Raw genomic sequence first — 144,179 nt, forward strand, 5'->3', positions numbered from 1 at the left:
AAGAGCAAAACTCCGTCTCAAAAAAAAAAAAAACAACAAAAAACATGAGAAACCGCCCCCATAATCCAATCACCTCCCATCAGGCACCACCTCCAACGTTGGGGATTACAGTTCAGCATTAGATTCAGGTGGGGACACAAATCCAAACCATATCAAGACTTACATGTAAAACCTAAGAAAAAAACAAAACAAATCAACAAAAAAAATCCCTAGAAAGACACCTAAGAAATACCATTCTGGATGTAGGCCCTGGCAAAGATTTCATGAGGAAGACACCAAAAGCAATTGCAACAAAAACAAAAATTGACAAATGGGACCGAATTAAACTAAAGAGCTTCTCTGCTCAGCAAAAGAAACTTATTAACAGAGTAACTAGACAACCTACAAAATGGAAGAAAGTATTTGCAAACTATGGATCTCACAAAGGTCTAATTTTCAGAATCTATAAGGAACTTAAGCAAAAAACAAAACAACACACACAAAAAAAACATTAAAGTGGCAGAGGAGGCTGGGGCATACTGGCTCACACCTGTAATCTCAGCACTTTGGGAGGCTGAGGGTGGAACACTTGAGGTCAGGAGTTCAGGACCAGCCTGGCTGACATGGTGAAATCCCATCTCTACTAAAAATATGAAAATTAGCCGGGCGTGGTGGTGCACACCTGTAGTCCCAGCTACTAGGGAGGCTAAGGCAGGATAATCGCTTGAACCTGGGAGGTGGAGGCCGCAGAGAGCCAAGACTGTGCCACTGCACTCAAGCCTAGGTGACAGAGAGAAAGACCATCTCAAAAAAAAAAAAAAAAAAAAAAAACCAACATTGGTAAAGGATACGAACAGACACTTCTCAAAAGACATACACAGAGTCAATAAGTAAATGAAAAAACGTTCAACATCACTAATCATTAGAGAAATGCTAATAAACAGAGAAATGCATCTCACCCCAGGCAGAATGGCTATGATTAAAAAGTAAAAAGAAACAGATGCTGGCAGGGTTGCAGAGAAAAGGGAACACTTATACACTGTTGGTGGGAATGTAAATTAGTTCCACCACTGTGTAAAGCAGCATAGGGATTTCTCAAACTTAAAACATTTTACCATTCAACCCAGCAATCCTATTACCAGTTATATACCTAAAGGAACATAAATCATTCTCCCATAAAGACACATGCATACATATGTTCATCACAGCACTATTCACAATAGCAAAGGCATGGAATCAACCTAAATACCCATCAACAGTGGACTGGATAATGAAAATCTGGTACATATATACTATGGAATACTACAGTCATAAAAAAGAACAAGATCATGTCCTTTGCAGGAGCATGGATGGAGCTGGAGACTATTATCCTAGGCAATATACAGGTACAGAAATCCAAATACTCTCACTTATAAGTGGGAGTTAAACATTAAGTACACCATGGACACAAAGGCAGCAGCAAAAGATACCAGGGCCTACCTAAGAGTAGAGGGTGAGGATCAAAAAACTAGCTATCAGGTACTGTGCTCACAACCTGGATGACAAAACATTGACAAAACCCCTGCAATACACAATTTACCCATGTTACAAACCTACACATGTACCCTCTGAACCTAGAAAGTTGGAAAGAAAAAAAAAGACATAAAAAAAAGATTGTTACAGCTATCATTTTTCAAACCACCCATATTAATTTCTGTCCTGTGATTCAAGAAATATCTTCACCACAAATAGTTTGAGTTAATGGATTAAGAAAATGATTTCTAATTAAATGTGTATCATTGTACAGTTGTCCCTTGGTATCTAAGGGGGATTGGTTCCAGGTTCTCCCCCCAGATAGCCAATTCCACAGTTGCTCAAGTCCCTTATAATAAAATGGTATAGTATTTGCATATGACTCATGCATATCCTCCCATATTTCTAAAATGATCTCTAAATTACTTATAATATTTAATACCATGTAATTAGAGAACAATGAAAAGAATAAAAAGTCTGTACAGGTTCAGTACAGACCCAACTATCCATTTTCCCCCCCAAATATTTTCAATCCAGTCAATTGACTTCATGGATACAGAACCCATGGATACAAAGGGCCAACTGTATTCTCAAAGTTAACAAAAAACCCTGGCACTCTGAATACACTGTAATGGAAAATGTCAAGGGTTTATCTAAAAAAAAGTTAACAGATTAAAAAAATGACAACCCCAAGTATTTAAAGAGATTTATTAAATCATCTTATCACAAAGATGGAAACATACAAATTAGAAACATGCAACCATCATCTTCCACAGTCAAGTCAAAATGTCAAATATTTTCTTGTTTCGGCAGATGAAAAATTCAGATCTTATACCCAACTACTTATTCACCCTGAATATTTAAGTCAGTCTTCCTGAAAATACCCAGGGTAGCAAATAACAAAATGCAAACTATTATATAAAGAAAGTGCAGTTAAAAAGGAAACTATGTGGCAAGTACCCCCTTTTCCCTTCCCACCCCCAATTAAAGGCAAACAATGGCACTTTGCTCTTGCTTAACCTAGATTGTCTTCAAAAACTATTAAAATGTAAAAGACTTAACAAAAAAACAAAAAGACGTTTAATACATGTCGAAAAAGCTCCTTAGTGTTTGAAAATAAATGCTTAAACAAAAGACAACATATTTTATATCAAACAAGTTTGAAGAGCCCTGAATTGCAGCATTCTGTAAAATAAACAAGACAAAAAGCTGGTATAGGATTTATTGTCAAAGGCAGAATTTCTTCAGGCAGGTAAGTAAGGAGGTGGTGGCTCTTTTTCAGGCATTTTCACGGCCATTTCATAGGTTGGCAAAACGTACTAAAGAGAGAAAAAAAAATGGTATCAGATTTAATTCTCCTTTAAAATCCTTTCTAAGATAATTCAGCTTGCAGACTTTATGCCCTAATTAGGGTTACACAAAACCATAAAGAGCTGAAAAAACTGTTAGCTAAAATGTTCCCGAGTAGATGCGTGAATAAGCTGGAATTTTACCAAGATTACGAGTGAAGAGGAGGTTGGGGAGAGGGAGGTGGGGAGCGGGAGGTGGGGAGAGAGAATTCTGCTTCTGGACAAGGATTCCTAGACAGGCAGGCAGTGGGTCTCACTGCTCTGCCTTCGTTCTAGTGTGACTGATAAAGTGCCAATGCCAATTACAGTTTAGGTGTTGAGGAGTTGGGTTAAACCATGCAATAGGAAACCTCCAATAAGATGCTAGCTCCTGGATCCTGACTTTCATCACAATCAGCTTGTAATCAGAAGATCATGAACTCATATCATGTCTTCGAGGGTAAGAGGCACACCTAGGCAGTGGAGAAGTGGCATTCCAATCTAAGTGACTCCAAGTGTGACAGCCTGGCCCTAGATGGGCCACATATATTTTATATGCTGAAAACCTGGGAAGGTAGTACAGCAGCAATTAGAGGGCTGTGAAAGGTAGGCTTCCCCAAAAGACCCATGAAACCACTGTATTCATCTCCCCAGATAGGTCAGCTCCCCCTTTGGATCATATGGATATTTTTTGAAAACAACACAAGTTTCAGTCAACGGGACTGCCCATCCTTAGAAGCCCCAGGCTACATGGGCCTAACACAGTTGTTTCCTGCCTTGTCTCCCCCACAAACACGACACTCATGAGGACCTCTAATGAATAAACCTAACAGCCAAACTGGATGAGACAAGCGACCCATGTACTCGGGATTCCAAGTGGAAAATGTTGAATCCTGTGGATTTTAAGCTGTTCATAAAAGTACCCAGAGTTCATGCTCAAACCACAGGTTACAGCATGAAAGAGAAAGTCAAGCTCCAGGTTCTTCTCTTGGAACAGTCAATAGTGACTGGCGACCTTTTACTCTATCCAACAGTAGCTAACCTGAGGAGGTGCTTCAAAGGCAGGATACACAGCAATCTCTGGCACGTTTCGGTTGTTGATGTATTTATAGCAGTTCCAAACACAGTTGATTAGATAAGCCTGGAAGAATAAAAACAAAGTTGACATCTGCTAGAAACTCAACAGACTACCTGCTCCAAAATGCCGGTGACTTAGAATGCTCTCCCCACACGTCCTCAGTGTATAAGGGAACTGACCTCTGTGTGGACCCAGCATAGGCCAGGCCCTTTCCCTACTTGCTCTCATTTAAATGTCACAAGTTTCATCGCCAACATTTCAGAGAGAAACCAGAGATGGAGTTTCAGTGCAGGTCAGCCAACCCACTGTGCTGCAGAAGAAATTCTGGGTTTCTGAATCTTGGGAATTTTAAAAGATTTTCAATACAAATCATGAACCCCTTTCAAAAACATAAAAAGTAGGTCCTTTCACTTAGAGAAGGATCCTGACAGTTACAACCACTCCTTGGAAACAAGACAGAAAACGTTCCCTAGAAGCTCTCTCTGCTAGTGTGCCAGAATAAACACTGTCCCCACAAATCCTCCATCTCCTGTGACTTGAAAGGTGATAGGTGGCAAAAAGGTTTAGATTCACGGTGTCAGTCTCAGTCACCCCTAAAGATTGAGTCAGCAACGTACCTTAAAAATGATGAATAAGGCAAAGAACACCAGAACAATGAACAGGAGGCAGCTGGAGTCCAAGGCCAAGAGGTCATCTTTGTAGGGAAAATCAGGCTATTAAAAAAACACACACACATTTACAAGTCAGCCATTGCATTAGCACTTGCTGATAACCTGAAGAGCATCTGAAGAATACAAAGGCACCAAAGTCAAAAGTGATATTTTAACAAAAATGTATAAGCAGAATTTAATCCAAAGTGCTCTTAAGCCTTATCACCATTAATGCATACTAACAATCACTTACAGTACATTTGTTTGATAACCCACAATACTCCGAAAAGTCTAAATTTAGATCATTTTCTGTTTACTTTTCACTATTTTCCATCTTTCTGCCCTTTGGAAAAACACTATCACCTATATGGCACTGGAGATCTGTCCCTGTGTCACTTGCATCATTAACTCAGGAGATGCTCAGGTCTACGTAAGTTCTACAGATAAACTGCGTCATTTTAATGCTATAAGGGGAAAATTATTTTTCTAAATGTCAATCATTTGTCTCAACTCTCATCAGACAGGGGCAAAAAATACATCCACTGGTTACAATGCCAGGCAAGACATAAGTTTTACTCTTCTTCTACTGAAAAGCACCAGCTATATTCACTTAAATACTTATTCAGCCCTGACTGTGTACAAGGCAATGAGCTAAGTTCAGGGAGAAAGGCATTATAAAAGAAAAATTTCAGATTTAAAAGCTAGCCAACAAGGAAATACCTTCCAGTCTGAGGCACTAAGTGAACAAAACAGAGGAGAGAAAACACCAGGGTCTGTAAAAGGAATAATAAATTTTTATGCTATTTTCTATAAAGCTAATTTAATTTTTTAAAGTTATGCTTGTTTTTAATGGAAATGTCAACACGAAGGCCTAAATAATCACATTTAAAAAGCAACATAAACAGAAATCCCAGAGGACTGAAAAAAATAGAAAAAAAATTAAAAAGAACCCACCACTCCCCAAACCATAGCCAGGTTGTCTCCTTGGGGAAAAAAAGCTGTTTTTTTGATCTTCATCTACAAACAAAAAGAAAAACACAGAAGGTGGCAGCTCATGAGACAATGCTATGCTAAGGGTTTTATTCAGAAGGCAGGGAAGCACCACTTGAAATTTCTCCACCAGAGATAACATGAGCAGAGAGCCACACAGAAGCCGCTGACTGTGGCTGACCAGGCCAACAGGCCCTGCCCCCAGCCACTCTCTCCAGCCTTCCCACCCTTCCTCTGTGTGCCAGCCACCTTGGCCAGCTTCTAGTGCCCTCACTATGTTGCTTCTTGCCTCAATGTCTCTTTTATCTGGAACATTGTCTTCTATACTTTCTCTATCTTAATTCCTATTCAAACTCCTGAGTACAATTCAAATCTCACTTCCCAGCCCAGGTTTAGTACCCATGTGATATCCACTCCCATAGTAACCTACAATGGTATATCAGTAACTGTCAGCTTCCTGATTCCTTTACCAGGAAATAAGCTCCACTGATGCATCACTATGACCTAGCAGAGCACCTTGCACGTAAGAGGAACCAGCTAATGTTTTCTGAATAAATGAATGATGAATTTGGTGTGTGGAAAATGGGCAAGGCAGGAAATCTGATAGTGGGAAGAAAAGTTCTGAAAGCACTTTGGAAATAAACTGAGGATGACCCTGCCAATTTTCATCTACCTGGATCCTGTATCTCCTTCTGACCACCTCCATGAAGCCCTCCTTGTCCACTCAGTCCAGAGTTTTCTCTGCCCCCTCCATGTGACATTAATCAAAGTTCCTTATTTGCTGCTGCTGTGACAGCTCCCGTTTGTTATCACAGGTAACATCTTCATGTATCTTGACTCCCCAGATATTACGGTTTGCTCACTAAAGATGAGGCAGTTATCTTTATATCCACACCATTCACCAGTAGTGCCTAGCAAAGGGCTAAAAACATAATAGGCACTGGAATACTTGCTACAGATGTCTGTAAAGACAAAAAGCTAGTCACTTCAAGAGTGCCATACACAGTCAAATTATTGTACCTTTGGACATTCAAAAACAAAAGCTGAACTACTAGTTCCACAATATCCATTTCTAGGAATTCTTAATACTGAATTATCCAAATGTATGGTAAGAAATTACTCCATTTTCATCTTGCTAGTTTTGTCACAGTAGCTAAGAGAGCAGAAATAACTATTTTAAGACACTTTTAAAAGCAAGTGGAGTAGTTAAAAGTAATATCAAAAGGCTGATTCAGAATTTAAATGTAAATATTTTACTCAAAATGAAAAAAATAAGTTTAATGAGCATACACACTTACTAATTGATCCAGATATTCTTTGATTCTTGGCAAATAGGTGAGAGAACTAATAGCAACCAGGCAACTGAGGACAAAGTCAAAAAGCCGGTAACAGAAGAATGGAATCAGCCAACCCACTTGATACTGGAGAAAAAAATAACAACCACAACATTGTATCACATATAGGAAATTACTAAGCTCCCCTAAGGTCAAACTCTAAAAGCTGAAAATACAGTATACTTACAGAAATTGCTCCATAAACCAGCATTGAACTGATTATAAACATAAGAACAGAGACGGCAAAAAGAACACAGGCATTATCTAAGAAAACAAAAACAAAAATCTAATTAAGCTACTTACACAACAAAAAGAACAAAACTTCACTGAAAGCTAGCTTTAAAATATTAAATTTAAATATTTTCAAAACTGGCTATAAAAAGATCTAAGGCCAAGAGGGTAAAAGAAAAAAAATCAAAGACTCAGCATGAAGTAATGAACCCTGAGACACTCAAACAAAGCACTTATTTGTTAAATCGCTACAACTACTCACTGACATGGGTTTAGGATGGCACATGAACCACATTCTCTGCTAAAGAAACAAGTCCCTGTGCCCTCATGAGCCCAGGAGTCTGAAGATGTGCAAACAGATCATTATAATCCAATGTGTCAAGTGCTACAACAGAGGCAGAAACAATTTGCTTCGCCTGAAGCATCAGGAAAAAATACGAAGAAATTACACAAGATGGGTCTTATGAGATGAGTAGGGTTTAGCTGGAAGGAATGGCTGGCAATTGCTTAAAAGACAGATGTATTAAACTCAGAATGCTACCTACATTACCTCTTGCCCTAGATAAATATTACCTGAAATTCAAAGTTCTCCATTAATCTCGCTTCCCCACCCAACCTCCCAAACACTAAAATTCATTGCTTCCTGCACCCTGGTAACTATGTTACACACACTACTTTCTTCTTTGTTCCAACTCTCCATTAATCCATGCTCACTAATTTTTTCACAAAACAGCTAAGTAATCTCAAGCAATTCTAAACTGTGCCTGACTGACCGACTGAGTTTCTCAGCACAAATCTGTAGTTCATTCTGTGACTCTGGACAGTTTTTTTTTTTTTGAGACAGTCTCGCTCTGTCATCCAGGCTGGAGTGCAGTGGTGCGATCTCAGCTCACTGCAACCTCTGCCTCTCAGGTTCACGCAATTCTCTTGCCTCAGCCTCCCAAGTGGCTGGAGTTACAGGCAAGCACCACCACATTCAGCTAACTTTTGTATTTCTAGTAGAGACGAGGTTTCACCATGTTGGCCAGGCTGGTATAAACTCCCGACTTCAGGTGATCCGTCTGGGCAGAGATTAAGAAACTGGGGGGGATGGGCATGGCAACCCACACCTGTAATCTCAGTACTCTGGAAGGCTAAAGTGGGAAAATCACTTGAGGCCAGGAATTCAAGACCAGCCTGGGCAATATAATATAGCAAGACCCTTTATGTACAAAAGATGTTTAAAAAAAAAAAAAAAAAATACTGAGGGCACTAATAATGATGAATGACTAGAACAACTGTTGAATATTCCCTATTGGGTAAATGTATATATAACCTTTTTTTTTTTTCCTTTGAGACAGTCTCACTCTGTCACCCAGACTGGAGTGCAGTGGCACAATCTCGGCTCACTGCAACCCCTACCCCTGGGGTTCAAGCTATTCTCCTGCCTCAGCCTCCAGAGTAGCTGGGATTGCAGGCCTGCACCACACACCCAGCTAATTTTTGTATTTTTAATAGAGATGGGGTTTCACCATGTTAGCCAGGCTGGTCTCAAACTCCTGACCTCAAGTGATTCACCTGCCTCGGCCTCCCAAAGTGATGGGATTACAGGCGTGAGCCACATGCCCAGCATTTATATATAACCTTATCACTGGGCAATCATCAGTATTTGGCAATAAACTAGGAATAGTCCTCTTTACTTTTTTCTTAGAAGATACAGGGTAAATGTTAAGAATTTAAAGGACTTCCCTGCTACAACATGCAAACTTTCACTCAGAAGAATTCAGGTAAAAACAAAATATGAAATTAAACAGGTCTTATCAAATTTGAAAGCAAAATTTGTAATCCAAATAATCGGCTTTCAAGAGTCTGCTATGGGCTGGGCACAGTGGCTCATGCCTATAATCTCAGCACTTTGGGAGGCTGAGGTGGGAGGGTCACTTGAAGCCGGGAGTTCAACACCAGCCGGCTAAAAGACAGGGAGAACCCATCTCCACAAAAATTTAGCTACTCAGGCAGTGAGGTGGTAGGATCACTTGAGCTCAGGAATTCTGGGTTACAGTGAGCTATTACTGCATCACTGCACTCCCGTTGGGGCAACAAAGTAAGAACTTTTCTCTAAAAAATTGTTTTAAACAAATAAGTAATATGTGATTTTTAAAATGAAGGGCACTGGCCAGGCACAGTGGCTTACGCCTGTAATCCCAGCACTCTGGGAGGCTGAGGCGGGTGGATCACCTGAGGTTGGGAGTTCTAGACCAACCTGACCAACATGGAGAAACTACTAAAAATACAAAAAATTAGCTGGGTGTGGTGACACGTGCCTGTAATCCCAGCTACTCGGGAAGCTGAGGCAGGAGAATCGCTTGAACCTGGGAGGCAGACGTTGCAGTGAGCCAAGATCGCACCACTGCACTCCAGCCTGGGCAACAAGAGCAAACTCTGTCTCAAAAAAAAGAAGGGCATTTATCCCATTCATGAGGGTAGAGCCCTCATGGCCTAATCACCACCCAAGGGTCCTACCTTTTAGTATCATCACCTTGGAAGTTAAGCTCCAACATATGAATTTTGGAGGGACACATATATTCTAACCATAGAGCTTTCTTCTCCTTTCTATTAGTAGCTACATTTAAAAAAAGTCTTATGAAGCCTGCATGCTTATTTTGATTTCAAGGTACATTTTACACATTTCTCAAAAACTTAATAGTCCATTACAGCTTCTGGCTAGAAATGCTCTATTGTAATCCTCACTGAGTATCCCTGAAAAACCCATCAAAATACTTTCTTGCCTCAGCAAGAATGACTTAAATATAATTTAACTTGTTACCCTTATTATATAACCATTTTAACTTTCTGAAATGTAACTTAAGCATAATCTCATCAATCTTCTAAATAACTAGTGTGTGTGTGGAGAGAGAGACATGTGCCAAATAACATTTTGGTCCACAATGGACTGTATGATGATGGTTCCATAACACTGTAATAGTGTATTTACAGTATTACTATGTTTTTCTATCTTTAGATACACACTTATTTGCCACTGTATGACAACTGCCTACAGTATTCAGTACAGTAACCTGCTGCACAGGTTTTAGCCTAGGAGCTTCTACCACATAGCCTAGGTGTACAGTAGGCTATGCTATCTAGGCTTGTGTAAGTACACCCTATGACGTTCACACAACAATATCACCCAGTGACATTTCTCAGAATGTGTCCCCATCATTAAACAACACATGACTGTATATAAAAATTAGCAGGGGAGATTTTTTTTTTTTTCAATTAAACACATACCAGCCATTCTCTCAGATGAATAGTAATTACCGATGACTTCATACTGAATGTTGACAGCTGGCATGGAGTTTGGATGAGTCACTTCCACAGTCAGCAAAATTGCCATCAATAGGTTTACTACCTGGAAAAGGTAACATTCTATCAGTTACATTAATTAGCATTATGACACAAACTTAGCACAATCTCAGCACAATCTCTCATATTTAAGATTGTCTTACTTGAAGTAACACAGATATGAAACAGTGGGAGACTAGCTGTGAGATAAAACAATATACAATTACCACTATGAGACTAACTTAAAAATAAGTATTTTATAAAGTATAAATAATATTAACCATTTCAGAGATAAGATGTATAACCAATACACTAGAATAAAATTACACAAAAATTAAAACTAAAGAATCATTACAAACGGTTCATGTTCAAAGCTACCTATTTATTCATATACCAATCTCAGAATTTCTGGGTTTGAAGAAGTTACTGTTCATCTGTTATATTTATTCATCAGATGCCCAAAACTCCTACACAGCATCTCTCATCTGGTGACAGACAACTCACTATTTCCTCTTGAGCTAGACTCAAATGCTTAAGAGACTTACCAACATTCTGAAAGTCACTTAACTCATCTACTGGTCTTAATTCTTTTTTTTTTTTTTTTTTTGGTGATATGGAGTCTCACTCTGTTGTCCAGGCTGGAGTGCAGTGGTACAATCTCAGCTCACTGAAGCCTTCCCTTCCTAGGCTCATGTGATCCTCCCACCTCAGCCACCCAGTAGCTGGGATTACAGGTGCCCACCACCATACCCAGGTGATTTTTGTATTTTTAGTAGAGACAGGGTTTCACTACGTTGGCCAGGCTGGTCTCTAATTCCTGACTTTAAGTGATACGCCCAGCCCCAGCCTCCCAAAGTGCTGGTATTACAGGCATGAGCCACCACACCCAGCCTTAAATCTACTTTTTGAGATAACGTGCTCTCCCTTCTAAATAAGTGCTCCAATACCTGAAAACAGCCTCCAAAGACTGTTTTCTAGAAACAGATCTTTAAGCCATTCCTCTGACTAGCATGTTTCCTAGCTACCTATTTCCCTTTTGTCTTCCTCTTTACATATGCTCCAGTTTGATGGACATATATTAAAATGAGGTAAGGTCAGCCTGGTCAGAACACAATGAGATCTCAGTTCTCATACGCTGGCTAACAAATTTCAATTAATGCAACCTGAAGTTGTACTGAGGTTTTTTGTTTTTGCTAGAAACAAGGTCTCACCATATTGCCTAGGCTAGTCTTGAACTCTTGGCCTCAAGTGATCCTCCTGCTTTAGCCTCCCAACATGCTAGGATTACAGGCATGAGCCACCACACCCAGCCTGCACTGGCTTTATAAATTTTCTGAGTATCACATGAATATCACTCCCTAAAACGCCAAGTTCTTTTTCACACGATTGTGCTAAGCTACCACCTGTACCTGTACAGTTGGATTCAGAGGCTCAAGCACAGGCCTTAATATACCTGTAATTGAGTTTCATCTTATTACATTCTTGCCTATGAAGATTTTCTGGATGTAGATTCTGACACACTAGATTTACTGCCTGTCTCAACTTCCTGAATTTAGGATCAGCATGTAATCAGTATCTCTAAGTCACTAACAAAAGAGAACAGAGCTGAGGACTAAGCTGCTAGAGGCTGTCCCTTCCCATTAACCAGCAACTTCTGAATAAAATTGTTTAGCTATTCAGAGGAACATCCTGCTGAAATTCCATCATATCTGATGAATCTTCCTAGTCTCCCAGGGCTGTAAATCCATTTTAAAAGGAAATGAGTTATGCCTATAGTTGTTGGCCAATCCCTGCAGTATCCCAGGAGGCTTCACTGCATTTAAGTACTCAGAAAGAGTACTGTTAATGACTGAAGATAGAAATCTCATGTGGGATTGGAGTTAGGTTCCTTACCTAACATAGTGAAGTTCATAGAATTTGCCCTCCTTCCCTTTGTGAAAATGAGAACATCTGGAATTTTCAAGGGCTATTAAGTTCCTATCAGTAGTATTTTATTTTTATTTAGTTCGTTTTTGAGATGGAGTCGCTGTCACTAGGCTGGGAGGCGCCCAGTGGGCGTGATCCTCCCGGTTCACTGCAGCCTCCTACCTCCCACACCAGGTTCAAGTGGTCTCCTACCTCAGCCTCCCAAGTAGCTGGGACTTTTTTTTTTTTTTTTTTTTTTTTTTTGAGACTGAGCCTCACTCTGTTGCCCAGGCTGGAATGCAGTGGTGCAATCTCAGCTCACTGCAGCTTCCATCTCTTGGGTTCATGCGATTCTCACACCTCAGCCTCCCGAGTAGCTGGGACTACAGGCACGCAGCCATCAAGCCTGGCTAATTTTTGTATTTTTAGTAGAGGTGGGTTTCGCCATGTTGGCCAGGCTAGTCTCAAACTCCTGACCTTAAGTGATCCACCAGCCTCGGCCTCCCAAAGTGCTGGGATTACAGTGTGAGCCACTGTGTCCGCCAGCTATCAATAGTATTTTAAACAAACTATTATATACTTCTCTCCTGTTTCACCTTGAATAATAAATACACAGGAAATGCATTTTCCTTTTATCAGCTGAAGTCATTTCACTAACATCCGCTAGATAAGCAGATCAAGTTTTATCTTTAGGGTAGGTGATCTAAACAATGCCACAATATCAAATTTGGAATCAACCAATATTTATTGAGGATATACTCTATGACATGTGTATTTACGTATATTACTTCACTTATTCCTCACAACAACCCATGAAGTAAGTATTACTAAAATCCATGTGTAGATGGGGAAACTAAGATTCAGTAAAGCTATATAACTTGTGTTAAGCTTGCTGAGCTGACAGATGGGAGAATCAGGATACAAGTCTGTTTTTTAAGACATCTCCTTCTCAGCACTACATGATTATTAATAACCATTCCCCAGTAACTCCTGTTTTAAGGTGTTTCCCTAAGAAACCATTATCTAAAGCTATACAATGTTTAGACTTTACTCTCTCTGTTCAACAGCATGCCTCTTTCCTTGCATTGTTCAGAGGCAAGGCAGGTTATCTTTCAATTCCTGAGAGGACTTACCAGGAACAATCACTTTTGCAAGCTGGCTCTCCCCAATTGAAGGCTGATTTTTTTTGTTGCCCACATTTGCTGCAATGGGTTTTGGCCAGTGTGTGTGGTATATGAGTATGAGCTAATACAACTAGGTGATTTAATTACTGAACAATCGGATATATCTACTAAAACGCTGTACGTTCTGTGTACGGAAATCAGTTTGAAATAAATTAGGCAAACTCTTCTTTGCTAAACACAGTATAGTCACAGTGAAAAAGCTCTCTGCAGTACAGAAATTCCTTTGTCAAGAAAAGCATGCAAACTCAATTACTAAATGAAGGGAATGACATGTCAAAAAATATTTAGGAGTTCTATTTTCCCTTCTTAAATATTTTTATCACATGAAGGATTTCTAAAAATCTCACACCTATAGTCCCAGCTACTTGGGAGGCTGAGGTGGGAAGGATCGCCTGAGCTCTGGAAACCAGCCTGGGCAACAATAGCAAGACTGTCTCTTAAAAAACACAAAAAACTCTTCTCTTTTCTTCTCTTCCATGGATAAGTCACACACTCATCCACTATTATCTTCTTTTAGTACTAGAGACACTTCAAGTTTCATTTCACTGTGGGTCATACAACTGAATATTAAAAAAAAAAATCACAGGGTTAATCAAAAGGACCAAGAAATGGTGAAATAAATTTCAGAGCTACTTCAAAAAGCTTTTTTCAAACTTCTTTGAGTTAGTTACATTCCATTAGATCACGTCATTTCATTAGAACCCCAACTTAAATCTTAAAGTATTACACTGGAAAACCCATCCTTGTGACTTTAAAAAAAATTTTTTTGTAGAGACGGAGTCTCACTATGTTGTCCAGTCTGGTCTCGAACTCCTGGCCCCAAGTGATCCCATTGCACTGGCCTCCCAAAGTGCTAGGATGACAGGCATGAGCCACTGCTCCTGGCATCCTTTGATCTTAAAGATATTCACCAATGAACCTTGTGCTCATATATAAGCCCTGGTAACTTACCTCTGATTAAAGTTGATATTTCTAAATTACATGTTTAGCTTTTTAAAAAATACATAAAATTAACTGTAGTCTTACAATATAAAATTTCTCTGAAAATATCCAACTGTGTACTATTACAAAAATTTATTCCTGATTCATTTCTTTTCACTGTATTCAGGAAAGAAAGTTAATAAAAATGTAATTTAAAAAGAATGATTAAGCTGGGGACAGTGGTGTGTGCCTGCAGTCCCAGCTGGTCAGGTGCCTGAGGTGGGAGGATCGCTTGAGCCCAGTTCAAGATTGCAGTGTGCTATAACCGCGCCACTGCACACCAGCACAGGCAACATAGCAAAACCCCATTAAAAAATAAAAAATAAAAAAAAGAGAGATTAAATTATTAACTTCTAAACCTGGCAATACGGAGAGGTATAGAATACAGCAATATTTTAGCAGCATGGGCTGTGGATTCACCACTTAATGTGTTAACAGTACTGTAAATTTAATCAGTCAAACCAGGTGGTATGCATTTTTTGAAAGCTTCCTGTACATCTTACATAAGTGTGTAAAACAAAAAATCTGTTAGATTTGACTTGTTAACAAAATAACTGTATCAGATCCATGGAAGCACAGGGTCTAGAGACAGGAATTCTTTGTTTTCTTCTTTCACTGCCACACCTATTCCAGAAGATTCTTTGGAGACTTTAAAAAAAAATCATTTTTCAGTTTTCCCACAGTAATTTGCCCAGAGCCAGTATCTACTGAGATAATAATTAAAACAGTGCGTCTGGTTTAAGGAGGCATCCAGATAAGGGCTTCCCATGCAGAGAAAGCACCCACAGGAGGGTCAATCTACAGAACTAAGCAAAGTCTGTTATCTGATAAAGATCAAAAGTGACTATCTTTAAAACCTTTTTTAGCCATAAAAAAGGATGAGTTCATGTCCTTCGCAGGGACATGGATGAAGCTGGAAACCATCATTCTCAGCAAACTATCACAAGGACAGAAAACCAAACACCGCATGTTCTCACTCATAGGTGGGAACTGAAAAATGAGAACACTTGGATACAGGGTGGGGAACATCACACACCCACACGGGTGCCTGTACAGGGTGGGAGGGAGGGGGAGGGATGGCATTAGCAGAAATAACGAATGTAAATGACGAGTTGATGGGTGCAGCAAACCAACATGGTACATGTATACCTATGTAACAAACCTGCACGTTGTGCACATGTACCCTAGAACTTAAAAGTATAATTTAAAAAAAAAAATTTTGCTGTTTACTGTTACATGCAGATACAACTCAGTATTCATAATATTTTTTGGAGGAGACAGTTCATTCAACAAATGTGTAATGAACACCTCAAATGTTTTAATTAATAAGTTAGCCACCACACACATTTTATTTTGAGACAGGGTCTCATTCTGTCACCCAGGATGGAGAGCAGTTAGTTCGATCTAGGCTCACTGCAAACTCTGCCTCTCCGGCTCAAGTGATCCTCCCACTTCAGCCTCCCCAGTAGCTGGGACTACTATGTGTGTATCTATACATACACATACACACATACATATACACACACAGACACACACATATATTTTGTATTATATATAATATATATATATTTTTGTTTTGTTTTGTTTGGTAGAGAGGGGGTTTCGTCATGTTGCTCACGCTGGTCTCGAACTCCTGGGCAATTCACCTGCCTCGGCCTCCCAAAATGCTGGCATTACAAGCGTGAGCCACTGCCCTTATAAAGTAAGACATCACCCTATTCCCTCCAGGAGAACATCTTGCTGTAGAGAGAAAAATAAGAGAAAAGGACAATCCTACCAATGTGTACTGAGCACTATTTAATAAGTACATACAAGAAGTATCTAGAAACTTTTGCAGGTGCACCGTGGGAAAAACAGATCCCTCTGGCTAGGAAGTAAAGAAAGGTTGGCTGGGCATGGTAGCTCACGCCTGTAATCCCAGCACTTTGGGAGGCCGAAGCAGGTGGATCACGAGGTCAGGAGATCGAGGCCATCCTGGACAACATGGCGAAACTCTGTCTATACTAAAATACTAAAAATTAGCCAGGCATGGTGGTGGGTGCCTGTAGACCCAGCTATTTGGGAGGCTGGGGCAGGGGAATCGCTTGAACCCGGGAGGCGGAGGTTGCAGTGAGCCGAGATTGCATCACTGCACTCCAGCTTGGCAACAGAGCAAGACTCCATCTCAAAAAAAAAAAAAAAAAAAAGCTTTACCATGAAAACATGTGAGCTAACCATTAAATTATCTGGACTTGGCAAAACGTTGTTAATGGTTGAAGTTAGGTGATGAATAAATGGGAGGTTTTCGTACTATTTCACTACTTTTGCATGTATGAAAATTTCCTTAACAAAATTTTTAGAAAGTGACTTGGGAGGACAGCAACATTTCAGGGAGAAGGAATAGCATATGCAAAGGTGGAGGCACAAAACTTCCTTTTTTTAAAGAAGGAAACTAACTGAAATATAAACAAGCTATGCTTACTTGAGGTCAGAGGTGAGGGCTGGAAAAGAACAGAACTTAAGGAAATCTGTTTTTACTTCTCTCCCAGATACAGAACTTCAAACTGCTTATGGTTGAGACAGTCATGAAAAATTAGCCATATATTAAGTCTAAGAGATAAAATTATTACAAATGCTCAAAATGTAGTCTTGTAGTACACACCATTAACCACAAAGTGTATCTACTACAGCACACTTTCAAGTCCATTTTCAATTATTCAATAAACATTTGAGCTTATACCTCATAAGAAACTTGTTTAAAATCAACTGGCTTCAAATTCTTCAATAAATGATAGAGAAAACAATTTCAAGAATGCCAGAATTTAAACATGAGCTTATTCTGAAATTTCCTGTTACTTCACCAGGTACACTTCTTTTCTATCTAAAATGCCAAAGGCTAACACTTCAGGGCTAGTACCTCCCTCGTTCTGGCTTTCTCTGTGTCCCACAGCCCTATTTTCCATACAATGAATATTTTAGTATATAGTGTTACAATACTTAAACACTAGACCAGTAGAAGCCGTGGCTAGAAAGCAATGAGACTGTTATCAGATACAGTCACTCAGAGCGAGGGAGAGGGGCACCCCCAAGTTCCAAATGACACAGGGGGAATCAGCATCTCAGAAGTCCAGCCCAGGTAATGTAAAAAGAAACATGAATATTCTCCCATGCAGACTGCGAATTATTGCCTTACCAGGAATCAAGGAAGAGAGTACCTCGACAAGGTAGGTAGGGAGGGAAGTGACATACTCAGTCATCCCCATATTGTTTCTCTTAGTAAAGTAGCTTCTGAGAACAAAATGCACTACTTGGACAGGCCCTCTTTGCTTCGAAGTATTATACTACATTTTGGCCTAAGTGGTCTTGTATCATAAGTGTTACATGTCTCCCCAAGTTGGCAGAGACTCTACATTGCTATGGTATTGAAGCTACACTTTTGAAAGTCATCAACAAAACTATAATAAACAAAACTAATGGCCTTTGTCCAGTACTTATTCTGATTAGAATCTGATATTACTGATCATGTTGCCCTTTTCCTCATCACTGTACCATACGTTTTTCATATCTGTGCTTCAAGTTTTTTGTGATACCATAAACATCTTAAGGGCAGATGCTGTGTTAGACAAGAAACATTTAAGAGTCTAGCGCTTGGCAGGTAATAGGAAAACAAAAGGCAAATGACACTGGCCCCTGTCATTTATTCCTTTTATATGTCCACCAAAGCCTTTTACACTGCAGGTGTCAGTAAATCTCTTAACCAATTTAAGACAGGTTAAATGATTTAAGTAGTTTACAATAAAACGTTTTACACTAATCTGAGAAGTCTGTGCAAAGAACAGCTATGGCATCTTTTTAAAATTGTGAAACTAAAGCATGGTCTTCAGAGATATGTGAACCCTTCTCATAACAAGGGCTTACAGTAGAGAACAGATGTAAACTCCTCACTCCCTACTTTGAAAGAATAAACGCCCCTACTGAAGTTTTTCTCTCTGCATTTTGAGTTTCCTGTTTGTAGTTCCCACTTTATCCTGCTATTCTATTCATTTTCCAGCTGAACCCACAGCATCAAAACATCTGCCTGAGAAAAAACTGAAAAGAAATACAGCCAATTACATTCGGATGGTTGAAATAGAAATGGTGGTATTCTCTTCTTGAGGAGTTAGGAATCCTTTGTTCTGTGAGTGGAGGGAAGGATCTGACAAGAAACAGGAAGACTAAGACTGCAGGCGAGAGAGCCAGGCCGATGGATTCTCTTAGTTAAATAGGAAAGAAAGTCATCTTCTGGGGGCGAGGAAGACGGAATTGAGTAAGAGGCTTGAGGATCCTCAAGGTATGAATTATTCATTTAGGGAAATAGAAGGCAGAGCTAAGGACAAACAAAAGAAATTAGACCCAGCCCCTCAGCAAAATGGAGAAGATATAAAAGGAAGTTGGAAACATAATGCAGCTGATGGTCATTAACTATATTCAGTTAAAGTTGTTTGGTATCGTTTAGTATTCCAAATCAGTTAAAATACAGAACGAAAGAGTCTCTGAGAGAAAATGTGATATAGTTCTATCAATAAAGCGGTATTTCTGAATATAAAAGTATAGGAAACATGAACATAAACTCAGCACAAGCAAACCTACACATTCGTGTTGTTTTTTTAAACGTACATCAAAAACAAGACGGTAAAAAACAACAGGACAGGTAGGAGTCAAGTGGAGTCAGGTGGTCCTCCGGAGGTGGGCCATGAAACAGTATCTGCCTCATTTAAGATGATTCTCATCTGGCGTTTTTCCAAATGCTTACTAATGATTTCAAGACAATGAGTGGGGAGAAGCAGCAAGTACAGAGAGAACAGATTGTGTCTGGGATAACTCTTCTCCCTCTTTTACAGTTAAGTATCAAAACCTGCACAGTATCACCAACGTCACCTACACAACCACATTCACAAAGTCATTAAAGAAAGTGGCCAAGTCGACCATGTAGGAAGTTTGTCACAGCCTCGGAAAAGTCATAATAACCTAAAACTACCTAAACTGAATCCCATATTTGGAAGTCACGGAGAGATTAGGTTTAACGTGCATGGATACTATAAACGGTGAATTAAAAAAGAAAAATCACAAACGTATTACTAGTGAATCACCAGGCATCAACAGTGTCAACTTGGTTAGGGCAAAATCACACGTATCTTGGAACCCAGGAAATAATCAGCGTAGGTGGCCAAGATGGAGAGGGCTCTCAATAAAGGTCTGTAAAAACAGCGGATCGGCTACGAAAAGCATCTACTGCGCAGGGAGGAGGCTGCACCAGGACAAAAGCTGGTCAGGCGTCAACTCAGGCATAAGCTATCGCCCCCTAAGCGATTCTGGAGACGCGAGAGAGGCGCTGAAACAAAACAAAGTCCAAAAAACACGGACAACGGGGTTACCGCTGGATCTTTCGCTTTCCCAACGGGAAGACCAATGTCGAAACTAGGCTGCATTTATCAAGGTCCGCTCCTAATTATTTCATTAGGGGAAAAAATTCCAGGGAGCACTGGATAAGAGCAAAGGAGGGGCTGCCTTTCAGATCGCAGAAATACAACAAGAGCCAAAACAGAGGAATTCCCACCAAATCCTAGCACCCTCGTCCCTTCGCCTGCAACGCCTCTGCTCTCTCAAGCCCGCTTTTCTCCTCAGATTCTTGCCAAAGAACAATCTCCCCATGCTTACCACCGCCCCCCGCCCCCACTCCGATTCCTGCACAAGGTTAATTTCCCAAAGTCCCTGGATTTCATGCTGAGTTGGCGCGCCCTAAAAAGCTGCGTCCCTCCAAGTCCCCACCCACCCAACACCCCGTTTCCAGTCCCACCCCCTCCGCACCAGGCCCCGCTCCCCAGGCCCCCCAGACATGCGCGCCACGCCCGCCCGCCTGCCTTACCATGTACCAGGTCCCCAGGATGATTGTCCCAGTGCGGACATGGCAACAGCCGCAGCACCGGGTGCTGTAGAACCGGTCACTGCGGTTCCGTTTAAAAGTCATGGACACCATCGTAACAGGCGGGCCTCTTTCTTGGCCGGCCCCTGACAAACGTTCTCCACCCGCAGGCAAACTCAAACGGCTCTTTCACGGCCTCCAAAACCCAACGACGCGTCTTCAAGCCAGCCCCCGGCTCAGGCCCCTGCCAGTTTTTTCGCGCCTGCGCACTGAGCGCAGCGACTTCGGCTTACCCACCCCTCTTCCTCCACACAGGCCAATGGGGAGCGAAAGGCTGGATGGGCCGGACTTCTGATTGGAAAAACTTAGAGATTGACAAGACCTCACGCCCAATTAGAAGTGCAACTCGCCTCAGCGAGTCTCCGCCTGTTACGTGAGGGCAAGGGCTGGCTCTTGGGCCTAGGATAGATGCGGATAGGTATAGCCTCGTAGTTCACTATCCCCGAGATGAGACTCGCAAGAAAAGAGGCATTTAATGGGAAAAGGGAGACACGAGACAGCGCGGATGGCAAAAAGCGGGCACAAGGGGCTTTTCTGAGCAATGTGTGCCACGTACTGCTTGGGAAGCGTCACAGGCTGATAACGTGACCTTTGCGCGCAGCTCGATTATTGCGCGTGCTGGGGGCGGGGCCTGCGAAGAAGGGACGGGGCCAAGCCCAGCCCGGAGAGGTCCTCGGTCCTGTGGCGGAAATGGGAGGCTGCTTGGAGGAGTGGAGGGACTGGATTAACACCCTCCCTTCCCTCCGAAGCCTCCTTGGTGGGGGCGAAGAAAGACCATCCAACCCTGCCAAAGGCAAAAAGATTAAGGATACATGAAAACAAAATAATGTGGAAGAACTGCTTAGCTGCCGGATTTTTAGAGTTGAGTGATTTTTTTGTAGGGAAAAATTATGAAACACGTTGAAATGGACAAAAAATTACTGAATGTCTTCAATGAAAAAACAGCCATAGTTTGGCGCACCGAACCGAGCATTCTGTTACTAGGGGGGCTGTCCGCCTTTCTTTGAGGTGCTTTGCAGAACTCTGTAAGACCCCCTCCACTGGACTTGATATTGTATCTTACCCCTCCTTGGGAAAAGCCATTTTGCATCGATTTGTAAATTCATTCCAGTCCTGATGCAACAATATAGTTGGGTGCTTCGAAGTCTGCTTAGAGCTGGTTCTAACGGCTTACTGGTCCCCTGGTTAATGAGTAAATAAATTTTTTACACGTGTTCGTTTTGCATTTGTTTAAGACCTGTGACTTTACCTTTAAAAAATGTATTTATCATTTAATGCTTTGGTAAACACACTTCTTTTCAGAGAATAGAAAGGGCTTCCCTTCTGCCAGGGCATATTCTTAGCCAGAGACCACAGTGAATTCAGAGTAAAGGTTATTTCTTTGGCATGACTTCTTTGAACACTGCCTGAAATTATGTATGTATTTGTTGATTATCTCCCCAATAAAATACAAATTTTAGGAGAGCAGAGACTATTTGTTCACCACGGAAGGAGTTGTCCATGGAGCTTACTGTCAAACCATCTGGGAAGCAGTAGTTAATCCAGCCCACGCTAAAGGATGGGGTGTGGCTGGCTATTTAACTCAATGAATTATGACATTTCTCTACTTACATAGGGAGTAGATTATCTTAACCCCGCCTCACAATTACATATCCCTTATTTTGTTCTAGGCACAGATCCAGTCACTTTATTTTGAATCATTTCATCCCTACAACTCACTCAGATAGGTACTTTTATGTTATTTAATTCTACAGAGAAGTTAAATTACATATCCGAGATTGCAAGGCCAGTGTCAGAACTGAGATTAAAACCTGTTGTGCCAATAGTTTCCAAACTTTGCTGCACATTGGCATCACTTGAGAATCTTTACCAACCACTGATGCCTGCTTACTATTCCAGACCTTCTGATTTAACTGGTATGGGTGAGGCCTGGGCATTGAAAATTTTGAAAGCTCTCCAGGTGATCCTAATGTGCAGCACTGTTATTCTGTCTTAATATGAAATGTGGCAGACAAAAATAAATACAATACAATAAAAAAGAATACAAAGATAAGATCGGGGAGCCGGGCACGGTGGCTCATGCCTGTAATCCCAGCACTTTGGGAGGCTGACGCAGGCAGATCACTTGAGGTCAGGAGTTCGAGACCAGACTGACCAACATGGAGAAACTCCGTCTCTACTAAAAATACAAAAAATTAGCTGGGCGTGGTGGCACATGCCTATAATCCCAGCTACTTGGGAGGCTGAGGAAAGAGAATCGCTGGAACCTGGGAGGTGGAGGTTGCGGTGAGCCGAGATCTCACCATTTCACTCCAGCCTGGGCAACAAGAGCAAAACTGCATCTCAAAAAAAAAAAAAAAAGATCAGGGGAAATTATCTGATTTCTCTAAAAGCTGAAATCAATTCAAAATCAGGCCTACCTAACATGGCATCAGATCAGCTCGTAAGGACTTCTCTCCCTGTACTGGGACTACCCCAGGCAAGGAACCAGGGAGGTGTAAATCATTAGAGACCTGCAACATAAACGCATCTGATAGCAATAATGTAAGTATACCCTGAGAATGACCCTGTATGGTAGATGCACCTGAATGTGTGCTCTGAGCTAGGGAATCTGGGAGTGGCCAACCCAGAGATTTGTTCTGTTTCTATGATAAACATCTTAAACCCCCACCCCCACCCACTGGCCCATCCCTATGGAACATGGCCCATACAGGGTATTAGGGTCCTGAGTTTTGGGTTAAGTGCAGGTTTCCAGGTAGAGGTCACTAGTGGGAGGCTGTTCAGTGAAAATGCTGTATACATTGCATGATGTTTACAGGCAGTTGCGGTTTTCCTGCCCTTGGACCATGCAGTTGTGTTGTCCAGCCCGCTGCCAGGGGACAGTAGAAAGGGAGATGTGTTGTTCACTCCACTGCCACTGGACCACTTCTATACATAGCTGGTTCTTCTGTCCAACCCGCTGCCATGGACTCTTCCCCCTCTGTCACTACTGGACTGTAAGCTCCTAATACAAACCCATGTCTCATTTACTGGCTCTCCAGTCTCTTCTTGGCCTCTTGATCCTGGTACCTTCTCTACTGAGGTTAGCAGGAGTTTGGCACAACAATAGCATACATAACTGGATTAGAGGAGTGAAATACGGTTATGGAGTTTTGTCTAGATAATTTTTATCTAATATATATAGACCAACTTCTCTGAGAAAATCTTAAGGTACTATTGGCAAAACAACCCATCTTTTGGAGATGGGGAAAGGAAAGTTAACATTTTTAGGAGAAAATAGCTTAGGAAAACTCACAATGAAAGAAATTAGAGTGAGGTTGAAGCTCTTTAGCTAACATAGTGTAACCTATTTTTCTCTTTTATATGTGTTAGTCTATTCACATTACTTTAGTTTATTTTTATTGAGGATCTGTTATATTCCATGTGATGAGGATACGAGACTGAACAAGACAATATATACCTACTGTGTAGCCACAAAAATCTAAAGTAAAAAAGGTATTTAAAAAAAAAAAAGGCCGGGCGCGGTGGTTCAAACCTGTAATCCCAGCACTTTGGGAGGCCGAGATGGGCGGATCATGAGGTCAGGAGATCGAGACCATCCTGGCTAACACGGTGAAACCCCGTCTCTACTAAAAAATACAAAAAAACTAGCCAGGCGAGGTGGCGGGCACCTGTAGTCCCACCTACTCGGGAGGCTGAGGCAGGAGAATGGCGTAAACACGGGAGGTGGAGCTTGCAGTGAGCCAAGATCCAGCCACTGCACTCCAGCCTGGGTGACAGAGCGAGACTCTGTCTCAAAAAAAAAAAAAAAAACCAACACAGCAGATATCGCGCCTTTCCACGGAGTGTTTGTAGTCTACAGGGGAAAAACTCAATGAGCATTTTCAGTCTGCATCCCATCTCTTAAAGCATTTTTATGTTGACTCTTCCTTAGAGCTAGAAGTTATTTCTTGGCTTCTGATTAACCACCCACTATTTTTTCCTGTGTACTTCTCAGGCAGCTCCTTCTTATTCTTCTTTGTAGTTCCCCCTTCTACTGTCCTTCCCCCTAAATATTGGTGTTCTTGAGGGCTGTGTGTCAGTCTCCTTTCTTTTCTCATTTTAACTTTTCCCAGTTGTCACTTATTTACAAGATGATTCCCCGTGTATTCGTCCATTTTCACACTGCTATAAAGAACTACCTGTGACTGGGTAATTTATAAAGAAAAGAGCTTTAATTGATTCACAGTCCATCTTTCTAGAAATAGTTTAGCTTCCTGGCCAGGTACAGTGGCTCACACCTGTAATCCCAGCATTTTGGGAGGCCAAGGCAGGCAGATCACTTGAGCTCAGGAGTTCGAGACCAGCCTAGGCAACATGGCAAAACCCCATCTATACAAAAAATACAAAAGTTAGCTGGGCAAGGTGACGCGTGTCTTTGGTCCCAGCTGCTCGGGAGGCTTGAGGCACAAGAATTGCTTGAACCCAGGAGGCAGAGGTGAGCCAACATCGCACCACTACACTCTAGTCTAGGCAACAGAGTGAGACTCTGTCTCAAAAACAAAAACAAAACAAAAAAAAGGTCCCTAATTGTGTAAGTTTCTAGCCCCACAAGAGCCGATTCACTCCATGACCCATCTAAGAGGAAAGACGTAAAGATAACGGCATTGGTAGTTTGCCAACCATTCAAATGAATTAAAGTGAAGCTCAGAGTTTACAAATCTCACCAATGTGGTCAGAGTTTACAACCAATCTTTCAATTCCCCACTCCTAATGGAGAACAGATAATGTAGGGATACCAGACTCTAAGTAAATCCCCCAGCATGGAAGACAGAGGCCAGACAATTAGAAAATAGGGTCTAGGAGAAAATGTCAAGAGAACTTAGAAAAGAAAAAAAAAGACATTCTGAGCATACATCAAGGATAAGGTGCCATAACAATTACACAGGACAAAAAAAAAAAATCTTAGAAATTAACAGCATGGGAGCAGAAATGAAAAACTCAAGATTGGAAAATAAAGTTGAGAAAATTTCCCAGAAGCAAATAAAAAGACAAAGACATGTAAAATAAGAAAGAAAAAAATTAAAATTAGAGGATTAGTCCAAGATATCCAATATCTGAATAATAGGAATTTCTGAAAAAGAGGAAGTCATCATCATAGTAATATTTCCTAGATCTGAAAGAACGAATTTCCAAGACTGAAAATATCTGCTGAGTGACCATATTATTGGAATAAAATAGATCCATGTGAAGGCACATCGGAGTGAAATTTCAAGACAGTGGGGACAAAGAGAAGATTCTCTGAGCTTCCAGGAAGAGGGAAGGAAAAACAAGCCATATAGAAAAATTCATAGTCAAATAGCCTTAGGCTTCTCAACAACTCTGGACTCTAGAACACAATAGAGATTTTCTTTCAAAATTATGGGTAGAAAATGTTTACAATTTGTAATTCTACACACAACCAAACTGTTAAGTATAAGGATATAATAAACACAGTTTCAGATAAGTCTCAAAAAATTTACCTCCTACATATCTTTTTCTCAGCCACCAGATGTTATGCTCCATCAAAATGAAATGAGATGAATACATTAAAGAGGAAATGTGGGATGCAGAAAAAAGGAGATTCAACATAAGTGAGATGTGGATGAAGACTCCAGAGAATAATAGAGATTTCAGTATGAAGACTGTACATTAAGTGTAGAGGTCAACCATTTCAGATTGGAGCACAATCATCATTTTTGCCTTCTGTAATTCTACTGGGTTTTCATCTTAACAAAGCTACTTGAGGATGTACTCCACCAAAAAAAGGAGAAAACCAAGAGGAAGAGATGAGAACCAAAAAACCAGAGATCAAACTAAGGATAAAAGTCGAGGAAATTTCATAAGATGAAAGCAAAAGGAAGTCTCAGGATGACAGCTGTGCAGGAGGCCTAGAAAGCCACCAGTACTAATAGAAGAGAATGAAGGTATCAGGGAGCAAGAAAGAAATTAGAACTGATAGGCTACCTAAATGGGTAGATCTGGCAGGAAAACTTCAATGAAAGGCATTGGGAAAGTGTGGCAAAACTGAGCAAATGACAAGCACAAAGAAAATTAAGCAATTTAGTAAACAAGGCAATTATTATAAGTTCAAGAAAAACAAAAATTTAGAAAAGCAATGTAATTAGAGTGTACCACAGTATGTAGCTGTGAATAGTAATTACATGAGCATAATCAAATAAACATTGAATATTGGGTATTTTATAAAACATTGAGATATGTTTATTTTGGGAGGGTTGGGAGGAAGGAGAACAGATGACACTCCAAGAGTGATCGGTCTTCATCTACCACAATGCAAGCCAATAGTTAATGTCAAAAGTTGATTTATAATCATTATGGAAAAACAGTATGGCAGTTTCTCAAAAAACTAAAAATAGAACTACCATATGACCCAGAAACCCCACTACTGGGTATTTATCCAAAGGGAAGGAAATTAGTATATTGAAGAGATACCTGCACCCTCATGTTCATTCCAACTTAAGTGTACATCAACAGATGAATGGATAAGGAAAATGTGGTATATATACACAATCAAATACTGTTCAGCCATAACAAAGAATGAAATCCTGTCAACTGAAGCAACATACCTGAACCTGAAGGACATTATGTTACGTGAAATAAATCAGGTACATAAAGATAAACACCACATGCTGTCACTCATATGTGGGAACTAAAAATGGAGCTCATAGAGGTAGAGAGTAGAATAAAGATTATTAGAGACTGAGAAGAGAAGGAGGGAGAGGAGGAGGGGGAGAGGCTGGTTAACAGATACAAAAGTACGATACAGCTAGATAGGAGGAATAAATTCTAGTGTTCTGCAGCACTGTGAGGTGAATATGGTTACCAAAAATGTAGTGCATATTTTCAATAATCTAGAAGAGAGGATTTTGAATGTGCACAACACAAAGAAATGATAAATGTTCAAGGTGATAGATATGCTAATTTTCCTGATCTGATCATTGCTCATTACACACGTTAGGCTCATGGCTAACACCTGTAATCCTAGCACTTTGGGAGGCCAAGGCAGGGGAACTGAACTAGTCGCCTTTTCATGGAGCACCATTCTGTTTCAAAGAACGACTGACAGGCAAATATTAATATTCAGGCATGAATATTTGGCAGTCATTTTCTTGAAAATGAATGAAGTGAGCCTGTCTGTTCCTTCAAGGAAGGCAACTAGAGTATTTGTGGGCAATGATTAAATTAGAGCTTTCAAGAGGAAAATTAGAGATTTGGAAGAAATAGTGTCCACCCCCATGAGCTTGACAGTGATAATTCAAGACTTTTGTGATGAGATTAGAGGTGAAATAAACTAATGTGATTTTTGTTGTTGTCTAATGTTGTCAAAATTTGACTATCTGCATAATTAAATGAACCATTTGCCAAAGAACCAAGGCATAATGTTATAAAATCATGCATAAATAAAAGAGCCAGTCAAATGCAAGATAGACCAATGATTTCTAATGTAACAGTTTGAAAAGTTTGCTGATACGGTATCAGATTCCACGCTGCAACTGACGTTTTAAGGAATTTCCATTGACTATGTTTTGGTATAGAATCAAAAAAGAATAGCCATAATTATCTAAAAAGGCTCATAAAATACTCCTCACTTTTCCAACTACGTATCTATAAGAATAGCTTTTCTTCTTATATTTCAATGAAAAGAACATACCGCAACAGATTGAATTCAGAAGCAGATATGATAATCCATATCTATCTATTCTATCTATTCTGTTTTATCCACATCTATTCTATCTATTCTATCAAGCCAAACATTAAGCAGATTTGCAAACTATTAAACAATGCCACTCTTCTTGCAACTTTTTTTACATTTTGAAAAATGTAGTTATTTTTTATAAAAATATGTTGTCTATATTAACCTATAATGGACTTATTGTTGTCATTTAAAAATCAATTTAGAAATATTTTAAAATTTTCTCTATTTTCCTTTCTAGTAAAGGATATATCAATAGTTACCTTAGATAAGCAAAAGCTCTTCAGTGTCCTCTATAATTTTTAAGAGTATGAAGACACTTTACACCAAAAAGTAAGTTTGGAAACCACTAACTTGAGCCTTCTGACTGCCCTTGTGGACAATGGTTACAAATATTCAGAATGTGACTCTAGGATACTAAGAGCTGCCACCTGAAGATTTTTTAATAGAGGCGAAAAGCAGATTTAGGATTTTCAAAATATTTTTTCTTTTCATTAAAAAAAATCAAAATAGAGACAATGTCTCACTATGTTGCCCAGCCTGATCTCAAATTCCTGATCTTAGTTGGTTCACCCAACTCAGCCTCCCAAGATAATGGGATTACAGGCATGAGCCACCATGCCCGGCCTCAAAATTCTTAATACCTTAGGTGTTTTAGTCCATTCAGGCTGCTATAACAAATTACCATAAACTGAGCAGCTTATAGACAGCATTTATTTCTCATGGTTCTGGAGACTGGGAAGTCCAAGATCAAGGTGTCGGTAGATTTGGAGTCTGATGAGGGCCTGCTTTCCAGTTCACAGACGGCATCTTCTTGCTGTATCCTCACATAGTTGAAGGGGTGAGGGAGTTTTTACATAAAGGCACTAATCCCATTCATGAGGATTCCACCCTCATGATATAATCACCTCCCAAAGGCTCCACCTCCTAATACCATCACCTTGTGGTTAGAATTTTAATTTGAATTTGGGAGGGACACAAACATTCAGACCATAGCACTGAGTTCAAACCATTCTCCATTAACTTCCATTTAGATTATTAGCTAATTAGTATTTGCTTAACAAAAAGCTCCTTGTCTGAACCTCAGTTTCTTAACCTGTAAAAGGGAAATAAGATTTCTTTCTTAATCAAGCTTTAATGTTCCTACTGTAATGAAAGCAGAAGGCAATCATGCCTTGAAATATTTCTACCACAATTTAATTATTCATCTCTAGTCCCTTGTGGGATTTCTTGTCTGCTGATATTGGTAATTATCTCCTCTAGTCAAATTAAATGTGTGGTTTTTATTTTTAATTGCTCCAGGGTATTAGAAGAATTAATTAGTAAGTGTTGGCCAACTACCTTGAAGATGAAAAGTACCATGTAATTATCACCATGGGAAAAGTGCTTTCCATGCACTTGGCTGAATTCACTACTTAGGATTATGGGATTAAATGTTAACCTTAAGGACTTCTGGTGTGAATGCGGTAACATAGATTCAGCATCTTTCTTCTTTTTTTCTTTTTTAAATACTACAAAAACAACAAAATATGTAAGCTTATCTTCAGCAAATTTGGGAGCAGATATAATCCATAGCCTTCAAAATATGTATCAGGTCTGCTAAGAGCAGCTAAGATTAGACAGAAGCCATATAGGAGAAGCTGGCAAAGAGCTATGAGGTTCAGACGGCACCAGAATCCAGAAAGCATCAGTAAACATGATTCCTAAAGTGAGGGACTCACCATGTAGTGCAAACGTGTGGCATCTTGTCAATGGATTTGGGTGAGCAGACCTGGTGGCACCCAAGTCCTCTTGGAACCTGGTTTATTTCAGAGGAGGAGCAAAAAGATATTGGCTACACAATTTAAAAAGAGAACCCATGTGTGTTGTTTTGCTAGGGCTACCAAGCAAAAGACCACAAACTGGGTGACTTAAATAAGAAATGGATTGTCCCATAGTTCTGGCAACCAGAAATTCCTGATCAAGGTGTCTGCCGGGTTCATTTCTTTTGAGGGGTGCGAGGAAGATCTGTTCCTTTCCTTTTGTGTAGCTTAAAAAGACTATACGGTTTTTTTCCTTCAACTTTTATTTTAAGTTCCAGGTTATATATGCAGGATGTGCAGGTTTGTTACATAGGTCAATGCGTGCCATGGTGGTTTGCTGCACAGATCAACCGATCACCTAGGTATTAAGCCCATCATCCGTTAGCTATTCTTCCTGATTCTCTCCCTCCCCACAATGCCCCCTGCCGCCAACAGGCCTCAGTGTGTGTTGTTTCCTCCCTGTGTCCATGTGTTCTCATTGCTTAGCTCCTACTTTAAGTGAGAACATGCTGTGTTTGGTTTTCTGTTCTTGTGTTAGTTTCCTAGGATAACAGCCTTCTAGTTCCATCCCTGTCCCTGTAAAGGACTTGATCTCATTAAAAGGAGTATATTTTAATCAAAGTGTTTATTAGCATTGGATTCTAGACTTTCCTTTAACAGAAGGGCAAACTAAAAGCTATAGACTCCAAGAAATGGGTGTAATTTGGCTGTTTCTAAGCTAATCCGAGAAGTAAATGTAACTTCATAAAAGCTTAACATGACAAAACTTTTATAGTGAAAGTGGAGTCAGATTCTCTGAGCTGTGATAACCAGCGCCAGCTCATGAAATCAGAGATGGATTCCGGGAAACCATCCAGGGAAGCTGGACTGATGTTTTAGTCCATGTGTGTTTCTGTAGCGGAATACAATAGACCCGGTGACTAATAAACAGCAGACATTTATTTCTCACAGTTCCCTCTGGAAAGACACCAGGGGAGGCACTTGGGAAGGCTGGCACTTTCCTTTTGCCCTTCACATTACATGATTGATTGGAAAAATGGGAAATTACAAGTGGCATTAACAAGCAGGGCAAAGAGCTAGCCCAGTCAACCTGCAGTGGGCCCCATCCAATGGGCACAGAGGGATAGAGGGCCAGAAGGCTGAAGACTGGCTGGCTGGGGTGCAGCAATGCTACAGAACACCCCATGGGACTTGGCATGAACAGGAAGCATGGCCAGGTCAGTGGGCCTCCCCTGTGATGCTCCTTTATCCAGCCTTTCACCAGGCCTGTCCCTGGGTCTCATGTCCTCTGCCATTGGCTAGAAAACTCAGCCAGTGACTGCCACCTGAGAAAGGAAGAAGAGGGATATGGGCATAGAGCAGCCACCTTCTTTGCCCTGCCCTGCCCAGCCCACTGGGATCTGCTCTTCCTCTGAGCTCCCCAGCCTGGGCCATGGTGATGCACAACTCCAGAGGGCACCAGTCACATTCCCTGTGCGGGCACAGTCCATGCCTGCTGCTGGGCAAGAGCATACCCGGCTGGTTTTGTTCAGTATCTGGGTGTGAGTTTGTCTTACTACCTTGGCTGGACCGAACTCCTGGAGGGATGGGACATGTTTCTAAATCTTTTTATGTACCAAACCACCTAACACTAGCCCAGCTTGATAAATATTTGCTGATGGATGGGCAATCCAGACATGCAGTCATCAGCTGTGAATTGTGGAAAACTGGACCACTGAAGCTCACAAGAACATGTATTCTAGAGAGCTATGCAAACCTGCTTCTGCCCAGCTTTGGCATCTGGGGTTAGCATTATCGTTTAGAAATGTGCCCTTTTATGACACAGGGCGTCTCCCAACAGTGGCATGATGTGACCAGGGCAGCTTTCTGCCTCTGCTACTTGTGTCAGTTTCTTCCTCCCTAAAAGCGTTCAGTAATGAGTGGCGATTTCACGAGCCACAGGCAGAACTGACTCTGCAGAGCCCAGAGTGGGGTTTGGATTAACCACGGTCATCACCACTGTTTATGCAGCTTCGCAGCCGGGCCAACGCTCAAATTTCTCCCAGAGGCCGACAATATTTCTCCGTGTGATTTTTTTTGAAGCATGAGTCCTCAAACCCATACGTAAACACTTCTCCTCTAACGTAAGCTTTGGCATAGCTAGATGATACTTCACTGAGCCTCCCAAGCCTGCCTACCTTCCTCTGGCCACTAACACTCAGTAAGAATCTTTGAACACTTTCAGACACTTTCAGGGCAGCCTTATCTAAGTGCTGGGCTGCCCTGCTGGAATCAACTGGAAATGAATATTTAAAAAAAAAAAAAAAAAAGAAGAAAAACATTGAAATGAGAAATAGACAATGATATGGTTTGGCTGCGTCCCCACCCAAAACTCATCTTGAATTCCCACATGCTGTGGGAAGGATCCGGTGGGAGGTAATTGAATCATGGGGGTGGGGCTTTCCTATGCTATTCTAATCATAGTGAGTATGTCTCATGAGATCTGATAGTTTTATAAAGGGGAGTTTTCCTGCACAAGCTCTCTTCTCTTGTCTGCTGCCATGTGAGTCTGCCTTTTACCTTATGCCATGATTGTGAGGCCTCCCCAGCCAGGTAGAACTGAAAGTCGATTAAACCTCTTTCTTTTGCAAATTGCCCAGTCTTGGGTATGTCTTTATTAGCAGCGTGAAAACGAACTAATACAGAGGACTAGAATTTTTAGTCATTAGCTTGTGGGATGGCCGTGAACAGATGATTTCTCTGTGCTCCATGTTGCCATTTGTAAAATACAGGAGAGGAACAAGAGGAGGGTGTCCCTGCCCCACTGCCCACAGGACACCCATCCTGAGCCATATGTCCCTCTAGGGGTAAGAACTGGGGAGGGTGGGATGGAGGAGGCCCATGCAGAGCCTCCAGCTTTTTCCTGGCTGAGGCTGAGGTGTCACCTGTGGACACAGGTCAGATGTAGTTAGGTTTTTCAGTGTAGAGACTGAGCTTGGAGTTGTTCTCACAGCACGGTCTCCAAGCCCTCTGGTTCCTAAACTAATTATGCAGATTAATGAATTGGTTCTTTGATTCCAAGAACACTTTGTGGCAAAGACATGAACTCAAAATGCCTAGGGGTGAGAGAGGCAACTTTTGTATGTATGTATGTATGTATGCATGCACGTATTTATTTATTTAGAGAGGGAGCCTCGCTCTGTCTCCAGGCTGGAGTGCAGTGGCACAATCTGGGCTCCTGGGTTCAAGCGATTCTCCTGGAGAGGCAACTTTTAGTGTCTCTAGCTCATTAGGAGGGCAGGAGGGCTGGGCGGGCAGAGGGCACTGAGCACTTTCCCAGGAGGTATGGGCCTGAGTTCAGTTCCAGTTCCACCCTCAACTCACAGAGTGAGTTTGAGTCAGTCCTTCCGCCTCCTAGGGCCTCAGTCTCCCCATCTGTGCAATGCAGGGGTAGGCTAGGGAAGCCCCAGGCTCACTTCCAGGTCTGAGGTTTGAGGCTGTTCTCCATTAGTCTGTTTTCTTTCCTTCCTCGTACCCTCAGTCTTTTCACTTTTTTCCCCAGTCTTGCAGATGGGAGACCAAGACTCTTCTGGTTTGTCTTGGCTATTTCATTGATCCAGGCCATAGGTTTCCCAATGGACAATGCAAGAGTTTGACTAGGAGTGCCTACAGGTTCATCCAGCTCTGGGGCTCTGGGCATCCTGAAATTCCATGGTGTAAAGGTGCACAGCCAGGTGGTGCTTGATGATCCGGGCTGGGGGCCCTCCCTTCACCCCTTCATTGTAGGGGACTTACCTTCACCCCTTCATCATAGGGGACTTACCGCTCAGGTACCCCAGGTGCTGCCTCACCTTCTGATCCACCAGATTTCTCAAGACGACCCTTGGAAATGGCTTAGGCAGAAGCCCACAGGCAGACTCTGTTGTGATGGCTTTTTAAAGTATCATCCTGATTGAGTAGCAGTCTACATCTATTCATTTAAATACTAATCTAAGTGTTGCTGTGAAGGTATTTTGTAGACATGATTAAAGTCCATAATCAGTTGATTTAAGTAAAATGGTTTATTCTAGATCATCTGGGGCATAGAATTTTCTTCTTCCCTGCAGAAGAAGAAGCTCTACCTGTAACAGCAGCTTCAGCCACACTCCAAAGTTCCAGCCTGCCCTGTGGATTTCAGACTTGCCCAGCCAGCCCCCACGGCTGTGGAAGCCCATTCTTTGCAAGAATCTCTCAGTGCATGCCGCCTGCTGGTTCTGTCTCTCTGGTTGAACCCTGACCAACATACTGTTGCATCAGACATGATGGGTAAGGCACACCTGTGGTCTGATCCCTAGGCTCCATATTATTTCTGAAAAGTATGAAACACATCCCCTAGTTCTCTGTCCAGGCCATCATGATCTTGACCATATGTGTCAAACATGTCCTAACCGGGCAGAATACATTTGCCCCTACTATCCCTGCCACATTCAGGACAAGGTCAAACCAGGCTTCTGAGCGATTTTGCCTCTGGTGGGTTTTTAATACCTCACAAGTACTTGATCTTGGGATTCTTTGTACACTGAGTTTACCCCACATTGTTTTTGATGGTAGGATCTTCTAAATACATATTACTGAGAGTGAAATATCCCACCACCCTCACCATTTAATTTAATAGCTACTGCTGAACATCTAAAATCCAGACAAATAGCCACACATAACCAAGTGTGTGAGTCTCCAAGGAACTCAAAGATCCTGTGTGTGTGAGCAATAGCAACCCTGCAAAATAGGAGAGTGGGTAGAGTCATGGGCTGAAAAGGGGATCTCAGCAAGTGAAATCAAAGGAACCAGAATTCTTGGCGTTTTTGCTTTCATGATCTCAGCTTTCAAGCATCTCTCTCTTCATCCTAAAAATACAGATTGGCCAAACACCTGGACTACAATTTTTAAAAATAATAAATAATGCAGTTTCCATTGACATTTGTCCCTATTGGGTGCGCAGGTGATGGGCAGGATATGTTAACCTCTGGTGTTTAGCTCATAAAATGGAGAATATTGTCCTCTGAAGAGAAGTATAACAAGCCCAGCAGACCCTTCTGCCAGGGGTTGAGGAACTAGGTGTGGGCTGGTTGGGGAAGGAGGGAGTTCCAGACACCAAGAACAATGGATGTCAGTGAAAACTACATAGAAGGTGTCAAAGTTTGGCGGTGGCTCACACCTGTAATCACAGCACTTTGGGAGGCCAAGGCGGGCAGATCACAAAGTCAGGAGATCGAGACTATCCTGGCTAACACAGTGAAACCCTGTCTCCACTAAAAATACAAAAAATTATCCTGGCGTGGTGGTGGGCGCCTGTAGTCCCAGCCTCGAGGCTGAGGCAGGAGAATGGCATGAGTCCGGGAGGCGGAGCTTGCAGTGAGCCGAGATTGTGCCACTGCACTCCAGCCTGGGTGACAGAGCGAGACTCTGTCTTAAAAAAAAAAAAAAAAAGAAGAAGAAGATGTCAAAGTTTGCCCAGTCTTCTGCTTCCGGACAATCCCAGGCCACCGAGTTTGGGGCTTGCTGAATTACAGAGAGCATGAGAATCTGGAAGAGGCCCTGGCCTCTCTGGCATGCAGCCATGAAAGAGGGCTGGGCCAGCATGTTGGGGAACTGACTCAGCCCTTGCCTGCAGGGTGTAGCTTTCCTCTCTTCCCTCAGAGCGTCCATTTTCTTCTAGCCTCTGACCTGTGCTGACAGCAAGAGAGCTTCATAAAGCAGCTTTCTGTTGCTCATCCCAGCACCCAACCCTGGACCTGGGCAGCTGCCAAAGGCCTGTATGGGCCTGGCAGGTGGGCATTTGCTTAGGCTGCCAAGTGGTGAGGAGTGCCCAGCCTCTTTGCTGGCATCTTGCCAAGCACTGTGGTAGTGACTCATTGCTCTCTTTCACAGCTTAGGGCCAGGCAAGAAGCACTCAGTTTAGAGCAGGGAAGAGCATGGGGCCCTTGGACATCCTCAGGCATCTTGCAGAGTGAGCCTCTTCTCTGGAGACTTTGCAGCAGGTCCTACGTTTGCCTGTTCTACCCATCATAGTAACCACAGCCTGGTGTATCTGGGAAACTGCTAGTTCAGCATGGTGCAGCTCAGATGGCCTTGGGGAGTGGTGGGCCATGAAACTGAAGGGCAGTGTGGGAGTCGGGGGCATACTCACTGTATAAATTTGCAACTGGGGTGGTATTTTGGAAAAATATTAATGTGCTTTTCTTTTTCACTTTTCTGAATATCTGACATTCTCTCTAGTCTGCCTAAGGCATTCATTTACATGGAGAGATTAAGATTGTTCTAAAATACCTACCAAAACAACAAAAACATTATTATTCACATTTTGGCATTCAAAATAAGAGTTTTGTAGTTTTTTGATATATAATTGAAGTACAATAAACTGCATATATTGAAAGTGTACAATCTGATGAGTTTCAACATACGTGAAATGGTCATCACAATCAAAATAATGAACATATCTTCACCTCCAAAAGTTTCCTGGCTCCCCAGCTCGGTTCTCAGACAAGCACTGATTTGCTCTCTGTTACTACAGATTAATTTGCATTTTCTAGAATTTTATGTAAGTGGAATCACACAGTATTTACACATTTTGTCTGGTTTCTTTCACTCTGCATAATTATTTTGAGACTCATTTTTGTTGCCGCAGGAATTGATAGCTCCCTCCTTTTTATTGCTGTGTAAAATTCCATTGTATGATACAGTGCAATTTGTTTATTTACCAGTTAAATGGGCCTCTGGTTTGTTTCCAGTTTTTGGCTGCTACAAACAAAGCTGCTATGAACGTTTGTGTGCATGTCTTTGTGTGGACATATGCTTTCATTTCTCTTGAGAAAATACCTAGGAGTATAATGTCAGAGTCATCTCATACATGTATTTTTACTGTTTTAAGAAATTGGCTGTTTCAAAAGTAGTTGCACCATTTTATACTCCCACCAACAGCATGAGTTCCAGTTGCTCCAAATCTTCACCAACACTTAATATGGCCAGTCTATAATTTTAACCATTCTAGTAGGTGCATATAAGGTGATATAGTTTGGATCTGTGTCCCTGCCCAAATCTCATGTTGAATTGTAGTGTTGGAAGTGGGGCCTAGTGGGAAATGATTGGATCATGGGGCTGCTTTCCAATGGTTTAGCACCATCTCCTTGGTGCTGTCTTGTGATAGAGTTCTCGTGAGGTCTGGTTGTTTAAAAGTGTGTAGCACCTCCCCTGCTTCCTCCTGCTCCAGCCATGTAAGATATGCCTGCTTCCCCTTCGCCTTCCGCCATGATTATAAGTTTCCTGAGGCCTCCCCAGAAGCAGATGCTGTCATGCTTCCTGTACAGCCTGCAGAATTGTCAGTCAATTAAACATAGTTTCTTTATAAATTACTCAATCTCAGGCATTTCTTTATAGCAATGCGAGAATGGACTAATACATGAGAATAGTTTATTTTTATTGCAATTTGCACTTTTCCTAATGACTAATGACACTAAGATTTGTAGCAAGACATATCCAAGCTAGTCTGTCTATTGCTTGGGGAGAAGATTTTCTAAATTCCTTTGTACTGAAGCAAAATAGCACAGTGGTTAAAATATGGGCTTGGTGTGTGCATGATGACATATTTATTCATTGCAGCATTGTTTGTAATAGCAGAAAAATGAAAAAACCTGTGTCCATTAATGGACTATGTCAGATAGACTATGGTTTTATATTAGTCAGAATTTTCCAGAGAAATAGACCCATAGAAAGCGTGTGTGTGTGTGTTGTATATTTTTGAATAAATTTATTTTAAGAGATTGGCTCACATGATTGTGGAATTTTGCCAAGCCAAAAATCTAATGGGGGAGGCCAGTGGGCTGGAAACTCAGGAAAGAGTTGCAGTTTGACTTTAAAGGCACTGAGCCTGGAGATACATGAAAGAAATGATATTGCCGTTCAGGTCTGAAAGTAGTCTGTGGCAGAATTCCCTCTTGTTTGGGGAAGGTCAACTTTTTGTTCTACTGAGACCTTCAAGTAATTGGATGAGGCCCATTTATGTTGTGAAAGGCAGTCTACTCACTCAAAGTTCACTGATTTAAATGTAAGTCTCATCGAAAAGCATCTTCACAGAAACATCCAAAATAATGTCTGACCAAGTAGCTGGGCATCCTGTGGCCCAGCCAAGTTGACATAAAAATAACCGGGGCAGGCCAGGCACGGTGGCTCACGCCTGTAATCCCAGCACTTTGGGAGGCCGAGGCAGGTGGATCACAAGGTCAAGAGATGGAGACCATCCTAGCCAACATGGTGAAATCCCGTCTCTAATAAAAATATACAAAAATTAGCCAGGCATGGTAGCACATGCCTGTAATCTCAGCTACTCCAGAGGCTGAGGCAGGAGAATCGCTTGAACCTGAGAGGCAGAGGTTGCAGTGAGCCAGGATTGCGCCACTGCACTCCAGCCTGGCGACAGAACAAGAGTCTGTCTCAAATAAATAAAATGAAATAAAATAAAATAAAATTAAATTAAATTAAAAATAACCGGGGCTGGGCGTGGTGGCTCACGCCTGTAATCCCAGAACTTTGAGAGGCCAAGGGGGGAGATCACAAGGTAAGGAGATCAAGACCAGCCTGACCAACATGGTGACACCCCGTCTCTACTAAAAATACAAAAATTAGCCAGGCAAAGTGGTGTGCACCCGTAACCCCAGCTACTCAGGAGGCTGAGGCAGGAGAATCACTTGAACCCGGGAGGCAAAGGTTGCAGTGAGCCATGATCCTGCTACTGCACTCCAGCCTGGGCAAAAGAGAGAAACTCCATCTCAAAATAAATAAATAAATAAACAAATAACCATCATGGGTATGAGTGGAATACTATGCAGCCATTAAAAAGAAAGGTAGCTCTGCCAGGTGTGGTGGCTCATGCCTGTAATCTCAGCACTTTGGGAGGCCGACATGGGTGGATCACCTGAGGTGAGGAGTTCAAGACTAGCCTGGCCAACATGCTAAAACTCCATCTCTACTAAAAACACAAAAATTAGCTGGATGTGGTGGCGGGTGCCCATAATTCCAGCTACTCTGGAGGCTGAGGCAGGAGATTCACTTGAACCTGGGAGGCAGAGGTTGCAGTGAGCTGAGATTGTGCCACTGCACTCCAGCCTGGGAGACAGAGCAAGACTTTGTCTCAAAAAAAAAAAAAAAAGAAAGGTAGCTCTAAATGTACTAAGAAGCATAATATATATCTCCAAGATAAATTTTTAAATTTAAAAAGCCAGATATAGAACAGTATATAAAATATGCTACCATTAAAAAAATTTTTTTTAAATAGTAAAGTCATGCATTGCTTAATGATGGGCACACATCTGAGAAATGCGTCATTGGACAATTTCATTGTTGCGTGAACATCACAGGATATACTTACACAAACCTAGATGGTATAACCTACTACACACCTGGCTGTATAGTATAGACTATGCTCCTAAGCTATAAACCCATACAGCATGTTACTGTACTGAATACTGCAGGCAACTGTAATATAGTAGCATTTGTGTATCTAAACATAGCTAAACACAGAAAAGGTACAGTAAAAACATGGTATAAAAGATAAAAGATGCTACATCTGCATAGGACACTTAACATGGATGGAGGTTATAAGATGAAAGTTGCTCTGGGTGTCAGTGAGTGAGTGCTGAGTGAATGGGAAGACCTAGGACGTTACACTACTGTAGACTTTATAAAAACTATAGGCCAGCCGACCCCAACCTTTCTGGCACCAGGGACTAGTTTCGTGGAAGACAATCTTTCCATGGACGGGGGTAGGGTGATGATTTGGGGATGACACTATTCTACCTCAGATCATCAGGCATTAGTTAGATTCTCATAAGGGGTTAACAACAAAAAAAAAGAAACAAACGAACAAACAAATATTCTCATAAGGAGCGCACAACCTAGATCTCTCGCATGCACAATTCACAATAGGGTTTGTGCTCCTATGAGAACCTAATGCTGCTGCTGGTATGACAGGAGGCAGAGCTCAGACGGTCATGCTTGCTCGCCTGCCACTCACCTTCTGCTGTGTGGCCCAGTTCCTAACAGGCTGTGGACCAGTAACTGGTCTGAGATCCAGGGGTTGGGGACCCCTGCTGTACACTATACTAAATTTGTTTTTTTTTAAAAAAAATTACGTTACAATGTTATGACAGCTACGATGTCAGGAGGATAGGAATTTTTCAGCTCCATTATAATCTCATGGGATCACTGGTGTATATGTGGTATATCATTGAGTAAAACATCACTATGCATTTGTATATATAAACGACTATATATGGAATTATCGTGGTTGTAAGAAAATGGTATGGGAGCTGGGAGTGGTGGCTCACGCCTATAACACCAGCACTTTGGGAGGCCGAGGCGGGCAGATCATGAGGTCAGGAGCTTGAGACCAGCTTGGCCAACATGGTGAAACCCCATCTCTACTAAAAAACAAAACGAAATAACAAACAAAAATCAAAAATTAGCCAGGTGTGGTGGTGGGTGCCTGTAACCCCAGCTACTTGGGAGGCTGGGGCAGGAGAATCGCTTGAAACTGGAAGGCGAAGGTTGCAGTGAGCTGAGATAACAGCACTGCACTTCAGCCTGGACGAAAGAGCGAAACTCTGTCTCACAAAAAAAAAAAAAAAAAAGAAAGAAAGAAAGAAAGAAAGAAAGAAAGAAAGAAAGAAAGAAAGAAAGAAAGAAAGGAAAGAAAGAAAGGAAGAAAGAAAATGGCACTGGCCAGGCGCGGTGGCTCACGCCTGTAATCCCAGCACTTTGGGAGGCCGAGGCGGGTGGATCACGAGGTCAGGAGATCGAGACCATCCTGGCTATCACGGTGAAACCCCATCTCTACTAAAAATACAAAAATTAGCCGGGTGTGGTGGCGGGCGCCTGTAGTCCCAGCTACTTGGGAGGCTGAGGCAGGAGAACGGCGTGAACCCGGGAGGCGGAGCAGTGAGCCAAGATTGCACCACTGCTCACCAGCCTGGGTGACAGAGCGAGACTCCATCTCAAAAAAAAAAAAAAAGAAAAGAAAATGGTATGGGAAATAAAGAGGTTGTCTGGAAGAGGGAAACTGAGAGGCTAGGGAATAGGGAAGAATGGCAGCTTATTTTTTCTTTCACTCTCTACTTTTTGTGTTTTTAAAATTTTACGGCATATGCAGAAGAAATCTTGGCTTTACATCCCGGTTCCCTCGGCTAGAGATGTATCCCAGCCTTCCCACTTCAGGGCTGCAGGCACAGGAGTGGCCGTTTTAGAGCAAAAGCCATAGCAAGTAGGGGTGGACAGGGATGGAGGCCAGAGATGTGCTCCTGAGGGGCCTGGACAGGATCCAGGAGTATGGTTCACTTGTTTGTAGTGGTGTGGACAGCCTGTGCCAGGGACCAGGAAAGATCGGGCTGGAGCTCCAAGGGGCACGGAGGGGCTGTGAGAGCCAGAAGGCGGCTGAGTCAGCCAAGCAGCACCACCGGCTCCACCACGCAGAGCTTTTTGCTTTGCGGTGAAATCTGGGCCACTCACTTCTTAGCCCCAGGCTGGGGAAGATGACATAGGTTCCCAGACCGTGAGCCTCACCCAGTGAAATGTCTTTCTGGCTGCAGGGAATATGCAGACCTGACCTTTTGGGTTTGCAGATCTGTGTAGAAAGATATCCTTCTCACAGGAGGCTTGCAAAGGAAATCCCTGCAAATGAGGACAGGTAAATAATACCTTTGCTTTCCCAGTTCTTTAAGATTCTGACTCCACAATAACAGGGCTTTGCTTCCAAAAAAAAAAGGCCAACGTGTGTTGCAATTTCAGCCAACATATGTTGCAAACTCAGGCTCAGCATCTGGTAGTAGTTAAGGGCAGGCTGACATTCACTGTGTAATTCAAATTCCTCCAGCCCTCTGTCCTCTTTCCCAGACTCCTAGCAGCCTCCTCCCCTTCTCCCACTTCCCCTGACTTTCCCCCAAACTCTAGACGGACTTGTTCCTCTGCTTCCCAGTCTCACCAGGATCACCCCATGCACTCCTTTGGAGGTTGTTTTCAAAGCAGTGAGCAGAAAGAATCCAAGGCCACATGCCACTCACTCACTCAACCCAGGGCATTTGTAAGGGATTGGGTTTCTATTTGTTTTGTTGGGTTTCTTGTTTTGGGAGTTGGAGGGAGTAGAAAGGGAAGGGAAATTCTTTAGTGGATTTTTTTTTCCTTCTTTTCCTTTTCTTTCTTTCCAGAAAACTAGCATTTCATGGTTCAGGACCCAGTGAACAATCAACTGCTGACTCTCACCAATGTCAAAGGGAAAAAGTTAGTAAAGCAGTTTGTCCCACTGCTCTAGTTGTCTAGAAATGTAACAGGCTTCCCCTCCCCGAACATAACCTGTAACTAAAATCTGTTTATTTTCTGAACTTTTTAAAGAGGTTTAAGTACATTTTTGTGTATTTTTGAAGTACAGCTTGTCTTGCATCATATTTTTAAGCACCACATTACAAAAGACAAATATCACCAAGGCCCTTTAGAGCATCCAAGATATAAAACTGCCGATGCGCTGGCCACAGTGCCTCATCCCTGTAATCCCAACGCTTTGGGAGGCCAAAGTGAAAGGATTGCTTGAGGCCAGGAGTTTGAGACCAGCCTGGGCAACATAGCGAGACCCTGTGTCTACAAAAAATATATATATTTTTAATTGGCTAGGTGTGGTGGCTCACACCTGTAGTCTCAGCTACTTGGGAGGCTGAGGCAGGAGGATTGCTTGAGCCCAAGGGTTTGAGGCTGCAGTGAACTATGATCATGCCACTGCACTCCAGCCTGGGAAACAAAGTGAGACCTTGTTTCTAAAAACAAATAAACTGCCAGTGGTGGCTTGTATGCTTGTATACCTGCTACCCTCATGTAACAGAGCAGACCCCCAGATGGACACCCCCAACGCCATGACCCCTTCCAGAGCTTTCTTGCTTAAGGCAGAAATGGTGTCTGCTGTGCATTCTGGTCTGGTATGTGGGCATATACCCTTAGTTTCCAGTTCAGACTGAAATTATTTACACCACATGCTCAAGCTGAAAGGATTACCCAAGGTGTGATCCTTGAGTGCCTCTGTCCCCACATCTCCCACCTCCCTCAGCATGCACTACTACCAAAATATGCTTTACAACTGTCCCCTCTCTCCATCTCCACTGCCACCTCTCTAATCCTAGCTACCATCCTCTGTCACTTGGAATATGCAGTACCTCCCTACCTTATCCCTCTGCTTTTCCTTGTGTAGAAAAAGCCATTGAAAAGCTCTCTCTATACATTTTTCTTCTTTGATTCACTTTCCCATCCCTCCCATCATTTTTCAAGCAGGTAGACAGACTTGATAATCCCATGTTTCTAGAATTCTAGAAAGGCTATAAAGCAGCCTAACAATGTCTCAGCTTTTGCAGAAGCCTAAATCAGCGATGACTTTTGGTGAGGTGCCCTGGGGGGTGTGGGGAGAGAGGGTGTGTGTCTGGATACAGCAGCAGGGACAGAGATGAGATTTTTTCTGGATTGAGAAGAGAGGGAGCTCCTTAATCCCCGAGAGCAGGGAGGAGCCCAGTCAAGGTTCCAAGGAAGAGGCCTTAGGAGGTGCCCAGATCAGAAAGCTTGGCAGGCTGAAGTGCCAAGGTGAGGCAGGAAATTAAAGAAAAATAAAAATAAGAAGAAAGAGAAATACGTTTTCCTGCATTAGGCTGACTTGTCCCAGAGGCAACAGGCACAGCCCGGACCCATGAAAATCTTGATAATATGATCTTATGTGCTCTGGAGACTCTCTCAGCACTCCCTCAACACAGGGAAAAGAAAAACAAATTTTCCTTTGTTTTATGGAATGAGTTTACAGATTCCTGTTCTTGTAACTAGTGACTTCAAGTATTCTGTTTTATCTAAGAAGTACTAAGAAGGTCATGAAAAGCCTGAGTAGGCCTGAGCTACAGCTGTCTGGGCACCACAGTGAAGGTTATAAGATAAGCCTGTGCCCGGGCAAACCTAGATAATGGACATCTGGGTTGCTTGGCAATGGTCATATGCAATCCTGTCTCTGCCCTGCTTCTGTATCCCTGCTTTCACACCACTGTAAGCTTGCTTCAAGCTAGGACACCTCCTTTTGTGAAGCATGTATAAAAGTCAGGTGCTGTCTTTGTTCTGGGCCCAGTCTTTTGTACGTGAGTCAGCTGGGCCTGAGTGCACTCAATAAAGATTCTCCTGTTTCAACACAAGATCTCTCTCATCCTCCTGAATCCCACAACAAAGGAAACCGACTTTACCTACAGAGAGTCACTAAAGGGGCATGTTAGTCTTGAACAGTCAAAGCACCTGTTGTAATCATGCCAACTAGAGGCCCTTCCTTCGGCCAGGCATGGTGGCTCAGGCCTGTAATCCCAGCACTTTGGGAGGCTGAGGCGGGTGGATCACGAGGTCAGGAGTTCGAGACCAGCCTGACCAACATGGTGAAACCCCGTCTCTACTAAAAATACAAAAATTAACTGGGCGTGGTGGTGCACACCTGTAATCCCAGCTACTCAGGAGGCTGAGGCAGGAGAACTGCTTGAATCCGGGAGGTGGAGGTTGTGGTGAGCCGAAATTACGCCACTGCACTCCAGCCGGCGATAAAGCGAGACTCCATCTCAAAAAAAAACCATAAATACATAAAAAATAAAAAAGTTCCTTCTACAACATGATAAACTTAAAAATAAAATCAGGCCATGACTGTCTCTTACCATGGCCTTGGGGCTCTGTGGTGATCCGGATCCTGCCTCGCACCTCATCTAGCTCTGCCTGGCTCCTTCCTATCCAGTCACCCTGCCTCCATCCTGCCCTCAACAGTCCTAGTTTATTCCTGTCTCTCAATCCATCACCTGTGATTCCTTCTGCCTGCACCACCTTCACCCTTCTCTCCTGCTCTTTCCCAAGGTCACCTCCCTTCTCTCCTGCAGATGTCAGCTCAGAGAAACCATCCCTCACCTTCCTCTCTGAAATTGCTTCCTCCACCTCGGCCCCAGTCTCTCTCTGGCTGCCATCACCCTCTGTAATTTACTCACAGTGCTGATCTCATGTGTGAATTAGCTTGATTGGGCACTTGTCTCTTTTCCCCTTAGCATGGAAGCCCCAGGAGGGAACCCCATCCTAGACTCTGGCTCAGAGGTTTACACAAAGTCGGTGTTCAACAGTTGTTGCCTGGCTGATTGCAAAAAAGGCTTTACTTTTTTCTCTTTATTTCTTATTTCACAAAAAAAAAAAAAAGCAGTAAATAAGCAGGTTAAATTTTTTCAAGATCAACCCTTATTTTGGTGGAGCAAAAAAACAAAAAACAATCATTTGGCCTGGTTAGCGCTGGGGTTTATTAGAGTAACCTTTGTTGTCTTCTTCTTGATGAACATTGTGGAACATTTCCCTTTCAGAATTTCCTTTCTAGTCTCTATAACAAAGAACAGGTAAGACAGGAGAGAAAAAAAGGAAAGAAAAACCAAGCAGTGGGGCAGACAGCACAAAGTAAGATGGCTAAAAACAAGTCCAAATATATAAAAAAGCAATATAAATTTAATTTTTCCTAATTTTCCCATTCAAGATCAAGAGTATCAGTTTGGTTAAAAAATTTAGCCATGTGCTGTTTCCACAGGACACACCGAGAACATAATAGCGTGGAAAATGTGAAAATCAAAAAATGGGAAAATAGATCATGCAAATGGCAACCACAAGAAAGTTGACATCCGACAAAATATACTTTTAATTTATTATTTAAAAAAAATTTTTTTGAGACAGGGTCTCACTTTGTCACCCATGCTGAAATGCAGTGGTGTGATCTCTGCTCTCCCCAACCTCCACCACCTGGGCTCAAGCAATCCTCCTGCTTCAACCCCCCGAGTAGCTGGGACTACAGGCACACGCCATCACGCCTGGCTAATTTTTATATTTTTTGTAGAGACAGGGTCTCCCCATGTTGCCCAGGCTGGTCTCGCACTCCTGAGCTCAAGCAGTCCTCCTCCCTTGGTCTCCCAAAGTGCTAAGATTACCAGCATGAGCCTCCGCACCCAGCCTAAAATAGATTTTTAAGACAAAAACATTACCAGGGATAAAGAGGATAACATAATGGCAAAAGGTTCAATTCATTGGGAAGATGTAACAATTGCAAAGCCGTATAGCATCTGTTTAAATAGCCTCAAAATGAGAGACCTCCAGAGGCTGAGAGGAGCAAGCATATTTCCACAAGTGCACCTCCCTACACTCCCGGGTTCTGTTAGCACAGAATGAGTGCTAGTTCTTTGCCAACCCAGGATTAGGCCCTGTGGCCGCAGTGTAAAGAATCCCAGAAGAAAACTCAGAATTAAAATGGAAGAAGTAGGACTTCAGCTTGAAATCACTAGAAACCCGCAGGAAGTAAAGGAGGAAAATGAAACTGAGGAACCAGAAAAACCATCTGACTAGTTCATTAATACTTGGAGTGACCAGCAGATCCAGTTTCCTAAAAGAATCTCTTAAATTTGAAGAAATCTCTTGAATTTAAAGAGTCGAGGAAGAATCATAAACAGTTGAAAGTGATTGTCCAGCATCTCAAGCAGACGGCTACACAGTGGAGCTGGCACATGACAAGTTTGCAGAACTTTTACTGGACTACTCATGAAGCCAACCTGAGGCCAAGGAGCCAGCGCCGGCCCTGTCCTGATGGAGTGGCTGTACACGGGATTCTGGGATACAGATGGAAGGATGTCTTTTCAGTTCCTCCCTCTGCAGATGCAATTGTTCTTCCAACTGCCTAGTTCCAGCCCAGGGCCTATGCCATCCCTGTTCGCTCTGAGGGGCTGCTGTGGGCTCCCTCACCCATGAGCTGCGTGTGGGATTGTTGGGTGCCCAGATGAGAACCCTGAAACATGAACCCCCACAGTCAGCTCCATGCTTTTTCCCAACTTCTTCCCTGCAGCCTGTAGCCTCCAGCAGCATTGGCCACCCTCTTCTGATTCTGATCCAGATTCTGAACTTAAAGACAATTAGAATTTGGACCCCAATTCCCTCTGAAAGCAACAGAATAACAGGATCTATACACGATGCATGACACTTTGCCAAGCCCAATGTAATGAGAATAAAGTGTGAATAAAATAAATAGCTTCAGCCGGGCACGGTGTCTCATGCCTGTAATCCCAACACTTTGGGAGGCCAAGGCGGGCGGATCACAAGGTCAGGAGATTGAGACCATCCTGGCTAACATGGTGAAACTCCATCTCTACTAAAAATACAAAAAATTAGCTGGGTGTGGTGGCGGGCGCCTGTAGTCACAGCTACCCGGAAGGCTGAGGTAGGAGAATGGTGTGAAGCTGGGAGGTAGAGTTCACAGTGAGCCAAGATCGCACCACTGCACTCCAGCCTGGGTGACAGAGCAAGGCTCTGTCTCAAAAAAAAAAAAAAAAAAAGCTTCAAAATATAAAAAGCAAAGATGAAAAAATTACAGGGAGAAACCAATAAATTCCCCATAATGGTGAGAGATTTGGCATGCCTCCATCATATATTAGTATGTCAAGCACAAAAAAAATAGATTTGAGAAAAGTAATTAATGGCTGTGATTTAACATACATACATAGTATTGGGAGATCATTCTTCACTGGTCTTTCATACTTCTGCACATCTTGTGAGTGCAGCTTTTGTTCTGGATTATCTGTTCAAGTATGTACAACGAATAGCCTTGGACTATAGAGACAGTGCCTCCCTCTGGAGTGAACAGCAGGTTTGTTCACTGCCCAGTCTAATAAAGACAATGCCTCCCTCTAGGTCAAAGTTTGAGCAGGTTTGTTTGCAGCTCATTATAAAAAACTGGAACTTCCTAGTCTTGAGTTTCATCAGCTGTGAAACAAACACACTGCATCTACCAGGGCCTCTTCGTATTGGCCTCGTGGGACTTACAGGGCAAAGAGAATCCACACAAGCATGAAGCTCAGGCTGCTTGCTGTGCTAGGGGTGAGTAATAATAAATCCTTTGTCTCTGATCCAGGAGTCTCATGTCAGTATCTATGAAACTGTGGCAAGCTAAGTTATTAGACTGCAAGTAGGATAAAATATCAGACCCTTCACAGTTCTTGACACATTGAATGTTGCACCCAGCAGTAGACAATATACCATCTTATGCACTGCATGGAGCAGATACTAATTACCCAGCACAATGCCTGCCCCATGAGAGACACCGAGTAAATGTCAGTTCTCATTTCTCTCCAGCACTCCTGCTCCTCTTATTTCCTTGAGCAGTCAGCAGCCTCAGGGAAGGAATGAAGCAGATAAGCAGAAATCCGAGGCTAGTGTTAAAACAGTTTGGGCAATGGTTCTGTCCATCCTAGCATAAAATAGGAGCACAGGGAGCTAGAGTGATGTAGAACAACTTCCCCCACCCATGCTGTGTTGGCCCTATGCTGTGTGACTTTGTTATTTGATTTGGAGCAAAACCATTCCCAGGAAAGCAAATTCTGTATGTTTATATTCAAACGTCAAGACACTTTCCGAAGGTCCTATAAAAATTAAATATAGATAATTAACCATCTTCTCATAGCTCAGAGGAGTGAGTGAGACATGTCTCTGTCCTTGAAGAGCACCCTGTCTTGTCAAGACTTGGCAGTAAGGTGAGGAGATTGGGTTTGGTAGGTAAAACACTAACACAATGTACCATGCCTCCAAACGCCAAGGGAACATGATTCATGATTCATTCTACTGAGGGAAGAAGGTGGCACAGAGGAGGTGATGTGTGAGGCCTGACCTGGTCTAGAATAATTTTGTCCGGAGGAATGTGAGCTAACTCGGCTTCCAGGTTGCAGTGGCCCAAGGTGTGAAGTTCCCATGACTGTTCAGCATCTCAGGGCAGAGAGGGCCAAAGAAGGGGTGGCAGATGGAATAGAACCAGTGCCCTCAATTTGAGAGAGCAGGGAGGGTTGGGAGGAGAAGCTGCTGGTGAGTGAGAGAACTCAGAAATCACTGGGGGGTAGCCAGGTGCGGTGGCCCACACCTGTTAATCCCAGCACTTTGGGAGGCCGAGGCAGGCGGATCACGAGGTCAGGAGATCGAGACCATCCTGGCTAACACGGTGAAACGCCGTCTCTACTAAAAATACAAAAAATTAGCCGGGTGTGGTGGCGGGCGCCTGTAGTCCCAGCTCGGGAGGCTGAGGCAGGAGAATGGCATGAACCCGGGAGGCGGAGCTTGCAGTGAGCCAAGATCGTGCCACTGCACTCCAGCCTGGGTGACAGAGTGAGACGCGTCTCAAAAAAAAAAAAAAAAAAAAAGTTCTCTCACTCACCGGTAGCTTCTCCAGGGTCTTTCCTCGAGCCCAGAAGGCTGAGAGGGGTCCTTGCCACCCTTTGAAAAAGGATGAGACCTGCTCATCAAGGAACCCTACAGACACTTAAATGGGTCCAAGCAATACTTCTGATGCATTTCAGGGAGAAGGTTGGGCATGGGGGTGGCTGCTTCGATCATGGTCAGTGGGGTCCTTCCAGCTCTCCACAAGGTCTGTAGCCACACACAGCTGCCCTCGTCCTCAGAGCTGTGGTCCAACTGAAATCATGCCCTGTGCCAGGTCCTATGTCCCCTGACATATGGCCATAGAGAGACAGCTTACTGCTAAAAAAAACTACCCAGCAGGGAGAACTCTAAAGATCCCAACGACATGGTTTCTGGACACTTTAAGACAGATATTAAAGTATATTGCCCTAAATGTCAGCCTCAAAAGCATTCTTAAAGCATCCCAGTTCCCTCAAAGTCCTCTATGGTCCTATAATTCTTGACTTTCTTCAAATACTTGCTCAGTTTGCCACAGAGTCCCTCGTTGATCTACACCACGCCTCAGACTTGCAGAAAAAAACAGCTCTTAAAATCTAGTGTAGGGTGGATCTGATCTTCCTAACAAGCTGCTATCCATTGAGCAGAGAGAAGCAAAATACTTTTAGTCCATGGAAGAGACTCCATTTGCTGCGTTAGGTTAAATGATTCCTCTACATGATGTTCTGGCTCCTAGGTGCTCAGCCTCTGATGGGGTTCCTCTATCAGCTCAGGCTCAGCTTTCCTTCCTTTCCTCCTGCCTCTGCAGAATGGCATCTGGGATGGGGTGTGGAGGTGCAGCTTCTGTCCTCATGATTGAGGAATAGGCACTTGGATCTGCAAGGTGGTTCTGATCTTCCCCAGTCTCCACTAGGTTACCTCTGGCCAGCCCTGACCTGACTCCAAGACTCTGACTTCATGGGGACATGGGGAGCCTTGAAGGTCTGAGGCCAGCAGGGGCTCTGGCCTTTATGTGGCCAGGTGTTTATTTTGCAAAGCCCAGATGAGGCCTGTGCTGGATGCCAAACCAGGAGTCGGCTGGCCCCAGTGACAGGCCTGGGGTCTTCAGAGGTCCTTGTCACCTGGAGGTAGGGGTGTCTGGGGTACACTTCTAGGCTTCCTAAGTGGGCCCCATCATCCCCCTCCACCTTCCACAGTCCTCCCAAAAACCCCTGGGTTTCTGGCGAGGGCATCCTTGAGCTGGTGAGTGGGTGATGGTCCAGGAAAAACCAGCCAAGATCTGCCAGATTGTGGCCCTGGAGGAGAAATCTTGGCACTCCTAAGAAGTAGAAGGCTCCAGAGAGCTGTGGGCAGGTCTGAATGTTGTCTGGAGGAAGAGGTTCCCCGCCCCAGAAACACCCTGTCCCAGCCTCGCCTCCCAGTGCAGGGTCGCATGACAAACAGATCAAGTTTGTACTTAATGCATCAGCAAAGCTGCATCACATGCGCAAAACAAGGAGGAGAGCGGGCTTGCTTGAAAGCTGAAACAAAATCATCAAAACGGTCACTCCAGTAAGGGCAGGGCCTGCTGCCGCTGCAGCACTCAGAACCACAGTGGACACGGGAGGGCTTGTTGCGTGCAGATCAGAAAGAGGTCGCTGACTCTGCTTGCTTCACAATTGGCCTTAGGGTCCTGCTCAGGGCCTTTGAAGGTTCAAATAACTCTTCCTTCTTGGAACTCACTCAGTGACAGCACCGGTTCTCTCCATCCTGCGACCTTTGTCAGATGGTTAACCCCATTTAGCTCCTACTCCATGGACTGTTCTGAGAACTGCCATTGGCTAGCCCGCGGGGGTTGTGGGAGGGAGACAGACATGTACAACTCACTGTAATTACAATGCTTATGAGTTTTGGAATACCTCTTACATGTCAAAATGTTTACATAGATTATCTCCATTCCTCTTAACAGTCCTGGGGTGGGGGGAGGGGGGAAGTATATTTCCTCCAAGTTATCGATGGGAAACTGAAGCTCAGAGCCGTCAAGGCCACCCAAGCAGGAAGTGGCTGTGAGGCTGCCTTCTTGCAGAGCCTGGGCGGTTCCACTGCCCTGCACCACCTCCAGCTCTAATGCTGTGGGCAGTGTGAGGCTCTCTTCAAAGGCACTGAAGCCTGTGGGGGAGGTTCAGTTGGGTGCAGCTGTTGTTCACAGGCACTGTCTGACCTGAGCTCTGCTCCATGCAGAGAGCCAATGCCTCTTGATTCCCACGAGGGGCTTCCCTCAGGGCCTCCGGATATTATGCATTGAAGGAGGAGGGTGCATGACAGCAGATGTGGGCACCTGGGGCTAGGGGCCCTGGCAAGGCTCATCCCCAGTGAGGGCAAGGCCTGCAGCTGCTGCAACACCAAGAAACTCTGTGGAAATAGGAGGGCTTGTTGGTGGGTCAGAAGCAGCAGGAAACCTGCCAGAGGTTCTGCTGAAAAGCTTTAATGAAGGGACCCTTACAAAATGTGGGCGGGCTTAGAGGGATTAAACCTGCATTGCCAGATTCAGCAAATAAAAATATGATGTCCAGTTAAATTTGCATTTCAAATAAGCAATGAATAATTTTTTCAGGATAAATACTTATAAGTATACCTAAAGCAATAATATTTGAGACATACTTATACTAAAAAAGTATAAGTATTTGGCTGGGTGTGGTGGCTCATGCCTATAATCCCAGCACTTTGGGAGGCTGAGGCAGGTGGATCACCTGAGGTCAGGAGTTCGAGACCAGCCTGACCAAAATGGAGAAACCCCATCTCTACCAAAAATACAAAAAGTTAGCTGGGCATGGTGGCACATGTCTGTAATCCCAGCTACTAGGGAGGCTGAGGCAGGAGAATCGCTTGAACCTGGGAGGCAGAGGTTGCGGTGAGCTGAGATTGCACCATTGCATGCTAGCCTGGACAACAAGAGCAAAACTCCATCTCAAAAAAAAAAAAAAAGTATTCATTATTTATCACAGAAAGTAAACCCGGGGCATTCAATTTTTTTTTTTTTTTTCTGGCAACACAAGATTAAGGACATCCAAGAACCCTAGCTGCAGCAGGAAACTAGGCCGGGAGAGGCAATGGGAAGGAACTGCCTGGCAGGAACCTGGCAGAGCTGAAGCTCCCCATAGATTGAGGAATGCAGCCGGCACCTGAGCTCAGCAAGGTTGGTGGCAGGGCGGGGGTCAGTGGGGGGAGTAAATAGTCCTACTTCATTCTCTCCCCACCCTCTGATTGCCTGCTGTACTTCTCCTTAGCAAGAGAATCTGCTATGGTTTGAATGTGTCTCCCAAAAGATCATGCATTGGAAATGTAACCCTCTGCCCTCAAGGATGGATTAATGCCATCATGGGAGTGGCTCTGCTATAAAAAGCAAGCTGTCTTTGGCTCTCTTGCTCTTGCCCTTTTGCCATGTGATGCCTTCTACCATGTTGTGATGTACCAAGAAGACCCTCACAGATGCTGGTGCCATGCTCTTGGACTTCCTGGCCTCTAGAACCATGAGCTGAATACACTTCTTTTCTGTCTTTTTTCTTTTCTTTTTTTGAGATGGAGTCTCACTCTGTCACTCAGAATGGAGTAAAATGGCGTGATCTCCACTCACTGAAACCTCTGCCTCCTGGGTGTCAGGCCTCTGATCCCAAACTAAGCCATCACATCCCCTGTGACCTGCACGTATATGTCCAGATGGCCCGAAGCAAGTGAAGAATCACAAAAGAAGTGAAAATGGCCAGTTCCTGCCTTAACTGATGACATTCCACCATTGTGATTTGTTCTGCCCCACCTTAACTGAAGGATTAACCTTGTGAAATTCCTTCTCCTGGCTCAGAAGCTCCCCCACTGAGCACCCTGTGACCCCCACCCTTGCTCGTAAGAGAAAAATCCCCTTTGACTGTAATTTTCCACGACCCACCCAAATCCTATAAAACGGCCCCACCCCATCTCCCTTCGCTGACTCTCTTTTCGAACTCAGCCCACCTGCACCCAGGTGACAAAAAAGCTTTATTGCTCACACAAAGCCTGCGTGGTGGTCTCTTCACACAGACACACATGAAACCGGTTCAAGCAATTATCCTGCCTCAGCCTCCTGAGTAGCTGGGATTACAGGCACCCGCCATCATGCCCAGTTAATTTTTGTATTTTTGTAGAGACAAAGTTTCACCATGTTGGCCGAGCTGGTCTTGAACTACTGACCTCAGGTGATCCTCCCGCCTTGGCCTCACAAAGTGCTGGGATTACAGGCATGAACCACTGAGCCTGGCCTGACTTCTTTTCTTTATAAATTACCCAGTCTGTGGTATTCTGTCACAGCAAAAGAACACAGACTAAGACAGAGTCCCTTGATGTAATCATCAGGGTTTCCTTGGTACAGAGCAGTGCACAGAATAGATCTGGGCAGAGAGGCAAATAGAAAATATTGAACGCAGTGCACACACAGATTTCCATTCCCTCCTCACTCCATCCTTCGCTGTTTGGATGAATCATGTTCCTACCTCTTTCCTCTAGGACCTATAATGGCTCCCACTGTCTTCAGCACCAAGGTTAATCATTTTCACATCTGAGGAGTCTTAGCCTTTCCCCTGTAATCTCCTGGAATGCATCCACTTTTCTAAGTAGACAGGACTCCTAGACAAACAACTAATTCATTGTGGTTCAATCAAGCCTCACAGCTTTTGCCTATGCTATTCCCTTGGACCGTCATGGAACATAGAGTTGGGAAGGCTTTTAGGAAGATCTGTTCTTACCCCTTTACGGCCCAGACAGGAAACCTCAGACTTGGTAGGAAGAAGTGACACGCTTAAAGTGACACGCTTCTCCCACTTACCAACCTTCCCTAGCCTCCCTTCTCCAGCCATGGTGTCTGCTAGAAAGCCATGCAGGCTGCCTGGCCTGTCCTTGGACGGCATTTACGGTTCTCTCCTTTGATCACTGACTGCCTTGTTTCTAGTTGCTGCCTGTCTCCAACTCCCTCTTCCCTGACCAGAATACAAAGTTCTTTTGCTTAACTTTCCCTTCAGCATAGTGTTGGGAATTTGAATGCAACAATTTTCTTTTCAAATTACATCCTTTGATTATAGTTCAACAATTTAATCATAGTTATTAAATAACTTAAACATCTGTCTAGTTTGGTACTTGTGGTATAATGGGGGGATAAAAACCCACAGGCTTTAGAATCAAATAATCTGGGTTTGTTTGTATTTTTTAAAAAATAAACCTTTGTTGAATTTACTCTAGTGAAAGAAGTTCTTATTGCAGCTGAAAGTGTCACACACAGATTGGGGAGTAAATGTCCTATCCTGGTAGAGTGAGGACCCTTCTGATGAATGTTTAAACTACTTCTGCATTTTGCACTACTTCCCCTAAGATACGATAACTTTGAACAAGATTAACTTCAATATAAAGTTTGGTTTTTTCATTAGAATTAAGATTACCAAACACCCTTTTCTCTAGCTTTGCTGTTCTTCACCTGGAGTCCCTGGATGAATTTCAAGGATCTGGTGAATTCTTTTAAAGAGTATGTGGAATTAAAACCACCTTTGAAAAAATGATAACAGTGAGAACATTATGACAATGGGCAAATGGTAGATCTGATCTACCAACCCCACTCTTGCCTTCAAGCTGACTTCATTATTCATAGGCAGAGGGCTAGCTTTGGAAGACAATAATTTATAGTTTAAATGATAATAGCCCTTCCCCCAGAACTCAACCACCTTTGTAAAGCTAATGAGAGACCACCAGGTTAGGGGGAGGAGAGGAGCCTAGATTCTGCTAAGGTGTAGACAGAAATTATTGCCAGCCATTATTCCAGAGGTCACAAGATACCCAACTTTTCCAATTACTCCTGCAGATGACATCATTATTGTAGAAGCTGAGGTTGACCTTTTGAGATAGCTGCTGGTGCCATGCTCTTGGACTTCCTGGCCTCTAGAACCATAAGCTGAATACACTTCTTTTCTGTCTTTTTTCTTTTCTTTTTTTGAGATGGAGTCTCACTCTGTCACTCAGAATGGAGTAAAATGTTCTGTTTTTGTCAGAACAGAGTAGAAAAGATTCCTTTGAACAGATACCCCAAATATCAGTGACTCTGAGCTCCTATTAGTGGGAGGCAGACCCTCAGTACCTCTGCAGCCTGTGTTTGACCTCTTGGTTATTTTCTGGGCATCTTCAAAAGGGGACCTCAAGAGTTCCTGAGCCCATTGGTCCACCACAGATGTCCTTGCACTCCTGGTATCCTCTCTTGGCCTGTCCTCCCCCGTCAGTGCCCATTGCTCTTCAAGTTTCCTGAAGGACTCTCGGTGATGTGACCACCTGAAAGCTACGAAGCTCCACTCTCCATGGCCAGAGCAGTGATGGTGCTCTGCCTCCATGTAAATGAGGAAGAAAAGTGCTATTCCTGATCCTGCCTCCCACCAAGTGTCTCATGAAAGCAGCCTCTCGGCTTCCTCCCTCTGTTCAGCCTGCACCCCCTCAAAGAAGCCCTCTCTGCCTGGGATGGCCTCCCCAAACACACTGGAGCACCAGCTCATGGAGGGCAACATGTCCATAGCATGCTGATGAAAGGAATGAGGCACATCCTCCATATATCTCCCAACTTCCTGAGTCCAGCACAAACACATTCCTCCATATTTCTTTCAAACTTCAGAAAAACATCACCTGGGAAATCGCCAATAAGGAATGCTAAATGTATAATGTTAACCAATTGTAATGCTGTAACCGAGAGAATTACCTTGTTCCCTGTAACTTTACATATCCTGTTTACATCAGGCTATAAAAAGCAAACACTCGCATTGTTCGAGGCCCTCCTGTATGCTGTGGAATGGAGGGACGAAGTTCGAACTTGTAGTAAAGATCCTTGCCGCTTGGCTTTGACTCTGGACTCTGGTGGTCTTCTTTGGGGAACAAACGGTCTGGGCATAACACTGACAGTATGCACTCACACAGTTCAGCCATTAATTTCAACGTGTTGATTATGTGGTGCTTATAATATTTTTACTTTTTTTTTTAGAAACAGTTCTTTTACTTCCAAACAATGTAATACAATTATCTGTGAGCATATCTTTGGTTTATGTATTTTCATTTTCCTGAAGAAAAAACTTTCGAGAAGCCCACAGAATGAACGGCCAGTGTGAAACGCCTGGGCAGTGACCACCTCACCCCAGGAACAAGCCACATGAAGGCCCAGGGTTGTCCCTCCTCCTCCTCCTCCACACTTCCGGAAGCTCTTTTCTTCCCTTCTTTCCACACTGTCCCTGCACATACACCCCTCACCACCTCCCACTCCACACAAATTCCCAGCAGCTTTGGTGACAATTCAGACATTCCTCGTTACACGCGTCTATACACAATCTTTTATGAGTTAATAACTACAGTTTCCCCCAAGGACAATGGTCACACTACATTTGTGGGACTCAAGGGCCCTTTTTGCTGAGGAAGGAAAGAAGCCAGGAAAAAAAGGAAGGAAGGAAAGAAGAAGAAAGGAAGGAAGGGAGAGAAACACAGAGGAAAGAAAAACGGAAAGAAGGATCTTCCTTAAAAGACAACTGAAGCCTCCACCTCTGGTGTCGGAAGTTGTCTGCAACCCCTTTCCCACTCAGGGAAGTGTTCAAGTTCTTAGGAGTGAGCTTGAGGTGGAGCCCGTTACACAGTGTGAGCACTCAGGTGTGAGCACGCAAGCATGTTGTGTCAGTGTGCGTGTGAGGGTGATGTGTGTTCACACTGTGCAGGTAAAGGTGCTCAAGATACCCTTCTTATTCCATTTCTACCTCTTATGACCTTCAGAGCCTTGAAGCTTTATCAGAGGAGGGCAAAGGAAGCAGTTCCTCTTTCCATTGCAATCACCTTCTCTCATCTGTTAGGACCTTTAAGAAAAGGGTGGAGACTAGTCCTGAGCCAATAGAAAGGGACATTGCGGAAGGTGGAATGAAGCTGGGGAAGTACAACGAGACCTCCTGGGAATGACTGCTGCGAGGAAGCAGCCTGAGCCAGATCTCTGGCAGGCGGTGTGAGGGCCTCGTGATGGGGGCCTCACGATGGCCCTGACACAGCGGGGCCAGGCTTTGAGTAGAAGGGACAGCTGCAGGGAGTTAGAGGTGCTGGCCCACGCAAGCAGAGGGGAGGAGTGTCAGCTATTGTGCTGGCCTTTTTACACACTGATTTTTTTTTTTTTCCTGAGGGTAAGGATGGGGCAGAGAAGGTTCTCAAGCAATATTCTGAAATGAGCATGAATCGATGAATCATTTTCCAGAGCTTGGGGGCTTTCCAGGGACGGTGAGCCCCAGGAATCTGACACATGGACTCTTATGAAGAGAAATGGAATTCCTGAATGGGGACTGCACAGGAAGCAGTAACGTTTTTCAGCATAAACTGTAGTCATCCTGGCCAGGGCTGCAGGCAAGTGAGGGAGCAGCTGCGCCTGGGGTCTAGCAAAGCCCTTTTTCTGCCAGTGAGACCCAAAGCATCTCCTGAAGGAAGGTCTTTTAAACGACCCTCAGAATCAGATTTCGCTCTGCATCGAGTTTTCTGAAACGAAGATCAAATGCTGAGGTTACAGAAGGTTTCCATTATTTTCTTCATGGCTTTCTAGATTTTAAAACATTGCTCTAGCCAGGGTGTTTACCCAGCCCCCACTTCCACAGCACCCCCAGTCTCTTCTCTGCACATCTGGATTTCCTACGGGATTTCACTGGTGTCCAGGGCTGTCATCCAAAGGTGCCTGGCCTGGAGGCAGAGGTTGGAACACAGCCTGAGCCCTGCTTCCCAAGCTCTGTCTCTGACCAGAGGAGAGGGGCCCAGACTGGGTGCCTATTTCTAATTCCTGGGTTATGTGCCTGCTGAGGCCCAACTGGTGTCCCCCTGTAGATGAAGTCACCTGCCAGGGCCACAATGACCCACCTGGGGTCTGCCGCCAGATCCCACCAGGCTCTGCCATCTTTGCCCGGTGCCACTGCCACTGCCCCAGGTCACCACTATGATGATGAACCGGGCTCCCCACGGGGTGCCATAGCGGCACTATGTTCTCTGGGCTCTTCCAAGCCACATTGTTCCATGAAAATGCTGCACTTCCCAGGTGGCTTCAAAGTGCAAGCTGCAGTAACTCACAGAGCTTTGGTGAAGTCACTCATTCTATTTTAACTTGACTATGGAACTAACACAACTGTTGAAGGCATGAGGGCGCCGGGTGGGGGAATGAATTGGAGTGGCAACCATTCCGTGGGCCTTCCGTCATTCCTCGTCTCCGGGATTCGTCAATAAGGGGTTCTTACTGATTCAGACTTGGGTCTGGGTCCTCTTTGTGAGGAGACACTTTGTGTCCTCAAATTTGAATGTTTTCCCAGAAAGCTCCTGTGTCCGCAAGACAGATTTCTGGTGGCCTCCCCACCACTGAGCCAGGCAGGCCCACACACGCCTGCCCCAGGCTTAGGGTGGGGCGTGCTCCATCAGAAAGAACAGGTCGGTCTTCTTTCCTTCTTCCCTTCCTTCCAGGTTACACAGTGGCATGCAAAGTCCTCCCCAATAGGGCCCACATTGAAGCAGGTGTGAGGCAGACACTGGGGCTTCTTTCTGGCCACCTTTTGGTCTTGTCCTGGTAGAAGGTGGCCATGAATCCAAGCACCCCTTCCAGCCTCATGAGATGAATTAATTAGCCTAAACTGTTCGTGGTAATTCCTTTCCCCTTGTGAGAAATTTGGCACTTTTTGGCACCCAGTCTCTGGTCTGACCTCGCCATCCTCGTTGGCACAGCCACCCTGGGAACAAAAGTCATCCTCACATGTCACTGAGATCCCAGCCATGTGCACACTCAGCCCAGGTAGGCTGCAAGGGCAGAATCTCTGAGACCCACTGACTCTTAACCTTAATTCTTCTAAATCAACTTCAATTTGCACCCAATCCCCTCACACCAGGACTGTGCCAAGGCTGTGGACAGCATGGAAACTTCAGAAGCTTCCTCCTGTCATAAGTTATTGTACTTCCTGTTTACCATTTGGACAACAACCGACTGAAGGAATCTGACATGGACCCGTCGGGTCAGTGGCTCTTAGCCTTCAGAGTGACATTCCCAGTGCAGGAATGTCTGGCAAGGCTGGAAGCCCTGGGGTCTAAGGTTCAGGAGGCCCAGGTGCACCTGGGCTTCCCTGTGATCTCCCTCCAGCCTGGGAGGAAAAAAAAATCTCTCTTCCATGCTCCTCTCAAAGGTACCCCCTGCAGGACATCAACAAGGTCTCTCTGGGAGCTTGGGCTTTTATGAAAGACACAGCAACCTTGCCTTGCAAAAATCCCTCAGGCAAGGCCATGCTGAGGGCTGGTGACCTCATGTGAGAAGACACCAGGAGAACATGTACTGCTTTCTCAATTAACTATCCCTCCATCTTTCCGAGGAAATCTGACTCCTGTACCAAGCTTGCTTTCTAAACAGGGTGAGAGCCTAGAGGCCGAGGGACAGGGCTGCGAGGGGAAAGACTGGACCCAGCCAGTGAGTGGGGGGCAGCCTGGGAGGAGCATGTTGGCAACATGAACCCAGCAGGGAAAGAAGACCTCTGGTCCTGAAGGGCAGGAGGAAGTCACTGTCGGTCACCCTCACAGCCCAGGGTTGGGGCTTCTGGAGTGACTGATATCACCCCACGTACGAGTCTGGCCCTGATGCCAAGGACTGTGATTCAACAAGGCAACGGGGCCAGACACAGGGGTGCTGGGCCCTGTAGGAGACAGTGGCCAGGCCCTGCTCTCAGGCTCCTGGGGCCCAGTGGGGAGGCAGCCTCATGCGTGGATCCCTAGCCTGTGAGGAGCAGGATGGCTGCAGTATGGAGGAGGAAGCCTGAACAGCTGATTCCTGCTTGGGCGGTGGGTGGGATCTGAGAAGGCTTCTTGGGAGAGGTTGGGTTTAAGTTAGGACCTTGAGACAGGCAGGAGGAAGCCATTCTAGAGAAAGGTGGCAGTTTCTGGGAGGGGTTTCTCCTCGAAGCTGGGGCATCAGGGGTATGTCAGAAGAAGGTGGGGCAGTGGAAAATAAGCTTGTAAAAACAGCTTGAGGCCAAACCACAAAGAACACTGAATGCCTGGGGAGGGGGGTGTTTTGTTTGAATTTTTATTGCTTATGCATGGTCATAGTTTAAGGATCCCTGCCCCCAGTCTCAGATTTTGCCTTTTCCTGCTTCCCAAGCTTTGACCTGGTTCTTTTAGTATTTAACTTCATAGCTCTAAATATTATGCTTATATTACTATTTGATTTCTTTACTTTTAATGTCATTCGTTGAGTTTCTGCTACAGAAGATGAGATATTTATGTGAGAGCACTATACATAAACCATACTTCCTATCCCTTCGGATAGAGTTACATTATAATTTTAGTTCATTAATAGTTTGCATTTACATTATTATTACTACATCAATAATACTCACAGCTGAATCACATCGTAGACCTTGGTAACTTTTTGCTTGCTTATTTTTGTACTTTTCCTGAAATTAATCATTACCTTGTTGTTTGCTTCTTTGTTTTAGTTTGTTTAAGTTTCTAAGTACTTATTACTAATGAAACCCCAAATTTTTTGTCAAGTATAGAAATCTCCTTTCAGACTGTTCAGAAAGACTGTGGTGTCCTACCAACTTCAACTTCCTGGGAAGCTCTTCTCAACCCTAGAGGCCTGCGCATAACCATTTGGGAAAATCCCTTCATCCCTCTCCTGGGTTAAGGTTCCCTTGCCTTCTTCCTCATTTCACCCCCATGTTTTGATAGAGCACATCCCCCGGTAGCTTTCTGAGAAAAGGTGCATTTGGGGCCAATTTTTTGATACTTGAATATCTGGAAAAGTCTTTTCTACCCTTGCAGTTGATTGACAGGTTGGCTGGGTATAGGTTTTAGGTTAGAAATCATGTTCCTTTAGAATTTTGAAAACACTGCTCCATTGCTTTAAAAAATGTTGCAACTGAGAAACATGAAGCCAGCTTGATTTCTGTCTCCTTTGTATGTGAGGGGATTTTTTTTTTTCTCTTCTTCTGGGAACCTTTAAATCTTCTCTTTGTCCCCAGTGTTGTGAAATTTCACAATAACCGACCTTGCTGTAGGTCTCTTTTCATCCATTGTGCTGGAATGGGCCCTTTTAACGTGGAAACTTGTCCCTCTGGTCTGGGACATTTTCTTGAAATATTTCCTTGACAATTTCTCTGACAGTAGGTATTTTTTTCCACCCTTTGAATATAGATGGAAATACCATTGTCCCCAAAATGTAACCAGATCTTGTGGTCCTAGGATGTAGCCAGGGAAGCAAAGGCATCCAGCTAAGTCTGCCTATGATAGGAGTCAGAGCATAAACTTACTATGGAAAGGAAGTTCTGTGGTCCACTTTCTGCCTCCGCTGAGGGCTTTCATGTCAATGAGGTGCCTGGGAGGTCCTAAGTCTCATCTTATCAGAGAAACTGTCCCTGAGTAGCCTAAGATGTCACCCCATGCATCAGTTCATAGTCTCTTACTCTGCTTGATTGTACTTGCCACATGATAGGTGCTCAATGCTCATTGCCTGTCAAATTGAATTATTTGGGATACAGTTTTCCCATCTGTAAAATGAAGGTGTTGGACTAGAATTCTAAAAGTCCTAGTAGCTCCAATGTCCAACAACTCTGCTATGTCACTGTGTTGGAAAACGACTTATAAAAGGGAATGAAATAATCTCTGTAAATATGTTTGCCCACATTTAATGAACTGTCTACCACAATGAGGGGGAGTCCTATTTGTGGGAGCCTGTGTCCATCCTACTGAGTCAGTGGTTGAGGGGGGCAGGGTCCTGGCTGCTGAAGAGCCAACTGGGACCACAGAGGCCCCTCTGAGAGCCCTCGGGCTGCCAGACACAAAGCCTGTACCACCTTCAGGATCTGAGCAAACTCAGTGAGGCTGGACCAGTGAGGAAAATGCCCTCTGTCTAGGAGAACAAGTTACTCCTTCCCCATCTAGAGGCCCTGGGAGTTGTCCTAGGCTATTCTTACCCTGGCCCCTTCCCACTTTAATCTAACCAATTACCAGGCCTCCTCCATCTGCTCCCAGGGTTTCTCACCCACCAACCCTCTGTCCTCCATTCTCATAGCCTGCCTCGAATGGCTTTCATCATCTTTTATCTGGACCCTGTCAACTGTCTCCTAACTCCCATCCCTCCACTTAGTTTGTGCTCTAGAACATTCTCCTTGCAAGGCCTGATGGCTGACACCTGTAATCCTAGCACTTTGGGAGGTCAAGCGGGGAGGATCACTTGAGTCCAAGAGTTTGAGACCAACCTGGGCAATGTAGTAAGACCCCATCTCTATGAAACATTAAAAAAAAAAAAGCCAGGCATGGTGGCACATGCCTACAGTTCCAGTTACTCAGGAGGCTGAGGTGGGAGGATGGCTTGAGCCCAGGGAGTTGAGGCTGCAGTGAGCCATGATTATGCCACTGCACTCCAGCCTGGGCAAGAGAGAGAGACTTTGTCTCAGTTGATCAATCAATCAAATATTCTCCTCACCAGTCACCAGATAAACCCCTCCAAAGCACAAAACAGACTGCGCTCTTTCCCTGTTAAAAACCTCCTACTACCAGCCGGGTGCAGTGGCTCACACCTGTAATCCCAGCACTTTGGGAGCCCAAGGCGGGTGGATCACGAGGTCAGGATATCGAGACCATCCTGGCTAACACGGTGAAACTCTGTCTCTACTAAAAATACAAAAAAATTAGCTGGGTGTGGTGGCAGGCGCCTGTAGTCCCAGCTACTTGGGAGGCTGAGGCAGGAGAATGACGTGAACTCAGGAGGCGGAGCTTGCAGTGAGCCAAGATTGAGCCACTGCACTCCAGCCTGGGCGACAGAGCGAGACTCTGTCTCAAAACAAACAAACAAACAAACAAAAAACACCTTCCACTGCCCCCGCCAATAGGAGAGAGAAGAGAATTCCGTAAACACCCACACTTCACACTTCAGTATCATGGCAGAGAGTGCTCACTGCACAGCTGTGCCACCTGAGTCTCACAACAGCTCTCTGACCCAGGCAGAAGTCCCCTTTGAAAGATGAGAAGCTGTGGCTCCAGGGAACACATGACTGGCCTAAGGGCACTCAAGAGGTCTTGTGGAAACTGGGTCCCTTACCCTCCCAGTGCCCATCCCCTCCTCTAATCCTACCTCTGAAGACCCGGTCTGGTTACTTGCTATGAACCAGTCTCAGTCATTGGGAACCACAGGGATGGGCCAGAGACACACACGAACCAAGAAAACATCTTTGTGGTATCACAAAGCAAGGTGTGAGATGTCAGTCGGAACCGGGAGTAGCTGGCCTGGATGGTGGCCACTATGGAGGTCCCTGGAGTAAATGTCCACCCACCCTCACCAGGACCCGTGGGAGGCCAGTGTTCCAGCGGCCACTTCAGGAGACACAGGGTCAGGGGGCTGATGTGTCTTTCTGTGATTCTGTCCTGAGGGGCCAGAGGAGTGTGACCAGGGAGTGCCTGCCCCAGCACATAGGATGACCCAGTGTGGAGTCCTTAAATGAGCAGGCAGCACGTGTTTATTGGAACCTATGTTGAGCCAGAGAAACACAAGCGAGGTAAAAATTATATCATTGTAAACAAGAAACCAAAATTGCTTTTTGTTAATGAGGTGAATAAAACTGACGTTTGCATCAGTCATCTTGTAGCCATCACTACAAGAAACCTGCCCGTGGGTAAGGCCGCCCTCTGGCGTCGCTGCCTTGTAATGTCAACTAGTTTTAGCCGCATCTGCCCGACCCACCAGGCTTCGGTTGGCTTCTTGGGGCAGGGGCAGCAGCCGCCCAAGCCGGGCTACAACTACTCTACACGAACCAGTTTGTCCCTTGACACTTTTTACGCGTTTATGCTCTCAAAAATTATTGAGGATCCCAATATGTTTATGTGGCTAATATCTATTGAGTTATACTATACTGGCAACTAACACTGAGAATTTTAATAGTTATTTTAAAATTTCATTTTATAATAAGATAATTTTTTTTCCTTTTCTTTTCTTTTTATTATTTTTTTCTTTTTTTGAGACGGAGTCTCACTCACAATCACTCGGGCTGGAGTGCAGTGGGGCGCCAATCTCATTTCACTACAGCCCTGCCTCGGGTTCAAACAATTCTTGTGCCTCAGCCTCCCTCTCATGCCTCCTCAGCTGGCACTACAGGCGCCACCACACCTGGCTAATTTGGTTTTTGTTTTGTTTTTGTGTTTTTGGTCTGATCTCGCTTTAGCCAGCCCAGAGCTGGGATGCAGTGGCAGCGATCTCTGCTCACTGCAAGCTCCGCCTCAGGTTCACACCACTACTCTGCCTCAGCCTCCCGAGTAGCTGGGACACAGTAGCCCGCGCCACCAGCCCAGCTAATTGTTTTGTGTATTTTTGAGGCTGAGTCTGGCTCTGTGCCCAGGCTGGAGTGCAGTGGCGGATCTCAGCTCGCTGCAAGCCCGCCTCCCGGGTTCGCCATTCTCCTGCCTCAGCCTCCCGAGTAGCTGGGAGTACAGGCGCCCCCACCCGTCGCCCGGCTAATTTTTGTATTTTAGTAGAGAGGCAGGGTTTCACCCGTGTTAGCCAGGATGGTCTCACGATCTCTGACCTCGTGATCCGCCCGATCTCGGCCTCCCAAGATGCTGGGATTACGGGCTTGAATGCCGGCCTGTTTTGTATTTTTAGTAGAGAGGGGGTTTCACCCGTGTTAGCCGGGATGGTCTCGATATCCTGACCTGGAATCACCGCCTCCAGGCTCCCAAAGTGCTGGGATTACAGGAGAGGCCACCAGCCAGGCCGTTTGTATTTTTAGTCGAGGGGGTTTCATCATGTTGGCCAGACTGGTCTTGAACTCCTGACCTCAGGTGATCCACTTGCCTCAGCTTCCCAAAGTGCTGGGATTACAGATGTGAGCCACTGCGCCCAGCCAGTATAACATTTTAATAAAAATAACTAGTTTTTTTTTAGTGTAAAGAAAGTGGCATTATTTTATACTTTTGCAACCCTCCCTTTAAGACCTGAATTGGTAGAAGTCAACTGATTTTCACATTTGCTTCTAAATCCAGTCTTTCGCCATACCACATCATGTAGCCTCTGGAAAACTCTGCCGTACACCTGAGACAGAATGAAAGTGGAAAGGGCAAATAACGTGTTTGTATGGTTACACATTTTTATTTTTTCTAATTTGAATAGCAATCAGTTTATATTGTTATGAAAACAATTTTGATCTTGGGATGCTCTGTCTTGAAAGTCTCGGGAATGCCCAAGCATCCCTGGACCACTTTGAGCACTGCTGAATTAGGAATATGGACATGTGACACCGGGCACGGTGGCTCACTCCTGTCATCCCAGCACTTTGGGAGGCCAAGGTGGGTGGATCACCTGAGGTCAGGAGTTCAAGACCAGCCTGGCCAACATGATGAAACTCCGTCTCTACTAAAAATACAAAAAACAAAACAAAACAAAAACAAAGCTGGGCATGGTGGTGGACGCCTGTAATCCCAGCTACTCAGCTACTCTGGAGGCTGAGGAAGGAGAATTGCTTGAACCAGGGAGGCGGAGGTTGCAGTGAGCTGAGATTGTGTCACTGCACTCCAGCCTGGGCAACAAGAGCGAAACTCCATCTCAAAAAAACAAAAACAAAAAACAACACCAAAATCAGGATATGATCATGTAAGCCTCAAGTCTGGGTGTAAATCTAGAACCAAAAAACAAAAAAAGAGAGAGAAAGTTTCGATGTCTATCTTCAGCATCCAAGTTCCCCCCGCCCTTTTTTTTTTTTTTTTTTTGCCTATCCAAAGAACCTAAATTGCCTGAGACAGGTAATGTTCATGCTTCTGCAATGCTCTGTGTGCAGAAGGGAGGAAATCCCCCGTCCTCACTCTGTTAGGTGAGATCCTGACCTGCAGGCCTATCACAGGCAGGAGGGTGAGCTGTTCCAGGCAGGCATTCCAGCCACCTCTTGCTGGCCTAGCACGTTTCAGAGGAGTGCTCACCCATCTTCCTGCTCAGTCACTGCCTAGAGACTGCTCTCAGCAGCTCTAACATTGTCATTTCAGGTTACTCTCGACCTCCTGAGCAAACTGGGGACAGCCACTCTTTCCTCTAAAATAAGAAAGCTAAGAAAAATGTCTTCATTGTCCCAAGAAACAAATCTGTCCCTGATCCAACTCTTGCCATCCAAAACCCACTGTTGTGAGGGCTTGGCCCGGACCCCCTGCTCTTTACCCTCCTGGGCTCCCTGGCACTCGTGTGGCTCATTGGGATTTGAGGAATCACTCATTTTGTGTAGTCGACGGTCGTCTTCAGTGCCTCACTCCACAGATAAATCTCTAGTGATGGAGATCACAGACCAGTGGAAGGGCCACCAATGGGTATATTTAAGGCAGGAGACTTTGGGGCGTGTTCACAGCCATCCTCATCCTGTGATAGTGTTGGCTGAGGTGTATGGGAAGGAGGTGGTCGGTAGTGATACCCTGGCAAATAGGGTTTTGGGGTCTGACTGGTGTGGTCCTGAGATAGCCACTTACCAGCTGCAGGACCTGGGGAAGGTCTCTTTATTCTTTCTCAGCTTCAGTTTCTTCATCAGTAAAACTATACTAATAGAACCTACCTTCCCAGTTGTGGTGACATTTAGAGATGTGTAAGGCACTGAGGCACTGGCCAGGGACTCAGGAGACCTGAGGCCTTAACCCCAGCTATTTCACGTCCTGATTATGTGTGACTAGGACAAGTCCCTTTCATTAAGACACTGCCTTCAGTGTGTATCCGTACTCTGTCTAGTTATATATCATCTCTGTTCTCCTATCGCCCTTGCCCCAGCCATCGTCATCTGTTGTCTTAATTACTACAGGAACCTTGTAACTCATCTCCTGGCTTCTGCCCTAGCCCTCTAGCCCTGACTACTCTCCATGTAGTGACCAAAATTAATTCTAAGTCATATCATAGGATGTCTCTGCTTAAAACCCTCTAATGTATCTCAGCTCACTCAGAACAAAATTCAAGTCCTTATAGTGAGTGGCCTTATAGGCCCTGCAAAATCTGTACTGACCCCTCTCTGACTTAACTTTCTGCTCCCAGCCCTGCCCTGCATGCCCCATATCCCAGCCACACTGTTTCCCTTCTGTTTCTTCAATATGCCAGGCATCCTCTGACCTCATGACCTTTGCACTTATTGTTCTTCTGCCTGGAACCTCTCCCTGAAATGTTACATGACTTGCTTCCTCATTTCCTTCAGACCTTTGCTCAAAAGTCACCTTTCAGAGAGACTTTCCCTGGACACCTTATCTAAAACAACATCTCATCCATCAGTTACTGGCATCTTACTTTGCTTGATTTTACTTGCCACATCATAGATGCTCAAGGCTTATTAATTTGGGTTGCATTGGGCTACCTGCGCTATAACTTCTCCATCTTTAAAACAAGAGAGTTGGACTGAAATTCGTAGAGCCCTGCTAGCTCTAAAGTTCCATAATGCTGCTTATGTCTCTGTGCTGGAAAGTGACTTATAAATGAAAACAAAATAGTGTCTGTAATTGTGTTTGTCTGCCTACATTTAATGAATGACTTAACACAATTAGTATGGTTCCCGTTACTGTCTCCTGATTCAGCTGAATATCACAGGAGCCTGAAACCTCAATGTAGATTCTTTGAATGAACAAATAAACAGAACCCGAATGCCAAAGATAGCTTTTGTTTTAAAAAAATTTAGATTCTAGTATCTGTACCCGGACCTGTGGCTCATACGACCATATTCCAAATTCAACAGTTCTCAAAGTGGTCTGGTGCCCCTTAGGGTACCAAGGACTCTTTCAGGAGGTCCTAAAGTCAAAACAGAAGCCACACATTGGTTCACCTCTTCCTGGACTCTGACAGCAGCCCCCAACACCTTTCCCTGATTCCTGTCCCTTTGCCTCCATTGGGACGGCCAGAAGGATCTTTATAAAATGCTGCTTGACCTCCCTGTCCTCCGCCTTAAAGCATGCCAAGTACTTCCCAAGGCTTTCTTGGCATTTCCATGGACACACACTCAGGGTATGGCAGACAGAAAGGTGTTCCTTGTCTAACTAAATAACAGAGAGGAAAATTCTAAAAGAAAATGATGTTTATTTGGGAATAGACATTGCCATGGGCATATGAACATAGTTTACTGTAATACTCATATTCCCATTGCAATGCCCATTCCTCAATAAACATTAGTTTCTTTTATGGATTCTTCCTATTTGTTATTCAGCTTGACATAATGGTGTCAGAAGTGGGATTACATAATTGTTTTGAGACAACTGTCCTTAGCTACAAGGATTGGTAACAAGGATGGTGAGCTGAGTGTGGTGGCTCACACCAATAATCCCAGGACTTTGGGAGGCCAAGGTGGGAGGATTGCTTGAGCCTAGGAGTTCAAGACCAGCCTGGGCAACATAATGAGACCTCATCTCTACAAACAAATTTTTAAACATTAGTCTGGTATGATGGTCCCAGCCACTCAAGAGGCTAAGACAGGAGGACTGCTTGAGCCCAGGAGTTCAAGGCTGCAGTGAGCTATGATTGCACCACTACATTCCACCTGGGCAATAGTGCAAGACCTTGTCTCAAAAAAAAAAAAAAAAAAAAAGAAGAAGAAGAAGAAGAAAGTGAGGGGGGTGGTACCAGTCTGAGGCAGGACAGGCAATTGCTGGGTAGATTTTCATACAAAAGTATTTTTTTTGTAAGGTTGCTTTGGCCTTTATGCAAGATTGTGAAGTTGGTGAATCTTTTGTGATAGTTCTTGTTATAAGATATTTGTACATGACAACTCTTCCTTCATGGGCTTCCCTAACTCTATTTGTCTGAGTTTTTAACACAAGTAACTTCATCTTGATTCTAACAACTTCCACATTTCCCCCTTTTGATCAAGATCTTTCTCCAAAAGCACTGCTGATCAATATTCCTGTAGTTAGATTTTTATTGTCCCTTAATGCTGGGACCTGTCCCAGTTTGGCTTGGTCTGGTCCCACATTAAAGGGATGTGATTAGCAACTAGGAGTCAGTGTCAAAACCCTTTTAGCCGCACTGGAGCAATTGAGGTCTGGAGGGAGTGACTCTCAGGCTAAGTCTACCTAGAATCTATTGTTAATTTCAGTTTGTTCTGTAGGCATTTGTTATCATCTCAAAGTATAGGCCAGCATTATTTGTTAGGAGTTGTACTTCTGCAAAAATTTAACAAGTAACAAATAAAAATTTAAAAGGAAAATATCAAGTAAAATAATAGTCTCAGTTTGTGTAGTAGTTTTGAGTCATGAACTAGACTCAAAGGCAACCAATAAATAAATGAAATGATCATGGGGAATTAGGTGAGACTTGTAACCATGTGGCTGGCCTGTTTTGCTTTTAAATTTTGTGTATGAGAGTCTCAACTTTCCCAGAGGAATTTATCCAAGTACGGCATGTAGTAGTAGCAATAGTATAGACATTTATTTAATCAATAAAGAATATAGAGCAATTTTATCACCTAGTATCCCATGACTGGGTTGAATTAAAGCAGAGTGAGCAACAGTTGTATTAGGGATGTTGCCAAGGTCACCCACTAGGTGGACTAAAGGATCTCTTAGGTCAGATTCTGTCAAGTTACAAGCAGAAGCTACGGATTATGAAATTTCAATTACAGCATGATCCTGCCAAGTGAAAAATAGAGGTATTCAAGGGGTAAGCATCTCATTACGATGTGGAGCCTGGTTCCAACATCTTGGGAAAAGCTGTCTACAGCTGAATGCTGGGCCACCCACCTCTCAGTGCAATTGAGCCTTGGGGGCACTGAGCGCCTCTCTCTGGGAAGACACAGAACCGTTGGGATGAGAGTGTTCCCTAGGACCCAGCTGGGGAAGTGCGGTCTGCAGAACCAAGGACATTCAGGATGGCCAGAGGCCCTCACATCTTGTTGATAGTTTCTGAAACACAGGGATCTCTGTATTTATTTTATTTTATTTATTTATTTATTTAGAGATGGAGTCTCCATCTCCCAGGCTGGGGTGCAGTGGCGCAATCTCGGCTCACTGCAACCTCTGCCTCCCGGGTTCAAGTGATTCTCTTACCCTCCCGAGTAGCTGGGATTACGGGGGTGCCACCACACCCAGCTAATTTTTGTATTTTTAGTAGAGATGGGAGTTTTACCATGTTGGCCCGGCTAGTCTTGAACTCCTGACCTCAGGTGATCTGCCCACCTCAGCCTTCCAAAGTGCTGGGATTACAGGCGTGAGCCACCGCACCTGGCCATATTTTGACGGAATGAGAATTGCCATTGACATCTCCACACCTCCACCCTAGTGGCCCCTCTGTGTCATGTTGGGCCCTAAAAGCTGTAAGGAGTCTGTTCTGCCCACCTAGCAACTGTGTAACTGGTGGCTGCACCCTTCTGGGCCCTGCTTGCTTCATGTGAGCAAAGTGGAGATGCCAGGTGTCTACTGAGAGGATGGAATGGAAGGTGAAGGGTGTGTGCAAAGCAATGTTGACACACAGTTGTCCTGCTCCACTCCTGGGGCCTCTGGGCCAAGAGCCAGTAATCCAGTGACCCTGCCCTTGCCAGAATTCTTATTAGGACCCTAAGCTTGCAAGTGCAATGTGTTGCCCCTCTGCTGAGTCCTCAGAGCACTGGGAGCCAGGCATATCGGGGCAGGATGGGTATGGATGATGTGCTGATTCTCTGAGCTCTAACAAAGTTGGGGGATGCACAAAGAACCTCCTGAAGCTCTTCCAGGGCCCTATTTCCTGGAACATCTATCTCTATGTTCAAAGCAGCTTACTTTGTTGGGGGAGTGGGGCAAGGAATGGATGCTCAGCCATTCCCTGAGCATGCATGCTCCCTGCCACTTGCAAATTTGCAAGGATAAGAACCTCCTTTTGTTGTGATGTGTGTGCATGAGGTGTAACAGGAAGGGAGTGTGTGTGTTCTCAGTTAACATGGCTTGAAACCAATTTCAAGGTAATTGAATGAGAGGCTTCCTGTTTTCTGTTTACATTTCACTTTGCTAATTGCCCATTACAATTTCACTTTGTTAATTGCCAGAGTAAGGGGTCACTTGGAGCCAGAGCCTTGGAGAACCTGAGTGTCTGCAGCTTGGCCAGAGTAGCTACGGCTGAGCTCAGCCTGGGCAGACTCCAGGGATGCTGGGGGAGCTTGGACACCCCCTCCATGACTTGCCTCAGCCCCCACCCTCACCCTCTGCAGCTGGGACTCGTACTGCCCAAGCCTCCTGCCCTCCTCCACTCAGATGCCTCCTGCTCACTGTTTGTTTCCTGGTGTTCTTCTCCCCACCCATCCCCAAGCCCAAGCCCCTTGGAGGGCGGCCCACAGGCTCTCCATCAGCCAGTCCCAAGGGGATCCAGCCATGCTTCGTAACCTGCCCACTCCTCATTGCTCTCAGGGGATGCAGGGCTGGCTTTGCCCACATCTCATACCCGACAGCATTTTTTGGAGCTGGAGCATTGCTAAGTATTAGCTGTTCCTCCAGCTTGTGTCACTGCAAGTGTTCTCCTTAACTCCCTTCCTGATATGCCTGTAGCTGTTGCTCCTGACCATCCATTGCTCTCACATATCACACTGGGATAGATTTGGCCAGCCTCAACTTCTCACCATCCTATTTGTAGCCTAACTGTTCTTAGGTATTGCCTGAGCCTCCTCAACCAGACTCTGAGCTCCTGGAAGGCAGGGCTATGGCTGAGCCCGCTCTAGCTGCCCCCACTGAGTGCATGGCCTCACACTGAGCATGTAGAGGCACTGAGAAAATGCTTGCCAGGGGTAATCTAAGGAGGCTGTGTCAGAAGTTGGGGCAAGGGCATGGATGGAGGCTGTGGGACTGAAGAGACAGAGGTGGTGGTGTCCTGGGAAGGACGCTGAGTTTGCCCTGAAGTTACTGTGACAATAAACATCAGAAAGGAAAAGAAACAGATCAATGTAAAAACAATGAACTATAGGCCAGGCGCGGTGGCTCACGCCTATAAGCCCAGCACTTTGGGAGGTCAAAGCAGGCGGATCATGAGGTCAGGAGATGGAGACCATCCTGGATAACACAGTGAAACCCCGTCTCTACTAAAAATACAACAAATTAGCCGGGATTGGTGGTACATGCCTGTAGTCCCAGCTACGCGGAAGGCTGAGGCAAGAGAATCGCTTGAACGCAGGAAGCGGAAGTTGCAGTGAGCTGAGATTGTGCCACTGCACTCTGGCCTGGGCGACAGTGCAAGACTCCATCTCAGAAAGAAAGAGAGAGGGAGGGAGGGAGAGAGAGAGAGAGAAAGAAAGAAAGAAAAGAAGAAAGAAAGAAAGAACGAACGAAGGAACTAGGCCGGGTACAGTGGCTCTCGTCTGTAATCCTAGCACTTTGGGAGGCCAAGGCGGGAGTTGAGGTCGGGAGTTCAAGACCAGCCTGGCCAACATGGCGAAACCCAATCGCTACTAAAAATACAAAAATTAACTGGGTGTGATGGTTCATGCCTGTAATCCCAGCTACCCGGGAGGCTGAGGCAGCGGAATCGCTTGAACCAGGGAGGTGAATGTTGCGGTTAGCCAAGGTCATGACACTGCACTCCAGTCTGGGCGACAAAGCGAGAGTGTCTCAAAACAAACAAACAAACAAGAACTAAATAGAGACCCTGACAGGTCAGCATCACCAGTTACAGTGACACGTTCCCCGTCTGGAGTGGTTGAAACCCATGAAGGGAGCAAACAGGGTCCTGAGCAGCCAAGACGGATGTCACAAGCTCTATGCATGAAAGCTTATGCGCTTTACCCTGAACTCAACCCCTCTGTTCTCTGTGCTCAGGATCCCTGCTTTTATAGCCATTTCTAACAAATGGAGGCATCTGGTTTATAAATACACAAAAGAGTAGAAGCCACAAATCAGTCTCATTAAACTGCTTTGGGCCAACATTCTGACAGTGCTGAGAGGTGACAGGTGATAGTCTCCGTGAGGGATGAAACTGTTCATCTTTCGAGGGGTAGCCTGAGGCCTCCAGAAGCCCAGCAGCCTGGGGCTATCCAGTGCAGGGCAGAGTCACACCCAACAAGGCAGTGTCCTCTAAGCCCCTCCTCATTCTGTAGCTCAGTATGGGAATGGGTGTTCATAGTGATTAACACTGCACGGTGATTAACACTGAATCGTGAAGAAAAGCTAAGTGATGTTCAAGACTCTCTGTTTAAGAAGATAAGGGCCAGATGCAGTGCCTCATGCTTAAAATCCCAGCATTTTGGGAGGCTGAGGCAGGAGGATTGCTTGAACCCAGGAGTTTGAGACCAGCCTGGGCAACACAGCAAGCTCCCATCTCTCAAAAAAATTAGCCGGGTGTAGTGGCACGTGCCTGTAGTCCCAGCTACTTGGGAGGCTGAGGCAGGAGGATCTCTTGAGCCTGGGAGGTCAAGGCTGCAGTGACCGGTGATTGTGCCACTGCACTCCAGCTCGGGTGACAGAGCAAAACCTCATCAAAATAAAAATAAATAAAGAAGATAAGGAAGTGTCTTATGCATTTTAAGTAAATTTTCCTCCAAAACTTAGTGGTAGCTTCCATTTCTGGCTTTCTGGGCACTTTGTTTACATGCTGTCATCTGGGAGGTTGCACAAGTTATTGTCATTTCAGAGATGAGGGCAGGTGACTCAGCAAGGGTCCCATGGCTAGTGAGTCAAAGGGCAAGTCTCAATATCAAGGGTTCTGCAACCAGCTCCACTTCCCCACGCTGCCTCTCTCCAATAACTCAGGCCCCTGAATGCTCCAGATGCGTGCCACTGTCCTGATGTTACAAAATATCCCTTTCTCAGATGTCTCCTTTTCTCTGGTCTGTCACTACCCCCATAGCAGCCTGGGGCTGCTGGGTGTGACTTTCATCCTTACCATATCTCTCCCATTAGCACACATCAGTGGTAGGGATCATTGATAGCACTTTGGTTCAAGCACCAGATTCCTCCAGATCAGTTCTTCAGGAAGAGATGGCCGAGCATTACTCCATCACACCCATAACCCAGAGTTAAACATTTACCAAGACGCAGTATGTCACAGCCAACTCTAGGACCAAACTTCCTGGGTTCAAATTCCAGCTCTGCTACATACTGTATAGCCTTGGGAAGGTCACTTAACCTGTCTGTGCCTTGATTTCCCCATCTATAAAATGCAGATAGTAGTAATATCTAATTCACAAGGTTGTCGTAACCATCCAAAAAAGTTAATATGTGAAAAGTACTTAAAACAGTGCCTGGCACTTAGTAGACATTTGACAAATATAAGTTATCATTGCTAATACAAAGCAGTTTTGTATTAGTGCCAGGAACTGGTAGAATCGGGAATCTTACCTGGGTCTACCTGGTATTTGAGTTATAAGCTTTCCATTACATCATAACTGCCTTTCTTAGTAAAAATGCTAAAGAGATTAACTTCCTTAAGAAAGTGAGTAGAAGAGTGTTCTGACAGCTTCTGACAACTGGAAGTCCCACTTTTTTTTTTTTTTTTGAGACGGAGTCTCACTCTGTTACCCAGGCTGGAGTGCAGTGGCACAATCTCGACTCACTGCAAGCTCCGTCTCCCGGGTTCAAGTGATTCTCCTGCCTCAGCCTCCGGAGTAGCTGGGCCTACAGGTGTAAGCCACCATGCTCAGCTAATTTTTGTATTTTTAGTAGAGACAGGTTTTCACCATATTGGTCACTCGTGACCTCATCATCTGCCCACTTTGGCCTCCCAAAGTGCTAGGATTACAGGCGTGAGCCACTGTGCCCAGCCTGGAAGTCCCACTTTCAAATCTCGCTTTGAGAGATTGAATCATCTGATAGTAGGAAGTTTCAGAACCTGAGAAGGCAAATTCAGAAGGAAGGATTGGACTTCCATTTTTCAATAAGAGATGCCTGAGAGGCAAGCGTTGTCCATTGTCACTGTTCATGGGTATTCTGATGATCTATTGCTACGTAACCAATCATCCCGAATCTCAGTGGCTGAAAATAACTATAATCATTTTATTACCTCTCACAGCTCTGGGGGCTGGCCTCAGCCGGGTGCTTCTCATGCAGGGTCTTTCATGCAGTTGCAGTCTGGGGTTGGAAGCATATGGACAGTCTCCTCATTCACATGTCTGTTGGCTGGTGCTGATTCTCCTAACGGGGAATCACCAGCCAGAACAGCTGCCCGTGGCCTCTCCGTGTGGCTTGGGCTTCCTCACAGTATGGTGGCTGGATTCCAAGAGCAAGGGTTACAAGATCATAGGTTAGAAGTGCATGGCATTTTTCTGACCTAGCTGTGGAAGTCACATAGTGTCTCTTTTGCAATGACTTCCACTCATCAAAGTAGTCATAAAGTTTCTTCCACTAAGGTACAAGGAGAGGTGACATAGACCTCTCCTGGACTCAGTGGGAGGAGTGTCAGGGAGAGCATGTGAGATGAGATATACTTTGAAAGTACAATCTGCCTCATGGGCAGGCTCTCCTGGGAGAACTTGCCACTTGGAGGAGAAAGGTGACGAATAGCAAATTTAGGCTCTAACAAGGACCCCTCCCTGTAGTCACGTCTGATGGTAGTTCCTTCAGGGAACTGGCCATAAGAGACACGGTTGGCAGTAAGATTTACTGCTCTGCCAAAGCTGTCATTGAAATAAATAGGATTAGGTCTGCAATGACTTCATCATCCGGACTGTTCTAATAACAGGTAATTTGCCGCCGTGCTGTGACCAGCAAAGCCGCCGGGGCATGTAGTGGGAATGCCTGGTCACCTGAGAAGTGTTTCCATCCCCTGGAAATCTTACAGGTCTTTGACCTTGTCCACAAGCAGACATATCTTACTTCCTCTTCTCACCAGCTTCTTTTATGCAAACAAAAACTGGAAGCAATTTTGCTTTTGAAGCTCCTGAGTCAGCCGAAGCCCCAGGAAAAGTCCTGGTTCTTCCCCCAGCCTCTCTCCGTGAGGTCCCCGTCCCAAGCCTGAGAGCTCTGGAAATCCAGTTAAAACAGTTGAGAGTTTTCCTGCCAGACAGCACAAGTGTGCTGGGGCCTGGCTCCCAGGGGCCCTAGGCCCAGCCTTGAGGCAGGCTGTTGCTCTGTGCTAGACTCAATACAGTGCTGGCCCAGCCTAGCAGGCCCTGCTAAAGGGTGACTCTGAAGATGTGGAGCACGGGCCCTGGGATGGTGGGAAGTCCTCCTGTGCAGCTGGTCCTGTCCATCACTCCCTGGCTCCCCAAACAAGCCAGCTGCTAGCTTCTTCTGCTTCTGTCACCTCCAGCTCCTGTCCTACTATGGAAAGCACAGCCTCATCAGCCTGGTATCCAAGACCCTCCCATGCAGGCCAAACTGATGCCATTCTAGGCCCGCCTTGCCTGTGCAGTCAGGGGCAGGGCTGGCCTTCCACAATAGCCACAGAGCAGAACCCCGCTTCACCACGTCCGTGACGCTCACACTCCCAGGTGTGCTTTCTGCTCACTGGGGCTGTGGGGTGAGGCTACAAGTGAGCAGAGGGCTTAAGGAGGGGGCAGGGCTTAGGCCCTTGAGTCGGGGACTGCTGTGGCTGCCCTCGGATGTGAGCTCACTTCCTCTGGGCTGCCTCTCCTGACCCTGTGGAAGCTCATCCCACTGTGGGCCTTCCTGATCCACAGAGCATTCCTCTACATAGTGAATCATCCCTGTGAATTCTCAGTATAGAGCAGTAATGAAATCCAGACATTTCCCCAACTCCTGGGCAGGTGACTCTACCCGGAATATCCAGAACTACAGAAATGCTAACAACTGCCACCATTTATGGAGGATTTACTATATGGCACTTACAATACCAAAAGCTTTATTCTCAGTTTTTTGGGTTTTTTTTTTTTTTTTTTTTGAGATGGAGTTTCGCTCTTGTTCCCCAGGCTGGAGTGCAATGGTGCAATCTCGGCTCACTGCAACCTCTGCCTCCTGGGTTCAAGCAATTCTCCTGTCTCAGCCTCCCAATTAGCTGGGATTACAGGTACGTACCACCATGCCTGGCTAATTGTATTTTTAGTAGAGATGGGGTTTCACCATGTTGGCCAGGCTGGTCTCGAACTCCTGACCTCAAGTGATCCACCCGCCTCAGCCTTCCAAAGTGCTAGTATTACCGGCATGAGCCACCACACCCGGCTGGTATTCTCAGTTTTTAATCCTTACAAGAACCTGTTCTACAGATGAGAAAACTGAGGCTCAGAGAAGTTAAATAAATGTTCTATTGTGTCACAACAGTACATTTTGCAGCCACCACATGAATTCAAATCTGTCTCTTTGCAAACTATAGACTAGAAGCTATGAAGTGTTTCTGATGTATTCTGGGCACGGCAGACAGCCCCTGAGTCCATGAAGTCAACTAACCTGGGAGACTCCCATTTCATCCTCGATCCCCTTTATGGGGCAGAACCAGAACCATGGAGCTAGGTCGAGGGAGGGGACAGGGAAAGCAGCGGGCAGACAGGCTTTGGCTGGCTAGGAAGAGGATCTCCCCACCATGGAGGCCCAGCTGAAGCTGAGTATTTCCCTGATGGCCATCTAGAGTGGACAGGAGTCAGGCCTCAAACATTAAAGGGTCAAAGATGAAATGGGATTTCCAAAGATGACTCCACCAGGCTAGGGGTGCACCAAATGGGGGGTGCTGCTGCCCTCTACCGCCCAAGAGATCTGAGATATCTCTTCACCTCCAGCCCCCACCAGAAGTACCTTTCTTTATACAGCAAAAAGTGCATAGACTTTAGGGTCAAGTCCCTGATCTATGACTTACTAGCTGTGTGACCTCAGGAAAGTCACTTAACTTCTCTGAGTCTCCGTTTCCTCCCCTGTGAGTGGGGATAATACCCATCTGTCAAGGTGGTATATTGTCACCCTGCTGTGGTTGTTGTGAGGATTGGGGATCTTGGGTATGAAGCACTAAGTGCCCAGAAGGCACAATGACGCTGGCGCCACCGTCCTGACTCCCTCGAAGGGCAGGACCCCATAATTGTGTCAAACAGACCCAGGTCAGAGTGTACAGAAGCTGCTCTGTGAGGACCCTGCACGGTCAGCTGGATTTCCCAGTGAGGCATGTATGGGGCTTGCTAATAGGGCCCCAGGTGGCTGGCAGACACTGCCAGTGGGCGATGGCCACCATGGGGCTAGGGGTGCTTCGATGAGTTCAACGAGGAAGAGACCTTTATCTGCCTGGAAGAGGGGCCTCGAAGGAGCAGGAAACATGGGTCCAGGGGAAGGGAGGGAGGTAGGGCAGTCCCATTCCAGCAGCACGTAGCTCGGAGGTGGGACTTAGCCTAGCAGGCTCCAAGGAGAGCACCAGAGCAGCTGGCTGTGGGCAAAGGGAGACAAGAGCAAGAGCTGGGAAGCCCAGGCTCAACCTTGGGCATGACCAGTGTCTGGCAGGGTTGGGCCAGGGGCACAGACAGCCCCAGGGCTCAGGACTCTGGGAACCAGAGTGGGGACGAGAACTACCAATCAGGGAATGCCCGCAAGATTCAGAGGGTTGTGGCCTACATCTCCTCAGGTAACTCTCACAACAACTCCACTAAAGCAGGTGCTGCGATCCTGTTTTACAGTGTTCCAGAGCAGGAAATCAGGCTGGAGAGAATACCTGGCTTGGCCCCAGGCCTCACTGAACCCAGGACTGTCTACCACTTTCCATTGCACCAAGCAGAGAAGAAGAGTGAGTGGGCTGGCTGGAGCAAGGTCTTGTTTTTCTGGAACCCAACCCAAGAGACCTTTGTGTGAGAACTGGTGAGAGCGCCCTGCCCTCTCCCAGGGCCCTAATGGGGCGGGAGTGCCGGGCAGGAAAGGCAGGTTTCCTGCAGCCTCAGGCTCCGGATCAGCCAGGCCAGACTGAGTCTTTCTGGCACAGCAGGCTTGTTCTCAGAGCAGCAGCTTCACTGCCCCTAGGCAGGAGTGCCCACCCCCGTGACCCTTGGTTTCCCACACTCAGAGTCACTGATGGGTCAACACATAGAAGCCACCTTCTCCCAAAGATGTGGTGGAAAGAATGATGGGATTGTCAGATGCAGGTTCTGACCCCCTCCTCCAAGCGGCTTCCTCCACTCACCATCATCCTTCTCCAGACGGGGGAAGGTTGTTCTGAGGAGGGGAGGCAGCAGCACAGGTCGGGAGCCCTGCATGTCTGCTTATGGGAAAAAGGGGTTCCCGAGAGCCCCCTCAACGATCAAAAGACAGAAGTCTGGAAACCCATGGAGTGAGGGAGAACACAGGAGAAGTGGCCACTGTGGGATCGCTGAGGTTCTTCCAGAAGTGTCTGTCAGAGGCTGCCCTGGTGTCTGGTCCTCAGTAGCCCCCTCCGCCCCAGCTCCCCAGTGCGGACTGGCAGGGCTAAAGGCCATGTTCCCACGCTGCTCCGGGAGGCTGGCCAGGCCCCGCCAGCGCCTTTCACAGCCCAGCCCAGAGCACCTCAGGGTTTGAACTGAGGGGAATCAGTCAGGTTCAGTTACCTGCTGGGAAGGCTCATGCAAATCAATGGAAGCCTCATGCTTACGGCAATGGCCGGGGACAGACGTGCAGTCCCTTTCCAACCAGGCAACCTCCTGTGGGCTCCTGGTGAAAATAGAGAGGTGTCCCCACCACCCGCACCGAAGAGCTTGCTCTCAAGACCTTCAGGCCATAGCCCCAACTGGGAGTGGGGAGGGAGTGGGGATGGGCCAAAGATATATGACCTAACCAGGGACTGGACCTGGCTATTCATTCACAAATACAAGCATGTCTGAGTGTCTACCACCTTCTGGGTGCGTGGTTGGCCCAGGGTATGGTAGCTATTGAACACGGCCTAGAACCGACGGGAGCAAGAGAGCTGTGGGCCCCACAGTCTGCACAGTAAGGGAGAGGGCTAGACGGAGGGGCCTTGACAGCTCTGGCAGTATGTGGTTTTTGGCTATCATTTTCTGGCCTCTGCTGAAGCCTTGACTAGGGTAGGCCTGAATGTTGGGTCTACCTAGGAAAAGAGACCCCAGATAGCCCAAGCCACCTGGCTGTCATGGGGTCAGTGACAATATAGCTGTCAATCCGTTCACAGGCCACTGTGGTCAGGGAGGAGAGGTCACAGTGTCTAGATTAAACTCACATTTGCAGATGGTGACACTCTAGGGCCCCTGCGTTATGACACTTAAGCAATTGCTTGGCCGGAAGAACCCAACAGCCTAAGATGAAACCTCCAGACCACAGCCCTGCCCCAGGGATCCCTCGCTTGGTGTAGCCAGAATAAGGAAGGACTTGCCTTCAGGCCTCCCATCCTGCCATTGCCATGGAGCCAGGGACTTGAGAGTTTCAGCACTTTAGAAGGATCTGGATGAAGCCTTCCAACCGGAAATCCAGGCAAGGCCTCAATCAGGGGGGCAAGGGCCGCTGGTCAAGGCCATCCTGCTAGATGGGACCAGGCAGGGCCAATGCACAGCACAGCTTCTGTGGCCTCCATGAGAATCTCGGGTGTCCTGGAGACTGGGCTTCTGGCCTCCTGGCTGCCCTCTGCACCCACCCTGCCTGCCACCATTTTCATCCCTCCACAGGAGGCTTCTGGGAACCTCCACTCCTCTGCACACAAGCAGAGGGACGAGAGTGGGGAACAGGAAGGGCCACAGGTTTCTCAGGCATGGGAGAGGCAAAGGCCCCCAAAAGGAGGGCTGAGGCTGTCAGGGTGGGGCCAAGGCTGGGTGTGCCCTGCCTGAGGGATCTGCTCTGAGCCAGCACAGAACCTGATCATCAAAAACCTGAGAGATAAGCCACAGGCAGATAAGAAGCTGCATTAAGCTGCAAACCTAACAGCCTCAAGACTCAGTTTCCTCCTGCACCACATAGACAGAGAAGCCCGGGTGACTGCTGGGGGTTCTTCAGCTGGGGGTGAGAGGTCCTCGCAGAGTGACCTTGTTAGAAAGCATATGGAGTGGGCGGGGAGTGTCCAGGACACTGAGGCAGCTGGGTAGCAGTGCCAGGGCTGACCCTTGCCTGCGGTGTGACCTGGGCAAGCTCATCCATAAAATGGGCCCATGATGCCCATCCTCCTCCCAGGCTCGGGGGAAAATCAGGTAGGCCAAAAGAAGTAGACCTAGGGGGTGAACAGCAGGCTGCTGTGTACATGTGTGTGTGCATGCACATACACACACGCACACACAATACATACGCATACCCATGCATGCACACATACACAAACATACATCCATGCACACGTACATACACACAGACACACATGCATACACATACATGCATGCACATACATACACACATATACATACACACATGCATGCACACACATACATATATGCATAGACACACGTGCATGCACATACATATATGTAAACACACACACATACACATGCATGCACACACAAATATACACACACGTACACATACATACACATATGCACAGATAAACATATGCATGCGCATACATATGCAAGCACACACATATGCATGCATACACACATGCATACACACATACATATACACATGTGCAAGCATGCACATATACATACACACATAGACATGCATGCATGCACACACATATACATGCATACACATACATACTTATACACACGTGCATGCACACACATATACATGCATACATAGACACACATGCATGCACACACAGACACAGACACAGGCACAGGCACACACCGGAGGAATTCTCACCCTATTGTTAGTATATTATTTGGGCCCAGCAGTCCATTGTTCTATAACATCCACAGTCAGTATCAAGATAATGTTTCCATAGCCACTGTTATTTACTGAATTGTGTCCCCCCAAAATTGTATGTTGTAGCCCTAACCTCCTCGTACCTCAGAATGTGACTGTATTTGGAGATGGGGTCTTTAGAGAGGTGGTGAAGTTCAAATGAGCCTGTTAGGGTGAGGCCCTAATCCAATGGGACTGGTGGTCTTATACGAAAGGGAAAGGCCACAGGAGGGCACAGCGAGGAGGCAGCTGTGGCCGTCTGGAAGCCACGGAGGGAGGCCTCAGAAGGGACCAAACCGAAAACACCTTGATCTTGGACTTCTAGCCTTCAAGCTGTGAGAAAATAAACTCCTTTGTTCAAGCTGCCCAGCCTGTGGTACTTCATTATGGTGAGGGCTGACACAGTCACTCAGGGGCGTCCGGCTCAGCCCCTGGGTCTCCCCTCTTGTCTTGGCTTCTCCTCACGGCATCCCCACAGGCAAGCCTTCCTTGGACCCTTGCTCTGCTGGGCAGGGTCATGCTCCTCTCCCAGCCCTGACTTTTGGGGTGGGGTCACCCTCATCGTCTCCAGCCCCCCCATTTCCCTGGCACCGCAGCCTCACTCTGCTCTGCAGCCCGCAGCAGCTGCTTTCTCCTGCCCAGCAGGGCTGAGGCCAGCAGGGGCTCTCCTCATTGGCGTCGTCGCTTCTGGGCCCTCTGTCACTTGATCTCAGTCTTCCTCCCGGCTCACAACCAGGTGGAGGACAACTTCAGGAGGGCTCGGCAAGTGCTCCCGAGGCTGGCTTCTCAGATTTCTTCTAGAAATCTGACTGGGGTTTCCATTCTTCGTCCAGCTGACCAGGCACTGAGAAGGAGCCTGGAGGTGGAGGTCAGGAGCAGCTCGAGGAGCAGGAGGAGCCCAGAGGTGGAGGTCAGGGGCAGCTGGAGGAGCAGGAGGAGCCCAGAAGTAGATAGAGGTCAGAGGCAGCTGGAGGAGCAGAAGGAGCCCAGAAGTAGATAGAGGTCAGAGGCAGCTGGAGGAGCAGAAGGAGCCTGGAGGTGGAGGTCAGGGGCAGCTGGAGGAGCAGGAGGAGCCTGGAGGTGGAGGTCAGGGGCAGCTGGAGGAGCAGGAGGAACCCGGAGGTGGAGGTCAGGGGCAGCCGGAGGAGCAGGAGGAGCCCGGAGGTGGAGGTTAGGAGCTCAGCTGGAGGAGCAGGAGGAGCCGCAGAGTGTGAGCTGCTCAGGGGCTGAGCTGGAGGAGCAGGAGTGAGTCCCCAGAGGTGAGGTCAGGGGCAGCTTGGAGGAGCAGAGAGCTGAGCCCAGAGGTCCAGAGCCTCATCACTGTGGTGGGAACGAGCACTGGGCCACAGCGCTGCTCCTGCCTCTGCGGGGTCCCTGCCGGGCTGGAGAGGAAGTGGGTGTTTTCGCCTGTGGGTGGGTGCTTGTTCAAGGTGCACATTCATCTGTTTATTCGATAGGAAAGTATGAAGCAGCTTTCTGTGCCAGGCACCGTGCTAGCTTTGCCCCGGGATGGGTGAGGAAGCTGTGGAAAGAGCCAGTTGTTCGTGCAGGCACGGATGACTAACGTGAGAGATGAAGAAGCCTTTTCTCTGGAGGCAGGTGGGTGCCAGATGATGTGGGAGAGAGACACACATACACCCCAATAAAACTCCATCTGAGCAGCTCTTTGTGCCTGTGCTGGGTCTCAGGACAGCCTGTTTGTCTTCCAAGTACATTTGGGGCCAGGCCCAGCCCCACACTGTGTTATTTTGTGTTCCCGGGTCCACGGTGTGGTTCCTCTACCTCATGCTGGGGTGGGAGGGATGTGAAGAGAGCTGAGCAAGCAAGGACTGAGAATCCCATGCAATTATCCCACACGCAGGTATCCCACCCCAGGTAGCTCCTCTGCCACTGAAAGGGTTTCTTGAGCGCTGAACACACCAGGAGCCAGCAGGGGTGGCACAGACGTCTCTGTGGGTGAGTCCAAGATCAGCAGAGACCGGCAGATGTGTTGATGCTCCCAGCCCAGAAACAGGGACACCCTGGCCCAAGGCCTGAGTCCCATATTTCCACAGGACAGACTCATCCTCTCGATCAGGCCCAAGCTCTGGGTTACCTAGGAACTACTTGTCTTAACTGTCCGCCTCCTCTGTGCCCACACCCGTGTGTGGACAGAAACACACGTGCCAGCTGTCTCACTTCATGGCACCCTCCCCAATATCCCTGGGATTTTCGCTCTGCCTTCTTCTCTCTCCTTTAATGTCTTTGTGCTCTGGAACCCATCCCTTTGCCTTGGAAAGGTCATGCCCTTGAAATTACCTCATTATCTTCCTGTATTATTTCCCTGTCTCTATAGGGCCTTTCCCATCAGCATAAACCCATGCTCTAGGAGCGCCCATCTCCTGAAAACAAAAATCAAAACAAAAACACAACGGAGGCTTGGTGCAGTGGCTCACACCTGTAATTCCAACACTTTGGGAGGCCAAAGTGGGTGCATCACTTGAGGTCAGGAGTTCAAGACCAGCCGGGCTGACGTGGCGAAACCCCATCTCTACTAAAAATACAAAATTAGCCGAGCATGGTGGCACATGCTTGTAATCCCAGCTACTCGGGAGGCTGAGACAGGAGAATCGCTTGACACCGGGAGGCAGAGGTTGCAATGAGCCAAGATCGTGCCATTGCACTCCAGCCTGGGTGACAAGAGCGAAACTCCGTCTCAAAACACACACACACACACACACACACACACACACACACACACAGAGGAAATCTTCCCTCTGAGGCCCCTTTCCTCAGCAGCTGCTGTTTCATTCTCTGCTCTCCTCCACAGTGTGATGGCTTCCCACACACTCCACACTTGCCACGCTCACAAACTCACTCCCCCTCTCCATGCTTACCCCATTGGGCTCCCCTTGCCTCCAATCCACTAAAACTGCCCAAGTCCCAGTGCTTTGAAAGGTTGAGGCAGGAGGATCGCTCGAGCCCAGGAGTTCAAGACCAGCCTGGGCAACATAGCAAGACCTATCTCTAAAAAAAATTTTAAGAAAATTAGCCAGGCATGGTGGCGCACACCTGCAGTCCCAGCTACTTGGGAGGCTGAGGTGGGAGGAGCACTGAAGCCCAGGAGTTTGAGGCTGCAGTGAGCTATGGTTACTCCAGCCTGGGTGACAGCACAAGATCCTGTCAGAGAAGGAAGGAAGGAAGGAAGAAAGGAAGGAAGGAAGCGGGGGGGAGGGAGGGAGGGAAAAGAGGGAGAAAGAAAGAAGAGAAAGAGAGGGAGGGAGAGAGGGAGGGAGGGAAGGAGGGATAGAGGGAGAGAGAGAGAAAGAAAGACAGAGAGAAAAAGAAAGAAAGAAGGAAGGAAGGAAGGTAGGAAGGAAGGAAGGAAAAAAGGAAAGAAAAGAAAAAGAAAGAAGGCCGGCCAGGCATGGTGGCTCATGCCTGTAATCCCAGCACTTTGGGAGGCCAAGGAGGGCAGATCACAAGGTCAGGAGTTCGAGACCAGCCTGGCCAATATGGTGAAACCCCGTCTCTACTAAAAATACAAAAATTAGCTGGTCGTGGTGGCTAAAAATACAAAAATTAGCTGGTCATGGTGGCAGGCACCTGTAATCCCAGCTACTTGGGAGGCTGAGGCAGAAGAATCGCTTGAACCCTGGCGGTGGAGGTTACAGTGAGCCAAGATTGCGCCACTCTACTCCAGCCTGGGCGACAGAGCGAGACTCCATCTCAACAAACAAAAAAAAGAAAAGAAAAGAAAGAAAAAGAAAAAAAGAAAAAGAAAAGGAAGGGAAGGGAAAGGAAAGGGATGGGGAAGGAAAAGGGAAAGGGGAAGAGGAAGAGGAAGGGGAAAGAAAGGGAAACTCTGCTCTGGTCAAGGTCTCCAATAATGTGGTTGTTGTTGAAGCCTGTGGTCACTTCTCTGTCAATGCACCGGATCCATCAGCAGCATTTGAATAGTTGGCAGTGTCTCACCATTGAAATGATCTCTTGGTTTCAGAGAAAACAACCTCCTTATTTTTCTTCTCTCTCTTTGCCCATCTCAGGCTCTTCTGTTGGTTTCCATCAACCTCTGTATGTCCTCCTGTGTGTCCGGCTTGGTCACAGGCCTTCTATTATTTTCTAGACACTCTTGAACTAGATGAGCTCTTGGAGGCTTTGAAAACCATCCACCTGCTCAGGCCTCCCACACTTGCGTCTTTAGCTCTGACCTTTCCACTGAGCTACAGGCTCACACCTATTTGTCATCTCTATTTGGATATCTACCAGGTATTTCAAAATTAACACAGATAAGATAGAACTTTCGATTTCTGTCCCCACCTCAACCTTTCCCATCTTGCTAACTGGCACCAGCACACACTCCATTTCTCAAGACTAGAAGGCCTCCTGGAGCTCCTCCTCTTCCTAGCCACCTGAGATTCATCGCCAAGTCCCACAGACTCAACTCAGTATGTCCCAAGCCCCTTCTTTCTTCTCTATCTCTGTCACTGCCACGTTAGTCTGAGCCATTACCTGTCATATCCACATGGCTGTTGGAGCCTCCCAATTGTCCCGTGCTTGTTCCCCAAAGTCCATTCCACCTGTAACAGCCGGGATGATCTTTTAAAAAAACTTTTTTTTTTTTTTTGAGACAGAGTCTTGCCGTGTTGCCTAGGCTGGAGTGCAGTGGCATGATCTCGGCTCACTGCAACCTCTGACTACTGGGTTCAAGGGATTCTCCTGCCTCAGCCTCCTGAGTAGCTGGGATTACAGGCACCCACCACCATGCCTGGCTAATTTTTGTATTTTTAGTAGAAATGGGGTTTTGCCATGTTGGCCCGGCTGGTCTTGAACTCCTGGCCTCAGGTGATCCACCCACCTTAGCCTCCCAAAGAGCTGGGATTACAGGCGTGAGCCACTATGCCCGGCTGATCTTTTAAAATTTTAAATAAGATGGATCACTTCCCTACTGTTACTTGAGTAAAGCCTAAAGTCCTTGCCACGGCCTGCAATTCAGTGCAAGGCACCTGCCTCTCTGACTTCAACTTCTCCAACTCCTCCCCTTCATCGACCTTCATCCTCTTGCTCAAACTTGGGAAGTAGGAGATAGTTCCACTTTAGGAAGAGCTCTCCAGCTTGTCCTTCTGCCTAGAATATTCTTGCCCGGATTTGTGCACATCTCAGCTCAAACACCAGCTCTTAAAGAAGAGGCTCTCTCTCACCCTCCAGGCTCTCCTGGCTGCATCACCCTGATTTGTTTGATTATCAGTGAAATGTGTGTTCTGAGCATTTGTTTACTTGCTTGTTGTTTCTCCCCCTACTAAGCTGGAAGCTCCGTGAGAGCAGAGGCCTCCTCTGTCATGTTCCCTGCAGTGTTTCCTGCATTGAGAGCAGTGCCTGGTACATTAGCTGGGGCTGTTGAAGAAATGAGCAAACCAAGACCAGGTAGTGAGGACAGCCCCAGGGGCTCCCAATCTGAAGAAGCGATGGAGACAAACTGATATCTGTAACATGCAGCTCCATGGATACTTTGCTCCATGGCAGACGGGGACTGCAGGAGCCTTGACCATGTGACTCTACCCCGCATGCAAGGGAGGCGGTGCAGGGGAAAGTTCCTGGAGAAGTTGTGTCCAAGTTGAGACCTAAAGGATAAGGAGGTAGGTGCAGGGCAGGGAGAGGGTCATGTCCCAGGCAGAGACACTTGAATGTACAAAGAGCCAGAGGAAGTGACAGCACAGTGAGGATTCAGAAAACAGCACTTACAAATCATCTAGCCTGCCCAACAGAGAAGGGCTGTCCCTCTTCCTCCTGGAGACACTTGGAAGAGTGGAGGGGACTCTGCCCAGGCCATCCCACCTGGGCGGGGGAGGCAGAAATAAAAAGACCCAGATTTCTGTTGAAGAGACAAAGCTGAACCATGGAAGTAAAGGAAGTCCCAGCCCAAGACCACACTGCAAGACCATGGCACCCAGTGCAGAGGGCACGGCTGGGTCCCTCCGCCACATACAAGCCTGGGCTCTGGGGCTCCTGCCAGCCCTGCAGAGACTTGTCCCTGAACTGGTCCTGACTCCTGAAGAGCCTGTCTTTCTGCTCACTCATCCCTCATTCACTCACCACACACGCAGCCATGCACATCACCTCTGCTCTGGTCACATGCACACGCCCACACCTACCCTCAGGATCTCAGGTGGGCGCCTGTATCGTCACACACACACTCCACCCCACGTAATGAGCCCAGTGTGCACATCCTCACAGCTAGCCTGATGCACTTCTGCTCCTAGAAGCTCCTGAGCTACTTGGGAGGGGATCACATAGTTTCCAAAAACCATCCCCCACCTCCAATTTATAATAGTACACACAAACCTGTATAAGGCAACGTAATCTGAACTATATATACTACATGATGGGGTGATTTGAGTAGACTTCTTGGAAAACGAGAATTTGAGCTGGGTATTTTTTTTTTCTTGCTCTGTCACCCAGGCTGGAGGACAGTGGTGCAATCATAGTTCACTGCAGCCTCTATCTTCTGGGCTCAAGCAATCCTCCCACCTCAGCCGCCAAGTACCTGGGACTACAGGCACACGCCACTATGTACAGCCAATTGTTTTTAATTTTAGTACAGAAAATGTCTTGCTATGTTGCCCAGGCTGGTCTTGAACTCCTGAGCTCCAGTGATCCTCCCACCTCAATCTCCCAAAGTGCTGAGGTTATAGGCATGAACCATCGCTGCACCCAGCCTAAGCTGAGTCTTGAAGAGAGTCGTAGAATAGTGAAAATGAAGAGAAAAGATTTTTTACTACTCTTATTTTATTTTTTTTTAGAGATAGTGTCTCACTTTGTTATTCAGGCTGGAGTGCAGTGGCACAATCATGGCTCACTGCAACCTCAAACTCCTGGCTCGAGGCTCAAGCAATTCTCTACCTCAGCCTCCCGAGTAGCTGGGACTGAAGACATGCACCACAACACCTGGCTAACTTTTTAAGTTTTTGTAGATATAGGGTCTCACTATGCTGTTCTTGAACTTCTGGGTTCAAGCAATCCTCCTGCCTGGGCCTTCCAAAGGGCCAGGATTACAGGCATGAGCCACCATGCCTAGCCCAGATTTCTTAAGACAATTAGTTAGGCTCCTCAGGCTACAAAAAAGATAACATGTTGGTTCGTGGAACTGAAACGTCAGGGTTGGTCTGACTTCAGGCAATGCTGGATCCAGAGGCTAGAATAATGTCAACATTCTGCCTCATATATATATATATGCTCAAATCACCCCATCATGTAGTATATATAGTTCAGACACACACACACACACATATTTCCCAAGTGGGCTCTTATTAGATGGGAGGCCAGACTGACCTTAGCAATTCAACTGACAGAAGGTGTCTTTCCTGAGAGCTCCAGCAGAAAAGTCTTGGAGGACTCTGAGTAGCCTAGTCTGAGGTCGCATGCCCACTTCTGAACCAGTCTATATAGTCGGGGATGGGGAGTCTTTGACTGGCTAGGCCTAAGGCAGTGTACCGACTTCTCAACAGGCTATCCCTATCCAAATCACATGGCATGGGTTTCCTAAGGGAAAGGGCTCTGTTGTCAGAAGTGGGTAATGAGTACTAATCAACAGAGGTCAAATGTCTCTGCTTTAAATAGTCCTTCTGCTGGTTATAGCACTCCACACTTTTTCATGCTTCCACATAATTTATCCAGTTTAATTATCAAGAACTAATCTTGAGTCAGGCATGGTTACTGCCTGTATTTCACTATAGGGAAAGGGCACTTCCAGATATTAAACTTGATTTTTCTGCTCTACTATAATAGGGGCTGTCTTTGAGCCATCTATTCGGGAAGGACACATGGCCTTGGAGCTCCTGGGTAAAGTCTCCTCTGGAGAGTGTCGAGGCAGGAGGTGGGGGATTAGCTCTGGATGTGCTGATGTTGAGGTGCTTTTGGGAGGAGCAAGTGGAACAGCCCAGAAGGCAGTTCTGTATAGTAGACTGGAGTTTCCCTTGCAACAGCCAGACCACCACTGCTGTGCTGAGAGCTTCTTTAACTCTGTGCGTTAAAGTGACCAGTCAAGGGGCATCCATTCAGAGAACAGTGGGGCCAAAACCCTGAGCGCAGGCACAGTGTGCAGAGAAGTGGGGGTGAAAAAGTGTGATATATAAGCAGATCTGCCTGGGCTTGGCTCCTGCTGTGCTAGGAACACCGAGCCAAGATCAGCCCCAGGACCTACTTATCCCAGTGGAAAGGACCATGAGACGTGGATCTATCACTGACCAATCACTTCTCTCCTTGGTGCCTCAGCTGTGCCTTTAACACTCTGCCATGCTTGACAGCTGGCCTCCAGCGATGAGCCCCAGTGAAGCACACTCATGGCATTCATACGCTGATGTAGTCCCCTCCCACAATGAACCTAGGCTGGCCTCTGACACACACTATGCAACAGAATGTGGTGGAAGTGATACCATGCCAGCTTCAGGTTTAGCCTTTAAGAGAAATGCTAGGCTAGGTGTGGTGGCTCATGGCTGTAATCCCAGCACTTTGGGAGGCTGCGATAGAAGGATTGCTTGAAGCCAGGAATTTGAGGTCAGCCTGGGCAACATAGTAAGACCTCCATCTCCACAAAAAATTTAAAACTCAGCCAGGTGTAGTGGTGCATACCTGTGGTCCCAGCTACTCTGGAGGCTGAGGTGGGAGGATCACTTGAGCCCAGGAGTTCAAGGTGGCAACGAGCCATAATCATGCCACTATACTCCAGCCTGGATGACAGAGTGAGACGCTGTCTCTAAAAACTAAAGACAAACAAAAAGGTGAAATGGAAGCTTCTATTAATACTTCTTTCTTTCACTTGGAGAGCCCTGAGTCACCATGAAAGATTTCTGGCCACCCTACTGAAGAGACCACATGGAGAGGCCACATGGAGAGGAGGAGAGGTTCACTGATCCGGCATTTTAGTTGAACTTCCAGCTGACTGCAGCCTCAGGCTTTATCTGAATGCACCTGCATGAGAGACTCCTAAGCAAGACCGGCAAAAGAACCACTCGGCAGATCCCAGACAATCCATAGAACCATGAGACAGATAATAAAATGGTGGTGGTTTTAAAGCCACTGAACTTTGGAGTGGTTTGTAATACAATGATAGATAACAAAAGCAATCTCCCTGATGGTGAGGCTGGCTGGCATTCCTGAGCCTTGTGCCACCTTCCTCCCAGCTCCCAAGAATTGACACTGTTAAGTCAGGTCAGGTCTTGGTTAATGACCAAGTTAATAATCAAGTTAATAACCATTCCAAGCAGGCAGGCCAGTTTTTAGGACAAATACAGGAAGAGTATATACTTCCTGTCTGATCCTAGTCCTGAGATTCCAGAAGACACAAAAACCCAGTTCCCGCAGGGCTGGAGAGAAAGGCAGAGGGGCTGACTGGGTACCCAGCTCCATTCTCTGGGTGCTGACCCCAAGCAGCAGCTCGTTAGGCTCAGATGTCTTTCAGGTGTCCTTGCATGGCCCTGAGATTGAAGCCTGTGTTATAACAGAATAGTTAATCCATCTCCCAGCATGGATCATGGGAGAAGCGGGTCAACTGAGCATAGCTTTGCCATTGCGGCCAAGTCCAGGTTCCCCTGTGATTCCCACCACACCAGGTGTGGTCCTGCTACTGCTCTGACTCCCATCTGCTGGCAGGTCTGAACCCACCCCTCCAATTGTAATCACTTCTCTGCTCTAGGGAACCCTCCCTTCTCTTTCTCCCAGATCCCCAGGGTCACAGGGCCATTGTCATATGCAGCCTGTAGTCACTGAAATGTGTCCTGTCTGACTCTTGTCCCACTACTGGGCCATGAGCTTCTAGAGAGCAGAGACTAAAGCCTCATTTTTCCCTCTAATACACTCATTAGTAAATGTATTCAGTCCTTCATTCACTCAACAACCTACTCCATGCCAGGCTCTATGTTAGGGGCAGAGGACATAAAGCTAAAAAATAATGCCCCTGCAGTGCAGTCATATTTGGTCCAGTTGGACAGGCGTGGAACTTGGCAGTGATGACACAGTCATGTAATTGCTAGGATGGAGGTGTGTATGTAATGTGGTGAGGGCACAGAGAGTGCCAAGGCAGCCCTGGGACGGGGCGACAGGCAAAATTCCTTAGTGATCATTCTAGGCCAGACTCTGGTCTAAGCACTTCATTTATTCATTATTCATTTATTCATGTTTTCATTATTTTGAGGTGCTTTTAAAAAATAAATTATTATTTTCGAATAGGTAAATGTAGACAAATTATACAACATTCAGATGGTGCTAATGAGCATCCTATGAGCATTCCCAGAGGAGCACGCCCTTTTCCAGAATTTCTGCCTTCCTGACATACGATATTTTACGCATAATACAAGTTTGTCTTATGCACACACACATACATGCACACACATTTTACATAAATGGTTATATAATATTCTGTATTTTTTCATTTATTTATTTATTTAATTTTTTATTTAATTTTATTTTTTTGAGACGGAGTCTCGCTCTGTCACCCAGACTGGAGTGCAGTGGCACGATCTCGGCTCACTGCAAGCTCTGCCTCCTGGGTTCACACCATTCTCCTGCCTCAGCCTCCCAAGTAGCTGGACCTACAGGCACCCGCCCCCACGCCCGGCTAATTTTTCATATTTTTAGTAGGCACGGGTTTCACCGTGTTAGCCAGGATGGTGTCGATCTCCTGACCTCATGATCCAGCCACCTTGGCCTCCCAAAGTGCTGGGATTACAGGCGTGAGCCACCGTGCCCGGCCTATTTTTTTCATTTAATATATCATGGAGCTCATTCCACGTCTCTATAGACATATTTCATTCTTAGGCCGGGCATGATGGCTCATGCCTGCAATCCTAGCACTTTGGGAGGCCAAAGCGGGTGAGTTGTCTGAGATTAGGAGTTTGAGGCCAGCCTGGGTAACACCGTGAAACCCTGTCTCTATTAAAATACAAAAAAAAAAAAAAAAAAAAAATTAGCCCAGTGTGGTGGTGTGTGCCTATAGTCTCAGCTACTCGGGAGGCTGAGGCACGAGAATTGCTTGAACCTGAGAGGCAGAGGTTGCAATGAGCTAAGTTTATGCCACTGCACTGCAGCCTGTGTTACAGAGCGAGACTCTGTTTCCAAAAAAAAAAAAAGACAGAGATTTCATTCTTGGTTAATGATATTATGACTTTATAGTATCACAGTGTTCTATTATAGGAATGTCCTGTAATTTGTTTAACCAATTGCCTATTAATGAATATTTATGCTTTTACTAACTGTCCACTACTGATACAAATAATGCTACAATAAATAATCCTGTGCATAAATTATTTTGAACAAGTGACATCTATTTATAAGATAAATGCATAGAAGCAGAATTATTAGAATAGAAGTGGGTCAAGAAAAGGTGCATTTAATTTTTTTAAATTTTTAAACATTTTAAATTTTTTTTATCTTTGAAGAGATGGGGTTTCACTATGTTGCCCATGCTGGTTTCAAACTCCTGGCCTCAAATGATCCACCCCCCTCAGCCTCCCAAAGTGCTGTGATTATGTGCATGAGTTACTGCGCCTGGCCAAAGGTATATTTTAATTTTTAACTGCCCTCCATCTAACATTTAGTTCTCAAAAACACGTCTCAGCTTTAGAAAGCTTTCTCTCATCTACTAGCAGAGACCTCTGCCATAGTGTAAAGACCCAGGCCAGCAGAAAAGGCGGAAGACAACACTTCATTTTAAAATGCTTTTATTTTCCGCCTTTATCTTTTAAATATACATATACATTTAATAAATTAAAATATTTACTATTTATATAAATTTAAATTTATTTAATATAACATGTGTGTCATATTGTATATAACATATACTTATATATTACAGATTTACATAGTTTATTTATATTTAAGTTTTAGATAAATTTAAATTTGAATATAAAATTGGGCAGGGGACCATGTGGCCTGGGGCTTTGGACAGAGTGTATCTGAGAACGGAGGTCACACCAGGGAAATGGGGCTGAAAAATGGAGGGTAGGAAACTCAGCCCAGGTTTCATTGTTTGAGTCCTGGATAAACCCTTGCCTGAAGTCCATCCTGGGGTTGTTCAAGTTCATAAGCCAATACATACTGTTTTTGCTTAAGTCAGTGTTTTTTGTCCCTTGCCCAGGGAGGAGCCCTGACTGCCCCACACAGCTGGTGGGCAGCAGGGTTGCACTCACTGCAGAGCTGACAAGCTCCAGGGTCTGTGCACTGAACCTCAGCCAGTCCCAGCCAGTCTCAGTGGAAAAGGAATTTATTGATGTGAGACCTGAAGAATCAGGAGACAATCAGGCAGACCAGAAGGCAGAGAAGATGCCCAGAAAGAAAAAGAGACAGGTGAAACAGGTGGCATTCAGAGAGCTGCAGGTGGTTCAAAGTGGCTGGAGATTGAGTGAAGGGTGCAGGGTGTGCACACGCCAGGTGCTGTGGTTTGCAATCTTGATCTTTCCAATGAAGTGACCAGAGTTTCGCCTCTGCTGTGATCACAGGTGTGATTGAAGAGTAGGTTGGCAGCGTGCCCTGTGCCTCCCCACTCAAGGTTCAGTCCTCTGACCCCCGCCTCCTGTCTCCCTCGCCTGTTGGCCCCAAAAGGGAGTCATTGTTGGAGGCCTGACATCAGACACCCCCGGGGCCACACCTCGGGCTCCTGGGACTGCCAAGGGTGAGCAGCCTCTCCATGGCCCTGCGAAGGAGAAGACCAATGAGGAGAAAGGCCACGGGCATGCTAGAACCCCTCGTGTGTGTGTGTGTGTGTGTGTGTGTGTGTGTGTGTCGTTCATGCGAGTGTGCATGCATAGCTGTGCACACATAGGAAGTCAATTGTCCTTTCCCAGTTGAGCCGTTGGGAACATTCCCCAGCTTCCTCTGAAGTCATTACCTTATCTCAGGTGGCCCTTTGGAGCCTTTGGCACCATAGCTGGGTGAGGCAGGAAGAAAAAAAACAAGGGCCGGGGAGAAGAGGAATTTGCCCTCTGCTGTGTTTCAGCTCTCAGGCAGGCTATGCCTTTCCGCATTGCCACTAGCTGGGTCCAGGCCATGTCACCTTCCGCTGCACCTACAGCAGCTCCCCAATGTCAGTGTGCCCCAGCCACTTCCCACCAGACCATCTTCCACAGCAGGGATCCCCCCAAAATGCTGCTCCCCTCTTCCTTCTGTCTCACCTGGACTACCTTGGGCTAGGGCAAATTCCTTGCTGTGACTTGGAAGGTCCTGTGTATCACCTGCCTATCTGTCCAGCCTCATCTGTCCCCACTCCACCTCCCCCACCCCAGGCCCCAGGTACATTGGCCACAGCCCTTCCCTAAAAGCACCAGGGCCTGGGTATTAATTACTGTTGTTGCTGCAGCAAACTACCACAGACTTAGGGGTTCGAAACAACGCAGATTTATTATATTACAGTTCTGGAGGTCAGGAGTCCAGACATGGGTCTTAAAGGATGAAAGCCAAGGTGCCAATAGGGCTGCATTCCTTCTGGAGGTTCCGAGAAAGAATCCATTGCCTTGCCTTTCCCAGCTTCAAAAAGCCGCCCGATTCCTTGGTTCATGCCCGCTCCCTGCATCTGCAAAGCCACCGAGTAGCATCTTTGGATCTCTTTCTGATGTCTGCTCCCATCGTCACATCTCTCTCTGACAAACCGACCTCTCTCTCCACCTCCCTCTTAGAAGGGCCCTGGTGATTACCCAGGGCCTACTTAGATAATCCAGGATACGCGCTCCATCTCGAGGTCCTTCATCACATCCACAAGCCGATTCTCAGGGTCTAGCGATTAGGGCTTGGACATCTTCGAGGGTCGTTCTCCTGCCTGCCACAGAGCACACCAAGCTTTCGTGCGTACAGGCCTCTCTGTCACTGTCTACATTTGCCCAGAGGAGATACCTTTGTCTAATTTGCAGAGGTACCATACACAGGCCAGCGGAGTGCCTGCCTGCCTGAAACACCCCTTTCCTCACTTCCTCCACCTGGCCAAGAGCTTCTCATGCTTCAAGGCCCAGTTTAGTCCAGGACACTTTACCTTTCCCTGCTTTCCCTGAAGACACCCAGCTGGGTGAGGCACACCTCCTCTGGGCTCCTGCTCTATCCTGTACTTCTGTATCCTGGCATAAACCACAGGACATTGGTATTGTCTGTGAGTCTGCCTGGGCCAGATCGGAGCCTGGGCCCGGAAGCCCTCACCTGGGGCTCAGCTCTTCCCCAGTTAGGCAGCAGCCCCAGGCCCTACCGTCTCTCTTTCCAGGGCAGACTCCTCCTCTGGAGTCTCCCAGTTCATGTCTCTGTCTCTCCTGTGCGCAGGCCTCACACGGAGCTATGGGGCCTCTGCGAGGAAGACAGAAATGAAGCTGATGAGGGTGTTGAGTTTGAGGCATCCAAGCCACACAGAGGGAAGCTGGCATTTGAGAAGAGAGGGCTGGCGAGGAATTCCTACTCTCAGGAAGTGGCTGGGGACTTTCAGAAGAGGAATATTTGAGGTTTTCAAGTTAAAGTGGCAGCTTAAACACACATCTAATTGCATTTTCCCCCAAATCTCACTAGAACAACAATAGAGAGTTTTAAAAGGAAGACATAAAACCACAAAAATGAGGGGAAGAGAAGAGGAGAAAACAGGAGCAAAACTTGGGAAGCTGGCAGACGAGCATTCCTCCACGAAGATGGAGAAAGCCAGCTCCTGGGCTGGCAGCGGGGAGAGTTTAGAACCAAAACCATTTACAAGCAGGATGCTTAGAAGGCTCAGGAACTGCCTCTAGAGGGAACCTCTCTAAGCTGGGTAAAGAAGGAAGTTAAAATAAGATGGGTTGAAAGTTGTTTAAGAAGCAGTTAGATCCCTGGAAACCCTCCCCTCCCCTCCTCTTTCCTCTCCTCCTGTCCCCTCCCCGCCCCCACTGGGAAATTACTGAGGGTGGTTACTGCCCAGAAGGCAGGAAGATTCTGGGTCATATGCTATGGAGACCCCACCCCAGACTCTGACTCTAAACACCCAAAACACAAGGCAGCCTTCCTCTCAAGGAGTTAGAACAATCTTCTCTAAAAAGTCTGGGCAACTCAAAAGGAAGACTAAATCCTGATATGGGGGGATCTGGCTCACATCACAGCCCTGCCTAATGCCTCAGCTACAGGGAGCCTGTGTTTCCCTAGGGTCACTCATGGTCTTGTCCAGTGATGTCCCCAGAAAGGACTTTTGTAAACTGTTAACAAAAAAATTAGCCAGACGTGGTGGTGCACACCTGTAATCCTAGCTACTCGGGAGGATAAGGTGGGAGGATCGCTTGAACCCAGGAGGCAGAAGTTGCAGTGAGCCGAGATCAAAACACTGCACTCCAGCCCGGGTGGCAGAGTGACACTCCATTGAAAAAAAAAAAAAAAATGGCTTCTTAGATATTAGTAATACCACATTTAATGGGCACACAGTGTTCCTTTTTGGATGATTCATTCAGTTGCATCTGTTTTATACTCTGTTCTGAATGTATGAAATATGTCACTGTAAAGACTGTTTACAGCGGGGCACATGGGAGGCTCCTGGCGCGCTGGCAATAGCCTATTTCTTGAGTTGGGTGACTGTTATATAGGTCTTCACTTTATAACGATTTGCTAAAGTGTACATTTATGTTTCATGCACTTTAATGTGTGTGATGTATTCTACAATAAAATCTTAAAAGAAAAAAGAGATGGTCTGCTGTGCTGTTTTGTGGTATCATTCACCCCACTTTCTGGCTCCCAGATTTCAACACTTAGCCTTGCATTGGTGTCCTTAAGGGAATAAAGGACCTCAGGAGTGTCTGGTGGAGGGCGACACAGTACAGAAAGCAAGAAGAGAACACGCAGAAGCACAGCAATGAAGAGAGAAGAGACCTGAATAAAACTCACTGTCCTCTAGACCCCCTGAAGATATGGGAAGGGAAAACATCTGAGAATCTTCCCCTCATGTGTGATAGGGACCCAAGCCAATTCATGCAAATATTTCAGAAAAGTGTAATCCCATAACATCGCAGGATTTAAAGCCACCCTAACAACTCAGATGTGGGGTATGCCCAGAGCAAGCCGGATGCTGGGTGTGGGCGCGTTTATAAGTGCCCAGGTGGCTTGAAGGGTTAAGAACTGCTACTCTTTGCTAGGATTGCTTTTCCCATCCCCTCTGCATGGCGAGTTTTTCTAAGAGTGGTAGGGCCTCTGGGGGGAGGAGAGGGGAGGTAAACTGCAAACAACACAATGCACTCCAGCTAGTTTTCACAGAAAAGCAAGTTATTAAAAGCCATTTTGAAGCTCATGGAATCTGCAGGAGGCCAAAGAGTCAGACTTGGATGCCACAGAGCTAAGAAGAATACCTAAGGTGCACAGCAGAGGCCACCCCCCGCCCCAGAAAGCCCTGCTCCAGTGTGACCCCAGAACTCTGCCACCGTTGCCCTGAAGGGCCAGAGGCCTCCACCACCCCACTCTCTATAGAGGACCCCCTACAAGTCTCACGCAGGGACATTTGAACAGCAGAGCCTGGTCGTAATGACTGCCCCCTGAGGAGGCTGGGAAGTGAGTTCTGGCTTCTACCTTGACTGGGATAGACTCACAATGTGGAAAATGCTCCAGTTTGGGAATTACGTGCAAAAGATGCAGGGAGGCCAGATATTCGCTGTGGGGAGGATCAAGTGGAAGCCACTGGGTAGAGTTCATTCTCAAGCCTGAGGCAGCTGCCAGAAAAGCAGGACTGAAGGGTGCCAGGCTGCGCAAGGACCCCAGGGTCCGGCTGGGTTAGGGTGCAGTGGATGGGGCTGGGCCCCTGCTCACCCCTCATTAAATCATCCACTCCTCATCACCAGGAACCAGGACCAGGTGAGCCTTGGATCTGCATAGCCCATTTCACCTGCTGTACTTTTCCTCACTACCTGAGTCCTTAGGGCCCAGAAAACTTCACCCAAGTCCTAACCAAGGGACCACAGGTGGAGGACAGTGACATCTGGAGCAGCTGATGGAGGCTCTGGGGAAGTTCAGAAGAAAGGCCTTTTCTCTTTGTTTTTGATTTGTTTTGTTTTGTTTTGAGACAGGGTCACTTGATCTCAGCTCACGGCAACCTCCACCTCCCAGGTTCAAGTGATTCTCACGCTTCAGCCCCCCAAGTAGGTGGGACTACAGGTGCAGGCCACCACGACTGGCTAAGTTTTGTATTTTTTGGTACAGACAGGGTTTCACCACGTTGGCCAGGTTGGTTTCGAACGCCTGACCTCAAGTGTTTCTTCCACCTCAGCCTCCCCAAGTGCTGGGATTCCAGACATAAGCCACTGTGCCTGGCCTGAGAAAGGCTTTTTCTATGCCACAGAGAAGTTGGGCTCCCAGTCACGGGAGCAGCTGCGGCCGGTTCCAGCAGGGGGCAGCTCTCAATGACAGCTGAAGGGCATTGCAGAGCCAGATGTACACACGGCTTTTAGGAGGCAGGCTCTGCCTCCCCTGAAGTCTGCCTGAACCTGGGGCATCACCATCTCACCGGGCTGGGGCTTTGATGCATCAGACCCAGAGAAAGAAACTTGGTAGAGGGGAGGAAGAAGGAGATGCAACCTTCCAGGAAGCAGAAATGTTCAAGGACTCTCAAAGGAACCTCCAGAAAACAAGGAGAGGCAGGAACTGCCTTATGGTCGCTTCTAGCTCTAAGTCTCACCTGTGAAATGAAGCATCTTCCCGGTCCCAGTGCAGAGACAGGTCCTGGGCGGAAGCAGGAGAGGAGAGAATCAGCTCCTGTTCTCCTATCTTCCTCAACTTCCCCAGGCCTCCCCAGCCCACCTGGGCCAGGACAGAGGTGCTGGCAGCCTCTTCCCATTAACTACACCCTGCAGGCTGAGGCGGGCAGGCTGGGGGCTGAGGAGACACTCCTTCCCTGCATTCCATGGACATGGTGCCTTGGGCCAGGCTGCAGAGGCCGCAGGGCCTGGCATGTGCCCCGTGAAACTGGCCCTGCAGCAAGGCGGGGGCAGTGGGGATGGATGAACTCATTCTTTCCTCGTCTCAGGCTGCTCTGATCGTAAAACTGTGGACGCTGAGCAAATGGCCCCAGGTGTGTGCTCTCCCAGTTTCGCTAGGGTAATAGTCAGTAACAGCAAGAGGCTGACCTGGTTTCGATGGAGCAGCTCCTGCTCTGGGCACAACATGGCTCTGCTGCCTCTGCTCTCCCATCCCTTTCCCACACACTTTTGGAGGGCCAGGCCTTCACCGCAGCCTGAAGGAGCCTCAGCAAGAGTACAAAGGGGGTGCTCTCAGAGGCGCAACAGGAAAAGCCCCTTCTCCAGAGAGAGGCTCTGCGGAGAGGCCCAGGGTGCCTAGAGAGGAGACAGCACCCTGCACCCACCTCAAGGGCCTCCTGCTCACAGCCCCCTTGAGTCACTGTTTACTCCACAAAGATCTAGACTCAGATCAGGCAGGACCCTTCGAGTCTGTCTCATCGCTAAAACCGCTTCATTTTACAGATGGGGAAACTGAGACCCAAAATGAAGGGAGCAGTCGCTGAGTCAGCCAGTGACAGAGCTGGGACTTCACTCCCGCTTCTGGATTCTCAGCTCCCATCCTCATCCCTCTGCCTTTTATGCAGCAGCATGGAAGGAATAAAAAACAGGCAGAGAACGTCAGGGGCTACTCTGGGCCGCTTGAGTGAAGACTAGGGTTCATGGGTGCAGTGCCTCCGGCTGCGGCTCTCCAGGGCCCCCCAGGCCTGCTCCTGACACTCCCAGGGCTGCGCTGCCTGGGCGTCTTCCCTCCCTAGCCCTCCCCCAAGTGAGTGCCTCAGTTCCTCCAGCTGCCCCTCACCCAGTGGGAGCCCGCACTAGACACGCGAGGGCTTTCCTCGCTCGAGGATATGGGAGAGCTTCCCGCCCTCCTCCTTAGGCCCTGGAGGCAGCGAGTGTCTGTCAGGGTTACCTGGGTGCTCTGGGAAGGGCTCCACCTCCCTCGCAGGGCTTCACTGGACTGCCCAACTGGGCTGCTCTGGTTGCCTTTGACCTTCGGAACTTCCAAGATACTCCCACCTCCTGCAGGAAGAAGGCGGGGGAAGCGGGGGCTTTGGAGACCAATAAGCCAGGGCCTGACTCCTAACTGGCCACCTAATAACTTTGTGACATTGAGCAAGTGCCCTGGTCTTCTTGAAGGTGTGTTCTCAAGCTTCTCCCTTGTGTGATTTTAGTGAGGGCTGGAGATGGGGACACGTAGTAGGCTCTTACGACACATGGCAGCTCTTATTATTAAAGCTGGCCAGGATGTCCCTTCTGACCCCTAAGCCTCCAGTTCCCATAGTGCTGGGCCTTGTAGGTATCGCCGTCCTGTGTATGGGGTCAGGCTCTGGACTTCCTCCCTCCCAACCCCTTCTGGGCAGGGTGAGAGTAAACAGGTCCCCTAGGTGTGGGACAGACACCTGCCGCCCTCCTCCTGCCTTATTCATTCTCTCCAAAAACATGAATCACTGGTGGATGGACAAACTGGAGGGCACCCGTATGATGGTATGACCCCAGCAATAAAGAAGAATGAAATAGTAATACAATGAACGACATGGATGACCCACAAAGCACTGCGCTGAAGTTCAGCAGCCAAATGAAAACTGACTAACTCAAAAGGCTGCAGACTCCACCGCTCCGTGCATCTGAACTCCAGGGAGGGCCGCGCTGCAGCCAGAAAGCAGGTCAGGGCTTGCCTGAGGTGGGATGTGGGAGCAGGGATTGATTGCAATGGGGAATGAGGGAATTTTATGGGGGGATTAAAAAAATCAATGTCTCATTTGATGGTAGGTAGGTGGCTATTTCCATTTGGCAGAGCTTATCAAACTGTATGCTTAAAATAAGCAAATTCTACAGTATGCAGACTACACCATAATGAAGCTGGCAGGGTAAAGACCTTCCAGTTTGGAAACTATGATCTGGGAAGTGACCCACATTGCCTGGCCATATACATGAGGGAAGAGTCATCTCCCTAGGAAACTCTTAAGAAATGCTCAGTCCTTAAAAGAAATAAACTGAGTGACCAGAGAAAATGAGGGAGGATTTGAAGAAATACAGTACCAGGGCATCATAGAAGAACTGGCTTTAAATAGACTACAGATAGTGCACTCAAGTCTTCGTGCATTTGTATGCTGCCTGAATTACCTGACCTTGGTCCCTTATCTGATATCCTCATTCGCCCTGGCTCTACCTGAAAAAAAGCTCACACTCATCTTTCATACATAATAAAAAGCTATCCTTTAATGAGATGATATTTTCTCTCTCCTGGCCCAGGACGGGGAAGGCGCCCTGCCCCTCTTGAGTCACCAGGCTCTTATGCAGTAGAGTTTCTGTCCTCTGCTTGCTTCCAGAGCCTTCTGCAGGCTACCAAGACAAAGCTTTCTCGCATTCCTCTGGGCCTGGTCCTTCTGCTCTCTGCTGCTGCCCTCTCTGTCCCCCTCCCTCCTTTGCCTCCGGAATGACAGCATCTCCCGGTGGCTTTCATGTTGGAGTGCTGGCTCCTTAACTTAAGGTCAGCTTCTGAGGGCAGAAGGCTTGTCCCATTTTCTCCCCTTCCCTCTGCCCTCTCCCTTGGAAGCCCAGTGTGGGATCCTCTCCCAGTGTTTTGAAATAAATGCACACATTCGCCAATGCAGCCATTCACTCTGTGGCTCACTCACACTGATCAGGAGAGAGGCCCAGCTCAATCTAGCTTGAGCCCAAAGGGAATTTACTGGGCCACATTCCTGAGAAGTCTAGGACGTCTCAGCTAGGTTGAGACACAGCTGGATTCAGGATTGACAATCTCTTTTCCTGTCTCATCCTCTGCCTCTGTCTCAGTGTCTTCTTCCCTTCCTCTCCTCCCTTCCCCTTCTTCTCCCTAATGTCTTTCTGTCTCTAAGTAAGTATCCCCTGAGTACACTTGCTCACTCCTCCTTAAGCCCAAAAACAAAAGAACAAGACATAATAAATCCCTCATGCAAATGGTCATCCCTGACCTGAGGAAGTCCAAGACATCAAAAGCACAGCCTATTATTTTATCTATTCTTTCTAGTTGTGTATATAGCTGACTTTTCTGCTAGACTTGCCTTGTGTCCTCAAGGTGCCTGGCACAGGCCCAGGTACATGGCAGCCCCCAGCCCCACCCCAGGTAGGATGTGACACTTGGTTGGGGTGAGGTCAGAGTGGCGAAGGGAAGAATCAGGGTCGGGGATGGGTCAAGGCTGGGGAGGGGCTGAGGGGAGGATCCTTTTGAGCTGTTCATTCCCTCCTGGTATTTTTGCCCATGAGGCCCTGCAGAGTAGGAACAAACTCCACACACGCTTGTCTTCCTCCCAGAGCCCTCCACCCCCAATAAGCATCAGCCTGGGGGGCTGGGGCTGCGGGCTGAGGCCTGGGACAGAGTCCTGGTCAGCATCAGCCTAGCTGAGGCTAATTAAGACCCAGGAATCCCCTGCCCCTAACCCTGGGCTCAGATCAAAAGACCTTGGCCCTCAGATGAGGGTCTCCTGACCATAAATCTGAAGGAGCACGGCCCTCCAGCTAATGAGCTGTCCTGGCTCAGACTAGAGTGGGGACGCCAGATCCTGTTTCATTCCAGGGGGCAGCCAGCCCAGAGTGAAGGGCTGAGAGAGGCCCTAGACCCCAGGGTGCCCGTCCCTCTGCAGCACCCAGCTTTGCAGGGACAGGCCCCGCTCTGCTCATAACCCCTGGGGCAATGTCCTGGAGGGTACATGAGAATGCACACTGTTCCCTGGGCTCCTGCCCTGCTGGGCCCCAAGACGGCTCCCCATGTCCACCGTTTAGCCCCACAGGAATTTTAACCGCTAACATCTGGGTTCAGGAGACTCCGGAAGAGCAAACGTCTTCACCTCCTTTGATTCCCTTTACACAGAGGGCTTTTTCCATTTTAATTTGAGGTGACCTCTGACCTGAGTTCCCATTCCCATAGATTCCAGATATTTCCTGTGCCCTCAAATAACCTCCAAGCCCGCCCCCACCTGATCAGAGCCCCTGCGGAGGGGGCATGGCCTTCCCCCAACCACAGCCCAGGCTATGCTGGGAGTCCCCCTGGACTCTGGCCCCCTCCCCGTATCCCACTCTGTTCCCCCAAAGATGGCTGCACACCCACCCACCCACCCACCAGTATCTCTCCAGGGCTCTGGGCCCCGCTGAGCCTGCTCTCAGGACGCCAGGGATGGCAGGCACCCAGGTGCCAACCTCTCTGACTGCCATGTTTTTTAATGACAATGATAATAGAAACATCGGTGGAGCCTCTTCTCTGTGTCAGGTGACCCGGTAGCTCAAGAATAATTGCTCCTAATTTACAGATGAGGAAGCCGGCCCTGGAGAAGAAGAGGGACTTCATGCACACACAGCTAGTTGTGGCTGAGCCAGACCATAACTGAGGTGTGTCAGCCCGGAGCCCGGTGCCCTCCAGGAAGAGCGGTCAGCAAGGGGTTGCTGGCATTGGTGCATCTCCCCTGTATCATGAATCTCGGTCTGGGCCGCCCATCTCAGCGTGGTGACCACCAGCACGAGACACCAAGGGTCTTGGCAAAAGGCAGAGAGGACAGAGAAGTGAGAAGCAGGCATGGGGGTGGGAAGGGCCGGTCAGACCTCAGTTCCACCCTGTCTCTTTCCAAAGCAGCTTTTGGATTGAGGTGGATAGTTCCCTCAGTCCCCATAAGGAGGCCAGCACGGTGCTGAGCTGGGCTGTGCAGGGCGCTACAAGAGCAGGCAAGTCCCAGTCCCTGTCTTTGAGGGGCTGAGAGACAAGCACAGGTACAGGGACATGAGCAAGGCAGCCCCAGGACCAAAGTCAGCCTGAGGGGGCAGGGTGGGTAGGTTGCTTGCAGGTAGGGAATTTGCTGCAGGGCTGGGTTACACAGAGGCCTAAGTCCCATGCCCACATGGTGCTAGGTCAGGGCCCTGGGAGCCATCCCTCTAGCGTGGCCACTCCCAACAAGGGCCTATGGCTCTCCAGAGCCCAGAGCCTGAACAGATCCAGGCCAGAGCCACGGGATGATGCACCGGCCCCTGCCCCGTGGGTCAGAGGCTGAATGGCACATTGGGCAACCTCTCGGGCTCCAAACCCCAGCTGCCAGCCTCAGCCTCCTAGTCGATGGTTTGACCACATGACTCCCCACTAAAGCCTTTCCCTGGCTCTCCATCCTGCCCCTCATCATGCCCGGTGACTCACACTGCTTTTCTAGGCCCAGCTCACCACAGCTGACATCACCTTCGCCTCCACCCCTTTCCCAGCAAACCCTGATGAGCCCTCTCTTTCCTCTGACCCATCGTCCTCCTCGGAATCAAGAATGCTAGAGCTGAAAGCTGTCTCAGGGAACACCTGGAGCAGCCTCACTTACAGCTGGGGAAACTGAGACCTGAGAGGTGCCCCACCGGAGTCTGTTCTAATTCCGAGGCTGTGATTCATTTAGAACTTTAATGCAAGGATTTAGGGCTCAGTTAGGATCTTAGGGCAAATCATCGCTGCTCTGCCAGTAACTAAGCTCTTATAACCCTCACACCTGCCCAGCAGGGTCCTGGAAATCAATCTCGAGATTCCCTGGGGTCCAGGGCTGCCCCGTGGGTGCTGAGACACTGGAGACAACAGGAGGTCCGGGATGGCCCTCAGCCCCTCCCTCTACCCAAATCGGGGCATGACTAATTCTTTCTCTAAGAAATCCATTGCTTTAAAGTCCAGAGTAGAAGGGAAGAAACAGGTGTCAATTCCTGCCAGGAAAATGAGATGGAGCTGCAACCTCAGAGAAGCCTGGAGGGGCACTGATAATGGGAACCCCCTGAGGCCCTGGGACTGACAAGAAAATTCAGGGGGAACAAGCGGTCATGGTTCTCATAGAAGCCTTGGGCTTCAGAAATAAGGCATCCCTGGAACACGGTTTCTAAAGCATCACCTGATAACTTGGGAGAAATACAAAATGCAAATCCTCAGGCCCCACCTGAGACCTACCAAATCACACGCTTTGTGTTGGGATCCCTCAAGCCCTCCAGATGATTCTGATGCACGATCAAATTTGAGCACTTCTGCCATAAAGGACAGCCAAAGCAGTAAGCAGATCTTGTAGCTGGTCGGCCCTGCTGGTCCTGGCCTGCAGTGGGCTGGCTGAGGCTGCACAGCCTGCTCTGCTTACCCATGTTATGGACCCCTTCTGGCCAGAACAGGCAGCATTTCTGCAGGCAGCTTATTCCAGAAGGGCTTGGAATGAGCCTTGTGGCCCAAGATGTGCTCCGGGAACATGGAGAGCCTCAAAGTCACCCACCCCCTCCATTTGCATCTGCCCATACAAAAGGAATTCTGCCTCAGTTTCCCTGCTTTGCCTTCCAACCCACCATTGGCCATAGAACTCTGCCCTGGACCTCAGCCTGTTTCCCTGGGCACTGTTACCATGCCATGCACGGTGCTGGCCTCCTCACCGAGGTCTCATCCAGCTCGTGTACCCCAGCTGCTGGCTGAGGTGATTTACAGACTGACAACACATTTATTACTGTGCTGTGGCTGCCCTGGGCCCCCAGGTACATGCGTATGGATTGTCTACTGAACAAGGGCAGATGGCCAAGGAAGCAAGTGCAGGAATGAAATCCAGCTCACTTTCCACTCATCACATCCTCTAGGGTGAGGTGGCACTAATTCACACATACGTATGCATTAGAGGGGCTAGTGCTTGAATGTCACACTCCCTTTCCCGAAGCTCCTGTTTCTGAGGGGACCCTCCCCCTGCCTTCCCATTTCTACACCAGCCAGACCTCCCTATTGATTAATTATTTAGTCAATAATTGCTTAAGCTCCCATAGGCCCATATTAACAGGAAGTCACTCCTCTTTACCCCTTCTTACTCCTTATTCCTCACCCACTCCCCCTCACCCACTCCCTGTCTCTTCATGTCTACACCAACTGGACACCCACCCTTCCAAGTGGGCCATCTTCTCTTTTACGGGTCTCTTGGCTGACTCAGTTGTCCCCCCATTTCTCTCCTTATTCCTCATCCTCACAGACTTTCCCATCACGCTGATGAGGACATAATAACCAGCAGACAAAACATCTTTGTTGATAGAAGTTTGAGGTCATTTCATTACATCTTCTCCTAAGACATTCCATTCAGGGACGTGCCTGCCAGGCTGCCGGAAATGCCTGCTTTTTATGGCCTGCTTGGTTTGGTCACTTGTAACTTCTGCACATGATAAGCCCCTCAGCTCCCTCTACCCTAGGGCAACCCCATAGAGACTTGAAAATCCTGTTCACGACTTGCCCCACCTGAATCTTGTCTTCCCAGCTCCTTGAATGAGTCCATGTGTGGCTTGGTCTCTCCCATCACTGCAGGTTAAACTGCCATGTAATTGATTTTTTTTTCCAGACAATTGAACACACATCGGTAGGCACCTAACTTTTCTGTTTGAACCACTTGGATTAAGAAAAATCTTTCCCAAACGTGATATACTCTTCGCTACCTCTTGGAATAAATGACAGCCGACATAATGTGCCTTTTCTTGGGGCCTCTACATAATAAAAGTTTTTTGAGCTACTGTAAAGTGTTTTTAGTAACTCAAATCACTCCATAATCTCTGTGGGGAGAAAACAGAAAATACAGATATACAGAAAGGAAAAAGGAGGGCATCCCTTGATATCTTACCAACTGGAGGCGATGACTAATAACTTTTCATTGTATAATTTTCTGGGCTTTTTCCTAAGCAAACACATTTCCCCAGTTTGGGGTGCAAATGTAATCCCTCTTATTTAGTCAATAATTGCTTGAGCTCCCATAGGCCCATATTAACAGGAAGCCACTCCTCTTTACCCCTTCTTACTCCTAATTCCTCACACACTCCCCCAAGGAAATTGGGGGCAAACTCGGTCCTACGGGTAATTCTGATTGCAAATGGCAATCAGAGAGGAACTGGAGAACCAGGAGGTCCTGATTTCCATTGTTCCTTGCACAGCACCATGTGTCTCTAAAGAAAATGGTCTTGCAAAGTCTGATGAGATCCTGCCTCACTGGTCCTGACCCTTATGTGGTCCACAGAGGTGTGCCAACCTTGGACACACTTCTAAGCTCACACTTCCAAGGTTAGCGAGGCTCCCAAATAGCGCACAGCCCCGGCAGAGCTGAGCCCAGGAGGGCTTCTGTCCTCAGCCACACTCCATGCCCCAGGAATATGGAGGCCCTGGGGTTGAGCCTGGTCACCAGTTCTGACCCCTCTTTCTTCCTGGTGCCATTCCCTTGAGGGTTGTGGGGATTCTGTTGCTGAGGCACTTCATCTCAAACCTCACCAGGAAAATTCCAACTTTAACATGGAAAAAGTCTTTGTCTTCATCCCCTTCTTCCCAGATGTTCCTTGGCCCCAAGCAAATTATCTCCCTGCTCTTCCACGCAGGGACCAGAGGGTCCTGCACTCCTCAGGTCATCCAGGAACCAGTTCCCCCTTGCCCCACTAGCCTAACGTGTGAATAGCCAAGAGGGACCACTCAAAGGACAGTTTCCTGAACAAAGAAGGTCTGTTCTTAACCAGCTGGATAAAGAAGGAGCTGATGGCAACTTTTATCAAAAAGAAAGAAAAGTTCTGAGCCAGGAAACTTGCCATACACCCATTCGCCAGATGACAACATTGACATTACTCACTTCTTGGAAGAGCCCAGCCTCTAGCACTGAAGATTTATCACAAAGCACTTCCTCCTTGCAGCGGGCATTCCTCTCTTGCTAGGAGGAACTGAGACTCCCCGTCCCCAGTCCCCAGCCCTGAGGCCATGCAGCCTAGGGGTGGCAGGACTGAGCACTGCTTACTGGGTTCAGGCCAGAGATTGCCACATTCTGTCCTCTGCTGCCTGCGTTAGGGAGACCTCTCCCTGTCAACTCAGGGGCATGGCAGGAGCTGGGCTGGAACAGTCTCTGAAGTCAGTTCCCTCCTGGACCACCAACACCGGGAATGCAAGGGGTGGGTGGTTTGGTCTGTGCTTATGTGTTGATGTTGTGAGATCATTTGAGAGAATTAAATATATTTTCCCAGATGGAAAGAAAAGGAAAAGGAAGGGGCCGTTGAGTGTTGGAGGTGTTCATTCTCCTCTCCAGCTTCTCTCCTTTCCCGCCATCCCACCCCAGCTGTGGACCTGTGTTTGGCATTAGGGCGCTCCTCTGTGCTTTGCTGGATTCTGATAGGGAGCACAGCCTGGTGTGGGGGGTGGGAGGACGGATGGTCTGCATCTTCCCTCCCCCTGCTCCAGTCCTGAGGCCGTGCTTTCTGCACCGGGGGGTCAGCGGATATTGAAGGTGCCAGTCCAAATGCCAGTCAACACAGTGGGCAGGCCTGGCCAACACTGTCTGCGGGTGCCAGGCTCTGGGAAGAGGAGCACCCATGCTCGGAGATGGCCCACTCTCACTGGGCTCACAGCCAAACACACCCAGTTTTCTGGCCTCGGGCTGGGTGGGACAAGTGTATATCTCACCTGACAAGCTCTGTGAGCCTGACAAATGGAGGGAAAAAGCCACAACCGCAGCACCTCCCAGTGATCCGGAAGCTAGAGGAGGAGCAAGAGGACACAGGGTCTCTCCAAGAGGCAGAAGTGCGGGGGAGTGGCCTGGACATTGTAGAGCTGGGGCAGCCAAGTCCAAGGGCAAGGGCACCAGAGGACATGGAGGAGTCCTTCCCTTGGGCCTCTCCAGAGAGGCTGCCTGGAGTTTTCACAGTTCACAAATGAGCAGAGGAAACTGTCCATGCGAACAGCCCTTAGGGGATCTCCCAGAGAGGTGTCCAGGGTGCTAGGGGAAGCCCAAACACCCCATGTCAATTTTCACGTAGGAGGAGGAGAAGGCAATGACTTGTCTTGAAGCAGTCACTGCCCAGCAAGCACATGATTTTTATTTAAATTGAAAGTTTATTTGGAGTGCGCTTGGGGGAGTACTTCTCATGCACACACTTTTTCTGTCTCCTCATTTCCCTAGCCCAACCCTCCCCACATTCCTCTGCCTTCCCGCCTCACATTTTATTAGGTGTCAGTGGTCTGCTCCGAACCTTCAGTAGCTCCCATCTGTGATGAGGTGAAGTCAAAATCCCATAGCCTGCATTCAAGTTCTTCCATGGTTAGGGTGGACATACACCCCACTTTGTCTGGGACGATCTAGTTTATACCTGCTATCTTGGCATAATGATTCATAGCACCCTGCTTCGTGTAAAAATGTATCCCAGTTTGGAGAATAAATGATGTGGTCTGCCTGCGTCCAGTCCACTCCCAACCTCACGCTCCAGGCTAATGGCCAACTGTCTCTCTTGAATCCTGTGAGTCAGTGGTTTTGAACTCTGGTTGCTCATTAGAATCGCCTGGGGAGCTTTTAATAAATTTCACTACTTAGACTCACCCCCAAAACAGGTCAAATAAAGCAGAATCTCTAGGGGCAGGACCCAGCCTTTGGTATTTTTTAAGCACCCAGGTGACTCTGATGTGCAGCCAGGATGGAGAACAACTGACTTCAGTAAAACAGGTGTCCTGGAACTCTGTCCCTGAGCCCATCTCACTCATTTCTGCCCCTGGTTTTTGGTAACTTGTTCCCATTGTCTATCTGCCATTTAACTTCTTTTCCTGTGTGTGTAGTCTTTCGTTCATTCTTTAAGTCCTACCCAAGCTGCTAAGCCCAGCTCCAATGCTGCCTCCTCCTACATCTTTCCTGACCTCTGAGCCAGAAGGGGTCTTCCTGTCTACCCACTACTGCCCCCTCCCTCCCCCATTATTGTATGTCATCAACGATCCACGCCATATTTTGCCTCCTTCATAGTCTATGAGCTCCATGGCATGGTCATGTCTGATTCATCTCTGGAGACCCCAGGGCCCAGACCCAACTTACAGTAAAGCCTCCCACACCTGAGTGAGTGACTGTCACTGCTGGTCCTGAACTTGGGCAGTGCCGTCCACCCCACACTGGGCACCAGCACATGCTGCCTCTACAAGTTAAGTTTCTTTTCCTGCGTGTGGGCTTTCATTCATTCATTCACTCACTCATTCTGCTTTGTGCCAGGTGCCGTGTTCTACATCCCCTTTTCTTAATTTCCTGTACTATTGGAGAACTGTCCTTTCTGACTCTTGTCCATCCCCTGGGCAGGCCTGCAGACTGTCTTGCATACAAATGGTACTCAGTATTGATTGATAATCAACTGATGAATGGATAAACGAAAGTGGTATGTCCTTACAATGAAATAGTATTCAGCCATGAAAAGGAGATGAAGTACTGATACCTGCTACAATATGAATAACCGTAAAAACATTATTCTAAGTGAAAGAAGCCAGGAACAAAAGACCGTAAATTGTATGCTATTATTTATATGCAAAGTACAGAATAGTCAAATCCATAGAGACAAAAAGTAGATTAGTGGTTGCCAAGGGCTAGACGAAGGAGGAAATTAAGACTGACTGGTTTTGTTTTGTTTTGTTTTGTTTTGAGACAGAGTCTTGCTCTGTCGCACCGGCTGGAGCACAGTGGCGTGATCTTGGATCACTGCAACCTCCACCTCCCAGGTTCAAGCAATTCTCCTGCCTCAGTCCCCTGAGTAGCTGGGATTGCAGGTGTGCGCCACCATGCCTGGCTAATTTTTTTGTATTTTTAGTAGAGACAGGGTTTCACCATGTTGGTCAGACTGGTCTCGAACTCCTGACCTCAAGTGATCCACCCACCTCAGCCTCCCAAAGTGTTGGGATTACAGGCATGAGCCACGGCTCCTGGCCAGGACTAACTGTTAACAGACACAGGTTTTCTTTTGGGGGGGACAGAAATGTTCTGGAATTGGATAGTAATGGTGGTTGCACAACCTTGTGACTATACTAAAAACCACTGACTGTGCACTTAAGTGGTGAATTTGATGGCATTTGAATTATATTGTAATTAAAAAGAAATATATTGATTGATGGATTTTTCTTTCTACACTCTGTTCTCAAACCTTAAACTTTTATTCTTATTTGCAGGAATCAACTGATATTACTGCTAAAAACATTGGTTTCTGAGCTTCACCTTGGAGTTTCAGGTACAGCAGATTGGGGCAGAGCCCAGGAATCTGCATTTGATTGTTGTATTCTAAGTGCCATTTCCCTGTTCCCCAAAGGCTTGGGTCAGAGAATTTCTGAGCCAACCTCAGAACCTCAGAAGACAAATAAAATTCTTTAACCTATTATTTCAGAAAAAAAGCTGAAGATTTCAAACACAACCAAAACTTTGTTTTTAGTCTGCTTCTTATTAAAAACAGACTGGGACCCAAAGAAACCCCATCAGGGTAGGTAATGAAGTAATCATGATCATAATAAAAGAACAGAATGGAAAAACTGCCTGGGCTGGAGCAAACCACACAAAAAAATTGTCTTCTGCCTCCAGTGCTCAACTGAGCCATTCAGATGAAAATATCCCACTAGCCACAGTGAGAGCTTAATTTGGGGCAGGGGAACTAGACATTAGTAAACCACCACTCACTGCCCCCTATACAAATACATACTTACAGACACCCACTCCTACACACTCAAAATTCGAAGCTTTGGTATGTGCTCCATGATTAGGGCTTTCTTTGGGGTTACAAGGAAGCAGAGTTGTAAATCGGTATTAGAATGTGATCAAAAGGAATGTCTGTATGCAATTATTTTGTTTTGAGACCAGTGTTCAGAGGCACCGACTTTAAAGTGCTGGTGTGGTCACGTGATGGCCTCTCACACACATAGACGCATATGATTTTGGTCCCCACAAAAGAAGGAAGACAAAGGCCTGGGTTTTCTCATTGTTGCTTCTTTGTTTCAGGATGGAGTCTCACCCCAACAGCTCAAAGGACCCTGTCCCCCATCTCCCCTAGCTGTCCATTCCCTAACTGTTACAAGAGGAAGTCTTGCTAATATAACCTCTTGCCCCGGAAAGTAGCAGTTACTGTAATTTGAGAGCAGAGATCGCTTGCTTAACAGAAATTCACTTAACAAAACTTCAAATTAAAGAAGAGGTCAGTGAAAGGAAATAGCATTTGTGAGGCATGTCTACTGACTTCTGGGTAGTGTGCTGGGCAATTTCACATAGATTTTTGCATTTCATTCAATGAGTCATCACAACCGCCCCAAAGTGGAGGTATTATTATCCCCCGTATTATACCAAAGAATCTGAGGCTCAGAGTGGTTATGTAACTTGCACATGGTCACAGGGTTAGGAAGTAGCAAACCAAGTAAAAGATCTCCTCAAAGGAACATCATAGAAAAAAAAATGTTGAGGAATTCGGGTGTCCTATGAGTCCATCTTGTGGTGGCTGGCTTGCCCAGGCTGCTGCCATCTGTTACACATGCGCATGGGAAAGCAAAACTCAGTCCATCAGATAATGTCTGAGAGCAATCAATGCTTTGTCAAGCCCAGCAAGCCACCATTCAGCAATGGGCATAAAACCAAAGCATTATGTTTGGGAACAGAACTGTTAATACAGACGCAGTCTAGTGATGGCATTATCGACACCCTAAGTCACAAGGCTCTGGTGTGGGTCCCTGTTTACCCAGCTTCATTTGTAGTTGCCTTTCCCTTTCTCTCTGGGCTCCAGCCAAATAGCACCTGGCTATCCCTCGGGGCCACCATGTTCCTTCCTGTCTCAGACCCTTGGCTACTGTTCTCCCTCTAATTGTCCTTCCCACAGTGTCCCTTCCCAGTACCACTCAGTAACTTTCATTAGAAAGAGCCTTTATGGGGACAGGGACTTTGTCTGACTGGTTCAACAAAGTAACCCCACAGCTGGAACACAGTTAACACTCAATAAACATCTGTCAAGAGGATGAATGAATGAATGAATATTTCAGACTTCAGTTCATACCTTGCTTCCTCAGTTCAGCCTTTTGTGGGCCACATCTTCCTTGTGAAACGCTCCTACTACTTACCTACTTATCTCTTTATTTTAAATGTACATACATGTATGTATGTGTGATTATTTGTCTGATGCCTGGCCCAAGACTATAAGCTCCATGAGGGCAAGGACTACTCCTGTTTGCTCACCTCGATGCTCTCAAGAATGGCCTTATCATGGTGTGCAATAAGTGTGGGCTGAATGAATAAATGGCCAAGCAAGTCTTAGAGAGGTCAATTTCTTCTGAGCTATTTTCATAATAAAGTACTTAGAGGAACTGAGAAAAAAAAATAGGTCAGGAATCCACAGATGAGGAAGGCATTTAAAGTCAGTAGGTAGTTTAGCCACATTCCTGGTGCTTTAGGGCCACTGGAGCTTACAGTGGGGATAAAGAGGGGACAGTGGCTTTGTGCCTGAGTTCTTACCACTGTGCTGCAGTCTCTCTTCCATTCTTTTTGTCACATGAGTGGGACTTACTTAAATATGGCATCTCATGATTCATCTTCTGTTTGAGAGTGCAGCATTGTTAATATGCAAATCTTACTGAGATTTGCATGAAATATACAAATATTTCATCCAATATTTACCCTTTTCTGTGTGTATAACATGTTAAGATCTTCTATATCCTTAAGTAAGATTTTTTTGAAGTCATGTCTAGATGGTCAATTGTTTTTTCTCCAAAAGAACACATTCCTGATTTTAAAATGAAAATCAGTGGGGAAATGAGATTCACTTAAAAGTCCATTGCCTTGTAGCCATTTCTGATGGAATACACATGCTCGGTAAGTGAAGGGACACGCCTTTGAGGTTAATTTGATTTACTGCTCATACATTTCCTAAAGCATACGGTGACAGGCAGAAGATGTGGGCAATGAAACTCTGGAGGGATGTGTAAAATCTTCTTGGGAGCCAAAGGCTGTTTTGTTTTTGTGGCTTGGTTTTCAGGGACTGCCTGGCAGATCCCAGTGCTCCTCAACTGCATGGGCAAACTTAAAACCTGGACATGTGGGGGCCAGAGACAGGGCTGGGACAAGCTGCCAACTGACAAATGAATTCCCCACAGACCACCCTGCCACTTCCTATTTGCTGGCAAAATTTTTGTCATCTGTGCCCACACATGGACTGTCTTGGGCATGGGCAGGCTGATGGGCATAGGAGGTAGCCTGAGTCCTCTGAGGCCCCAAATATTCCAGAATTCCTGAAAATGGGCAGAGCCCACAGGAGTCCAAAGCATGCAGAATGCAGGGTGCAGGGGCTGGTGGCTGACGCCTGCTGAGAACCGAGACAGCCAGTCGTCCAACTCCCACGCACTCCTAGAGCCAGATGTCATTTTCACCTCTATTTTGGTGCTAGCTGGGGGAGGGGATGTCTTTGAAACAAGGTAATTTTTTTTTTTTTTTTTTTTTTTTTGTCATCTGCCCCAGTAAGCTGGGTGGGTCCTGATGCATAGCAGGGAGAAATTCTAACAATAAATCCCCTTACTCTGTGTGTGTGTGTTGGGTAGGGGGTTGGGGGGGGGGCGGGTCAGGGGTAAAATATACATTACATAAAATATATCATTTTAATTATTTTTAAGTGTGCAATTCAGCGTCATTAAGTACATTTACAAGTTGTGCAACCATCATCCTATCCATTTCCAGAACATTTTCATCATATCAAACTGAAACCCTATGCCCATTAAACAATAACTCCTCCCAGGCCCTGGTAACCTTATTCTACTTTCTGTCTCTATGAATTTGACTATTCCAGGAAACTCATATAACTGAAATCATATCTTTGTCCTCTTACGTTCAGCTTATTTCATTCAGCATCTTATTTAAAAGGTCATCCACACTGTAGCTTGTGTTTTAAGAAAGAATTTTATTTTATTCTATATAAGAAAGAATTTTATTTCTTTCTAAGGCTGAATAGTATTCTATTATATATATTCATACATATATATGTGTATATATATATATATACACACATCACATTTTGTTTATCTGTTCATCGGTGATGAACATTTTAGCTATTATGAATAATGCTGCAATGAACATTGATGTACAGGCACCTGTTTGAATCACAGCTTTCACTTCTTTTGGGTGTGTAACTAGGAGCTGAACTGCTGGATCATATGGCAATCCTATGTGTCAATTCTTGAGGAATTCTCAAGTCATTTTCCACAGTGGCAGCACCGTTTTAAATTCCCACCAACAATGCATGAGGGTTCTAATTTCTAGACATGCTCACCAACAAAGTTACTTCCCTTTATTTTAAAATAATAGCCATTCTAATGAAGTGAAGTGATAGCTCACTGTGGTTTTGATTTGCATTTCCTTAATGACTTATGATGCTGAGCGTCTTTTCATGTGCTTATTGCCATCTGTAATGTCTAGTCAAGCCCTTTGACCATTTTTGAATTAAGGTGTTTGTTTTTGGTTTTGAGACAATCTCACTCTGTTGCCCAGGCTGGAGTGCAGTGGCACAATTTTGACTCACTGCAACCTCTGCCTCCTGGGTTCAAGCGTTTCTCGTGCCTCAGCATCCCGAGTAGCTGAGATGGCAGGTGTGTGTCACCATGCCCGGCTAATTTTTGTATTTTTAGTAGAGACGGGGCTTCGCCATGTTGGCCAGGCTGATCTCGAATTCCTGGCCTCAAGCAATCCACCTGCCTCGGCCTTCCAAAGTGCTGGGATTCCAGGTGTGAGCCACTATGCCCAGCAAGGTGTTTTTTGTTGTTGTTGTTGTTGAGTTGTAGGAGTCCTTTGTATGTTCTGAATATTAATTTCTATCAGATACATGATTTGCAAATGTGTTCTTTCATTCTGTGGGTCGTGTTTTCACTCTCCTGATAGTGTCCTTTGATGCAATTTCCTTGCTCTTGTGTATAATACTTCCCAGTTTACAAAATACTTACAAGTATTTGCTTTATTTTTAATGTCACAAGCAATACATGAATATAGACCCCTCACTAAATTAAAAATTTTTTCAAGCCATACAGTTAAGCTAAAGTCAACTTTAAGCTCCATTCCCAAATCCCAGCATAATCCCATGAGATAAAGCCTTATCAGTTTGGTATTTATTCATCCAGATCTTTCCCCATACATCTGCATGAATTTCCTTCATTCAACAAATACTTATTGAATGTCTACTATAAGCCAGGCATTGCCATAGGCCCTGGGAACACAGAGGTAGCAACACAGACAAGGTCCTTACCCTGATATTACATTCTAGCTGGGGAGGGGAGGATGCATGCAACAGTAAATAAGAAAATCTAGATTGTGAAAAGCATTGCTAAGGAAATAAACAGGATGATACGATACAATGATCTGTGGGGGAGGGGAGAGAAGGCCATGCTGGGGAGGAGACATTTGAACTGAGATCTAAAGCCATCCATCCAGCTGAAGACCTGGAGGAAGAGCATTCAGACAGAGGTAACAGCGGGGCAGGAACAAACTTGTCCTGTATGAGGGCAGAAAGAATCCTGGAAGGCGTGACCAGCAGTGGTCACAAAAGGAGAATGAGAGTGAGATCGGAGTGCTGGAGACCAGGGAAGGTGATATGGTTTAGATCTGTATTCCACACACATTTCCTGTTCAATAGTAATTCCCAGTGTTGGAGTGGGGCCTGGTGGAAAGTGATTGGATCATGGGGACAGATTCCCCCCTTGGTACTGTGTCACAATAATGAACAGATAGTGAATGAGTTCTCATGAGATCTGATTGTTTAAAAGTGTGTGGCACCTTCCCCTCTCTCTCTTCCTTCTGCTCTGACCATGAGAAGTGCTGGCTCCCCCTTCACCTTTTGCCATGATTGTAAATTTCCTGCGGCCTCCCCAGAAGCAGAAGCCACTATACTTCCAGTACAGCCTGTGGATCTGTGAGACAATTAAACCTCTTTGTAAATTACACAGTCTCAGGCATTTCTTCATAGCAATGCAAGAATGAATGAATACAGAAGGCATTTGGGTTTTATTTTAAGAGCAATTAGAAGACGTTAGAGCCAGATGCAGTGGCTCATGCTTATAATCCCAACACTTTGGGAGGCCAAGGTGGGAGGATTGCTAGAGGCTGGGAGTTTGTGATCAGGCTGGGCAACATAGCCAGACTCCATCTCTACAAAAAGAGAATTTTAAAAAATTAGCCAGGCATGGTGGTGCACACCTGTAACCCCAGCTACTCAGAAGGCTGAGACAGGAGGATCACTTCAGCCCAGAAGTTTGAGGCTGCAGTGAGCTATGATTGCACCACTGCCCTCCAGCCTGGAAAACAGAGTGAGAAGCCTGGGAGGTTGAGGCTGCAGTGAGCCATGATCACACCGCTGCACTCCAGTCTGAGCAACAGAAAGAGACCCCATCTCTGGGAAAAAAAAAAAAAAAAAAAAAGATTAGAGGATTTTTAGCAAGAGAGTGAATGTGAATGACTTGTATTTTTAGAATATTCCTAGGATTTCCACGTAGAGACGAGTTTGGAGAATGTTGAAGCTATTCAAAGTAGGGTGGGGACGGCTCGAATTAGGGCAGCAAGAGTGAAGGGAGAAGTGAATGGCTTCAAATTGAACTTTGGAGTCTTGTGATGGTTGTGATGAAAGCGTAAAGGAAATAAAGAGACCAATAATGATTCTTGGGTTTTTGACTGGCGCAGTTGAGTGGGGTGGTACCGTTGCCCAGTTCAGAAAAGACATGGGCGGAGTAGGAAAGGGCAGCCCTGTAACGGAGGGTTCTGTTTTGGATCTGTCATGTTTATGATGTCTGGTGAGATGTCAGAGAGTTGAGATATATGAGTTTGGAGTCTCAGAGAGAGGTGGGATGTGATATAGAACAGTGGGAGTCCTCATGATATTTCATGATCATCCAGGAAGGAAATGCGGCTACAGGAGGACATTCAATATAGCCCGGGACACACCAACATTTAGACATTGAGAAAAGTAGGAGGAGACAGCAGAGGACCTTGAGAAGGGATGGCCCGAGAGGTGGGGGGAAGAGGCTTAAGAGAGTGAAAAATCATAACATCCAAGAAGAAAATTCTTTTTTTTCTTTTTTTTGAAACTTAAAAATCCCTCTAACATTGTTTATTATACAAGTGAATCCTGATCCTTGTAATGAGCTTATTGCTAGGATTTCTTTCTTTCTTTCTTTCTTTCTTTCTTTCTTTCTTTCTTTCTTTCTTTCTTTCTTTCTTTCTTTCTTTCTTTCTTTCTTTCTTTCTTTCTTTTTCTTTCTTTCTTTCTCTTTCTTTCTCTCTCCCTCTCTCTCTCTCTCTCTCTCTCCCTCTCTCTCTCTCTCTCTCTCTCCCCCCCTTTCCTCTCCTCTCCTCTCCTCTCCTTTCCTTTCCTTCCTTTCTTGAAATGGAGTCTCGCTGTCTCACCCAGGCTGGAGTGCCAATAGCATGATCTTGGCTCACTGCAACCTCCGACTCCCAGGTTCAAGTGATTCCTCAGCCTCAGCCTCCTGAGTAGCTGGGATTACAGGAACCCACCATCATGCTCAGCTAATTTTTGTACTACTGTAGAGACAGAGTTTCACCATGTTGGCCAGGCTGGTCTCGAACTCCTGACCTCAGGTGATCCGCCCACCTCAGCCTCCCAAAGTGCTGGTATTACAGGCATGAGCCACTGCACCTGGCCTATTGGTAGGATTTCTAGTAGCAAGCACAGGCACCAGAGTTTCCAAACTTTTTGGACTCACAGCAAAGGAGGACAGCTACCAGCAAGGTCTGGTCATTCTGGATGAGGAAGTCTTTGATCTCCTTCTTGGAAGCCTCATCCATATATTTCTGGTAATAGGCCACCAGGGCTTTGGAGATGGACTGATGGACAGCACAAATCTGGGCCACATGACTACCACCCTTCACATGGACACAGATGTTCACACCAGCAAATCGCTCTTTGCCCAGAGCAGAAGTGGTTCCAGCAGCTTGCATTGCAGCATGCGCAGCTCGATCATCTCCAGAGGCCACCCATTCACCTTGATGAGGCCATTGCTGTGTTTGCCATGAGTCACAGCTGTGGCCCTTTTCTTGCATCCAAAGACCTGCGCATACTGCAGCAGGCCCTTGGACAGCATGGCTACAGGCATATATTGGAGATCCTCACTGCACGGTGCTGCAACCAGAAAAAGGAAGAAAATTATTTCAAAAAGGAAATACATTTGTGTCTGTTTGCAATCTCTCTTCCATGATGCTTTTTAAAATGAGGCAGCAGACACCTGTGTCAGTTGCTGCTGAGAGTTGAATTAAGTGAGGCAGGAGAAATGCAACATTTGCATTTTGCAGCACAGAGACCATCTTGTCAAGAGCAATTTCAGTAGAGTGGTGGAGACAGAAGGGAGCTGGAATGGTGTGAGTGGCTTAACATGATAATAATAACTGAATTTATATAAAACTTACCATGTGCCAGACACTGATCTAAGTGCTTTACATATATTAATCTGTGCAACAGCTCTTTGAGGTAGGTACAATTATTATCCTATTTTACAGATAAGGAATAGATCTTTAAGTAATTTGCCCAAGATCACACACATTAGGAAATGATAAAACTGGAATTTGAACCCAGACAAAACTGGTTGATCTGGCTCCAGGGAATAGAGACAACCCTTTTGAGAAGTCTTGTTATAAATAAAGAGTGTATTAGTTAAGATAAGTACAGATGTTATAACAAATAAACCACCAAAATCTAGGCAGTTTAATTAAATAGAAGTTTATTTCTTCCTCTTTTAAATTCCAGTCAGTGATAGGAGTGGGAGAAGTGAGGATAGAGCTCTGCTCCATACAGTCATTCAGGGATCCAAGCACTTACCTTATGGCCTAGATATCTTCAACACATGGCACCCTTAGTTTCCCTAGGTGTCAACATCAACCTGGCAGAAGAGGAAAGAGAATGTGGAGGATCGTGTAGAATTTTATGGGCCATGCCTGGAAGTTGCATACACCACTTCTGCCCACATTCTGTTATCCAGACCTCAGTCTCATGTTCCCATGGGTTATGCTAAAGGAGCCGGGAAGTGTGGTCCCTGGCTGGGCAGCCACTGCCAGCAGCAGCGCTACACTGTGCAAAGAGGCCATGGATTTTTGGTGGACAGTTGTCTGTCTGCCCCAATGAGCAAAGACATGGTGAGAAAGATATGTGTGAAAGGAGATTTGTTTTTGAATATGGGAAATACTGGAGCATGTTTGTGTACTGACAAGAATGACGGAGTAGGGAGGGGGAATCTAATGATGCAGGAGAGAGAGGATAATTGCAGGAGCAAAGTCCTCAGCAAGGTGATAGCAGATGAAGGGATTGTCCTTTGAAAGGAGCTGGAGGGAGGTTGGGAGGTTGGCAGGGTGAGGGAAAATTGATGTTGGCACATGTTCAAGAAGGATTGGAGATTTCATCGCGGGAGGCACAGTTGTCCCTGGCTGAGGGCTTCTGGTCTTTTTTGGTTGAAGTGTTAAGAAAGGTCATCAGCTGGATGTGACGTGGGGAAAGGATATGGGAGATGGGAAGTGCGAGAATGTACAAAATAATCATTTTAGACAGAGAAAAGAAACTTAGTAGAGAAACACTTTAGAATTACCAGGTTGTGTTGCGTGACCATTTGAGGTTTGTGGTTATGCATATAAAATGAAAATTACCTCCAGAAATTGTGTGTGTGTGTGTGTGTGTTTATATTAATGGTGTTTATCATTCTCTGTGTATTATTTAGCAACTTGCTTTGTCTCTTTCCTATGTGCTGTATGTTCAGTATTCTGCAGAATGGATGCACCAGAGTTTATTCAGCCATTCCCCAGTGATGACAGCTAGGTCATTTCCAGTTCTTTACTACGACAAGGAAAGCTGCAGCAAGGATTCTTTGCCTGCTGCCTCGTGCACACATGACTGTTTCTCCAGAGATACACTAAGAAGTAGATTTGCTGGATCATAAGAGAAGTACACTTGAAGTTTTAGTAGCTTCTATCAAATTGCCCTCCAAAGTGACTTCACTAATTGATACTCCCATCAGCAGAATATGAGAGTACTGCCCACATCTTCATCCACCCTACATTCAATCAAACTTACTATTTTGCTTGTCTGGTAGAATAAAAAATGATCTTTTATTATTTTAATTTACATTTCCTTTATTATCAGGGATATTGCAGCTTCCCATAGATTTTTGGCCATTTGAATCTCTCCTCTTGTGATTTTTCCTTTCATATTCTTTTCCTGTTTTCTTGAGCATTGTTTACTTTTTCATATTGACTTATAGCAGATTTTTACATATTTTGAATAGTATTTGTATATTATAATTATTACAGTTTTTTTAGTTGGTTGCTAGTTTTCAATTTTGTTGATGGTGTCTTTTTTTTTTTTTTTTTTTTTTAAGAGACAGGGTCTCACTCTGTCACCCAGGCTGGAGTGCAGCGGTGCAATCATAGTTACTATAGCCTCAAACTCTTGGGCTCAAGTGATCCTCCTGCCTCTCAAGTAGATGTGCACCACCACACCTGGCTATTTTTTTTTTTTTTTTTTTTTTGTAGAGACAGGGTCTCACTCTATTGACCAGGCTGGTCTCCAACTGCTGGACTCAAGCAATCCTCCCAGCTTGGCTTCCTAAAGTGCTGGGATTACAGATGTGAGCCACTGCACTGGGTCATGTTGGTGGTATCCTTTTATGTAGTTAAATTTATTGGTATCTTCCTTAATGCTTTTATATTAAGTGCCTTATTGCACAAGCTTTCCCTATCACTAATTCATAAAAATAATATCCTATATTTTCTTCTAATTCTTTTGTAGTTTTTTAAAATAAACTTTTAATTTTGAGATAATTGTAGATTCACATGGAGTTGTAAGAAGTAATATAGAGAGATCCATGTTCCCTTTATCCAGTTTCCACCAATGGTAACATCTTGGAATATCACAACTAGGACACTGACATTGGACTTGACATTGATACAGTCAAGATACAGAATGATTTTCCCACCACAAAGAGCCCTTGTGTTGCCCTTTTAGAGCCACACCCACTTCCCTTTCCCCACTCCCCCACCCACTGCCACCCCCTCTTTAATTCTGGCAACCACTAGTCTGCTCTCCATTTCTATGATTTTTTCATTTCAAGAATGTTGTATAAAAGGAATCAACTGTATGGGACCTTTTGAGATTGACATTTTTTCCAGCCAACATAATGCCCTGAAGATTCATTCAGGTGGTTTTGTGTATCGATAGCTTGTTCCCTTTTATTGCTGAGAAGTAATCCGTGGTGTGATTGCACTCCATTTGCTTAACCATTCATTGAAGGATATCTGGGTTGTTTCCAGTTTGCAGATATTTTTGTATAAGTTTTTGTGTGAACTTAAGTTTTCATTTCTCTGGGATAAATATTGAAAAGTACAATTAAGACTTGTGATAGATGCACACTTAGTTTTTTAAGAAACTTCCAAACGATTTTCCAGTGGCTATGCCATTTTACATTCCCATCTGCAAAATAAAAGTGATCCATTTCTTCGTATCCTGGTCAGCATTTGATGTTGTCACTATTTTTTATTTTAGCCATTTTGATAGATGTGTGGTAATATCTCATGTGGTAGTCTTGGCACTTTCCTAATGGCGAAGGATGTTGACCATCTTTTCATGTGCTTATATCCAGAAGTACACCATTTTTGGCTAAATGTCTGTTCATGTCTTTTGCCCATTTTTGAATTTGATTCTTTGTTCTTTATTGTTCAGTTTTGAGAGAAATTTATGTATTCGAGGTGCTAGTCCTTTGTGTTTTGCAAATATCTTCTCCCAATCTTTAGATTGTCTTTTCATTCTCTGTACAAGATCTTTCACAAAGCAAGTTTTCAGTTTTGATGAAGCCCAATTTATCGATGTTCCTTTTATGGATAATACTTTTGGTGTTAAGGCTGAGAACTCTGTCTAGCCCAAAACCACAAAAATATTTCTCACATGTATTTTCTTCCTAAAAGTTTTGTAGTTTTAGGTTTCACATTTATGTTTGTGATTCATTTTGAGTTAATTTTTGTATACAGCCTGGAGTCTAGGTCAAGTTTCACTTTTTTACCTATGGATGTTCAATGGTTCCAGGACCATTTGTTTACAAGGCTATCCTTCATCCATTGGATTGCATTTGCATCTTTTTCGAAACTCAGTTGGGCATATCTGTGTAGGTCTATTTCTGGGTTTTCCATCCTTTACCATTGATTTATGCTTCCATCCCTCCACCAATACCACACAGTCCTAATTATCATAGCTATATAACATCTTTTCTTATGCATTTTTCTTCCATGTGAATATAATCATCACCTTGTCTATTTTAATGAAGAATTCCAGTGAGATGGTTGTTGGGATTGCACCAAATTTATAGATAATTTTATAAGAGATATTTTCATAATATTGAAATTTCCCAGTGTAGTAGAATATATATCTCCCTTTATTTGGGTCTTCTTTCATGTCCATCATTAAGTTTTATGGTTTTCTTCGTAAGTTTCTTCCATTTCTTTTCAGGACTGGTACTAAATATTTTGTGAATTTTAATTGTGCTGTACAGACAATTTATTAACATATAATATCAAGTGGTCACTATCATATAGGAACACAGCCTTTCACACAGCTGTTCCCATGAGATACTCAGGAACCCTCTGTGGTAAGCAATGTTTGAACCGTCTTATGGAAGAAGAGACTGAAGCTCAGAGAAGGAAGCCTGGGGCCAAATGCAGATCCCCCGGCTCTAAGTGCCAGGCACAGACAGCTTCCACTCCAGGGAAGGCTCTCGAATGTGAAGACAGTGGAGCTGCAGGGTCTCCCTTTGGCTTACAGAGTGTGGACCCAGCAGACAGTTCATGGCCTCCCAGCGAGGCTCCAAGAAGACCTAACTACAGCCCCATTTTTCCTGCTGCTTCACCTTTGTCTCTCACAGGCGAGGTCTGCCTTTCTCTTCAGGGGGACAAATGCCTGACTCTGTGACCAAGGCAGAGCCCAACTTGGTAAATGGATGCTATGGTCATTAAAAGATTAGAGGATCATTAAACCCTGGGTTTGGTGATGGGGGTCAGGTGGCTGAGCACTCCCTGAGGACAAGATGAGAGATTCGTATGGAGGAGACAGGTTAGAACCAAATTCTTGGCTTGGGCAGCAAAGGGGTTGAGGAATGAAGGAGACCAGGGCAAATGATGACACCCTGTACAGGGAGGCAGGCCAGAGAGCAGAAATTGAGGGGTCTGGCCAGTGGTTTGGGAGGCACATGAGGTGCGGTGCAGAGTGGGATGGTCTGGGAGTCTGAGAAGCAAGAGAGCTGTAGATCACATCTGTGGGTTAGAAGTGAGCTGGGGGAGCTTCACCATGTGTGTGATCCTTGGCTTCTCTGTTTATTTCCTTGGTTATCTCACTCAGGATTCATTATGGTGTCAGTAAGAGACCTAGTCTGTGTCAGGAGGCCAAGCGAGGCAGGATGGGTACCCTGGGGCCAGCATCTTGCAGAGGTGTCAGTGGGAAGCAGAATGAGAGAGTTCCTCAGAAAGAAGGAGACTCGAGGCTGGAATCCCACCTACTCTTCCTTGCCTGAAATACTCATTTCGGTTGCACCATGCAAATTCAGGGTTTGCTACTAATGAAGTTGATTTAGCTTCTTAGCTTTGTGATCATAGCTATTCTACCCAGTTCCCTAAATTGTAGAATGCTCATCACTGGAGATTTGGGGTGGTAGAATAGATTATTTTATGCAGTACGTGGCCATACCTTTAAACAATGATAAATAACACAGTGAGAAATACATCTCTTTTTTCTTTTCCCCCAGATTTGCCTGATGACATAAGGAGAAAGTCTCCTCCTCAGAATGCCTCAGCCTCAAACAGGGTATCCAAAAGGCAATGCAATGATAACATTATACTGAATTTTGCAGATATTCATGAAAGTGATAATGAATATAAAACTTCCTTTAAAGGTTAAGTGGGTTTGAGCTGTACACGGTGGCTCATGCCTGTAATCCCAGCACTTTGGGAGGCCAAGGCAGGCAGATCACTTGAGGTCAGGAGTTGGAGACCAGCCTTGCCAACGTGGTGAAACCTTGTCTATACTAAAAACACAAAAATTAGCTGGGCGTGGTGGTACGTGCCACGAGAATTGCTTGAACCCAGGAGGCAGAGCCTGCAGTGAGCCGACATTGCACCACTGCACTCCAGCCTGGGTGACAGAGTGAGACTCTGTCTTTAAAAAAAAAAAAAAAAAAGGTTAATGGATTTAAGCTTTTCTAAAGGTAATTGATTTAAAAGAAAATTGATTTAAAGAAAAGTGATAAGAAATCGTACAGGTGGTGTGCAAAAGACAAGGCAGAAATCTTAAATGTGGTAAGCAAAGGATCCAAGTTTGGGGTGCAGGGTAGTGGTGTGGGGAGGTGTAAATGGAAATAACATGTTCAAAGACTCAGCCCAGTACCTGGAACATAGAAAGGGCTCTGTCAATGATGCATGACAATAACTGTCGTTTCCCTTCAAGTGAAGTTTGCCAGATTCAGCAAATAAAATCAGTGCACTCCCAGTTTAATTTGAATTTCAGATAAACAATAGGATTTTGTAAGTATAAGTATGTCCCATGCAATATTGGGAACATACTCATCCTTTAAAAAGTATTTATTATTTGATTAAAATTTAAATGAAACTGAGTGACCTGTGTTTTATCAGGCAGCCCTACTTCTCATGCCTTCCCTGGAATGCGGGTGAATTGGACATGGCTTAGAGACCCTGGGATGTCACTCGGGCTGCCTGTCCCCCACCAGAGACTTGGGCAGAAGATGATCAGGGGATGTGGAAGTTCCTGAGGAGGCCACAGCATGCCGAGAGCAGCCTCCAGCCGGGACACTAGACACCCCTGCCCTCCCCACAACCCTGGCTTGGCCATTTGACTCTCCGGTTTCCTGTGTCCTGTCTTCCACCTGTCTGTGATGGGGAGGGGACCAGAGTGGCCCGGGAGGGAAGTGTGTTACAGACATAGAGAGGAGCTAGGAACACTCAGGATTCTGCTACATGCGTGATGTTGAAGGCCTTCCACAGGGACCTGAGCCCAGAGACACTCAGTGGAAGAGATTTTACGAGTATCAAGCTGAACTCGGTCCTCCTCTCCACCTCGCTCTCCTGTGTGCGCTGAGCCAGGCAAGGAAACCTCTTCCATGCATAGAAGGGCGGGAGCTTGGCCCGCAAAGGGGACTCAGGCTTTGTCACTTTTCCTTTCATTACCCTCCCTGGCCATGCTGAGCAGAGGTTCTCTGCCAGGCCACAGCGGCAGATGTCCTGGTCCTTCTCAAGGATCCATCCCCACATACTCACACACACCACACTCACAGCACACACACCACACTCACCACACACTACACATACACACCACACACACTCACAACATACACAACACACCACCCACACACCGCACTCACCACACACCACACACACTACACACACGCCACACACACCACACTCACTACACACACCACACACCACACTCACAACACACACACTACACTCACACACACCACAATCACCACACACCACAATCACAACACACACACCACATGCCACACACACACCACACACACCATACACACACACCACACTCACCACACACACAACCACATACACACTGCACACACCACACTCACAACACACACCACACTCACCACACACAACCACATATACACCACACACACACCACACTCCACAACACACACACCACACTCACAACACCACGCTCACCACACATTCACACCACACACACCACACTTATGACACACACACCACACTCACAGCACACACACCACAGACACAGCACACTCACCACACACTTGCACCACACACCACACTCACAACATACACAACACACTCACCACCCACACACCACACTCACCAAACACACACACACACACCACATACACACCATACTCACACACCACATTCACCACACACAACCACATACACACCGCACACACCACACACACCACACACCATACATACCACAGACACAACATACACAACACGCTCACCACCCACACACCACAGTCACCAAACACACACCACACACAACCACATATACACCACACATACCATATACACACACCACACTCACAACACACTCACGCCACACACATACCACATACCACACTCACCAAACACATCACCCTCACCACACACTCCCACCACATACACACTACATTCACAACACACACTCATACCATACTCACAACACGACATCATGCACACACCACGCTCACCACACACTTGCACCATATACACACCAGACTCACAACACACAACACACTTCCCAAACACAACACACACACTATACAACAACACACACTGACACCATACACATACCCACACTCACAACACACACCACGCTCACAACACATAAAACAACACACACTCACACCACAGACATGCCACACAACACACAACATACCCTCATGGCACACTCACTACACACGACTCACACCGTACCACACTCACAACACACAACACACACTCGTTCTATACTCAATATACACTGACACCACACACATACCATACTCACCACACACTCACATCACATACACACCACACATAACATACTTACATCACAGACTCATACCACACAATACACACTTACAACACACAACACCCACTCACACGACACACCACATACATATACCACAGTCACCACACTCACACCACACACAAACTCAAACACACATCACACCGCATCATTCATACCATACTCATACAAAACACACAGCACACTCATACCACACCCACACCACAGACACCACACTCAATACACGCACCACATTCATATCACACTCACAACACACAACACACTCATACCTCCCTTACAACATGGATTCACAACACACACAACACACCACATACAGCAGACACTACACACACCCACACTCACCACACACAACACACTCAAAACACACACAATGTACACATACACAGCACACACATACACACATGTATCCACGTTCACACCACACACATCACACAAGCATACACACACACCACACCACAGACATACACACATATAGTACACCCCACATATCCACACCACACCATATACACACACCACATGCATATACAACACACACACACACCACACATATGCACCACACATATATACACACTCACAACACACACACACACACACCCCTTGTCAGCTTCAGCAAAGCATCACTGACCCCTTCCACTTACTAACTCAGCTCTTTTCAGGGGATGGGGATCTTCAGCCCAAGACTTCAGAGGACTTCAAGCAATGCTCCCGGTCTCTGAGCTGAGAGGCCAAGCAGGAGCACGTGGTCATAACTGCCCCGGCCTGTGTGCTCCCTCCCCCATGCCGCTGTGTCTCTGTGCTCTACGGTAGAACCCACTTCAACTCTCCCCATCTCCTGGGGGCTGACCCTGCCTGCCAGGGACATCGTGAGGGAGCAGAGTTTAAATGAGACGCACTCTCATTTAAATTAGCAAGAGCCTGTCACAATCTAGGGAGAAAGGCCTCAGAAATCTGTGGATGCTCATGTCTGGAAAAGGGCGACTGTGGTTCATACCAAACCGAGAAGAAAGAGATTCATGAGCCCCGCCTGCCCCATGGCATTGATCAGCCCCGTTACTCACATCCACAGAGTAGGGTGACACAGCCACTGTCTAATGCTTACTCATGCACTGCCTTCTAGCTTCGGTGTCTGGTGTGTGTGTGTGTGTGTGTGTGTGTGTGTGTGTCCTTCCTGGATAGACTGAAATCCCTCTACAGCAGAGAGACCTCTCCTTCCTCAGTGGCCTCACAGAGATACAATAGGTGCATAATAATTACTGCCTGCCCTGCTCAGAGCTTCTGAGCATTCCAACGTGTGTGTGTGTGTGTGTGTGTGTGTGTGTGTGTGTACAAGGTAGTCTAGCTCCCATATTTGCTCTTAATGGTGTTATAATTTTTTTTTTTTTTTTTGAGAGGGAGTCTTGCTTTGTCACCCAGGCTGGATTGCAGTGGTGTGACCATAACTCATTACAGCCCCATACTCCTGGGCTCAAGCGATGCTCCACCTCAGCCTCGCAAGCAGCTGGTACTACAGGGGTGCGCCACCACACCTGGCCTGTGTTACTACCACTGCACACCTTCCTCTCAGTCTTTCAGGCACAGACAGAGAGCCCTGAAGCAACCATAGACAGTCCTTTATTCCAGGGTCGTGTCTCCCAGTCCATTGGAAGCCTCAGTAGAAGGAGGTCCCCTGTGGCTCCTCCACTCCATTCCTCTTACCCCCTTGTCCCCAGATGTCCTCACAGGGACCCATTCTTGAGATCACAGGGGAGCAAGCCTCCCACTCAGGCCTCCCTCTGTATCCAGGCGTGGCCACTCAGGCCTTCTGCTCCTCTTCTTCAGGCCCTGCCTTGGCTGTTATGTCCTATCCATCCTCTCTCTGACTCTGCCCAGAGAATGAGGGGGTCTGACTTCAGATTTCACAGACAGAACATATCCCAGGAACGTGTCCATCACATCGCCCAGTCGGCCCCTGTCAGCATGAGGCCAGCGTGGAATGAGGCTGAGTCTCTGTCTCTTCACTTGGAGTCCAATGCCCATCCGTGGCCATCCAATGGCCATCGCTGTGTGCCAAGGATATAGGGGTTGGCCAGGCCCAGAAAAGGGGATGTGGGCAGTGTGGGAAGAAAGAAAAAAGCCCTCCAAATACCTGAGGATGGGCACAGTGGGCTCCATGAGCCAGCCACAGCTCACCTTGCTGTCTTTACCTTTCCCAACTTGGTGGGTAGGCTGGGGGTGCCCTGAGCACTGCACAGGAAGGAGGGTGCTGCAGGGCCACCACAGCTGTGAGCGGCATTTGGCTGAGGGATAAACCCTCCCCAGCCAAGAATGCCTCCCCTGGAACCTCCCCTCCCTGAAAGCCTAAGTGGCAATTCCAGCAACACGGGGGTCAGGCAGTGCTAGACTGGGGCGAACTAACAGAGTCTCCTCCTTGGGAGTCGTTTCCCCTAATCCCCCCTCGAACAAAGGCCTGAGATAGCGGTCTGCCGGTCCACACGCTTGTGGAACACCACCCTCCCTGCTCTCATGTTTTCTCTCAGACTAAAAGGCCCCAGAGAGAAGCCCCATTGAGGCAGCCCAGCCCGCACCTCTGCTGCAGGACGCTGGACCATACCCGCCGACCCATGATGTGATCCCGTCTCCCGTGCACGGGGCTTCAGGTCCCTCCCTGCATGACATGGACAGTTCTGAGGGATGGCTGTGACATGCAGCACAGGGTCACCCTGCTGCCCATCGGGGAGCTCTGACATCAGGAGTCAAGATATCTTTTTGAGATGAGTGGGGGGCATGGGGAGGACGTTTGGACGTTAGAGTCGTGGTCTCCAAAGTGGGGACTGACCCAGCTGCTGGGCCTCCCTCCAGCAGCCCAGCCCTGGGTGGACAGGCTGCTCTTATGATGATGTTAACTTTTTATAGATATTCCTCCTGCAGCAAGTTAAATTGCATCTGCTCGGGCAGACATCCAGGCCAAGGGCAGGCGGACGGAGCGGCCGGGCCCCGAGGCTCTGGCAGGCAGGCTTTCCTGCTGTAAAGCTCTGTGTCTGATAGGAAATCCAGGCTGGGGTGTGGGCGCAGGGCAGCCTGGATTGCTTCCTGAGGGTCTAAGAGCCTCAGACGACTCATCATTTTCTTCTGCAGCCTCTTCATGTGGCTCTTAGTGCTGGGCCTGGGCAAACTTCCTTGTACGAGAAGTCATGAGCGGGTAGAACATGCAATCAGAGCTGTATGACCAGCCAGGGAGGGGGGCCTCAGCCAGTCAGCTGTGGTGGGGCAGGGGATCGGGGCCCCGGCCCAGGTGGTGGGCAGGGATCTGGCCCTGAGGAGCAGGGCCCCAGGAGTGGGACCCTAATCCCACAGGACCAGTAGCACTGGGCAAGTTATTGCCACAGGGATTTGGCCATGGAGTATGGGGTACAACCCAAAACAGGGATACCCCCAAACTCAGCCTGAGGTGACAGCACTGCCCTCTAGGCCTCCACTCCCCACAGGGAGAAGGGCTCCCACACTGCTCCCTGTGATGCCTGCAGAACCACTTTTGATGGGGCCACTTCACCTCCCGGCCACCCCGTCCTTGGTCCTGGGCATTGGCGACTCGGCGAGATGCACCGAGTTCAACTTTCAACACACATTTATTGGACACCTAACTCCCCCTAGGCTGTGTGTTAAGTTCTGGGGCTTCAAAATCTGCCAAATACAGTCCCTTCCCTGGAGGAGTGCCTGGGCTGTGAGGGAGCGAGAGCAGTAAATAGTCGGGGTGATTGCGCGATGATAACAGAATGCACAGAGTGAGGCTGTGGACTGAAGAGAGGCCAGGCTGCAGGGCCTGCTGGGATCACTGCTCTCCCAACCCGGCCTTGGCCCACTGCTCCCAGTTCCTCCTCATGCTCCCCACCTTTCCCTGGGATGCCTGTCATGGCCAACAGTCAACAGGAAAATGAACACCTCCCTTTCCGGTCTTCCCCCAAAGGGACTGGTTCTGGTCTGGGGACACATGCCCTCTCCAGGAAACCTGTGGACCCACTGGGCTGGGGCAAATAACCCTCTTCTCCAGAAAGCTCCTAGTAACTTAGATGGCTTAGTAATTAAGCAGAAGTCCCATCAGGTCCCAGTTACCCCATCACCTGGCCAATTTGCAGGTCCCATACATTCGATGCTGCCGAGTACCTGACATGTGAAAGTATTATACCAAGTGATGCTTACGACTTCCCTTGAAGGTAGGCAAGGTGCCCAGATATTACCTAACACTGCACAACAAACCACCCACATGTTTTTGTTTTGTTTAAAACAAAACAGCAGTATTTGTTTTGCTCATGAATATGCAAAGTGGGCAGGGCTGGGCGGGGCAGTTGTTTCTGCTCCACTTGGCTTCAGCTGGGGCAGCTTGGAGGCTGGAGGCTATAATCATCTGAAGCTGCTCATTCACTCACATGCCTCTGCCTGGGGTGGGAAGACCCGATGCAGGGGGCAGGCACAGCTGAGGTGCCTTACACAGCTCTGTCTCTCTCCTTGCAGCCACGCCTCTCTCCAGCATGGCGGTGTCAGGGTAGCTGGAACCTCTTACGTGGGCTCAGGGCTCGTGGGGTGTGCATCCTGAGCAAGAGCAAGCCAGGCCGAAGCCGCATCCCCTTTTCTAACCTAGACTCTGGAGTCACGCAGCACCATTTCTGCCTGTATTAATTAGAAGTGTCTCATCAAACCTGGCCCATATTCAAGGAAGGACAATTAGATTCCATTTTTTCATGGAAAGAGTGTCAAAGGATATGTGAACACGGTTGTGAACCTGTTTTTAAATCACCACTCAAGACAAGGTTGTTGCCTTATTTTAGAGAGCAAAAAATAAAGTGGCTTGTCCAGTTCATGCAGCAATTTAGAACTGATGAGAATTCTAAGCCACATCTCCCAGCTCCAAGGCCAAGGCCTCCTTCTAGTCACCATTTAGTGCAATGATAAAGGGATCAGAGTCCCTCGGAGCATCTGATGAAATCCATAGACAATTTTCCCAGAAAAAAATGCACATGCATTAAATCTTGGGTCTATATGTGTGTGGGGGAGCAGAACAGTATAACCAAAAATATAAGGCTGGGCTAACCAAGTGTCAGCTCAGCCTGCCCCTGGCGCAGCCACTGCACTTAGGGCAGCCAGTGCGTGGCGCAGCTCAGCCTCAGGTTAGGAGAAGGACTTGCTGTGGGCAGTACCCTGGGGCTTGCTGTGGAAGTCCCATGCTGTGCTGTGTCAGCCAGCACCTCCCCCCCAAACACACCATGTGCAGGAAAACAAGTGTTTCCTTCCTGCTCCTGACATGGGTGGACTCCAGGGTCCTAGATGGAGATACCCAGAATCCAGACTTCCCTACAGCAGTCCCCAGCCTTCTCACAGCCCCAGGGCCAGCTGGGCAGGGTCCCAGGGCAGCCACACAACAGAACAAGAGGCCTTGTGGGGCCCGTTAGTCTCTGCGTTTGACACAGCGAGGGATGGCGCGGTGGTCCCCACCCTGTTTTCCTTCTGCTCACACCTGAAGGAGGAACAGGTACACTGGAACTGCAGGAAGAAGAGGGTTTGGAAAAGTCCCTGGAGTGACTTCTAAGGGAGTCATAAATAACTCCCACCCTATCCTTGCCCTCGAGAACCACACATATAGTAGATGACATAGAGGTGTTTAACAATTACATATAATTTAATTCTTATATTAGACAATTGTTTATCAGTTGGCTCAGAAAATCCCTTGAAAATAGGACAAGCTATTCTCATGGGTGTGTACAGGTTGTCTCTAGCACACCGCTGATTTAAACCCAGGACCTCTGACACCAAATGTAACCCCCATTGAACACAGCCAAAGGTACTGGAGCTCCACAGGCAGTCAGTAGTGGGGCTGAGATTTAAAGCTAGTCTTACCCCAAAGCCAGGTTCTTCACCATTATCATTTGGATAATGATCACCACTGGAGGGCCTGACGGGAGAAGAGGAGAAGCAAGGAAGCTGACCCAGAACGCCTGTGGGCTTTACTTCCCTGATCCCAGACCACTGGGGCAGATTGACGGGGGATGGTACGGGGGGTATCATTAAACTTCAGGCACAGTCAAGCATTGCTCCCTCACTGCAGAGGGGCAGACCTGCCCAGGGTCACACACAAAGCCTGGGGCTATGCTCAGATTAGAACCTGGGTCTCCTCAGTCATCCCCAGGCCAAGGCATACCCTCAGCCCTGGTGACCTGTGCCCAGTGGAGACCAACAAACCAGAACCATTACTGCAGACAGGTGTGAGCTGGGAGGAAGGCCCGCAAGACAGAAAGGCTGACGCCTGCTGTAGCCCAGCCTAGGTCAGACCCTCTTGGGGGTGCTGTAGTTTGAGAGAGGAGGGCACCAGTGAATCAAACAAGAGCCCTGGTCACAAGCCACACTGTCTGACACAGTTGCTGCTAGCCACATTTGACAATTTATATTTAAATTCATTAAAATTAAGTGCGATGTGAAATTCAGTTCCTTAGTCACAATAGCCACATTTCAAGCGCTCAACAGCCGCCTTTGGTTAAAGGCTATTGTGTCAGATAGTGCAGATAAAGAACATTTTCATCAATGCAGAAAAATCTGCCGGACAGTACTGGCCCTAGAGGAAAGTCAGATAAAATGAAAAACAACAATTTTGCCCGCCGGAATGGAGCCAGTTGCCGAGGAGTGGTTCTTGGAGGAGGAAGGTCTTGAGGTTCCAACTCACAGGAGCCCTGCCCACCCCCAGGTCTGGGCCCTCCCTCTTCTCCCCTCTAAGCCCAGCCCCAGGCCTGAGCACGCTCTAGTTTCTTTCCGGCTGCTTGTGTGTGGCTGTCCTCCACCACCCTGGGTGGAGAATGGGGCCTGTGGGGACCTGCAGAGAGTTGCCCAGGAGCCAGCAGACGTGGGAGCAGCTGAACCTCCTCAGGCTGCCAGGGCCGCAGCCCACTCGCCCGCATCCCTAAGGCTCAGAAAAGGAGGGCTCTGGGGAGCTGCTGGGGGTTGGAAAGTCGCAGTGATGGTACAGGCAGGGGCGGGCGCTGTGTGTTTGTCTCTCGGCATCTTTGATGCTCCTCAGAACCTTTCATGTTGGAGGCTGTCCTCTGCCAAGGGCCCCATGTGCTGTTTGCTTTTTTCCTTTTATTACTTTTTTAATTCATTTCATTAAATTGGTTCTGTACAGGGCAAAAGAAGAGCCCAGCAGACAAGAAATGCTACTCAGGTTATAGGGGAAGAGAAGTGGGGGTGGGAGCTCCCTTCTTGCTGGGCGGGTGCAACTGAAAGCAAAGCACTGGCTCATCCACCCACACTTCAAGGCTTCAGCTGCTCACACACTAACACCTCTTAGAATCTTTATAGAACCCATGCCTACTTCTTGTGGATGAACGTAAAATCCTTACGCGATCTTAATAGAATCCATGTAGAAGCTTCATAGAATCCTCTTAGATGCCATATAAAAATCCTCATAGAATTCACCAGATTGCTCATAGAAGTCTAAATCCCCACTGCCGTGCACACAACACACACACATAACATACACTGCACTCCAGTGGAAATAGCAAATCACCTTGAACCCCCATCTCCTTTCCTCAGAGAATGGCCACTTGACAGATCTATTTTGTAGATGGAGGGACTGGCGACATTGCCCAGGGTGAGATTGCAATGCAACCTTTTGTGGCCTGACCTGGGCAGGCCTCTGTTAAGGCCCCTTAGTCTGCAAACCAGGTCCCTTGGGAAGAGGCGAATAATTTGCAAAAGGATCCCAGGGCTTCTGGGAAGAGAGGAGAAGCCAACCCGTGTGTGAAAATTCATCATGGTGGCCCCGGGTGCTCGACCCGCTGGGACGGAAGCCCCGTGATGCAGCAGGAATTGTTGGTGTTAATGTGTCCCGGCACCTACTCCTGAGCCCGGCACACGTGGTAGATCCTCCATAAGTAAATGAAGGAAGGTGTGCTAGCAGGAAAGGACCCCCAGGGCCCTAACAAGCACCCACCAGAGGACAGGGCAAGCAGCAGGCCACCACAAGTCTGCAGCAGCTACTGGGCATTGCTGCGGGCTGGGTGGGGACCCAGACAAACGAGACCTCTCCGCGAGTGGATGGATGGCGCCCTGGCTAACGTGGGGAGAAAAGGGGTTCTGACAGCACGAAGGTGAGGTCCGTCTGGCAGGCATCCTGGTGGCTGATGACCAGGAACTGCACGGCCAGTCTGCAGTTGGCCCTGGGCATGCAGGCTGAGACAGCTCCAAGGATTATATCCTTGCAGGGCCTGGAAAAGTTTTCTAGTTATTTGTTAGCTTCATGTCAAGCAGAATGGCTTTCTTTCATTCTTCAGAGTTGTACTCGGCCAGAAGTCCCCAAATTCAACCTTCAGGAGCTTTGTAGGGACTTAGAGACGGGAGTCACCCAGCAAACCTGACTGTGGAGTTCAGATTGTAAAGAGGAAAGAAATTCTGCCTCTTCCAGGCACAGAAGGCAGTTGATCCTTAGCGGGAGCCCTGGGCTCCAAGAAGCCCCTGGGGAAGCAGTGGAGCTGACACTCATCTAACAGGCTGAGCTCTGTGTGTCTGCCATCTGTCTGTGTGGGGATGATGGCACCTATACTCCCAGCAGTTCTGTCTGCACACCGTGGTAGAGCCCCAGATCTGTGCCCTGCCCTGGGCATGGCTGAGAATGGACAGGTGCCCTCTGCATTTGGGAGTTAGTAGTTTTAGCCTCTTAAGAGCAAAGTATGCCCCAGATACATGTTTTAAAAAAGAAAGGTAAGAAGGAAGAGACCCCCTTCCCCTGAAAAAAAAAAAAAAAAATCAGGCCAGGTTGAGCCACTTCTAGCCCAGAACTCTTTTCACAGCAAACCCTAATATCCTACTTCTGCCAACATTCAAATTCAGGTAACTTAGAGGGACAGTTAAAATCCAAATGAACAAAAAAACCATGTCCAGGTTGCCCACCAGTGCCTCCAGGATGCATAGTGCCATGCCCAGTGCAGCAATATCTCTGAGCAGCAGGGAGTGGTGGCAGTCCCCAGATTCCTTGGGTGATGCAGTCACCAGCTAGAACAACATCAGCAGCAGGAGGATATCGGAGGAGACAGCAGGAGCAAGTGGGGGGCACACCACAGACGGCCTTGAGACTTGGGCTGAGTCAAGAATTTGTATTTAGCTGCTGGGAGCCTTTAGAGGCTTTGAGCAGGGGAATGACTTTTCAGACACGTGCATTAGAAAGGGTTATATTTAGGGAAAACAAAAGCTCCATATGCCTAGCTCAGTCCTGGTTTGCCTGGACAGTTCCAACTTGTGCCTGCTTTTCCTAGTAAACTGATTGCCCATTACACTCTCAAGAGTATCCTGGTTTTACCTACTGGATATTTTATGATATTAAAGAATTATTTTTAATTTTAAAAATATAATAATATAGTTACATCAAAAGAAAGAAAGAAAGAAAGAAAGAAAGAAAGAAAGAAAGAAAGAAAGAAAGAAAGAAAGAAAGAAAGAATTAATTCTGGGCCATGCACGATGGCTTATGCCTGTAATCCCAGCACTTTGGGAGGCCAAGGGGGGTGGATCACATGAGGCCAGGAGTTCGAGACCAGCCTGGTCAACATGGCAAAACCCTGTCTCTACTAAAAAAATACAAAATTTAGCCAGGCAAGGTGGCACATGCCTGTAATCCTGGCTACTCGGGAGGCTGAGGCACAAGAATTGCTTGAATCCAGGAGGCAGAGGTTGCAGTGAGCCTAAATCATGCTACTGCACTGCAGCCTGGGGGACAGAGCAAGACTGTCTCAAAAAACAAACCAAAAAAAAACAGTTCTGCCGGGCATGATAGTGCATGCCTGTAGTCCCAGCTACTCTGGAGGCTGAGGCAGGACGATCACTTGACCCCAGGAATTCTGGGCTGTAGTGCATTATGCCAATTGGGTGTACACGCTACGTTTGGCATCAATATGGTGACCTCTTGAGAGCAGGGGACCACCAGGTTTCCTAGGGAGCGGGAACAAGCCCAGGCTGGAAACGGAGCAAGTCAGAATTCCCGTGCTGATCAGCAGTGGGATTGCACCTACTCTGGGTACCTTGCCCAGGCTGGATCGACTACTCTTACTGTGTTGCCCAGGCTGGAGTGCAGTGGGATTCAGGCTTCACACAACTGAGTGGAGCCACTGCACTCCAGCCCGGGCAACATAGTGAGACCTCATCTAAAACAAAAGGGTTCTTATCTTTTAAAGATGGATAGATTGATTGATAGATAGTTCAATCGATCTAGTGCTCACCCTGGCGGCACATATACTAAAATTGGAATGATACAGAGATTAGCACAGCCCTGCACAAAGGATCACATGCAAATTTGTGAAGCATTCCATATTCTATGATAAACGTTTGAGAGATGAATATGTCAATTACCCTGATTTGATCAGTACACATTATATGCCTCTAACATCACTATATACCCCATAAATATGTACAATTATTATGTGCCAACTAAAAAATCTAAAAAATAAAGATATACACTTAGATATTTATAGATGAATATTGTCTAGAACTTGCTTCAAACCAATCTAGCAAGGGGAAGTGGTGGCAGAATGTGAGTGGGAATAGAGACGAAATAAAATTGGCTGAGTTGACAATTACGGAGTTTTAGTGGTGGATACATGGGGTGGTGGTGTGTTGATGATACTAGTCTCTCCATTTTTGTATTTAGTTAACATTTTCTGATATGTAAGTTTAAGAAGAAAGTGTCCCAGAGTGGACAATAAATACGATCACTCTAGTTCCATGGTTCTCAACCTGGAGAGATTTTGCCTCCAGGGAACAGTTGGCAGGTACGGTGGCCTTTTGGTCATCACAACTTGGAGGCGGAGGGGGATATGCTACTATTATCTATTGGATAAAGGCCAAGTATTGGTTTTTATTGCTAAAGGCTGCAATGCTTAGATTGCCGCCAACCCCAACAAAGAATTCTCTGGCTCAAAATGTCAATAGTGCCAAGGGTTACACCCCAGGTTAGTGTAATGTCTGTGACTTACTTTAAAGCTCCACTGTAGGAACAGAAGAGATGGTGTCTCTGTGTGTGAGCTGATTGTAATGTATGCTCTAGGGGTGATGAGTTAACACTTAAAGTAACTCACACCCTAGAAGTGGCTAGCAAGAGTTTCAGATATACTTATTTAAATCTGTTCCCCCAAATTAATTAACTAGCATAAACAATATCCAGGTAATTTGTTGTTGGTGAGGTAAGTGATGTTCGAGAACTATATTCAGCTGGAAAGATGGTTTAGGCACCTATGTTTTTGCTTGAACAAGACAGAAGAATCCACCAAACCTGGGTGCCTGACAACCAGGGACTGGTGCTCTGGGTCTATTCCCATTTTATGCTGAGTCACCTCTTGGCCTTGACAACTCTGTCTCCTGGTCAAACCAGAAGCTCGGCTGGGCTCGCTGACGGAACATCGCCACGTCTTTGAGCTACTGGACCTCCCATGTGAGTGCTTTTCAGCATGCCTAGAGATAGAGAAAGGGGATGGCCCAAGTTTAGTGGAGGTGGACAGATGACTATTTTTGTGACTATTTGCTAATAAAAATATGTCATTGTGGCAGAATATGGTCTGAAATTTGCTTTCATTGGAACATATCTCCTTGTGGCAAGGGTATGGGCCTGAAGACCCTTTCCCATCTTACCTTTGGGGATTAGGAGACACAAATGTTTATCCTAAGAACCTGATCGTCATTGAACAGCCAAGTTGGCTGAGATGAGGAAGATGATAATAGTAGTGTTTGTGTAGAGAACAAACTGAAGACAAGGTTAGAACCTTCGCTTCCTCCGTGATCTGTGCATCTTTCTCATGTCTTCCAGGAACGCCACATACCTCCCTAACACCACCACCATGTATCACTGAACAGCTGGGCTGGCTGAGATAGAGAAGATAATACTGGAGGTCTGTGTGGAGGATATTTTGGAGAGGAGATTACAACTTTTTCACCTCCTTTAGGATCTTTCTAATATCTCCCATACACCCGTCTGGCACCAACACCATGTATCACACGCACTTTTCCTGCCCTACCAGCGTCTCACCTGTGTCCCCCAACACCTGTATCTATGGCTTCAGCCATGGCCAGGAAGTGTTTCCTTGTGCCCGAGGCCTCTCAGTTGTATCAGTAAGTAGGTAGGAGAGTCTCATGGCTCAGTCTGGCCTCAGGGGCTGGAATGTGTCATGGTGGCCATGACTGGTTTCAGCTGCCTTTAGTCCACAGCCGGGCATGTCCTCCATCTCCAGCAGGAGCCAGGCAGGATCAGGCTGCCTCTGTGACCTAGAAAGCCAGGGTCCCCCCTGGTCATAGCTGCGGCTGTGCATGTAGGGACAGGACGACTGTCCTTGGAAGGTGAGAATGGCTGGGTGGGCCACACAGGAGGCCTCATTTTCAGCCACCAACAGCTCAGGAGAAGTGACTTTCTCAAAGGATATTCTGAGAGCCTGTTTGGATGAGGAGAGGCTGAGAAGGCAGGGGGCACTGGGCATGAGACTGAGGGCAGGTGTGAGTGGGCGCCCCCAGAAGGAAGGGTGGCGTGCCCGTGAGGCAGGGGGAGGTTCCTGGGGCTGTCATGAGATGACCATTACCAATTTCACTGTTCTGAGGAGGAACATTGCTGCCCTAGCCGGCCGTCAGTGCACATTCATGCACACACAGATACAGAGAGACACACACACACACGCACGCACACGCACACACACATACACACACATACACATACACAGGTCCCTGAGCCGCATTCCTTGGCCTCAAGGTTCTTTCTTTCCCAAGGTCTCAGATTGCGTGTCTGACATGGATTTTTCCTAGCTGCCTATCCCATGGTGTGCAGGCTCCCATGGGGCCCCCAAATGCCCCACAGACCCTGGGGCAAGCTGCCTGATGCCCGGAACTCTCCCTCAAGGTGCGGCTCTGACGCAGACCACAGAGCCCGCGCTGAGGGCCGAGACTCTTCCCAGGAGACGAGTGCTCCTCTGCCAGGGCCCTTAACAGGAGTCTGGCACCTGTTTCTATGGCTGTCTCTACTCAGTCCCAGCTAGTAACAGCATCGTGGGGGAGCCTCAGGGAGGAGAAGGGGATTCTAGGCCTCTGATCTCTGCAGCTCACCCCTAACTAAACCATGCCAAATATACACACACTGAAAAGAATCACACAAATCAAACCCAGTGTGCCGCTGCAAGGCCCTTTTCCCACCAGCTTCCTCCTTGACCCTGCCTGTCTGGGGGTCCTGGAGCCGCCTGGGTCTCAGCCATGGTGGTGCTGGGCTTCTGCCGGGCAGTGCACAGCTCATGCTATCTCCTCATCCATCGAGGGTTCTCTGGGCCAGGGACTGGGCTGGGCATTGTTGATCTCTGTCTTTCTCTTAGCAAACTCAGTCCAGAGCCTCCTCACCACCCCTCTACCTACCGCGCTCAGAGAATGTCAATGAGCATGGGCAGAATTTAATTGCCTGGCAAGTTCAGATTTGCATCTTTGATCTGCAAACCTGGCAGGGCTGGGTGATAGGGAGAACATGGCATTTGGGTGCAGATGGACATGGGCTTGAAACCCAGCTTTGTCATTTCTTTCTTGGGACCTTCAGCAGCTGCTTCACACATAACATCCCTCCCCACCCCTCTCCTGAGCCCAATTGTTCTCATCTGGGAAGTGGGGAAAGTCGTACCTAATTCACAGGAGACCATGTGAGTGTACAAACAGCCCAGCCCATCATCTGGTGGCCACTCATCTTCCTTCTGGGAATCTTCAGTCTTGGTTCAGGCACTGGGATTTCTTTGTCATGGGCCTAGTAAGCACTTTATATATATCCTAATCCTCCCAACAGTCCTATGAGGAGGGCACTATCATCATCATCAATACCTTTGTACAGCCGAGGAAACTGAGGCACAGAGAGATTATGAAATTCGGCCAAGTTCACACAGCCTGTAAGTGACAGGGCTATGGTTTGACCCAAAGCATTTGGACTCTGGGACCTGCCCTCATAGCTATGTTACTAAACTGCTGGGAGTTTACCCCAAGACAGGAAACCTACAAAGGGGTGTTCTTTGAGTCTATCAAAAATATTTACTGAGTTCCTCCTAAGGAGTTAGGAGAGGTGGTCTCAGCCCCACTGCAGGCTGCTCTCTGTGGGGTCCAGGGGAGCAGCTCCGGCCCTGGGCCTGCTGGCAGAGCTTTGCTGAGACCTGGCAGAGGCGGCCCTGCCCTGTCACGTCTCCCTCCACAGCCCACTTGCCTGCCAGGGTGTTTGAACAATGATTAACCAGCAGCGGGCAGGTCAGTGCAGGCCAGGCCGGGCACGGCGGGTGAGCTCACCCCTTGCACAATGGTGGCCGCACCCGCCGCCCGCACCCACCACCCGGCTCAGGGGCCGGCCCAGTGGGGCAGGGCCAGGCGGGCTCCCAGAATAAGGGACATGAAGCTGGAGGGAAATAAGGGACAGCCTAGTCAGGTGTGTAGATGTGACTACAATCACATTTGATGCCATCCCCCCACTCCAGCCCATGCAGACTCCAGTCCCTCTTGCCAGCCATCCATTGCTGGGATGAGACCAGCCTCGAGGGGGATGTTCCTCAAACAGTGTCACCTAAGCCTGTCCCACGCTGCTCCAGCCACAGAGCATCAGACTCCAGACAGGACTGGAGGATGCAGGAGGACCCGCCCACTCCAGGCCCATGGCAGACAGGGAGACACGCCTCAGGCCCCTCCTCCCGTTTCTCCATGAAGCCTCTGAGCCTTGTGGAGCTGGGTCTCTGGCCCTGGCTGCTCAGGGAAGCACAGGCATGTGCCCACACCCACACCAGCCCCTGGGCCCCTCCCTGGGAGCGTCCGGGGTCTCAAGCGCCAGAGCCTGCATGGTGGTGGTGGTGGAGAACTCACAGCTCATTTGGAGCCAAATCTGCCTCCAGATTTGCCGACGTTGCCGTACCTGTCCACCCCAGCCTCGCCCGAGGCTTCAGCCTTTTATTTGCTTGTTGAGTGGAGCACTAAAGTCCTTTATCCTAGATAAACTGTGAGTCCATTTCTGGTCCGGCTTCACTGCCTCAAAAGCTAGGAAGACTGAAGAAGGTTGGGATGTGCATCTGGGGTTCGAGGGGCAGCACCGTGTGTGGGGGTGGGGAGGGGGAAAGATAATATTATGTGAAGGTGGGAGGGGTGGAGGTGTCTTTACCCCACCCCCACTCCCCCTCCTCAGCGTTCTGAAAAGTCTGACCTTGCTGGTCTGATGAGGTCTCCCAGCTGACCTGAGGGCTCAGTCAGCCTTGCTGGCTGCCCCTCTAAAAGAATCCAGGAGTCTGGGTGCCCAGGCCTGGGCCTGCCAGAGCTCCCCGGCCCCTCCTCACAGCCAGGAGACACTGTGATCCTCAGATTCTCTGAAGGTCCCTCAACAATCAAAAAAAGGTGGGCTCCTGCTTATTGAGAAGTTGTGTCTTTTTTTGTCCTAGATTCACCTGCCCAGCCTCAAGGACCCCAAGTTCTGGGTCATGCGCTTGGGACATCCTCACAGCCCAGTCCGAGAAGAGCTGGGTGTTCTGGCTCCCATGGTGCCCTCGTTCACTCAGGACACCTGAGGCCCTGGCCCTGAGGCTTGTCACACGGCTTTCTTGCAGCATCGTTGTTTGTTTCCAGAACGCCTCTCTGGGCTAAGAGTAGAGAGGACGCACTCGCTGCCTCGGGGGCCTGCACCCTGGTGGGGGAGCCAGGCATGGATGCAGGCTGCATGGGCACCAGCTACCATGATGGCTCCCTAGCAGCACCGTCTGTATACCACACCTTGTTCTTAGCAGGTCACATGTGTTTGTTTATTTATTTATTTTGAGACAGAGTCTTGCTCTTGTTGCCCAGGCTGGAGTGCAATGGCGCAATCTCAGCACACTGCAACCTCCACCTCCCAGGTTCAAGCGATTCTCATGCCTCAGCCTCCTGAGTAGCTGGGATTACAAGTGCACGCCACCACGCCAGACTACTTTTTTGTATTTTTGTAGTGACAGGGTTTTGCCATGTTGGCCAGGCTGGTCTCAAACTCCTGATCTCAGGTGATCTGTCTGCTGGTATTACAGGCGTGAGCCACTGTGCCCAGCCAACAT

The 144,179-nt window shown here is 46.7% G+C and overlaps 1 protein-coding gene, 1 long non-coding RNA gene, 1 other non-coding gene and 1 pseudogene across 4 annotated transcripts; 1 reads left to right on the forward strand and 3 right to left on the reverse strand.

The window, feature by feature from the left end:
• Positions 1-2,183: 2,183 nt before the first annotated feature.
• On the reverse strand, positions 2,184-21,020 carry LAPTM4A (lysosomal protein transmembrane 4 alpha). The gene is made up of 7 exons (XM_003908320.4): positions 20,381-21,020; positions 10,373-10,493; positions 7,059-7,135; positions 6,836-6,958; positions 4,515-4,610; positions 3,862-3,960; positions 2,184-2,810 (listed from the first exon to the last, which is right to left on the reverse strand). Exons 1-7 carry the CDS (start codon positions 20,489-20,491, stop codon positions 2,736-2,738), a joined length of 702 nt encoding a protein of 233 aa, XP_003908369.2. The 5' UTR covers positions 20,492-21,020; the 3' UTR covers positions 2,184-2,735.
• A 9,403-nt stretch (positions 21,021-30,423) lies between these two features.
• On the reverse strand, positions 30,424-102,859 carry LOC103876762. 2 transcript variants are annotated; one of them, XR_004178193.1, is made up of 4 exons: positions 100,706-102,859; positions 99,456-99,499; positions 75,165-75,370; positions 30,424-31,296 (listed from the first exon to the last, which is right to left on the reverse strand). It is a non-coding gene; the product is annotated as an uncharacterized LOC103876762 (long non-coding RNA). The 2 variants fall into 2 exon arrangements; XR_004178194.1 differs by lacking the exon at positions 30,424-31,296 and adding an exon at positions 65,106-65,306.
• Positions 102,860-119,210: 16,351 nt separating this feature from the next.
• Positions 119,211-121,638, reverse strand: LOC101020848 (annotated as a pseudogene).
• A 16,698-nt stretch (positions 121,639-138,336) lies between these two features.
• LOC116270389 lies at positions 138,337-138,440 on the forward strand. Its single transcript, XR_004178431.1, has one exon. It is a non-coding gene; the product is annotated as a U6 spliceosomal RNA (small nuclear RNA).
• The last annotated feature ends 5,739 nt before the right edge of the window (positions 138,441-144,179 follow it).

Source organism: Papio anubis, chromosome 14, assembly GCF_008728515.1.
Source record: "Papio anubis isolate 15944 chromosome 14, Panubis1.0, whole genome shotgun sequence".
NCBI lineage: Eukaryota > Metazoa > Chordata > Mammalia > Primates > Cercopithecidae > Papio > Papio anubis.

Excerpts from the sequence above, each read along its gene's own strand:
- LAPTM4A (XM_003908320.4), bottom strand. The coding sequence starts at position 20,491 with ATGGTGTCCATGACTTTTAAACGGAACCGCAGTGACCGGTTCTACAGC. Across the intron at positions 7,136-10,372 it reads TTCATCTGAGAGAATGGCTG|ATAATGCCTGTGTTCTTTTT; the intron begins GTATGTGTTTAA and ends TTGTTTTCTTAG. Across the intron at positions 4,611-6,835 it reads AAGAATATCTGGATCAATTA|CCTGATTTTCCCTACAAAGA; the intron begins GTAAGTGTGTAT and ends TTTTTTTAATAG.